At 43.2% G+C, this 123468-nt stretch overlaps 1 protein-coding gene across 1 annotated transcript; it reads right to left on the bottom strand.

Annotated features, from left to right (window-relative positions):
• Positions 1 to 45403: 45403 nt before the first annotated feature.
• On the bottom strand, positions 45404 to 102897 carry LOC120019739 (potassium channel subfamily K member 3-like). The gene is made up of 3 exons (XM_038963162.1): positions 102615 to 102897; positions 45751 to 46341; positions 45404 to 45714 (listed from the first exon to the last, which is right to left on the bottom strand). Exons 1-3 carry the CDS (start codon positions 102895 to 102897, stop codon positions 45404 to 45406), a joined length of 1185 nt encoding a protein of 394 aa, XP_038819090.1.
• Positions 102898 to 123468: the final 20571 nt, after the last annotated feature.

The raw sequence follows: 123468 nt of genomic DNA, 5'->3' as shown, positions 1-123468 counted from the left end.
GGGTATATTACCTTTGTCTCAGCAGGTCAAAAGGGGATTTATTCTGCCCTTGTAAACCAGACCTGTTCCTAACTTTGAGCCTGTTTCTTATACTGAGGTCTATAAAGCACTAAAGGCAATAAACACTAAAAAGTCTGCAGGTCCAGACAACCTGGACCCCTACCTCTTAAAGATAGCAGCTGGTATTATTACTGAACCTGTGGCTCACATTTTCAACTTGAGTCTCTAGACCAATTCCATACCCAGCATTTGGAAATCAGCTTATGTCCTCCCACTGCTAAAGGGTGGAGATCACTCAGATGCTAATAACTATCGTCCTCTCTCTAAACTCCCTATCCTGGCCAAGGTCTACGAATCCGTAGTGAACTCAGAGTTAAAAAACTTCTTACTTGAAAATAACATACTGAGCGGGGTTCAGTCTGGCTTTAGATCGGGGCACAGCAACGTAACTGCAGCTATGGCAGTGGCAAACAACATCATTAATGCACTTGATAAAAAGCAACATTGTGCTGCTCTGTTTGTGGATTTATCAAATGCCTTTGATTCAGTTGACCATGAATTGTTGCTAGCTAGACTCAGAAACATTGGTCTCAGTGAAGGGGCAGTAAATTGGTTTAGGAACTATCTTTCTGACAGAACACAATGTGTATATACTGACAATCACAAGTCTAGCTATCTTGAGATTAATAGAGGTGTGCCCCAGGGTTCCATTTTAGCTCCTGTGTTGTTCTCAATTTTTATTAATGATTTGGGAAATGGGATGCAACCAGCAAAGTTACATCTATATGCAGATGATACAGTTATATATTCATGTGCTCCTTCTCTGGTTCAGGCTGTTGAAGAGCTCCAGACTGCTTTTCAGTCACTGCAGGCCTCCCTTTATGGTCTCAAACTGGTCTTGAATGTACAAAAAACTAAATTCATGACCTTTACCAGAGCTTGAACTCTGCCAGAGAACGTTAGCATTGTCACATCTGGTGGCTTATCCATTGAAAAAGTGTCATTCTACAAATACTTAGGTATTTGGTTGGATGACAAGTTGTCTTTTAAAGTTCATGTGGATAATCTTGTGACAAAGCTTAAATTGAAATTGAGTTTTTATTTTCATAATAAGGCTTGCTTCCCGCTTTTGGCTAGAAAGAAGCTTGCTCAGTCCACTTTCCTCTCTGTAATTGATTATGGTGACTTGTTGTATATGCATGCAGCCTCCTCCGTCTTACAAAGACTGGACTCTGTTTATCATGCATCCTACCGCTTTATTACAAATGCCAAGTCACTCACCCACCATTGCACATTGTACCAAATGGTAGGTTGGACCTCACTTTATATGCGCAGAAAGATACATTTGTATGTGTTCATCTACAAAGCCCTTTTGGGTAAACTCCCTCTTTACCTCTGTAGTCTGGTCTCCTTCACCACCAGCAGATACCATACCTGGTCTGCTAGGTGGTTGCTACTTAAAGTCCCAAGGACATTCACAGTATAAGGCAAGACTGCCTTCTCTTCTTGTACACCAGACGCATGGAATAATCTACAATCCATGCTTCATCTAGATATGTTAGTGCCACTGAATTAATTTAAAATATTGATGGGAAACTGTTACAGAGGAGTGTAAATGATTTTTTTTAGGCTGGATCATGTTGTTGTATTGTTGTATGTTTTAATTATGTAATGCATTGATTGTTGCTGCCTTCTTGGCCAGGTCTCCCTTGAAAAAGAGACTCTGGGTCTCAATGGGCTTTTCCTGGTTAAATAAAGGTTAAATAAAATAAAATAAATTCCACAAGTTTCCACTGGCTAAATCTATGACATTAAAATGCCTATTTACTCCGTTCCATCCGACTGTGCAATCCACTGTCTCATCACAGGCAGGGAAATTATAAACTTGATCTCCGCTATAAAAAGCATCTAGACATCTGACATTTATTTTAGACTAACTTTTAGTTTTCAACAGCGGAGATTTGTATAAACGTTGCTGTCTGTCTCTCCGACATTTGCAACATTGTTTCAATATTCAAATTTGATCTCCAACTTTCCCATAGTAATGAACGTGTCGGGGTCGGTAGTCGGGATGAGAGAGAGGCAGGCAGTGTTTCTCAGCCAGTCAAAATAATGAATCAGCTGGCATTATTTTATGGATATATACAAATAAATGTCACTTGAAAAAGGTAAAACGAAACAAAGAGCAGCTACTGTTGTTATTCTGTCTGCACTGTTTGTCGTGACTGTAAATTATCCATAGTTGGCTAGCTAAGAACATTGCCAACCAGTATGCCAATAGAACATTTAGAACAAACAACTGGGTCGCATCCAAAGATTCAGAACAAAAAGACTGAAAGACTGGGTCACGGCTCTGGCAACCCAATAGAACGAACGACCAGCCGGCTTGTGTAGCAACCCTAGATTTGTTTTGGGACTATATCTTGTGGAAGTCCTTAAGTCATTTTGCCACAACTTCGGAAGTATGGTTGGGGTCATTGTCCATTTGGAAGACCCATTTGCGACCAAGCTTTAACTTCCTGACTGATGGCTTGAGATGTTGCTTCAATATATCCACATAATTTGCCTTCCTCATGATGCCATCTATTTTGTGAAGTGCACCAGTCCCTCCTGCAGCAAAGCACCCCCACAAAATGATGCTGCTACCCCCGTGCTTAACGTTTGGGATGGTGTTCTTCGGCTTGCAAGACTTCCCCCTTTTCCTCCAAACATAACGATGGTCATTATGGCCAACAGTTCCAATTTTGTTTCATCAGACCAGAGGACATTTCTCCAAAAAGTACGATCTTTGTCCCCATGTGCAGTTGCAAACCGTAGTCTGTCTTTTTTTATGGCGGTTTTGGAGCAGTGGCTTCTTCCTTGCTGAGCGGCCTTTCAGGTTATGTCGATATAGGACTCATTTTACTGTGCCTGGTTCCCCAGTAGGTGGCCTGGAAATGTTTGCAAACTTTTGGCAACATTTTGTGAAATACTATTTAGTTTGCAGCAAAATGTCCTCTTGTTTTTTTTGTCAATGTGCAGTGGGCAGAACCTTCTCTTCATTCAGTTGGAAGGACTATCATTTGTTTACTTGCAGAAAAAAAACATTTAGACAGTTTTTTGCATAGAGTATCTTACTGACAAGATCAGAATTTCTTGTTACCAAGGAACATAGCTGGGGATATCAGCCTAGTAGTGATTCTCAACCTAAGGACCAATGGGGGCTCAGTGAGTTTTGGGGTCACTAAGTAGCTCACATTGTATAGAACATTGCAATAAATATACTGTACGTTAACAAATATATATATTTTGTTCTAAAAATGTTGTCACCACTATAACCTTTATCTGAATCATGAGACAAAATATGGGGCTGATTCTTTTGGAAAAAGTCTCAGACAGTAGACCTAGAAAAGAGCCACTGGCCTATATACCAAAATCCACAGATCTAGATTCTTAGAAAGTATCTCTATTCAATCAAATATATTTATAAAGTCCTAAAACTCCTAACAGCAAGCAATGCAGATGTAGAAGCACAGTGGCTAAGAAAAACTCACTAGAAAGGCAGGAACCTAGGAAGAAACCTAGAGAGGAACCAGGCTCTGAAGGGTGGCCGGTCCTCTTCTGGCTTTTCCAGGTGGAGATGATAAGAGTACATGGCCATTTTGTTCTTCAAGATGTTCAAACGTTCATAGATGACCAGCAGGGTCAAATATTGGTTACATTTACAACAAGCTTCATCAACTGTTTGCTTGTCGTTTTCTATTTGTTTTCTAAATGTTTACTAGACGTGCAATGTACATCACAGTTGGGATAACTTCCACAGATTGACAGAATTAGGCTAAATGTTCAGCTCATGATAGAGCTTACATCATTTGAAGTGAGGGATAAGTGAATAGGCTTGAATAGGTTTAATTAAACTAAAACATTAAGCATTCAATTATTTTATTCATGAGCTACATTACACAACATGCTTGCAATGAACCAATAACAATTAAGCTTTGTATTAAATTAAATTATTAATGGGCTATGCAATGTCTCAGAGAACAGAGACTACAGAATCCACACTAACATCCAGGCATAAAGTTCACTACACATTTATGCATTCATTGATCCATAGGTGATTTTACCATGCATTCATGACATGCAGGGTTAATGTTGTTTCTGTTATTATAATCAATAACCTTAGAAATATTATGTTACATAGGCTAACAAGGATAATTAAATGTCTGTGGTAAGGTATCAATATTGACTTGTAAATCTACCATGATTTTGGTTCATTGAGGTCACATGAATCATTGGCCTCAGCCTCCAGGTTGGTTACTGTATTCAAATACATGGGAATCATTGAAAGGTTAAAATATGGACAGCAGATGGCAGACAAGTCCAAAGTGGTTTGGCTGGCTCTGGCTTGTTCTGCAAGAACCTCTGAGTTGCTCAGAGCTAGTGTAGAGGATGTCAATCAAGCCAGGTCGATGAGCAGAGCAGTTTGTCAAGGACAGCTGTCATCCTTAAAGAAAGGCCCCCAGACCTCACATAATACGCACCAACCTGGCTTGATTGACATGACGATACGCACATCTCTTTTTTTTCAGACACATTGTTTCATCCGATTATGTCCACTGACTTAAAGCTGCAATATGTAGAAATGTGGGTTATAAGCAAGTCCAAGAATCGGTAGATCTGTTCTATGTGCACTATTTCTATGCTTCCCATTCTTAAATTTTGTTTTTGTGTCTTTTACTTCCGGCTTTCAACTTACACTTGAAAGTTGGAATAGTAGAATACACATGGTAAAATGTCGAAACTGGGTAGTGCATCATCAGTTTTCCTCTTGTCATGTCAATCATTGCATACCTTAGAGAGCTATTTATAACTTGTTAGAAATGTCCAGATCAACTAACTAGCCCATGTCAGCTAACATTTTTAACGCGATTTTTTAGCCCATAGATTTTGTTGTAATGTTCGAGTCACTCAAATATGACATGAATACACATTAGACATGAGAAAATGTATAGAATTGCAAGAACATTTTCTTTAAACCTGCCATATTGTCTCTGCACCCCATGAAAAAATTTGGAGAATTGTAGGAAATATACTGTAAACCTGCCACATTGTCTCTGCACCCCATGAAAAAATGTGGAGAATTGTAGGAAATATACTGTAAACCTGTAACATTTTCTCTCCGCCAACAAGAGGGATGTGAAAAGTTTGTGTCTTGAACATTGCTTGTGTCCGTAGAAATAGCGTGCGGAATGTTCCCCTAATGCTGGAAGGGGGACCTGAGTGAAAAGTTTGGGAACCCCTGCTCTACAATATACATTGCTTGTTTTGTCACATAACTGAAATTAGGCAAGCTATTAGAATTTTTGCAACAAGGAAATTGAGTGATTTCTACATATTGAGGGGTGAAAGAAAAGCATAATATATACAGGTATGTTACTAAAGATAAGAGTCTAGGGTTTATATGTAAGATTTATTTAAGTTCAAATTGGTTTAGAAGGACCTCATATCCAGGGCTCATCCCCTCTCATCAGATGTTTATTAAAACTTCTTATGGCTGCAATCCCGTTAATGGGATCGATATGACAACAGCCAGTGAAAGTGCAGGGCACCAAATTCAAACAACAGAAATCTCATATTTAAAATTCCTCAAACATACATGTATCTTATACCATTTTAAAGGTAATGTTGTTGTTAATCCCACCAAAGTGTCCGATTTCAAATAGACTTTTCAGCGAAAGCACCACAAACGATTATGTTAGGTCACCGCAAAATCACAGACAAACAGTCATTTTTCCAGCCAAAGACAGGAGTCACAAAAAGCAGAAATAGAGATAAAATTAATCCCTAACCTTTGATGATCTTCATCAGATGACACTCATAGGACTTCATGTTACACAATACATATATGTTTTGTTCGATAAAGTTAATATTTATATCCAAAAACCTCAGTTTACATTGGCGCCATGTTCAGAAATGGCTCCAAAATATTCTGAAAAATTGCAGAGAGCCACGTCAAATAACATAAATACTCATCATAAACTTTGATGAAAGATACATGTTTTACATAGAATTAAAGATACACTTGTTCTTAATGCAACCGCTGTGTCAGATTTCAAAAAGCTTTACGGCAAAACACAATATTCAATAATCTGAAAACAGCGTTCAGCCACAAAAACAAGCCATACAGTTACCCGCCAAATTGTGCAGTCAACAAAACTCATAAAAAGCATTATAAATCTTCATTTACCTTTGCTGATCTTTGTCGGAATGCACTCCCAGGACTCCCACTTCCACAAGAAATGTTTGTTTTGTTCGGTAATGTCCATCATTTATGTCCAAATAGCTATTTTTGTTAGCGTGTTTGGTAAACAAATCCAACGTCAGGAAGCGTGTTGACTAAAAGCTGACGAAATGTCCAAAAGTTCTGTAACAGTCAGTAGAAACATGTCAAACGATGTATTGAATCAATCTTTAGAATGTTTTTAACATAAATCTTGAATAACGTTCCAACCGGAGAATTACATTGACTCCAGATGAGCGATGGAACAGAGCTCCCTCTCATGTGAACGCGCATGGTCAGAGCATGGTCAGGTCATGGCAGACCTGACTAATTCCCCTCTCATTCGGCCCCCCTTCACAGTAGAGGCATCAGACAAGGTTCTACAGACTGTTGATATCTAGTGGAAGCCGTACGAAAGTGCAAACTCATCCATATCTCGCTGTGAATTTAATAGGACCTTGGTTGAAAATCGACCAGCCTCAGAATTCTCACTTCCTGTTTGGATTTTTTCTCAGGTTTTTGCCTGCCATATGAGTTCTGTTATACTCACAGACATCATTCAAACAGTTTTAGAAACGTCAGAGTGTTTTCTATCCAATACGAATAATAATATGCATATATTAGCAACTGAGACTGAGGAGCAGGCAGTTTACTATGGGCACCTCTGTGCACCTTTCATCCAAGCTACTCAATACTGCCCCTGCAGCCATAAGAAGTTAAATGAACTGAAATGGGCTGCCTGTTGCATTCCCTCCTGCCTGCATGTGCACTTAACTTTCCGCTGAAATAGCACTTGTGATGGAGAATGGTTTCAGGGCAGGCAAATGCCAGGGACAACTAGACGGCTACTGAGCAAGTTAGGAAGCCTCTGTTCTTTTCCCCTCCCCACTCTCTGTGAAGCCACTTGTCTCTCCTCACTGCAGACTGGACCACTCTCAGCTCTCACCCCCACAAGGTCTGTTCAAGTGCCTCTCCATGTGACACAACAGATCAACTCTCACTTCAACCCTTAGAGAATAACATTCCTCTGTAATATTTTGAAGTGTTTATGGCACAAGGTTTGCCCCGGATTCCATTCTCACTTGAAGATGTCTAAGGTAAACAATACAGTAGATCATGCTTAGCTAGAGCTTCTGGACTGAAACAGACTATAGTCCTCAGGTTGTTGAACATGTTTGGGAAGTATTTGCGGTCAATGTTGGAATACAACTTTAAAATGAAAGATCACACTAAGTGGTTGCTTTACTGAGCGAAATACATACATGTATTTCAGTGCTCACACATTTCCAAAGGCAGTTGAACTGACAGAGGATGGATGGAGCAAGGGCATATTGAGGTTACCAACAGAGCAGGATGGGACAATTGACATTGTTTTTGTAATGCAATGGAGATAGCAAACAAAATGTTCTGAAAAAACAGCATAAATTTAACATAAAGCTTCCAAGCCCAGATTCAAACTCAGTGTATTCATGGATGCCAAGGGAAGCCAGGCTTCCCCAAAAAATGGACCAAGAAAACAAAAGAAAAATATGAAAATTCTCTGTTTCATACATTTCCTTCAATTCGCAAAAGGCTGAATGTGCCATACCGGAGAAAGCATCCTAGCGAACTGAACAGCGCCCCTCTGTCTCAGTATGTGTAGTGTATCAAACGGATGCTGTCTGGTCAGAAAGAGAATGACATTGTTGCAGGCCGTAACATTGAATGCAAGGGAAGCCAGCGAGCATTTGGCCTCCTTTGAAAAATTTTTAAAAAAATAATAGCCAATAAGCGTTGAGCCAAACTGAGTGAGCTCAGCTGTGAATGGTCCTCGCGCTCCAAAAAGTGTCCTTGCACACCAAAAAGGGAAGCCAGTTTGGATTTGGTTTCAGACAAGTCACATCACAAGTCAAACGTCATTATTGACAGAAAAATACTTGAATTGTTGCATCTCGTTGTGCTGTTGTCCTCTGGTGGCTAGCTAGCTAAAATCATTCCATACCTAAATTAGCCATGGATGGAAATAGGGATTTGGACCTGTGGTTTTACTTAATTCTCCGTACTGGCGAAGGATAATAATGGTGATTCTGATCCAACCATAAATTCATACATTGTTCCCATGGACTGAGAGGATGGAGAGGACAAAAGTCTTGAGGTATTGATCGCCTGAGATAGAGTACCTTGTGATAAGCTGTAGACCACACTATCTACCAAGAGAGTTCTCATCTATATTATTCATAGCCGTCTATTTACCACCACAGACCGATACTGGCACTAAGACCACAATCAACCTACTCTATAAGGCCATAAGCAATCAAGAAAATGCTCATCCAGAAGCGGCGCTCCTAGTGGCGGGGGACTTTAATGCAGGCAAACTTAAATCAGTTTTACCAAAATTTTACCAGCATGTCACATGTGCAACCAGAGGAAAAAAAACTCTAGACCACATTTACTCCACACACAGAGATGCATACAAGCTCTCCCCCGCCCTCCATTTGGCAAATCTGACCATAATTCTGTCCTCCTGATTCATGCTTACAAAAACTAAAGCAGGAAGTACCAGTGACTCGCTCAATACGGAAGTGGTCAGATGAAGTGAATGCTACGCTACAGGACTATTTTCTAGCACAGACTGGAATATTTTCCGAGAACCATCAAACAAGCAAAGCGTCAATACAGGATTAAGATTGAATCCTACTACACCGGCTCTGACGCTCGTTGGATGTGGCAGGGCTTGAAACTATTATGGACTACAAAGGGAAACCCAGACACGAGCTGCCCAGTAACGTGAGCCTACCAGACGAGCTAAATGCCTTCTATGCTCGCTTTGAGGCAAGCAACACTGAAGCATGCACGAGAGCACCAGCTGTTCTGGATGACTGTGTGATGACACTCTCGATAGCCGATGTGAGCAAGACCTTTGAACAGGTCAACATTCACAAAGCCAGGGGGCCAGACAGATTACCAGGACGTGCACTCAAAGCATGTGCGGACCAACTAGCAAAAGGGTCTTCACTGACATTTTCAAGCTCTCCCTGACCGAGTCTGTAATACCTACATGTTTCAAGCAGACCACCATTGTCCGTGTGCCCAAGGAAGCGAAGGTAACCTGCCTAAATGATTACTGTCCCGTAGCATTCACGTCGGTAGCCATGAAGTGCTTTGAAAGGCTGGTCATGGCTCACATCAACAGCATCCTCCAGGATACCCTAGACACACTCCAATTCACATACCGCCCCAACAGATCCACAGATGATGCAATCTCAATCGCACTCCACACTAACCTTTCCCACCTGGACAAAAGGAATACCTATGTGAGAATGTTATTCATTGACTACAACTCAGCGTTCAACACCATAGTACCCACAAAGCTCATCACTAAGCTAAGGACCCTGGGACTAAACACCTCCCTCTGCAACTGGATCCTGGACTTCCTGACGGGCCGCCCCAGGTGGTAAGGGTAGGTAACAACACATCCGCCACGCTGATCCTCAACACGGGGGCCCCTCAGGGTTGTATACTTAATCCCCTCCTGTACTCCCTGTTCACCCACAACTGTGTGGCCAAACACGACTCCAACACCATCATTAAGTTTGCTGACGACACAACAGTGATAGGTCTGATCAACGACAACGATGAGACAGCATGCAGTGAGGAGGTCAGAGAACTGACAGTGTGGTGCCAGGACAACAACCTCTCCCTCAATGTGAGCAAGTCAAAGGAGCTGGTCATGGACTACAGGAAAAGGCGGGCCGAACAGGCCCCCATTAACATCGTTAATGTGGAGCGGGTCGAGAGTTTCAAGTTCCTTGGTGTCCACATCACCAATGATCACCAACTAGTATGGTCCGATCACACCAAGACAGTCATGAAGAGGGCACAACAAAACCTTTTCCCCCTCAGCAGACTGAAAGGATTTGGCAATGGTCCCCAGATCCTCAAAATGTTCTACAGCTGCACCATCGAGAGCATCCTGACCGGTTGCATCATTGCCTGGTATGACAACTGCTAAGAATCTGACCATAAGGAGCTACAGAGGGTAGTGTGTACGGCCCAGTACATCACTGGGGCCAAGCTTCCAGCCATCCAGAACCTTTATAATAGGTGGTGTCAGAGAAAGCCCAAAAAATTGTCAGACTCCAGTCACATAGACTGTTCTCACTGCTACCGCACGTCAAGCGGTAACGGAGCGCCAAGTCTAGGACCAAAAGGCTCCTTAACAGCTTCTACCCGCAAGCCATAAGACTGCTTAACAATTAGTCAAATGGCCACCGGACTATTTACATTGACACCCCCCCTCCATTTATTTTGTACGCTGCTGCTACTCGCTGTTTTTTATCTATGCATTGTCACTTCACCCCTACCTACATGTACAAATTACCTTAAACCAACCTGTACCCCCACACACTGACACGGTACCGGTTCCCCTGTATATAGCCTCGTTATTGTAATTTTTTGTATTACTTTTTATTATTTTTTACTTTAGTTTATTTGGTAATATTTTCTTAACTCTTCTTGAACTGCACTGTTGGAACCTCCGCCACCTTTTTTTCAATTTTTGCCCAAATCTAACTGCCTGTAGCTCAGGACTGTAAGGCCTAGGTGTCGGAGTGTGAAGGAAAAGCGCAGGAGCAGCAGGTGCAAATACAAATGTTCTTTAATGAACACGTAACAAACTAGGCCACCCTACTAACACACTGGGAGTCCACTATAAACTACCCCAGACACGGGGGAAAATGAACACAGTCCAGAATAACGTGAAGCACAAAACCAACACCACACTTACATACAAACAATCCCGCACAAAGAAACGTGCGGGCCGGCTGACTAAATAAGCCCAACTAATTACACCCTCATACAAAACAGGTGCACCCAATAAACACATAGGGAGGGGGAGAAAAGGATCAGTGGCAGCTAATAGGCCGGTGACGACGAACGCTGAACGCCACCCGAACGGGAAGGAGAGCCTGCCTCGGTCGAAGTCGTGACAAGGACCTGAAGAAAGGATTTGCATATTCTTGATACCATTTGAAAGGAAACACTTTGAAGTTTGTGGAAATGTGAAATTAATGACTGGAACGAATTGCAAAAATCGCTGATGCTGGAGACATATATTTCCCTCACTAACTTTAAACATCAGCTATCCGAGCAGCTAACCGATCGCTGCAGCTGTACATAGCCCATCTGTAAATAGCCCATCCAATCTACCTACCTCATCCCCATATTGTTTTTATTTACTTTTCTGCTCTTTTGCACACCAATATTTCTACTTGCACATCATCATCTGCACATCTATCACTCCAGTGTTAATTTTCTAAATTGTAATTACTTGCTACTATGGCCTATTTATTACCTTACCTCCTCACGCCATTTGCACACACTGTATATAGACTTTCTTTTTTTTCTATTGTGTTATTGACTGTACGCTTGTTTATTCCATGTGGTGCTCTGTGTTGTTGTTTGTGTCGCACTGCTTTGCTTTATCTTGGCCAGGTCGCAGTTGTAAATGAGAACTTGTTCTCAACTAGCCTACCTGGTTAAATAAAGGTGATATAAAAAAATGTTTAAAAAAACAAAAAAATTGAACAAATTAGATCTGGTCAAAGATAATACAATAAAAAATACATTAATACAATTTAAAAAATTGTCTTGTATTTTTTGTTGTGCCATCATCTTTGAAATGCTTGAGAAAGGCCATAATGAATTATTCCAGCCAAGGCGCAATTAACATTTGGGCCACTCGATGGCAGCAGTGTATGTGCAAAGTTTTAGACTGATCCAATGAACCATTGCATTTCTGTTAAAAATTACGTGTTAAGACTGCCCAAATGTGCCTAATTGGTTTATTAATAACTTTTAATGTTCATAACTGTGCACTCTCCTCAAACAATAGCATGGTATTATTTCACTCTAATCGATACTGTAAATTGGACAGTGCAGTTAGATTAAAAAGAGTTTAAGCTTTCTGCCAATATCAGATATGTCTATGTCCTGGTAAATGTTCTTGTTACTTACAACCTCATGCTAATCCAATTAGCGCACATTAGCTCAACCGTCCCGAGGGTGGGACACCGATCTTTAGAGATCCTTAAGAGGTTTTAATATCAATAAGTTGACAATGTCACTTTGCACTTGTCAATCAATCGTAGCATGCAGCAAAACAATTGTGTAATGTGTACCTTTAAAAAATACTGCATTCCTATATGCTGAAAAAATGTTTGCACGTCCTTAGATCTGAAACATCTGTGTTCAAAAGACATGAAAAAAAGATGATTGTAACGGCAGTCCTCCTCCTCTTCATCTGAAGAGGAGGAGTATTGAGGGAACCAAGGCGCAGCGTAGTGAAAAGACATATTTTATTAACGAAACACGAACTTGATTAAACTAACAAAAACCACAAACGGTGTAGACAGACCTAGACGACGTACTTACATAAAACAAGAAAACGCACGAATAGGAACATAGGCTACACAAACCGAACAAACCGTAAACAGTCCCGCGTGGTGTACAAACACAGACACGGAAGACAATCACCCACACAGAACACTGTGACAACGCCTACCTAAATATGACTCTTAATTAGAGGAACGCCAAACACCTGCCTCTAATTAAGAGCCATACCAGGCAACCCAAAACCAACACAGAAACAGAAAACATAGAATGCCCACCCAACCTCACGTCCTGACCAACTAACACACATACCAAACTAACATAAATAGGTCAGGAACGTGACATAACCCCCCCCATAAGGTGCGAACACCGGGCGCACCAGCACAAAGTCTAGGGGAGGGTCTGGGTGGGCATCTGACCACGGTGGTGGCTCAGGCTCCGGGCGAGGTCCCCACCCCACCATAATCAATCCTAGCCTCCATCTACCCCTAAAAATGTCCACCCATATCTTACCCCCACAAAATCCTCTTAGTAACATCCATGACAGGGACAGCACCGGGACAGAGGGATAAATCAAGACAGAGGGATAGCACAAGACAGAGGGATAGATCAGAATAAAGAGGTAGATCAAGATAGAGAGGGAGATCATGATAGAGGGGCAACTCCGGACTGAAAGGCAGCTCCGGACAGAGAGACAGCTCTGGACTGAGGGGCAGTTCTGGGTATATAGCCGTTTCTGGCTGAAGGGCAGCTCCTGGCTGACTGACGAATCTGGACGCTCATGGCTGGCTGACGGCTCTCGACGCTCATGGCTGGCTGACGGCTCTCGACGCTCATGGCTGGCTGACGGCTCTCGACGCTCATGGCTGGCTGACGGCTCTCGACGCTCATGGCTGGCTGACGGCTCTCGACGCTCATGGCTGGCTGACGGCTCTCGACGCTCATGGCTGGCTGACGGCTCTCGACGCTCATGGCTGGCTGACGGCTCTCGACGCTCATGGCTGGCTGACGGCTCTCGACGCTCATGGCTGGCTGACGGCTCTCGACGCTCATGGCAGGCTGACGGCTCTCGACGCTCATGGCAGGCTGACGGCTCTCGACGCTCATGGCTCTCTGACGGCTCTGGCCGCTCATGGCTCGCTGGCGGCTCTGGCAGATCCTGTCTGGTTGGCGGCTCTGGCAGATCCTGTCTGGTTGGCGGCTCTGGCAGATCCTGTCTGGTTGGCGGCTCTGGCAGATCCTGTCTGGTTGGCGGCTCTGGCAGATCCTGTCTGGTTGGCGGCTCTGGCAGATCCTGTCTGGTTGGCGGCTCTGGCAGATCCTGTCTGACGGGCGGCTCTAGCGGCTCCTGTCTGGCGGGCGGCTCTAGCGGCTCCTGTCTGGCGGACGGCTCTGTAGGCTCATGGCAGACGGGCGGCTTTGCAGGCTCATGGCAGACGGGCGGCTTTGCAGGCTCATTGCAGACGGATGGCTCAGACGGCGCTGGGGAGACGGATGGCTCAGATGGCGCTGGGGAGACGGATGGCTCAGATGGCGCTGGGGAGACGGATGGCTCAGATGGCGCTGGGGAGACGGATGGCTCTGGCCGGATAAGGCGCACTGTAGACCTGGTGCGTGGTGCCGGAACTGGAGGCACCGGGCTAAGGACACGCACCTTCATACTAGTGCGGGGAGCAGGGACAGGGCACACTGTACTCTCAAAGCCCACTCTATACCTGGTGCGTGGTACCGGCACTGGTGACACCGGGCTGAGGACAAGCACATCAGGATTAGTAGGGGGAGAAGAAACAGTGTGTACAGGGCTCTGGAGACGCACAGGAGGCTTAGTGCGTGGTGCCGGAACTGGAGGCACCGAACTGGATACACGCACTACAGGGAGAGTGCGTGGAGGAGGAACTGGGCTCAGGAGACGCACTGGTAGCCTAGTGCGTAGTGTAGGCACTGTAGGTACTAGGCTGGGGCGGGAAGGTGGCGCCGGAAATACCGGACCGTGGAGGCGTACTGGCTCTCTTGAGCATTGAGCCTGCCCAACCTTACCTGGTTGAATGCTCCCGGTCGCCCGACCAGTGCGGGGAGGTGGAATAACCCGCACCGGCCTATGTAGGCGAACCGGGGAAACCATGCATAAGGCAGGTGCCATGTATGCCGGCCCGAGGAGACGCACTGGAGACCAGACGCGTTGAGCCGGCCTCATGACACCTGGCTCAATACCCAATCTAGCCCTACCAGTGCGGGGAGGTGGAATAACCCGCACTGGGCTATGCACTCGTACAGGAGACACCGTGCGCTCTACTGCGTAACACGGCGCCTGCCCGTACTCCCGCTCTCCACGGTAAGCCTGGGAAGTGGGCGCAGGTCTCCTACCTGCCCTTGGCCCACTACCTCTTAGCCCCCCCCCAAGAAATTTTTGGGTGTTACTCACGGGCTTTTTGGGCTTCCGTGCAAGACGCGTTCCCTCATAACTCCGGTTCCTCTCTCTCTTTTCCTCCACTCTCCGAGCTGCCTCCAGCTGTTCCCATGGACGGTGATTCACTTTAGCCCATGGTCCTTCTCCGTTAAATATTTGCTCCCAACTCCACAAGTCCTGTATACTTCCCCGTTGCTCCAAATTACGCTGCTTGGTTCTGGATTCTTGGTGGGTGATTCTGTAACGGCAGTCCTCCTCCTCTTCATCTGAAGAGGAGGAGTATTGAGGGAACCAAGGCGCAGCGTAGTGAAAAGACATATTTTATTAACGAAACACGAACTTGATTAAACTAACAAAAACCACAAACGGTGTAGACAGACCTAGACGACGTACTTACATAAAACAAGAAAACGCACGAATAGGAACATAGGCTACACAAACCGAACAAACCGTAAACAGTCCCGCGTGGTGTACAAACACAGACACGGAAGACAATCACCCACCACGAACACTGTGACAACGCCTACCTAAATATGACTCTTAATTAGAGGAACGCCAAACACCTGCCTCTAATTAAGAGCCATACCAGGCAACCCAAAACCAACACAGAAACAGAAAACATAGAATGCCCACCCAACCTCACGTCCTGACCAACTAACACACATACCAAACTAACATAAATAGGTCAGGAACGTGACAATGATGGACCAGAAGCATGTTGATTTCACATCAACTGAATATTTGATTGACAGCTCCATCAAGTTTTGTCAGGTGGGACCTAAGAGAGAACCGGAGGTGAGGATGTTGGGGAAAACTGTACAGGCTGTTCTCTTGTCAAACAAGAGTAGAACACAGAAAGGTCAGATGGAGAGCTCTGTAATAATATAATTAGGTGGGTGCTTACATTTGCCAATGTACACCTGTGTATTATGAGGGTAATATTACATTTGCCCATGTACATGTGTGTATTTTACACATGTCTGAATTGGAAATTCTTTTTTTTTCATATCCCACTCCCCCTGAGACACCCTCAGAGATTGGGGTCACATCCAGGGATCAGCAACCCCGGAGCAATTAGGGTTAAGTGGCTTGCTCAATAGCACATCAACAAATCTTTCACCTAGTTAGCTAACCTTTTTGGTTACTGGCCCAACACTTTTAACCACTAGGCTACCTGCCACCCACTCTGTAGTGGCCGGCTAAGGTGGTCAAGGAGTTTGACGTAATGGCAAACCTGTTCACCTGTCAACATACCTACTAAATAATCTAAACCAATATCTGGAGATGTCATCTATTTCAATGTTTTATAGATATAGAGGCATGAAATGAGGAGGATATAGACAGAGGGAGATATAGTTTAGAAGTCCAGGGGGGTGCTGCAATTCAATCCCATGCAGGTAGGGCGACATATACAGTATGTGATTGAGGCCACGGCCTTAACCGCACACTTTGTTGTTTTAGCCCCAGACAAAAACACCTGATTCAGCTTTTCAAGGGCTTGATGATTTGTTGACAAGTGGAATCAGGTGTGCTTGTCCGGGGCCACAACAAAAATAGGTACTGTTGCGGGTACCGGAGGACCGGAGTTGGGAAACACTGCCCCTAAGACTCAGGTATACCTGCTGCTGCTCTTTTGTTGTGGTACAGTGTATCGGTGGATTTGGTGCTGTCTGTAGAGTGAGGGTAATATTACATTTGGTAAAGTGAACTAGATTATTTTAGCTCTTTATCATATTATGCTCTTACATTATAGAGTTGATGAGCGTATATACAGTCCATGCTTGTAACAGGGTTAACAATTACATCATGAACATGCATCTATTAGTCCTATGTCCTATACTGAGTGTGAATAACAAATCCATACTTTTGTGATACAACCCTAAGAAATGCATGTAAATTGGAATCCCTCTGCGTCTGTGTGTGTGATACTGCGTGGCCCATTTGGCAGTGGGTGCTTTTGATGAATAGTGATACATAACAATGGCTCAGGTCTGCTCTATAAGCACAGCAAAATCACACGTTCACCTAGAAGCCTATTAAAAGCAGCAGGGCACTTAAGAAAAAGTGTCTATGGCTTAATCAAGCCTGTTGCTTAGCTACATCTTTCCAGTCTCATTTGATGTCTTTCCCAGACTCCCTAATCAATTTAATGGCTCTCTTTCATGTATTTACTTGTTTGCTTTTCCCCTTCTTTTGTCATTGGAAACAAGGGGCCTCATTTTGCACATGGAGAGATGTATTTATCACTTGAAATGGCTCAACTCCAGCCATGATGACTTGGTAGCACTTACAGTAGTTGAATTTACTGTACTAAGAAATGCTATTAGCCGTACTTTAATAATATAATTCCACATGCTGCCGAGATGATCACCCTCCCAGGGAAATAACTGCAGTTCATGTACTCCTAACATGCAGTCCTAATTTACTGGAATGTTTATTAAAGCAAAGTTATGCATACTGACTACATTCAAACCCCGTTTTAAAATGTGATACAATCAGTCATTGACACAAAGCTTTCCATTGAAATCCCCTCATATATTCAGTATGTATCAGTGAAATAAGTAAGAAGACTGTCCCTCAAGCCTGTAGTCACCAGCTGTTGAGACACTTGGAGAAGAAGAAAAATAATTTCCAGCTGATTTTCAAGCGTTTGCCTATGGCCAGCAGGCAAAGCAAAAGCACACACATATACACACATGCGCACGCTTGCACACACACAAGCATGCACACATGAGCGCACACACATGGCGTTGGATGTGACGTCTCCATATCAGTTAGACAGACACACGTATGCCCACATACAGACACACACACGCATGCACACACACACACAGAAACACACACACGTACAGACACACACTTTGGGCCCCATCCATTGCCGTTGGCTGGAAATGTGCAGGATGTAATAGAATTGGCAGTCATCCATATCCCTTAGAGAATATGTCAACAATCAGTCTGCATCGTCGTAATAACTGTTATTTCCAACTCAGAGGCAGGCTGACGCAATCCTGGATGCCTTTTCATTGGAGACCCGCGATTCAAATTGGAGAGGCGTTCAAACTCAAGTAAACACGTACTGGGGACACTGTCATCATTGTCAAAGCTCGAAGTCTCAGGTGACTGTTGACGTAAAAGGGATGTGAAAAGAAGGGGATATGGGCTGGATGGAAAGAGGGAGTGATAAGGGTAAATTAGATATAAAATAGAACATGATGCCAAAGACTTCTATGTAACCCTCAGGCTTGTATAAAACAATTGGATCAGTAAATCGGATGGAAATGTGTATTGTAGAAGAATAACGTTGGCCATGTCTGTTATAGTTACTCTGTGACAGTCGCATAACTGAAGTTGTTCGTCTGTATTTTGCATCCTCAGTCACATGAGCAAGCTCACATTTCCATATTTGTTTGTGATGATACAGCCACAGATATCTCTACAAGTGGGAGAGTGAGCTCACCCAATTTAATTGGATCATAAATTGGCAACAGCAAAACAGAACCTCCACAGCCCCAAAGCTTAGTACTGCAAAAACATTAAAGGGATAGTTTGACATAATTACATATTCTAAAAACAAATGTCAGTTATTGTCCCCGTTGAACATGTTTTACGTTTCATGTTTTGCTGCTCAATTACTTGTTACGAAATTATTTTGAGATCACATGTAATTTCGCTGAACTGTCCCTTTAGTGGTGTTTCTTAACAAGTACGGTGTTCTGTGTTTGAGTCAGTCTTTTGAGACCATAAGGAGACTAGAATTTGAGCAGAGCCAGGGTCTAAGGCTATGATGTAGAGCTGGGTCATGTTCCACATTCATGAAACAGTTTATGCTTTAACCACACAATGGTTTGACGTAAACAACCTTACCCTTTACCGTGTTTGACCATTCTTTTAAACTATACACACACTTGCGTAAGAGTAATGAAAAGCTGTTGGTAAAGCATGATGCTGAAACCCATAGATGGTAGTCGATCCTTATGTATAATTTGCTTTGCATTGCCACCCTGCATTAACATCCTCCCTGATTCAGAGGGGCTGGGTTAAAATGGGAGACACAATTCGGTTGAATGCATTCAGTTGCGCAACTGACTAGATATCCCCTTTCCCCTTTCCCTTTATTCTTTGAATATATTGAATCGTTGTTCTCTTTCATCCTTGAAAAGATGTGTGATATAAGCCTAGTGTTTCTAGAAATGACCTCAAACATTAATGTATTCTAATACAATGACCTATGCCATACGTTTGCATTCAGTGTATTGTTATAGCTGTAGACCCTCAAAAGTAAATGAAAATACAGTACATTTCCTTATTATGATGCAAAATAAATGACAGGACTGCCTCTCTCTCTCTTTCACCATTGTCACATAGCCTTCATGTATTGTACAACAAGTGCGTCACACACTCAACGCTACACGGGTAACGAATGGTGGTCAGCACATAAGACAGCAAACCCCTGGTTACCTTAGGCCTAATCATCATGCACCAGCCGGCTGTCATTGGTTGCGCAACCATTCTCTAGTGGTGCTCTATGCACTTTTGGCTGGGATCGCTGCTCTTGCCGCTCAGACGCTCTCTGAAGTCCTTGTGTTCACCAGGGGAGGCTGTTGAATGCACTTGTCCATGAGAGAATCACTGTGCTGGCAGCAGTATATCGCCCAATGAGATGTCAGAAAAAAAATAGAACAACATAGGCTGAAGAAATAAATAATTTTTTCGAAATGGAGAACAGGAGAAGAGGAGAAAAAACAGAGGGGTCATTGGCATTATAAAAACAGTAAAAACACAATAGAGAAACAGACACGTGGGCTGTATTCATTCTGTGTGTTACATCCCTGATGAAGTATAATTTGTGTCCAATAGCGGGGTGCCATTTTTATTCCTGTATTTTCTCAGTTTTATAGTTTTCTCCCAGATCTCGTTGGTAGAATACAGAATGAATAAAAAAAATCTGAATATAACACATAAAATGTGCTGAACCTATGCGTATCATCTGAATCAATGCATTTTTGCATGAAATATTGCATGAGAAGCCATTTTGAATCAGATCTGGCTTGGTTATCTAAATGCCGAGACAGCTACTCGACGTGAGCACGGTGGTAATGAGGCGGTAAGGTGAGCTCGAGCCGCGACTTCTTCGGTAGGACACATGATCATAAATGACACAGGAGCAACACGGCAGATTTAACAATAATAGGCGGTGAAGTCACAAACATTTCTGAGGCACTCAGTGCTACTCCCTTTGAAAAAAAGGCAGTAGGTTCTCTTGCCATGGCTTCATTAAGAATTTTGTGCTTGTATAATTAATCTCCTTCTGTACAGTGTTTACATATCTGTAGAACAGGGAAAAAACGTTGTATATTCATAAATTAATTCTCAAAAATCATCTTGCAGCTTTTGCATCAGCAGGTGAGGTTTGATGAGGATGTTACAACTTACAGGTTAGGAGCTATCATTAGAGTAAATATACCTTGCATTTCCATTCTTTCAAGTTCTCAATTATATGCAGGCTTAAATCAATCTTCAGATTTGCAATGCATCATTAAAGGTCAAAGGTGAGATGTAATACAGGCAGTTAGATTTGGGTATGTCATTTTAGGTGAAAATGTGTTGTTAAGCAAATATTTACTCATTAACTTATTTAGGCTTGCCATAGCAAAGGGGATAAATACTTATTGACTCAAAACATTTCAGCTTAATTTTTTTATAAATGTGAAAAACATAATTCCACTTTGACATATTTTTTCTTTAATTAAAAAAATCAATCGAATATAAGTGATAGACAGAGCATTCAGGAAGTATTCACACCCCTTCACTTTTCCCCATTTTGTTGTGTTACAGTCAAAATTTTAAATTGATTAAATTGAGATTGTTTGTCCCTGGCCTACACACAATACCCCATAATGTCAAAGTGGAAAAATGTTTTTCACATTTATAAAAAAATTAAGCTGAAATGTTTTAAGTCAATAAGTATTTAACCCCTTTGCAATGGCAAGCCTAAATAAGTTAATGAGTAAATATTTGCTTAACAAGGATCCACCATTTTTTTTAAATTTTCACCTAAAATGACATACCCAAATCTAACTGCCTGTAGCTCAGGACCTGAAGTAATGATTTTTTTATGTTTAATTAATGTAGAAGAATATAACACATTATATCTGTACTTATATTTGTACCATCATCTTTTAAATGCAAGAGAAAGGCCATAATGTATTATTGCAGCCCAGGTGCAATTTAGATTTTGGCCACTAGATGGCAGCAGTGTATATGCAACGTTTTAGACTGATCTAATGGACCATTGCATTTCTGTAAAAAAATTAGCATCAAGACTGCCCAAATGTGCCTAATTGATGTATTAATAAATTTTCAAGTTCATAGCTCTGCACTCTCCTCAAATAATAGCATGGTATTATTTCACTGTAATAGCTACTGTAAATTGGACAGTGCAGTTAGATTACCAAGAATTTAGGCTTTCTGCCAATATCAGATATGTCTATGTCCTGGGAAATGTTCTTGTTACTTACAACCTCATGCTATTTGCATTAGCCTAAGTTAGCTCAACCATTCTGCGGGGGACACACCGATCCTGTAGAGGTAAGTCACAAAATAAGCTGCATGGACTCACTCTGTGTGCAATAATAGTGTTTAACATTATTTTTGAAAGACTACCTCATCTCTGTACCCCACACAACAATCGGTAAGGTCCCTCAGTCAAGCAGTGAATTTCAAACACAGATTCAACCACGAAGACCAGGGAGGTTTTCCAATGCCCCGCAAAGAAGGGCATCAATTGGTAGATGGGTCAAAATAAAGAATAAAATTTAAAAAAGCAGACATTGAATATCCCTTTGTGCATGGTGAAGTTATTCATTACAATTTGGATGGTGTATTAATACACCCAGTCACTACAAAGATACAGGTGTCTTTCTTCCTAACTCAGTTGCTGGAGAGAGGGAGGAAAACACTCAAGGGTTTCACCATGAGGCCAACGGTGACTTTAAAACAGTAACAGAGTATAATGGCTGTGATTGTAGAAAATTGCAGATGGATCAACAACATTGTAGTTCCTCCACAATACTAACCTAATTGATAGAGTGAAAAGAAAGAAGTCTGTACAGAATACAAATATTCAGTAATACTGCAAAAATAAAACAAAGCAATTTTTACTTTTTATCATGAATACAAAGTGTTATGTTTGGGGCAAATCTAAAACAACACATTACTGAGTAGCACTCTTCATATTTTCAAGCATAGTGGTGGTTGCATCATGCTATGGGTATGCTTGTAATCGTTACGGACTGGTGAGTTAAGGATAAAAAAGAAACAGAATGGAGCTAATCACAGGCAAAATCCTAGAGGAAAGCCTGGTTTAGTCTGCTTTCCACCAGACACTGGGAGATGAATTCACCTTTCTTTTTCCTCTTTTTTTTACCTTTCAGAAGGACAATAACCTAAAACACAAGGACAAATCTACACTGGAGTTGCTTACCAAGAAAATACTGAGTGTTCTTGAGTGGCCGAGTTACAGTTTTACTTGAAAAGCTATGCCAAGACCTGAAAATGGTTGTCTAGTAATGATCAACAACCAATATGACAGAGATGGAAGAATTTAGAAAAGAATAATAGGCAAATGTTGCACAATCCAGGTATGGAAAGCTCTTAGAGACTTACCCAGAAAAACTCACAGCTGTAATCAAGCAACCAAAGGTGCTTCCACAAAGTATTGACTCATGACTTATGTAAATTAGCTATTTTCGTCTTACATTTTCAAAAAATATGCAAACAAGCTCTGTCTAGTCTTTCGAAAGTGAGCGCAAGTTTGGCCACATGTGCAATATGAACCCACTGCATTCATCCTGTGTGACTCGATCGGTAGAGCATGGCGCTTGCAACTCCAGGAGTGTGGATTCAATTCCTGCTGGGGCCATCCATATAAAAATGTATGTGCACACTACTGTAAGTCGCTTCAGATAAAAGTGTCTGCAAAATGCCATTATATTACAGTACATACCACCTTTTTTTTTTTACCTAAGTAACATATAATTTACACTCTGAAGAGAAAATCGATTCATGTTTCGTACCAAGATTTTATTTTTCAACATCGGAATAAAATAACATTTAAGATAGATAGGCGTACTAGTATGCTAATTATGATCAGTATTGGTTAACCGTATAATATACAGTGTGACCTCCACCATGCGACAATGACATTAACAAAACAAAAACAACGACAACGATACAGTTAAGTAAACGGCAGAAAGACAATTGTATTGTCTTCATGTTATGAATGGGTGGTACTGTATTTGGATTGGGTTTGGTCTTTCATGTGGAGCTGCTTCCTGACGGGGGCTGTTTGGAGTGGGTCTCTCTCTCACACACACGTGCACACACACACACAATTAGATCAGCCTGCTAAAGCTCTCATTACTCCTCTACATCTGCTTTGGGTGCACACAGAAGCCACAGATAACCATAAAGCCATCATGCCAGGTGCTTTAAACACACTGATCTAACATGTCGCGCCGTGTGCCACCTGAATTGGTGATTCTATAGGACTAATGCAAATTGCAGTCCCACCCCCAAAAAACAAATAAAAAAACAATAAAGTCTCCAAAATTATAACATATATTTGTATCATGATTGATATGTTATAATTCAATCCAACGCAATAACACACGTTGTCAACTTAATTTTGTACAAAGTACTTTTTTTCTTTTTTTACACTATAATGTATTTTTAAGAAGGGTCACTACTTAACATCTAATATATGTAAATTCAGATTTTGGGAATAAAGTACACTGAGTGTACAAAACATTAAGAACACCTTCCTAATATTGAGTTGCACCCCCGCCTTTTGCCCTCAGAACAGCCTCAATTTGTCGAGGCATGGACTCTACAAGGTGTCAAAGCGTTCCACAGGGATGCCTGCCCATGTTGAAGCCAATGCTTCCCATAGTTGTGACAAGTGGGCAGGAAACTGTTGCGCGTGAAAAACCCAGCAGTATTGCAGTTCTTGACACAAGCGGTGCGTCTGGCACCCACTACCACACCTCGTTCAAAGGCACTTAAATATTTTGTCTTGCTCATTCACTCTTTGATTGGCACATACACAATCCATGTCTCAATTGTCTCAAGGCTTAACTATCCTTCTTTAACCTGTCTCCTCCCCTTCATCTACACTGATTGAAGTGGATTTAAAAGGTGACATCCATAGCTTTCACCTGGTCAGTCTATGTCATGGAAAGAGCAGGTGTTCATAATGGTTTTTACACTCAGTGTATGTCTACCAGACATATGATATATTAGGTGGCAGGTAGCCTAGCGGTGAAGAGTATTGGGCCAATAACCGAAAGGTTGCTGGTTTAAATCCGTGAGCAGCCTAGGTGACAAATCTATTGATGTGCCCTTAAGACCAAGAAACTCAACCCTAACTGCTCCCGTAAGTCGTTCTTGATAAGAGTGTCTTCGTCTACAGCGCTAAATTACTAAAACGTAAATGTTTGGGGAAAATAGGATATACATTTGCATTTTGTCCCCACCCCCAAGCTCGAGACAGGATTGTGTAGAGGCACAGATCTGGGGAAGGGTACCAAAAAAGTTCTGCAACATTGAAGGTCCCCAAGAACACAGTGGCCTCCATCATTCTTAAATGGAAGAAGTTTAGAACCAACAAGACTCTTCCTAGAGCTGGCCTCCCGACCAAAGTAAGAAATCGGGGGAGAAGCGCCTTGGTCAGGGAGGTGACCAACAACCCGATGGTCACTCTGATAGAGCGCCACAGGTCCTCTGTGGAGATGGGAGAACCTTCAAGGAGGACAACCATCTCTGCAACACTCCACCAATCAGGCCTTTATGGTAGAGTGGCCAGACAGAAGCCACTCCTCAGTAAAAGGCACATTACAGCCCGCTTGGAGTTTGCCAAAATGCACCTAAAGGACTCTCAGACCATGAGAAACAAGATTCTCTGGTCTGATGAAACCAAGATTGAACTCTTTGGCCTGAATGCCAAGCGTCACGTCTGGAGGAAACCTGGCACCAATCCCTACGGTGAAGTATGGTGGTGACAGCATCCTGCTGTGGGGATTTTTAGCAAATCAAAAAAAATGTATTGGTCACATACACATGTTTAGCAGATGTTATTGAGAGTATAGTGAAATGCGTGTGTTTCTAGCTCCAACAGTGCAGAATATCGAACAAGTAATATCAAACAATTTCACAAAATATACACAATACACACAAGTCTAAGTAAAGGAATGGAATTAAGAATGTATAAATTATGGACGAGGAATGTCAGAGCAGCATTGACTAAGATACAGTAGAATAGGATACAGTATATACATATGAGATGAGGAGTGCAAAATATGTAAACATTATTAAAGTGACTAGTGTTCCTGTTATTAACGTGGCCAGTGATTTCAAGTTTATGTGTATAGGCAGCAGCCTCTAATGTACCAGTGATGGCTATTTAACAGTCTGATGGCCTTGAGATATAAGCTGTTTTTCAGTCTGTCAGTCCCAGTTTTGATGCACCTGTACTGACCTCGCCTTCTGGATGATAGTGGGATGAACAGGCAGTGGCTCGGGTGGTTGTTGTCCTTGATGATCTTTTTGGCCTTCCTGTGACATCGAGTGGTGTAGGTGTCCTGGAGGGCAGGTAGTTTGCCCCCGGTGATGCGTTGGGCAGATGACACCACCCTCTGGAGAGCCCTGCAGTTGCGGTCAGGGCAGTTGCCGTACCAGGCGGTGATACAGCCCAATAGGATGCTCTCAATTGTGCATCTATAAACGTTTGTCAGGGTTTTTGGTGCCAAGCCAAATTTCTTCAGCCTCCTGAGGTTGAAGAGGTGCTGTTGCGTCTTCTTCACCACACTGTCTGTATGGATGAACCAAATCAGTTTTTCAGTGATGTGAACGCCGAGGAACTTGGAGCTTTCCACCTTCTCCACTGCGGTCCCATCAATGTGGATACGGGGGGGGGGGGGGTGCTCCCTCTGCTGTTTCCTGAAGTCCATGATCATCTCCTGTGTTTTGTTGACGTTGAGTGAGAGGTTATTTTCCAGACACCACACTCCCAGAGCTCTCACCTCCTCCCTGTAGGCTGTCTCGTCATTGTTGGTATTCAAGCCTACTACTGTTGTGTCATCTGCTAACTTGCTGATTAAGTTGGAGGCGTGTGTAGCCATGCAGTCATGGGTGAACAGGGAGTACAGGAGGGGGCTGAACACGCACCGTTGTGGGGCCCCAGTGTTGAGGATCAGCGAAGTGGAGGTTTTGTTTCCTATCTTCAACACCTTGGGGGTGGCCCGTCAGGAAGTCCAGGAACCAGTTGCACAGAGCGGGATTCAGACCCAGGGCCTCAAGCTTATTGATGATCTTGGAGGGTACTATGATGTTGAATGCTGAGCTGTAGTCAATGAACAACATTCTTACATAGGTATTCCTCTTGTCCACATGGGATAGGGCAGTGTGATGGCGATTGCATCGTCTGTGGATCTATTGAGGCGGTAAGCAAATTGAAGAGAGTCTAGGGTGACAGGTAAGGTAGAGGTGATATGATCCTTGACTAGTCTCTCAAAGCACTTCATGACGACAGAAGTGAGTGCTACGGGGTGATAGTCATTCAGTTCAGTTACCTTTGCTTTCTTGGGTACAGGAACAATGGTGGCCATCTTGAAGCATGTGGGGACAGCAGACTGGGATAGGGAGAGATTGAATATGTCTGTAAACACACCAGCCAGCTGATCTGGGTCTGGGAGGAGGGAAAGATGAACGGACCAAAGTACAGAGAGATTCTTGATGAAAACCTGCTCCAGAGCGCTCAGGACCTCAGACTGAGGCGAAGGTTCGCCTTCCAGCAGGACAACGACCCTAAGCACACAGCCAAGACAAAGCAGAAGTGGCTTCGGGACAAGTCTCTGAATGACCTTGAGTGGCGCAGCCAGAGCCTTGACTTGAATCCAATCGAATATCTCTGGAGAGACCTGAAAATAGCTGTGCAGAGACGCTCCCCATCCAACATAATAGAGCTTGAGAGGATCTGCAGAGAAGAATGGGAGACACTCCCCAAATACAGGTGTGCCAAGCTTGTAGCGTCATACCCAAGAAGACTCAAGGCTGTAATCGCTGCCAAAGGTGCTTCAACAAAGTATTGAGTAAAGGGTCTGAATACTTATGTAATTGTGATATTTTTTTTAAAACCAGTTTTTGCTTTGTCATTATGGGGTATTGTGTGTAGATTGATGAGGGGAAAAAACTATTTAATACATTTTAGAATAAGGCTGTAATGTAACAAAATGTGGATAAAGTCAAAGGGTCTGAATACTTTCCAAATGCACTGTATAATGAGCATTTGGCTGATCAGCACAATAAACCCTTTTTGATCAGTGAGCTACCAAGATGGGCCGGCCTGGTTTTCTGATAGGCTGAGGTCACGCAAACTCATATTCAAAGTAAAATGCTGCATCAGCAGAGACCTAGTCCGACTCTGTCATCAGTTAGACAGCCAAGACCATGAACCGTAAAAAAACTAAAAGGGTGCCTTTAAACATAGAAAGAACACATTCACTCAAAACGTCCTATTTTTGGGCCAGCTAAAATGATTCCTGTAATGAAAGTGTCTGTCCTGCACCTGTGCCTGTTTCAGTGTGATGAGTGAGCCAATGTGTTCTTCTCACATTCTGAACATTTCAAAATGCAATTGCGGGAAAAACACAGCCTTGGAAGCTTCATCCCGTTGTCGTTGTCGAAGAGAGCAGGGTCTCAGCTTTCTGTAGGATAAAATATTTATTTCTGAAATCTCAATATTCAGTTTAATAACAACTATTTTACAACAAAGATATGATATGGCATTGCGAGGGCATAGGCTAATAGGTCTCATGGGTTGCCATGAGTTGCCATGAGTTGCCTGTAACTGCAAAGTTTTTTTAGGATTTTATATTTACTGTTGGATGAATACATGGCTACTAGCAGTGAGTAGCCTATTATATTTAAGCAATAAGGCCAGAGGGGGTGTGTTATATGGCCAATATACCACAGCTCAGGGATGTGCTTACACACGGCCAGTGGCGACCCGTCATTCAGAGCCCCACCTGTTTTGAGCCCCGCATTTGAGCCCCACATTTTTTGGGCTTGCCTGTTTTGCATGTTATTTTGGCATTAGTACGTGTCACATATCAGTTGGCAAACAATATAAAAAAAATAATATGTCATTGAGTTAATAAAGCCGCATACAAATATGGTCTCTTATATTTTCTTGAGTAAGGCAGCTCCAAAATGCTGGTGTTTCAGCCTAGCTCAGTGCTTTCTGTGGTGGTGGGGCGAGCCAGCAGAAAATACGGAGCGTTGCGCCGTGATTGGCTCAGTGTTCTGTCACTCATGGGCAGTGGCGGATTTAGGTATAGGCGACATGGGCAGCCACCCAGGGCGGCATCTTCCCGGGGGCGGCACGGATCGCCAGCACAAAACATTTGGTGACATTTGCGCGATCACTTGTCTATCGCTCATTTGCACGTCACGTCAATGATATCATGTCACCGTGGGCTCCCTGATTGTAGTTTGTGAGCTATTCAGGGTACTGCCTGGGAAGGTCTCCCACTCAGAAGTACGAGATGGAGGGGGGGGGGGGGGGGGGGGTAGGTTGACCTCAGGTCTCCCCACTGGAAGCCCGAGGTAGGGGGCATGGGGGAATCTATCAAATAGCGCACGTCTGACTTTGTACAGTATTAATGCAATTAGTAAAATCAGTTACACTATGAAATGCTTCCAAATAAACCACAATTCATTCTTAATACCGTGAATATATAGTTTCACAGACATATTGTAGGTGAATTGGTTTAGTCTTGACTCTCTATTGATGCTCGAGTGCCAAATCAACACAAATTTGTTTCTATTTGTCTTTGTTACTTCTTTTTGTATATACTTTTATATTTATATACTTTTATATTTATATAGTTTTAAATGTCCTTATTATTTATTTGTGTGGTTCCAAATGTCTGAATAAAAATGACAGTTAGCGCAGAATGGGGTGTTGGGGGGGGGGGGGGGGGGGGGGGCTGAAGGGGGGGTTGCCCAGGGAGCCATACAAGCTAGAACTGCCACTGTTCATGGAGACACTACGTCACTGCCAAGTCTAAGGGGAGAACTAGAAAATTCTAGCCCCTTTGGGGCTGCCATTGAGTTACATTAGAAGTGCCCATCAAATCAAATCACATTTTATTTGTCACATGAATGACAAATACAATAGGTGTAGACCTTACAGTGAAATGCTTACTTACAAGCCCTTAACCAACAATGCAGTTTTAAGAAAAAAAGTAAAATCACGTTATATGTACAGTAGCTTTGATTGGACTGATCATGCCAACATCATACTTTCAAAATCTTAGCTAGCAGTCATCATCATGAATCAAGTCGACAATCTACTGGCAAATCCTTTTTAATCCTTGTCATATGAAGAGAAATAATGAAGAGAAATTATAGATAAAACGGCCAAGTTGGAAATCACAAATTCAACATTGAGTGGTTTGGAAGGAATCAGTGACAGTGGCTCACGTTAACTGCAAGCATTGCAAAGCAATCACTAGCCTGATATTAAGTGGAGTGGCTGTGTGGTCCCAAGTCTGGGATTAGTTAGGGAAAGGGTCTAGTTTCCTGAATTTCCGCCTGACTGACGTGCCCAAAGTAAACTGCCTGTTACTCAGGCCCAGAAGCCAGGATATGTACAGTGGGGCAAAAAAAGTATTTAGTCAGCCACCAATTGTGCAAGTTCTCCCACTTAAAAAGATGAGAGAGGCCTGTAATTTTCATCATAGGTACACTTCAACTATGACAGACAAAATGAGAAAAGAAAATCCAGAAAATCACATTGTAAGTTCAAACAGGTGCCATTAATACAGGTAACGAGTGGAGGACAGAGGAGCCTCTTAAAGAAGAAGTTACAGGTCTGTGAGAGCCAGAAATCTTGCTTGTTTGTAGGTGACCAAGTACTTATTTTCCACCATAATTTGCAAATAAATTCATTAAAAATCCTACAATGTGATTTTCTGGATTTTTTTTTCTCATTTTGTCTGTCATAGTTGAAGTGTACCTATGATGAAAATTACAGGCCTCTCTCATCTTTTTTTTATTTTATTTATTTTATTTTTTTAAATAAATTTTATCCCCTTTTCTCCCCAATTTTTGTGGTATCCAATCGCTAGTAATTACTATCTTGTCTCATCGCTACAACTCCCGTACGGGCTCGGGAGAGACGAAGGTCGAAAGCCATGCGTCCTCCGAAGCACAACCCAACCAAGCCGCACTGCTTCTTTAACACAGCGCGCCTCCAACCCGGAAGGCAGCCGCACCAATGTGTCGGAGGAAACACCGTGCACCCGCCCCCCTCGGTTAGCGCGCACTGCGCCCGGCCCGCCACAGGAGTCGCTGGAGCGCGATGAGACAAGGATATCCCTACCGGCCAAACCCTCCCTAACCCGGACGACGCTGTGCCAATTGTGCGTCGCCCCACGGACCTCCCGGTCGCGGCCGGCTGCGACAGAGCCTGGGCGCGAACCCAGAGACTCTGGTGGCGCAGTTAGCACTGCGATGCAGTGCCCTAGACCACTGCGCCACCCGGGAGGCCCCCTCTCTCATCTTTTTAAGTGGGAGAACTTGCACAATTGGTGGCTGACTAAATACGTTTTTGCCCCACTGTATATAATTGGTAGCATTGGATATAAAACACTTTTAAGTTTCTAAAAGTGTTATAATAATGTCTGAGACTATAAGAAAATCGATATGGCAGGCAAAAATCAGAAGAAAATCCGACCGGAAATCTTTTTTTTTTTGAGCTCCCAGGCTCTTATAATGGGAACCTATTGTTTCTATGTAAATCCGTCTCCCAGATTGCAATTCCTATGGCTTCCACTAGATGTCAACAACTATATTCAAAGTTTCAGGCTTGTTTTTTGTATTTGGAGTTTTTGTGAGAAGAGCACCTGGAACAATATCAGCGTGCTTACTAATTTTCCTTTCCTATTGAACATACTACTTTCCGTACGAAATATTATAGTTTACTTACATTTTAGAGTACCTGAGGATTAAATAGAAACGTCGTTTGACTTGTTTAGACGAAGTTTAGCGGTAGCTTTTTGGACTCCTTTGTCTGCATGTTGAACGAGTGGATTACTGAAATCGATAGCACCAACTAAACAGACTTTTTGGGATATAAAGAATTATTTTATCTAACAAAACGACCATTCATGTTGTAGCTGGGACCCTTGGGATTGCAAAAAGAGGAAGATCTTCAAAAGTAAGTGATTTATTTAATTGCTATTTATGATTTTATGAAGCCTGTGCTGGTTGAAAAATATGTTGATGTGGGGCGCCGTCCTCAGACAATCGCATGGTATGCTTTCTGCGTAAAGCCTTTTTGATATCGGACAATGGAGTTAGATTAACAAGAATTTAAGCTTTTAAATGATATAAGACACTTGTATGTTCATGAATGTTTAACATTACAATTATTTATTTGAATTGCGCACCCTTCAATTTCACCGGATGTTGTCGGCTTGTGTCCAGCTAGCGGGACGCCTATCCCTACAGTTCAAAATAATAAACATTCAACGTGGCCATTCTGTCAATGAAGCATGATTTGTGCTTCGCTCAAAACAACTGTTAACTCGGGAACTACGAAAACTTGACTTCAGTGAGTTCAAGACAACTGGGAAGCTGGGAATAAATGAGCTCTGACTGGGAAAATACGTTTTGAACAGTCATCCAACTCGGAATTGTAAATCCGGCCTCTTTCTAGAGCTACGACCTGAAGATCAAAGATGTCATCATGATTCGACTTGTTTTTTTTCCGAGTTCCTAGTTGTTTTGAAACCACCATAAATCCAGAGAATGCCAGATTTTGATGATAAAATTTGCTCACGAAGGACCGGTCGCCACTGAAGTGAGCACAGCAAAACAAGGTGAGTCCAAAAATGTATTGTATGCTGCTGAATTAATGATGTAATATGTCAGGGAGATATATATACTGTAGCTAAGAAAGTATGTTGTGAAGTAAGATGTTAGTAGCCCATGTGCCTCACCCTAATAATTTGGTCTATTTATCCCTCTTAATTTCGCCTACTGTTCTGACTTGGTGGTGCACATGTAGCCTATAACCGGTTTTAGAGAAATGTAATCATTGAATATTGTAAGAGCTTTCATTGTTTGCTTATATGCCCCCTTTATTTATCCTACAGTTCTGACTTGGTTTACAGGGAGAATACTGTAAGAACGGCCCATGTTCTGAATTCTGTTGCTGTATATTTTAAAAGTGCTAAACAAATAGTTATATTGACTACGTCCATCCTAGCTCGCTCATTAATGTCTTATTCAAAATTACGGATTGTCTCTTTTCCACTTGTTGTCCCCTTATGCCATAGTTTGTACATCTCAATTGTCATTAGAAACCACATTTGTTTAAGCAAGTCAGCCATATCAGCTATGTTTTTTTTAAGGCAGTAAATGAGTCTGAATGAACTGTTTCACTGCCAGACAAGGCTCCGCTGACAGCCAGGTGTAGCAGTGGTAAGATGTTGGGACTGCTGTTGGGGCAGCTTTATGTAGGCTGTTTGTGGGCACCGTTTGTCCCCGTTATAATGCAATTTAGTTTTGTGTAGTGGCTTTTGCCCCACCAAGAATTACATGTGAAAATCGCCAAACGCATGACGCAACACGGAGTGCCTGGATACAGCCTTTAGCCGTGGTATATTGGCCATATATCACAAACCCCAGAGGTGCCTTATTGCTATTATGAACTGGTAATTAGAACCGTAATTAGAACAGTAAAAAGTAAGGTTTTGTCATACCCATGGTATACGGTCTGATATACCACAGCTTTTAGCCAATCAGCATTCAGGGCTCGAACCGCCCGGGTTTATAATTAGTTAGCGATCTAGTTAACTTCTTATGGCTGGGGGGCAGTATTGAGTAGCTTGGATGAATAAGGTGCCCAGAGTAAACTGCCTGCTACTCAGGCCCAGAAGCTAAGATATGCATATTATTAGTTGATTTGGATAGAAAACACTCTGAAGTTTCTAAAACTGTTTGAATGATGTCTGTGAGTATAACAGATCTCATATGGCAGGCAAAACCTGAGAAAAAATCAAGTCTTTGCCTATCCAATATACAGTGTAAAATTTGGTCCGATTGCACTTCCTAAGGCTTCCACTAGATGTCAACATTCTTTAGAACCTTGTTTCAGGCTTCTACTGTGAAGGGGGAGAGAATAAGAGCTGTTTGAGTCAGGTGTCTGGCAGAATGCCATGAGCTCAGTCAGGCGCACGCCCGTGAGAGTTAGCTGCGTTCCTTTTCCTTTCTAAAGACAAAGGAATTGTCCGGTTGGAATATTATTGAAGATTTATGTTAAAAACATCCTAAAGATTGATTCTATACATGGTTTGACATGTTTCTACGAACTGTAATATAACTTTTTTGACTTTTCGTCTGGACTAAGTGCCTGCGCCTCTTGAATTTGGATTTGTGAACTAAACGCGCGAACAAAAAGGAGGTATTTGGACATAAATTATGGACTTTATCGAACAAAACAAACATTTATTGTGGAACTGGGATTCCTGGGAGTGCATTCCGATGAAGATCATCAAAGGTAAGTGAATATTTATAATGCTATTTCTGACTTCTGTTGACTCCACAATATGGCGGGTATCTGTATGGCTTGTTTTGGTCTCTGAGCGCTGTACTCAGATTATTGCATGGTGTGCTTTTTCCGTAAAGCTTTTTTGAAATCTGACACAGCGGTTGCATTAAGGAGAAGTATATCTTTAATTCCATGTATAACACTTGTATTTTCATCGACATTTATGATGAGTATTTCTGTAAATTGATGTGGCTCTCTGCAAAATCACCGGATGTTTTGGAAGCAAAACATTACTGAACATAACGTGCCAATGTAAACTGAGATTTTTGGATATAAATATGAACTTTATCGAACAAAACATACATGTATTGTGTAACATGAAGTCCTATGAGTGTCATCTGATGAAGATCATCAAAGGTTAGTGATTAATTTTATCTCTATTTCTGCTTTTTGTGACACCTCTCTTTGGCTGGAAAAATGGCTGTGTTTTTCTGTGACTTGGCGCTGACCTAACATAATTGCATGGTATGCTTTCGTTGTAAAATCTTTTTGAAATCGGACACTGTGGTGGGATTAACAACAATTTTATCTTTAAAATGGCGTATAATACTTGTATGTGTGAGGAATTCTAATTATGAGATTTCTGCTGTTTGAATTTGGCGCCCTGCACTTTCACTGGCTGTTGTCAAATTGATCCCGTTAACGGGATTTCATCCATAATAAGTTTTAATATGTTTTCATTTTCCACTTCCTCATGTGTTGAACCCCAAAGTTAGCAATCATATGACATTAGTTATTGAAAATAAAGTATGTAATTCAACTCTATTGAACAAAAAAAATGTGAAAATCTTGAGTCTATAGTACTATAGTCTAATTGTCATCACAAAATTCATGTCAGTCACTTTATTAGGTTGCACATCAAATAATCCTTAATCAAGCATTCCTGCTTGGACGTGTTAAATGAAATGAAACAACTTCTTTATTGAATACCTCAGTAGTCTATTTATTACATTTCTTAATAAAGCACTATGAATGACTTTCTAAGATGGACCTAAATCATGGGCTGGTGCAGACAGGCAGTGATGTTGGGTGGTATGGATTAAATGCTAGGGCTGAATTCTTGTCACAGTGCGCCCCTGGCCCAGTGTCAGGCAGCAACACACACACACACACACACACACACACACACACACACACACACACACACACACACACACACACACACACACACACACACACACACACACACACACACACACACACACACACACACACACACACACACACACACACACACACACTGTGCCTATTGTCAGACTGCAACAACAGCAAAGCTGGAGGTTACGGTTGCGTAACACAGCTAATGTCAAGCCCTTCGCATGAGATGAGACCCTCCCCGGAATCCATGTCACCGGCTGCCATTTTCTCTGAGTTGGAGGCCAGCTAAACAATCACCCATTACAGTTGATTTGAAACATCTTTCACAACCAAGCCATCTCCATCACCAAGACCAGCCTGCTCAGTTCAACGGGTGTGAAATTAAAGTAAGTAGCGTTGTCGTATGAGATTGAATGGGCGTCGAAACGTCCTTATTCATATGATCAGAGACGAGTAAACACACCACGTATGCCCCCCCCCCCCCCCCCCACACACACACACACACACACAAGCACTCATACATGCACTTCTCACACATGCAGAGTGTTTGAGTTATCCAGAGGCCTCTTCATGCAATTGCTCTCTGCTCTTGGGCCAGTTGATCCCCAGCATATAAATGCACCAGTGGGTTGATTAAAAGCCTTTATAGCTCCCACGCAGGGCCTTTGGGTTAGCTCCGCTGTGAGCAAAAATAGAGTGTGTGAAGAGGAGAGAGATGTTGTAAGTAAGATGGCTCCGACGGATATGGTAGATCTGCTTCTAGCTCCTAAGCAATTCTGCAGTATTTTGCTTTGTGTGTTATTTCGCTATCGCACTGCACACTGTCCTATCCCATCTGGACAAGAGGAATACCTATGTAAGAATGCTGTTCATTGACTATAGCTCAGCATTCAACACCATAGTACCCTCCAAGCTCATCATTAAGCTCGGGGCCCTGGGTCTGAACCCCGCTCTGTGCAACTGGGTCCTGGACTTGCTGATGGGCCGCCCCCAGGTGGTGTAGGTAGGAAACAACACCTCCACTTCGCTGATCCTCAACACAGGGGCCCACAACAGTGTGTGGTCATTCCCCTCCTGCACTCCCTGTTCACCCATGACAAACGTGGCCATGCACACATCCAACTCAATCATCAAGTTTGCAGACAACACAACAGTAGTAGGCCTGATTACCAACAATGACTCCTCCTACAGGGAGGAGGTAAGGGCCCAGGGAGAGTGGTGCCAGGAAAATACCCTCTTACTCAACGTCAACAAAACAAAGGAGCTGACCGTGGACTTTAGGAAACAGCAGAGGGAGCAACCCCTATCCAAAATGACGGGACCGCAGTGGAGTAGGTGGAAAGCTTCAAGTTCCTCAGCGTACACATGACTGACGATCTGAAATGGTCCACATACAGAGACAGGAGGCTGAAGATATTTGGCTTGTCCCCTAAAACCCTCAAACTTTTACAGATGCACAAATAAGATCATACTGTCGGGCTGTATCACCACCTGGAACGGCAACTGCACCACCCACAACTGCAGGGCTCTCCAGAGGATGGAGGGTCCAACGTATCACTGTGGACAAACTACCTGCCCTCCAGGACACCTACAGCACCCGATGTCACAGGAAGGCCAAAAAGATCATCACAGACATCAACCTGCTATCATCTAGAAGGGGAGGTCAGTACAGGCACATCAAAGCTGGAACAGAGACTGAAAAAAAGCATCTATCTTAAGGCCATCAGACTGTTAAATAGCCATCACTAGCCGGCTTCCACCCGGTTAAGCCACCTCGCACCTTAGAGGCTGCTGCCCTATGTACAGTTGAAATCGGAAGTTTACATACACCTTAGCCAAATACATTTAAACTCAGTTTATCACAATTCCTGACATTTAATCCTAGTAAAAATGAAATGTCTTAGGTCAGTTAGGATCACCACTTTATTTTAAGAATGTGAAATGTAAGAATACTAGTAGAGAGAATGATTTATTTCAGCTTTTATTTCTTTCATCACATTCCCAGTGGGTCAGAAGTTTACATACACTCAATTAGAATTTGGTAGCATTGCCTTTAAATTGTTTAACATAGGTCAAAAGTTTTGGGTAGCTTTCTACCAGCTTCCCACAATAAATTGGGTGAATTTTGGCCTATTCCTCCTGACAGAGCTGATGTAACAGAATCAGGTTTGTAGGCCTCCTTGCTCGCACACGCTTTTTCAGTTCTGCCCACAAATTTTCTTTAGGATTGAGGTCAGGGCTTTGTGATGGCCACTCCAATACCTTGATTTTGTATTCCTTAAGCCATTTTGCCACAACTTTGTAAGTATGCTTGGGATCATTGTCCATTTGGAAGACCCATTTTGCGATCAAGCTTTATCTTCCTGACTGATTTCTTGAGATGTTGCTTCAATATATCCACATACTTTTCCTACCTCATGATGCCATCTATTTTGTGAAGTGCACCAGTCCCTCCTGCAGCAAAGCACCCCCACAACATGATGCTGCCACCCCCGTGCTTCAAGGTTGGGATGGTGTTCTTCGGCTTGCAAGCTTCCCCCTTTTTCCTCCAAACATAACGATGGTCATTATGGCCAAACAGTTCCATTTTTGTTTCATCAGACCAGAGGACATTTCTCCTCTTTTTTCGCGGTTTTGGAATAGTGGCTTTCCTTGCTGAGCGGCCTTTCAGGTTATGTCGATATAGGACTAATTTTACTGTGGATATAGATACTTTTGTATCTGTTTCCTCCAGCATCTTCACAAGGTCCTTTGCTGTTGTTCTGGGATCCAAAATCTAAGCCTCGTATCATCACAAAGAGGAACTTTAAAAACTTCCGTGAACAGACTTTTTGACATTATCTTTATTTTAGTGTCCTTGATTGTATTTCAGCTATACCTGAACCTGATTAAGCTTTGAGCCTCTTTGCAGATGTCTTCAATAGTATCTTACATAATCATGTTCCCTTCAAAAAATGAAGGGTTGAAAGTAGATTGAATGCCTGGTACACTCCAGAATTATCAGAAGTAATTCTTATTCATAAAAGAGACAAGGCTTTGGTCAAGGCCAGGAACACCGGCTTAGGCCCAGACTGGCAAGCTTTTAACACTAGAACCTCCTGGCCTTTCAGCCTATAAAAGTTGACAAAGTTGCCTGGCGTCCAATTTAGCATACACATCAGATGCATGTCAACCCGCAAAGTACGCAAACATAAGCACCAAGACTTGATAAATAGTGCATAAACAATTGTAAAGCATGAACTGCATGAAGAAATATTCGGTGGAAATACAGTAACAGTCAAAAGTTTGGACACTACTACTCATTCAAGGGTTTTTCTTTGTTTGACTATTTTCTATATTGTAGAATAATAGTGAAGACATCAAACTATGAAATAACACACATGGAATCATGTAGTAACCAAAAAATTGTTTAAACAAATCAAAATAGATTCTTCAAAGTAGCCCCCCTTTGCCTTGATGACAGCTTTGCACACTCTAGGCATTCTCTCAACCAGCTTCACCTGTTGTAATGGAAACTATCGGAAATACAATCCAGCAGCAAAACTCATCTGCCAGCCTTACGACGAAGCAAGCTGCATGAATGGGCAGCTAGGTGGGGTTCAGGCACTTGTGAAAACCTACTGTCAATATGCCCTGCTCATTCATTGTTATTCCCACAAACTAAACTTAGTTTTAGCACAGGGGACAAGCAATTCTCAAGACGCAAAGTATTTTTTTTTGTATCATTGACAGTTTTCATAACTTTTTTTACCTGGTCATGCAAAAAGACAGCCATGCTTACTGAGATTGACAATACCATTGCGGTAATGGGAGGCTTTGCTATTCATTGGAACTTCAAAAGTAGAGCAGTGCATGGTGTGCACCAAGGCCAGAGATAATTGGATATTGTTAATTGAATTGAATTCCAGGTGACTACCTCATGAAGCTGGTTGAGAGAATGCCAAGAGTGTGCAAAGCTGTCAAGGCAATGGGTGGCTACATTGAAGAATCTCAAATATAAAATATATTTTGATTTGTTTAACACTTTTTTGGTTACTACATGATTCCATATGTGTTGAACGAGACACATTCTGTCTCCTAGAGATGAACGTACTTTGGTGCGAAAAGTGCAAATCAGACCTATATCTATCCTACCCTGTCTTTCTAAGGTCTTCGAAAGCCAAGTTAACAACAGATTACCGACCATTTCGAATCCCACCGTACCTTCTCTGCTATGCAATCTGGTTTCAGAGCTGGTCATGGGTGCACCTCAGCCACGCTCAAGGTCCTAAACGACATCATAACCGCCATCGATAAGAGACATTACTGTGCAGCCATATTCATCGACCTGGCCAAGGCTTTCTTTTTGGCAGACTCGACAGCCTTGGTTTCTCAAATGATTGCCTCGCCTGGTTTACCAACTACTTCTCTGATAGAGTTCAGTGTGTCAAATTGGAGGGCCTGTTGTCCGGACCTCTGGCAGTCTCTATGGGGATGCCACAAGGTTCATTTCTCGGGTAGACTCTCTTCTCTGTATACATCAATGATGTCGCTCTTGCTGCTGGTGATTCTCTGATCCACATCTACGCAGACGACACCATTCTATATACTTCTGGCCCCTCTTTGGACACTGTGTTAACTAACCTTCAGACTAACCTTCAATGCCATCCATCTGTCATTCCGTGGCCTCCAACTGCTCTTAAATGCAAGCAAAACTAAATGCATGCTATTCAATCGATCACTGCCCGCTCGTCCAGCATCACTACTCTGGACGGCTCTGACTTAGAATACGTGGACAACTACAAATACCTAGGTGTCTGGTTAGACTGTAAACTCTCCTTCCACTCACATTAAGCATCTCCAATCCAAAATTAAATCTAGAATCGGCTTCCTATATCGCAACAAAGCATCCTTCACTCATGCTGCCAAACATACCCTCGTAAAACTGACCATCCTACCGATCCTCGACTTCGGCGATATCATCTATAAAATAGCCTCCAACACCCTACTCAACAAATTGGATGCAGTCTATCACAGTGCCATCCGTTTTGTCACCAAAGCCCCATACACTACCCACCACTGCGACCTGTACGCTCTCGTTGGTTGGCACTCGCTTCATACTCGTCGCCAAACCCACTGGTTACAGGTTATCTACATGTCTCTGCTAGGTAAAGCCCCACCTTATCTCAGCTCACTGGTCACCATAGCAGCACCCACTCGTAGCACGCGCCCCAGCAGGTATATCTCACTGGTCACCCCCAAAGCCAATTCCTCTTTTGGTCGCCTTTCCTTCCAGTTCACTGCTGCCAATGACTGGAACGAACTGCAAAAATCACTGAAGCTGGAGACTCATATCTCCCTCACTAGCTTTAAGCACCAGCTGTCAGAGCAGCTCACAGATCACTGCACCTGTACATAGCCCATCTGTAAACAGCCCATCTATCTACCTCATCCCCATACTATATTTATTTATTTATTTATCTTGCTCCTTTGCACCCCAGTATCTCTACTTGCACATTCATCTTCTGTACATCGACCATTCCAGTGTTTAATTGCTATATTGTAATTACATCGCCACCATGGCCTATTTATTGCCTTTATCTCCCTTATCTTACCTCATTTGCACTAACTGTAGATATACTTTTTTTTGCTTTCTTTTTTCTACTGTATGTTTTGTTTATTCCATGTGTTACTCTGTGTTTTTGTATGTGTCGAATTGCTATGCTTTATCTTGGCCAGGTCGCAGTTGCAAATGAGAACTTGTTCTCAACTAGCCTACCTGGCTAAATAAAGGTGAAATAAAATGTCATAGTTTTAATGTCTTCCCTATTATTCTACAATGAAGAAAATAGAAAAAATGAAGGAAAACCCTTGAATGAGTAGGTGTGTCCAAACATTTGACTGGTACTGTACATAGAGTAGCAGTCTTTAATCCCCCGGTGATGGGTTGGGCTGACCGCACCATCCTTTGTAGAGCACTGTGGTTAAGGAGGGTGCAGTTGTCGTACCAGGCGTTGATACATCCCGACAGAATGCCCTCGATGGTGCATCTGTAGTAGTTCTTCAACCTTTGAGGTTGAATAGAGCCTGTTGCGACTTCTTCACTACGGTGTTGGTGTGGAGGGACCATTTCAGGCCATCAAGGATGTAAACTTCGAGGAACTTTAATCTTTTGACCCTCTCCACTGCGGCCCCATCGATCTGGAGGTGGGCGTGCTCTCTCTGCTGTCTCCTGTAGTCCATGATCAGCTCCTTCATTTTGTTGACATTAAGGGAGAGGTAATTTTCCTGGCACCACTCCACCAGGGCTCTCACTTCCTCCCTGTAGGCTGTCTCAAAATTTTGGGTGATCAGGCCTACCACTTTGGTATTGTCAGCAAACTTGATGATTGCTTTGGAGTGCGTAGCCACGCAGTCATGGATGAACAGGGAGTACAGGAAGGGGCTGAGCACGCACCCCTGTGGGGCCCCCGTGTTGAGGATCGACGTGGCGGGGGTGTTGTTATCTACTTTTTTGACCTGGGGTTGCCTGGCAGGATAGGGAAGGAGCAGTGCAATTGCGATTGTAATAGAAGGATTGGGCTTTTGGGGCTTTGCCCCGAATGATTTTGGGTCAGGCCCGAATCTTCTGCCCGGCTGAGATGGTTAAAAAAATGTATAATCAACTGAATGTACCGCTTAGTTCGTAGAGCTGTGGTTACGTAACACTCCCAAAGTCCTCCAACCATTGTAATAAATGTAAAGCAATTGCCGTGTGTGGTCAGATGCTCATTTCAGCACCGTTTTGATTGTGACAGCGCCATTGCGCTGCTTTGAGACAAGCATGGGAACTCATCTTGATAAATCAATCAATGTAAGATTTTTGTTTTCACTGAATCTCCATTTGGAAATGTTACAATTAGGTTGGCAATGTTAACTAAGTTATGGTGAGTGCACATGGTCATTAGTCTAGGAATTTAAAGCAGTGCAGATCTACTCTAAAACACACACACTAGGCCTATATAGTCTACCAGATGAGCTTCCCTGATGTTTTCCTGAACGTTCTAATACTTTTCTGCTCTTTCAGTCATTTTTCCTGCAAATACACATTTTGACACTTTTCCCATAGGATATTCAAGTCATTTGACATGTTTTCTTATTAGCCTTATAGACATAGAAACTGTGCTACAATGGTTAAACAGGTCACAAGGCCTACGTTGTTTCTATAACAAGGCAGTGCCTATAGAAAGTCTACACCCCCTTGAAAGTTTTCACGTTTTCTTGAGTTAAGATTCAGTTCTAGTTTTATGTCATTGATCTACAGGACAGGCAGGACACTGGTCAGGGATTTCACCTTGAGGCCATTGGTGATTTTTAAACACTTACAGAGTTCAATGGCTCTGACGGAAGAAAACTAAAGATGGATCAACAACATTGTAGTGACTCTAAAATAATGATCTAAATTACAGTGAAAAGATGAATAAAGATATACAGATGCATATGTATCCAATAAATCACTCAACTAATATTGCAAACAATACTGCAAAGGAATACACTTTTGGGCCTAAATGCAAAGCCTTATGTTTGGGGCAAATCCAACACAACACTTCAATGAGTAACTGCCTCCTTATTTTCAAGCATGGTGGTGGCTGCATCCTTGTATGGGTATTCTTGACATTGGCAAAGACTGGGGAGTTTTAGCTAAGCACAGGCTAAATCCTAGAGTAAAACCTCCTTCAGTCTGCTTTACACCAGACACCGGGAGAGGAATTCACCTTTCAGTAGGACCATAACCTACAACACAAATCCAAATCTACACTGGAGTTGCTTACCAAGAAGACAGTGACGAATTTACAGTTTTTAATTAAACTGCTTGAAAATCTATGGCAAGACTTGAAAATTGCTGGCTAGCCATGATCTCCAATACCTTGACAGAGCTTAAAGAATTTTGAAAATAATAATGGGTGAATATTGCACAGTACAGGTGTACAAAGCTCTAATGAGATTTACAGCTCAGCTGTAAGGTGTTTCTAACATATATTGACTCAGGGGGGGAATAATTATATATAATCAAGGTATATTAGTGTTTTATTTTTCATTAATTCCCCCCCAAAAAATCTTCCACTTTGACATTAGAGTATTTTGTCTTGTACGTTGACAAAAAAGATATAATTAAATTTTAATCGCACTTTGTAACACAATACAATTTGAAGAAATCCAAGGGGGGTGTAGACTTTCTATAGGCACTAAAACCACTTGGCTAAACAGGCAAAATAAGTGATTAGGTAGAAACACTTGTTCATTGACTTACTGAAATGATTCTCTTGTAATTGTAGGCTATTTGCTGATAGATTATTTTCAATATTATTGCAACAGTAGGCCTACCTACTCAATAACATCATATGGGGTTACTCACCACAATCCATTGAATAATAAGAAGTGTTCATCATTAGCCGCAGGAAGGGGTTGTTGGAAGTGCTCCTGATAAATTTAAATCAATTTATCAAATGACATAATTACTCCTGTCTGTTCATAAATAAATGAAATCCTTGAAAATACTACACCACATAACATAATTTAGCCACATGTGCATCGTTTTGTCACATCATTAAGCGCATTTTGATTTTATTATTCTTTTATTTTATTGAACTATTTAAAATACATACTGATGCCCCACCAGGCAACAATTACATACTGTAATTCAAAATTCAAAAGGTAATCGCAAATCTGAGCTATCTTTGTTGCAGGTTCATGGAAACAGTTGAATAAGATGAGAAAAAAGAAGAAACCCACACACTGCTTCTGCTAGTATCACCGCTTCCCACCAAGCCCTATGTATTGGCCTTGAGGCCGATACGTAGGGCTTGGTGGGGAGCGGTGATACTAGCAAGAGCAGTGTGTGGGTTTCTTCTTTTTTCCTCATCAATCACGCTGTTTTGTTTCACCAAGCTGTTGAAAAATACTGTGATGAACTGAGATTTTAACTTTCACTTTGGTTACCATTACCACCAAATCAGAATATATAAAAATGAAAAAAATAAATGTTGGTATTCAATTTCCAATTTCTATACTTTATTAAGAAAATGTGATTAATAATTCCAACTCAAAGAAATGGTCATCTTCAAATCAATCTGAAGTGATTGAATCAAAAAGAGTTTCAATGAACTCCATGAAATGTTTTTAAAATCTGTTAAACATTTAAAGTACCATCTCATGATGTTTCAAATAAATCTCATTTCTCTATAACATAAAGATTATTCAGTAAATCATTAACTTGTGATCCATATGAGCCTCACCAAAGACGCTCTATCTGCTTGAGGATGTGCATTCCCAGTCGACAAAATGTGCCATGTGACATCATAATGATGTAGGTTTCTGGTTATAAATTGGTTTTCTGGTTGAGGAGATGGAAAATAAGCAGATTAAAACCAAGTACAGACTTGTTTTTTTTTCATATTTTGGTTGTTATGACAGCCAGATGTAGACATATTTTTCTGGATGCTAAAAAGGCATTTAGAAATCTATTTCAACCAACTGAACCAAAGACAAAAGACATCCGAACCAATACCCTGTGTAGTTCAACTGAAACAGCTGTAACTTTTTGGATTTGTGCTTTTTCTTGGATGATACACACAAACCGGCATATGGTAAGTCAATTTATATGAAAATACATATACATTTTAAAATGAATTTGACGATGCAAATTTGAAGCAAATTCTAAGCCTACAAAACAAGGATCCCAGAAGTAAAAATGTGTGTCACTTTCATAGGGCATTATAAATCTCCCTTAGACAACATTTAAGAGCATTACACCTATAAGAATAAATTATTTAGGTACCAAAAAAATCAGGTGAGTAAACATAAATTCCAGTGCCTTAAAGCACACAATAATGTTATAAAGTGCAGCAGTAAATTAGACTGTCTACTACAGTATACACAGTGAGCCCAAATGCTCTCAGTAAAACCCTATCATGAAAACATAAAACAAATTAATAACAAACATACAGTAAATCAATTATATGGATGTAAAAAAAATTAGAAAGAAAATTACAATACTTTTTACAAAGTATGATAGGTCTTGAGGATTGAGAGAAAGATACAGTAAGTAACTAAAGCAGATCAAAAGTGTTTAGCTTGAAACTGAACTTCAGTTACAGACTCAAGACAGAGTCGACTGAGTTTTTAGAATACTTTAACTGAAAATATACCTTCTTCCCTAGTAAGTACATTGGTTAAAAACGGTATCCACATGAGAAATATATTTACATTTATTTTATTGATGACTACTGGGAGTTTTTAATTGATGATTACTGAGAGTAACACTTATATATATCTCTTGTGATATATTGAAGTGATAATATTATTTGTGAAAAATAATATTATCACTTCACCAAACATAAAATCAAGTGTAGTTTATGATGCACAGTTTCTTAAAATTAATAATCCTCGCTTTCACGTAAAAGTATGTCTCGCATAGTGCAATGTCCTCTTATCATTCAAACAATCTCCCAATATTGAAGATCAAGAACTTCAACCTTAAATACGGCAAAATGTGAAAGGATGCTGAAAATATAGCAGATATAGTTCAAGGGTCAAAACTCCGGCCTATTCTTGCTAACCCTAACCCAGGCCTCTATATGGAGCTTCGCCGCTTGCTGTGTCCTAGTCTGTATGGGGTGAGACTGTGCAGGCCCGTGGACACAGAGCTGATGGCGGAGTGGGGATGGTGCATGCTGTAGACGCAGCCGTTGGAGTGAAGCGGGTGGAGGGGGTCGGAGGAAAAGGCCTCCCCCTGCTCCATGTATGTGTCCGAGGTGGACAGGTCTCGGGGGATGATCATGGGGATAGAGTACTGCAGCTTCTCCCTGCTCTTGTACCACAGGCAGGAGCACATGGACTGGAAGTGGAGCACCTCCGCGTACACGTTCCGCAGCCCCCGCCCTGCTCCCCCCACACCACTGTTCCCTGATCCTCCACCACACCCTGAGGCAGCTGAGGAGGAGGAGGGCAAGTCGGGGGCGCAGCGCATGTGGTTGTGCCCTCCCACCTGGCCGTTTCGGGAGAGGAGGGCGCGCTGCTCGGCGTCCCGCTTCTCGTCCTCCGCGTTCATGGTCATGAAGCGCAGCACGACCAGGTTGAGGAAGGCTCCGATCACGGTCAGGCCAGTGAGAATGTAGATGAAGCAGAAGGCCACGTACTTGGGGTTGGTCTGTAGAGCGTGATCCTTCTGCAGTGCCACATAGTCCCCGAAGCCGATAGTGGTGAGCGTGATGAAGCAGTAGTAGTAGGCGTGGAAGAAGCTCCATCCCTCGAAGTAGGAGAAGGAGAGTGCTCCAATGCACAGCGTGCTCATGCAGGAGATGAAGCCAATGGCCACCATGTTGACCATGGAGACCTCAGTGCGCCGCATGCCAAGGCACTTCTTCAGGCGGTGCAGCAGGTAGCGCACCAGGGTGTTGATGCGCTCGCCCAGGCTCTGGAACATGACCAGGGTGAGAGGGATGCCCAGCAGGGCGTAGAGCATGCAGAACACCTTGCCTCCATCCGTGCTGGGGGCCGCATGGCCGTACCCTAAGACAGAGAGAGACAGCAGTTTAGAGTCAGTGGGGTGGAACAGACAAAATTAAGTCAGTTGAGTTGTTCAATTGAGTTTGTTGAGTTACTTTGTTTAGTGAGTGAGCGAGTTAGTTGAGTTAGTTAGTCAGTCGCGTCAGTTGAGTTTCTTCTATAGTCGTTAGTCTTTTGAGTTAGTCAGTTGGTCGAGTTACTTAGTTGAGTTACTTCGTCAATTGAATTGGGGATGAAGGTCGAGAGTGCCACAGTTCTGAAATTCAACACAATTTAATATTCTTCATTTTGAGGGGCTCCACAATGGACATTGGCAGAATGCAAGGGAGTTATGAATGGGCAGCAGTAGTGGTGGCGAGAATGGTTCAGTGTTGATGTTGTGTGGGGGAGAAAGGCCTTCAATTATTCATAATGAGTCGGTCTCTCTCGGGTTTGGCAAGTATAGACCACTAAGGACAGTTGCTCCTAATTAGCCCCTTACATTGTTTTGGATGATATGCACTTGCTGTCAATATGAATGCTCTCTCTTATTGAAGGAAGATCAGTTAAGGGTATTATTTTTGAATTTTTTTCTGCTAGGTGTATTGTACAAGGTTTGTATCATTAATTACAGTACACAGATACTGCATAATGGAAACAAAATGTATTCGGTATGCTAGGGTGTTACCTGGCCAACTGAACAGGCTTTGACATGATTGATCAAGGGAAAGAAAGAACAAAGACTGTCTAAAAAAATAGAGACACCCAATTTAAGCAGAAAGCCCAACTTCACAAGTCCAAGCAATAATGAAATATGATTTTACGATTAGCGCAATTCTTTTAAAACTTACATTTTTTTTTAAACGGGTTGATATGAGATGAGAAACAGGTTTCGGTGATCTTGCACTTACTGATAGAGCCACTTAAAACCACTTGGAATGATAGAATAAAGGGTTTTTCAACACTTCACAGCAGTTCTGAAGAAATGACTCATTCCATGGGTACACCAGCTGAGCTGACCAAGCGGATTAACCCACTGAACGAGTGATCTGCCATGCACCCAGGCACATTTGCGGTGAAATATCATTCAGGCTGAAAAATCTAGCTTTTAACCGATGTATCAAAAGTGCAGCCAACCTCAATCCCACACACATCCTGTCAGGACCCGGTGCGAGAAACAGTCACTAATAATCGTCAGAACCCAGAAGATGAGGCAGACACAGCAGTACTAGAGATGGTGGTTTAATTAAAGAACAAAATCTTCAGGCAAAGAAACTAAATCCACAATGTCCAAAAATAAAGCCAAGAGGCACAAAATGGAAATCCTCCAAAATACAAAAGAAACTCCACAAAGTGGTAAAAACAGCAGGGAAAAACAAACCTCAAAAGACTACTCAAATAATACACAAGAACTAAACCAGAGAACCTCTGGAAAATCCAACAAGAGAAATATCTATATAAAACAAGGCTTGGGCTGGGGCTGGGTGCTAACTTACAAACACTGAGCAAGGAACTGAGGAACACACAGGGTTTAAATACTAACAAGGGAATGACCTACAGGTGCAAACAATAATTAGAGCAAGAAAAACAAAAAAGGTACAAAAAAGGTGCAATGGGGACATCTAGTGACCAAAACCCGAACAGTCTTGGCCAAAACCTGACAGAATCCCCCTCCTAGGAACGGCTCCTGACGTTCCTACCAGCCTTCTCAGGGTGGAGGGTCCTGAACTGACGAATGAGGTCAGGGTCCAGTATGTCCTTGGCAGGAACCCAGGAGCGCTCCTCGGGACCGTAGCCTTCCCAGTCCACCAGATACTGCCAGGACCGCTGCACCCGGCGGGAATCCAGTATCCGGTGGACGGTATAAGCCGACTGGCCACCGATGACACGGGGCGGAGGGGGAGGTCTGCCTGCCGGGATAAGGGGAGAAAAAACAACAGGTTTTAATAAAGAAATGTGAAATGTTGGATTGATCTTAAGGGATCTGGGTAAGTGCAGGCGAAAAGTAACGGGATTGACTCTCCTGGCAATCTTAAAGGGACCGATGAATCTCTGGGACAGCTTGCGAGACTCCACCCGTAGCGGTAAGTTCTTTGTTGAGAGCCATACTCTCTGGCCGGGGTACAGGGTAGGACCGGGACGGCGACGTCTGTTGGCTTGTCGTTGGTACTGCTGTGAGGAACGCAGAAGATTAAGACGTGCCTTCTTCCACGTAAGCCGACAGCGTCTGATGAACCTCGAGGCTGAAGGCACTCTGACTTCTGCCTCCTGGTCCGGGAACAATAGAGGCGCATAGCCAAACTGACACTCATGCGGGGATATACCAGTGGAGGAGGAGCACAAGGTGTTGTGCGCGTACTCGGCCCAAACAATGAAGGATGACCATGTGGACGGGTTGTTGGAAACCATGCATCTGAGGGTGGTTTCCAGCTCCTGATTCATCCTCTCAGTTTGGCCATTGGACTCCGGATGGTACCCTGAAGATAAACTGGCCGTGGCCCCTATGAGTTGGCAGAAGGCCTTCCAAAACCTTGAGGCGAACTGGGGACCTCTGTCGGAAACCATATCTTGCGGAATCCCAAAGACTCGGAACACATGGTTAATCACCAACTCAGCTGTTTCCTTGGCAGAAGGTAATTTGGTCAAGGGAACAAACCTGGCCGCCTTAGAAAACCTGTCGATGATGACTAGGATCGTAGTATTACCATGGGACGGAGGAAGGCCAGTAATAAAGTCCAACGAGATATGGGACCAGGGTCGGTGGGGAATAGATAGAGGGTGAAGGAGTCCTTGAGGGCGGAGGTGAGAAGATTTGCCCTGGCAGCACACGGAACAGGCCTTGACGAAAGTGGCAACGTCTTCTTTTATGGTGGGCCACCAGAACTTACGCTGGATGAACTCCAAGGTGCGACCTACGCCCGGGTGACAGGTGAGGCGAGAGGAGTGCCCCCACAGAAGGACTTGGGACCTTGCTGCCTTGGGAACAAACAACCGATTGGCAGGACCTCCTCCAGGGCCCGGTTCGATGGCTTGAGCTTGTTTCACGGTATCCTCCACTTGCCACGAGATCGGAGCCACGATCTTAGCGGCAGGAAGGACAGTCATGTCAGTATCTTCTCGAATGGCAGGAGAGTAGATTCGTGACAAGGCGTCCGGTTTGAGATTCTTCGACCCGGGTCTATAGGTGAGGATAAACTGAAATCGGCTGAAGAAAAGAGACCATCGAGCTTGTCTGGAGTTCAACCGCTTCGCCTGCTGGATATACTCCAGATTTTTGTGGTCCGTAAGCACTTGAAACGGTTGAGAAGCCCCCTCGAGCCAGTGTCTCCATTCCTTCAATGCCATCTTAACCGCTAGGAGTTCACGATCCCCCACATCGTAATTCCTCTCGGCCGGGGTAAGCCGGTGAGAGAAGAAGGCGCAAGGATGAAGCTTCTTGTCTTCACCCCTCTGAGACAGGACAGCTCCAACCCCAACCTCTGATGCGTCTACCTCCACCACAAAAGGTTCATCCGCCGTTGGTAGTGTCAGGATGGGAGCAGAGAGGATGCGCTGCTTGAGTCCTTGGAAGGCCGTCTCAGCTTCTCTTCCCCACAGAAACCTTGTGTTGCCACCCTTGGTTACAGCTGAGAGAGGGGCTGCCACCGAGCTGAAGTTCTTGATGAACTTGCGGTAAAAGTTGGTGAAGCCCAGGAAACGCTGAACTTCCTTAACGGACTTGGGGGTGGGCCAATCCGCTACCGCCTCTACCTTCTTGGGGTCCATCTGGACTCGTCCGGGTTCCACTATAAATCCCAGGAATTGTACTCGAGAGGAATGGAATTCACACTTTTCCGGCTTAACGTACAAATGGCTGTCTAGGAGGCGTTTGAGCACTTGTCTGACATGCTTAGTGTGTTCTTGAAGGGAGCTCGAAAAGATGAGGATGTCATCCAAGTAAACAAACACAAAGATGTTAAGCATATCCCTAAGCACATCATTTATGAGCGCTTGGAACACAGCCGGAGCGTTGGTCAGGCCGAAGGGCATCACCGAGTATTCGTAGTGACCAGTAGGCGTGTTGAAAGCGGTCTTCCACTCGTCCCCGGGTTTGATCCGCACAAGATGGTATGCGTTCCGCAGGTCAAGCTTAGTGAAGACAACTGCTTCCTGGAGCAGCTCAAAGGCTGTGGCCATAAGGGGTAGCGGGTAGCGGTTACGGACGGTTATGGCATTGAGTCCCCGGTAGTCGATGCAAGGTCGTAATCCACCGTCTTTCTTGGCCACAAAGAAAAACCCTGCTCCCGCCGGCGAGGTAGATGGACGCATGAGGCCTGCTGCCAGAGCGTCCTTGATGTAGGTATCCATAGCAGCTCGTTCGGGAGGAGAAAGGGAAAAGATCCGACCCCTGGGAGGGCAGGTCCCCGGCAACAGGTCGATGGTGCAATCGTAAGGTCTATGGGGTGGTAGTTTGGTGGCCCTCTGTTTGCTAAATACCAGTTTGAGGTCATGGTAACACTCGGGAACTCGGGACAGGTCGATGGATTCTAGAGACTCGGAAGGAGAACTCTGGGAACTCGGGAAGATACAAGTGGCTTGGCACGTAGGACCCCACTGCTTGATAGTGCCCACAGACCAGTCGATGTGAGGGTTATGGCTGTGAAGCCAGGGATAACCAAGGACGAGAGGGAACTCGGAACAGGAGATCAGATGAAAGTTCATCACTTCCTGGTGTTGGGAAACTGAAAGTCGCAAGGGGGTAGTGGCACGAGTGACAAGTCCAGATCCCAAAGGGCTTCTATCCAACGTAGTAACCCTTATGGGGTCACTTAGAGGTTCAGAAGGAACGCCATTCTCCTTCGCCCAGACCCCATCCATGAAGTTACCTGCGGCTCCAGAGTCTACCAAGGCTTGAAGAGAAAACTCGTGGTCGTCCCAGGAAAGGGTAACTGGAATGAGCAGGCGGGAGTTGGATGGATGGGAGGAGGTTATGTTTCCCGTTACAGTCCTCCCAGGCCTGCACGGGAGAGTGCGTTTCCCTGGAGCCCGGGACACGTGGAGCGGAAATGGCCCGGTTTGCCGCAATATAGACAGCATCGCTCCCTCATCCGGCGGTCTCTCTCAGCCTGGGAGATGCGTCCAACCTGCATGGGTTCTGGTGGAGCCAGCGAGGATAAAGGTGGAGACTCGGAGCTGGAACCGATAGGAGCTAGGGTGAGCGGTCTATGGTTTTGTTCTCTCTCTCTCAGACGCTGGTCTATGCGTGAAGCCAACTTGATAAGGGACTCGAGGTTGTCCGGTGGTTCCCGAGTGGCCAGTTCATCTTGGATGGTGTCAGAAAGACCCTTCAAAAAACACACTGTGAGAGCCTCGTCGTTCCAGCCACTTGCTGCTGCCACAGTGCGGAACTGGATGGCATAGTCCGTCACGCTGCGCCGACCTTGGCGGAGAGTCAGGAGCTGTTTGGCTGAGTCAGGGCCGTTGGTAGGACCTTGAAACACTCGCTTGAATTCTTCAGCAAAGGTAGAGTAGCTGGCACAGCAGGGACTTTGGGCATCCCACACAGCAGTAGCCCAGGCTAGGGCTTTTTCCGACAGCAGGGTGATGATATATGCTATCTTGGACCGGTCGGTGGGAAACGACGATGGTTGCAGCTCAAAGGAGAGAGAACATTGGGTGAAAAACCCCTTACAAACACTCGGATCCCCTGAGAACCGTTGGGGAGGCGGCAGACGAGGTTCAGCCAGGGGATTAACTGCCAGGGGCACTTGAATCGGATGAACTGGAGCAGAAGCGGTTGCCGGGGAAAGTCGATCCGAAATCTGCTTTATGGAAGTCAGCATCTCTGACAGAAGTTGAGAATGTCTAGCCATTAAGGCCTCTTGCTGAACCAGAGCAGCTTCGTGGCGTTGGACAGTCCCCTCGTGGTGGGACAGCATGGAAAAAAGATCCTGGGTACTGGCTGCCTCTGGGTTCATTATAATGGCTCAGTGTTTCTGTCAGGACCCGGTGCGAGAAACAGTCACTAATAATCGTCAGAACCCAGAAGATGAGGCAGACACAGCAGTACTAGAGATGGTGGTTTAATTAAAGAACAAAATCTTCAGGCAAAGAAACTAAATCCACAATGTCCAAAAATAAAGCCAAGAGGCACAAAGTGGAAATCCTCCAAAATACAAAAGAAACTCCACAAAGTGGTAAAAAACAGCAGGGAAAAACAAACCTCAAAAGACTACTCAAATAATACACAAGAACTAAACCAGAGAACCTCTGGAAAATCCAACAAGAGAAATATCTATATAAAACAAGGCTTGGGCTGGGGCTGGGTGCTAACTTACAAACACTGAGCAAGGAACTGAGGAACACACAGGGTTTAAATACTAACAAGGGAATGACCTACAGGTGCAAACAATAATTAGAGCAAGAAAAACAAAAGGTACAAAAAAGGTGCAATGGGGACATCTAGTGACCAAAACCCGAACAGTCTTGGCCAAAACCTGACACATCCCGTCCCCCACACGTGTACTTTAACATGGTTGTCAAGGGAAATATATTTCCACGTGCGGCGGACCAGTTGCATGCAAGATCCTTGCAACCCGGTGTCAGATGACAATGGTGCCAGAAAAGACCGTCCAATTGTTTGCATGTAATTACTTTGCTGTTTGATTTCATTTCAAGGGCTCTGGTTTTATTGCTTCACCAACCTGTGTGGTTAACTCATCTGTCTCGCTGAAGGCAAATTAGTTTAAAATCTCACCCGCTGCACTGCCTTGAAAGGGAAAGCTGCCCCGGGCTTTGGCTCTTCCTCTCCGAAGTGAGAAGAAATAACATCCCGACGACACTTAGCTACTTCTAGCTTAATCTACTGTACGTTAAAGCCTTCCTATCCTGAGACGTGTCATGTTGTTTTCAGATGAGTTTCCCATCTCTATCTTTCTTCACCTTGTCCTATAAGGCAGATTACGATGCGTTACGGTGTCCCACACGAACATATTTTTAAGATCATTTACAGCATATACCTCTTCGTCCACGGTGCTTACGAGGACGCAAGTGTGGCAGGAGATTTACTGCCTCGATTCTCATTTTCAACATCCTTCAATATTTCTGTCTCTCTCATATCTCTCTCTCATCTCTCTCTCATCTCTCTCTCATCTCTCTCTCATCTCCCCCTCTCTCTTGCTCTCTCTCTCTCTCTCTGTCCCATCTCCCCCTCTCTCTCTGTCTTGCTCTCTCTCTCTCTCAATCTTAAAATGATCAACTTTAGTTTAGATACAAGCACCATGAAACACTATCAATTAATTTGGGGAAAATCTGTTTTTTGCACCTAACTTGCTTACTACGTTTTCCATCTGGTTTCTTACTTGACAGACTCCGTGAAATGATGACCTCTTCCTAAATATATCCCCCAAAAATGTGTGTATGGTTTCCTCGAAACAAGGGTGTGTCTCAATTTACCCCTTTGGCTCAAATATCGCACTCTCCACTATAAATTGTGAAGATTAGCTGATAATGGATAAATACAGACCAAATTGAAGTGTCTTGGGTTTCTTTGCGTGTTCTATAGTCTTGTAAAGATAGGGGGGTGTCTGGGACAGGTAATGTATTAATCCATGACGTTTTTTAAGGAAAAGGTTTTGTAAAAGTTGCACCTTACATCGGATCATCTTGAAACGTTCTATTTCAAGCTAACTTTCATGTTTTATATGGTTTTTAATTGGTTTCTCTGTTCATTTTCATTATCCTTTTTCAGCGTTATGATATCCATAACATCCATAATGGTTGTCGATGTGATGGATATTGATGTATCATATCTTAGCTTCAGAAGATTGTGTATCCACCACATTTTTTGTGCTTGTTCTGGCATGTATTCTTTAGACCAGTGGTTCTCAACTGGCTTTGCCTGGGGACCCAAATTTGACAATGACAATTTATTTTTATTTTTTTTCACCTTTATTTAACCAGGTAGGCAAGTTGAGAACAAGTTCTCATTTACAACAAACCCCTGGCCAAGATAAAGCAAAGCAGTTCGACACATACAACAACACAGAGTTACACATGGAGTAAAACAAACATACAGTCAATAATACAGTACAACAATAAGTCTATATACAATGTGAGGTGAGATAAGGGAGGTAAAAGGCAAATAAATACCATGGTGGTGTAGTAAATACAATATAGCAAGTAAAACACTGGAATGGTAGATTTGCAGTGGAAGAATGTGCAAAGTAGAAATAGAAATAATGGGGTGCAAAGGAGCAAAAATAAATAAAAAATACAGTAGGGGAAGAGGTAGTTGTTGGGGCTAAATTATAGATGGGCTATTTACAGGTGCAGTAATCTGTGAGCTGCTCTGACAGCTGGTGCTTAAAGCTAGTGAGGGAGATAAGTGTTTCCAGTTTCAGAGATTTTTGTAGTTTGTTCCAGTCATTGGCAGCTGGAACTGGAAGGAGAGGCGGCCAAAGGAAGAATTGGTTTTGGGGGTGACCAGAGAGATATACCTGCTGGAGCGCGTGCTACAGGTGGGTGCTGCTATGGTGACCAGCGAGCTGACATAAGGGGGGACTTTACCTAGCAGGGTCTTGTAGATGACCTGGAGCCAGTGGGTTTGGTGACGAGTATGAAGCGAGGGCCAGCCAACGAGAGCGTACAGGTCGCAGTGGTGGGTAGTGTATGGGGCTTTGGTGACAAAACGGATGGCACTGTGATAGACTGCATCCAATTTATTGAGTAGGGTATTGGAGGCTATTTTGTAAATGACATCGCCGAAGTCGAGGATCGGTAGGATGGTCAGTTTTACGAGGGTATGTTTGGCAGCATGAGTGAAGGATGCTTTGTTGCGAAATAGGAAGCCAATTCTAGATTTAATGTTGGATTGGAGATGTTTGATGTGAGTCTGGAAGGAGAGTTTACAGTCTAACCAGACACCTAGGTATCAAAATATCCCCAAATATATCCCCAAATACCCAAATTTTCAAAAAGACATCAAAACTATGATATAACACATGAATCATGTATCACATAGAATCATGTAGAAACCAAAAAAGTGTTAAACAAATCCAAATAGATTTTATATTTGCGATTATTCAAAGTAGCCACCCTTTGCCTTCATGACAGCTTTGCACACTCTTGGCATTCTCTCAACCAGCTTCATGAAGTAGTCACCTGAATGCATTTCAATTAACAGGTGTGCCTTGTCAAAAGTTAAATTGTGGAATTTCTTAATGCATTTGAGCCAATCGGTTGTGTTGTGACAAGGTAGGGGTGGTTTGGTAAAAGACCAAATCCCATATTATGGCAAGAACAGCTCAAATAAGCAAAGAGAAACGACAGTCCATCATTACTTTAAGACAAGAAGGTCAGTCAATCCGGAAACGTCACAAAAACCATCCAGCACTATGCTAAAACTGGCTCTCGTGAGGACCGCCACAGGAAAGGAAGACCCAGAGATACCTCTGCTGCAGAGGATAAGTTCATTAAAGTTATCAGCCTCAGAAATTGCAGCCAGAAATAAATGCTTCACAGAGTTCAAGTAACAGACACCTTCATGATCAAATTGCTGCGTAGGAACCACTAGTAAAGGACACCAGTAAGAAGAAGAAGAGAACTTGCTTGGGCCAAGAAACATGAGCAATGGACATTAGACCGGTAGAAATATGTCCTTTGGTCTGATGAGTCCAAATTTGAGATTCTTGGTTCCAACCGCTGTGTCTTTGTGAGATGCAGAGTTGGTGAACGGATGATCTCCGCTTGTGTGGTTCCCACCGTGAAGCATGGAGGAGGAGATGTGATGGTGTGGGGGTGCTTTGCTGGTGACACTGTCTGTTATTTATTTCGAATTCAAGGCACACTTAACCAGAATGGCTACCGTAGCATTCTGCAGCGATACGCCATACCATACCATCTGGTTTGCGGTTAGTGGGACTATCATTTCTTTTTCAACAGGACAACAGGACAATGACCCAAAACACACCTCCACTAAGGAGAGTGATGGAGTGCTGCATCAGATGACCTGGCCTCCACAATCACCTGACCTCAACCCAATTGAGATGGTTTGGGATGAGTTGGACTGCAGAGTGAAGGAAAGAAGCCAACAAGTGCTCAGCTTATTTGGGAACTCCTTCAAGACTGTTGAAAAGCAAGCGGTCCTTCACCCTACATATACAGTAAACTGTAAGCTACGGATGACTGTAGAACTGCTCTGTAAATGACTGTGAAGACCTGGGTTATGTTAGTAAGCACACACTTTACTGCACACTGCACGCAGTCCTTCAGCCTGGGTATATTATGATAGGACACTCTACTACTCTAACTGTGCTCTCTACTCCAGGAGCCCCGGCAGTTAGTGTGGAGAGGCCCCTGTGACAACACAACACCGCCCTTTACCCCGTGTCCCCTCGCCACGACCTGATGACTTTGCCTTCCTGAGTCAGGATGTGTCAGTTGCTCTGGCCGGCACGCAGTTGTTCCTCCAGGGGCCACTCACACTGTTCAAAATGATTAGAGTCACTGAGAGAGGAAAAGTGGAGAAGTGTACCATCACCCTCTATGGCAGGTAGAGTCCACTCAGGGCCATGCACAGACCTTTCAGGGGGCAGGTGCTCAAAATGAAGAAAAACATATTTTTAAACATATTCTTAACATATTTAACATGTTTTTTAACATAGGCCTATTTATTCCTGCAAAAACACACTCAATCATCACAAATTATTCATCATCTTCTAACTCATGATGTACACTGTGTCCAAAATATTAAGAACACCTTCCTAATATTGAGTTACACCCCCCGCCGTTCCTCTTTTTTCCCCCAGAACAACTTCAATTCATTGGGGCATGGACTCTACAAGTTGCACAGTGGTCTAAGAATCCGGAGTGGCGCAGTGGTCTAAGGCACTGCATCTCAGTGCAAGAGGTGTTACTGCAGTCCTTGGTTTGAATCCAGGCTGCATAACATCTGGCTGTGATTGGGAGTCCCATAGGGCGGCGCAGAATTGGCCCAGCGTCGTCCGGGTTTGGCCGTCATTGTAAATAAGAATGTATTCTTAATTGACTTGCCTAGTTAAATAAAGGTTAAATAAAAATACAAGGTGTTGAAAGTGTTCCACAGGAATGATGGCCCATGTTGACTCCAATTCCTCCCACAGTTGTGTCAGGTTGGCTGGATGTCCTTTGGGTGGTGGACCATTCTTGATACACACAGGAAACTGTTGAGTGTGAAAGACCCAGCAGATTTGCAGTTCGACACAAACTGGTGTTCCTGGCACCTACTACCATACCCTGTTCAAAGGCACTAAAATATTTTCTTGCCCATTCACCCTCTGAATGGCACACGTACACAATCCATGTCTCAATTGTCTCAAGGCATAAAAATCTTTAAACCTCTTAAGGATCGGCTTTTTTTTCAATTTTTGAACTGACATACCCAAATCTACCTGCTTTCAGGACCTGAAGAAAGGATTTGCATATTTTTGATACCATTTGAAAGGAAACACTTTGAAGTTTGTGAAAATGTGAAATGAATGTAGGAGAATATAATTATCTGGTAAAAGATAATACAAACAAAAAAACATGTGTTTTCTATGTTTTTTTCTCCATCTTTGAAATGCAAGAGAAAGGCCATACATTCAGATAGGAGTTTAGGTGTAATCTAGATTTTGGCCACCAGATGGCAGCAGTGTGCAACGTTTCAGACTGATCCAGTGAAGAATTACATTACTGCACAATATTTTGTATCAAGTCTTGCAGGTGTTTGCCCAAATGTGTCGAATTGGTCAATTGATACATTTTCAAATACATAACTATAGAGAACATGCAAAAATGCTATGGTAATAAAAAATGTAGGTTTACACACTCCCAGGAATGTCATACATGATGAATCATTAGCTTATACACTAACTTTCACACATGTAGATGGCTGGGCGGGGTGGGTGTGGAGTCAAATACAGCAGTGGGTTCAAACTGTAGACACCAGATCCTACATTTTAACATAAAAATAGATTTTATCAAACAAAACGATGCTACATTTTATCTCTGGGACCCTCAGGATGACAAATCAGAGCAAGATTACTGAATGTAAGTACATTATTTATCTTCAGAGGTGAATGTATCAAACCAGTTGCTGTGATAAAAGTGTTTTGTTGTTGTGTACTCTCCTCAAACAATATCATGGTATTTTTTCATTGTAATAGCTACTATTGATTGGTACCACAGTTAGATTAACAATAATTGAAGCTTTCTGCCCATATAAGACATGTCTATGTCCCAAAAAGTTGGCTTTTGTATACCACGTCATTCCAGTCACATTAGCGCACATTAGCAACAACCATCCCAGTTTAGGGACACCGATCCCGTATTAAACTGTCTCCCCCCTTCATTTACATGGATTGAAGTGGATTTAACAGGTGACACCAATAAGGGATCATAGCTTTCACCTGGATTCACCTGGTCAGTCTATGTCATGGAAAGAGCAGGTGTTCATAATGTTTTTGTGCACTCAGTTTATAACCATCTGGGAATGTTTATTACCAGTGACAGAAAGGCCACTTTGTCCTAAATTAAAAATATATTTTGTTTTTGAATTAGAAACAAAACAAGACACATCAATGAGAAATGCCACCAGAGCCACCAGAGCAAATTTTTTTTGATAATACAATTACCGTAGTGGAAAGAAAATAGGAAACTTGCAAAGTGGCCCAGATTAAGGAGAAGAGAGGACTTGATAAAACTCACAAGCACACAGGTGCACCCTACACACAACCCTCTCTTTATTCCTCTCTTAGTCCCCCCACCTTTAATTTGGGGAAATGATATAATTCTGGGGAAATAATGTTATGCAAAGACCCTGCCTGCAGCAACGAAGCAGTCCCTGACTGGTGTACCCAAAACAATAATCTTGTTCTATTATGGTGATTCAGCCTCATAGAGAAGTTAACAAACGTTAGAGTTTAGTGTGTAGGCTAGGTGAACAATTTTGTGAGGACAACACTATATTTGTCATACATGGGGCAGCAGAGAAAAACTCCAAAAAGTAACCCATCAGATAGGCAAAGAATTATAAAGCATTTTAACAAGACCCACTAGCAGTGTTGTATTGAGTGTTTGATTCAGACTTCGGCAGCAATAGCAGTTTAAGTCTGCCTGCCATTTTATCCGTTAACCCCCCAAGGCCTGAACATAGTCTAGACTCTAGACCATAGAGGGACTTTGGTCGTTATGCAATCTCTCAATAAAAAAACGTGTTCACAATTTTGAATCCCCCATATTCATTTTACCAGGCCTGTGCTCGGCTTTACGCAGCTTTGAGCCATATTAACCTTTACACAGATTTTCAAAATGAAATTCCTGATATCTCCCAAATGTTTTTCTTACAAAACCTGTAGCAGGGTTTCAAACAATATGATCTGTGTCTGGTCACCTTCATGGCTGTGGCAGCCGGTTTTGCGGTAAGTGGTTCAGTCTTGTGTACAGATGAGAGTGTATAGACTAGTTTCCCTCGTCGTGACGTGTGCTTCCCGAGGCACCCACCTGATGCAGTTAACCGTCTTGATTATCCTGATTAATTGGGTGGAGATAAAGAGGCTTTGAAAACACATCAAGGATGGCATAATGTGCCTGTTAGGGCCCGCTGTCTCTGTCATTATTACATTTCCATTGATTACAGAGCACATTTTGTTCTCGCCAAAGAGGAGAGGAACACCACCCATTTATCAACCTGCAGAGCACGTACAGTACATCACCTCGCAAATGGGCCAGGATTCACAAAGGGGGGGAATCTATCAAAGAAGGAATTTGTGGAAAGGCTGAGGTGCAGTGTAGACAGACCCATGTCTGGCAAAGAGCTGGAAATCAAAGAACCATGGTCATGAGTTCAAGACATAACATGAAATTGCAAGCATTAGGCAATGTCTAACAGGCCTTTCGTATTAGCTATTTTCACATGGCAATGTAAACAGATGGGACTCGAAAAGGACTAACGGTATAAAGATTACGTAACAAGACATGATACCCACATCTGTCACGCCCTGGCCTTAGTTATCTTTGTTTTCTTTATTATTTTAGTTAGGTCAGGGTGTGACATGGGGGATGTATGTGTTTTGTATTGTCTAGGGGTTTTGTATGGTTATGGGGCAGTGTGTAGTCTAGGGTAATGTATGTCTATGGTTGCCTAGATTGGTTCTCAATTAGAGACAGCTGTCTATCGTTGTCTCTGATTGGGAACCATATTTAGGCAGCCATATTCATTAGGTAGTTCGTGGGTGATTGTCTATGTGTAAGTTGCCTGTGTCTGCACTTATTGTTTGTATAGCTTCACGGTCGTCGGTTTGTTGTTTTGTTTAGTGTGTAAAGTGTTCGTTTCGTCTTCAAATAAAGAAGATGTATTGCTATCACGCTGCGCCTTGGTCCTCCTCTCTTCCACGTTATGACGATCGTGACAACATCAGGGTTGGCGGTAATTACAATTTAATTTGAAATTTTAATGAAATTCCTGAATTAACTCATGAAATGGAGAATGTATGTTGAATTCAATTCGTATGGAATTTAAGTTAAGGTCAAATAATTCATCTTTAGAAATTAATTGCAATTCAGTATTTTCAAAGTTAATGGAATTAATTTACATAATTTCACACAATACGACAAGAGAGACGACACAACACTACATAAAGAGAGACCTAAGACGACAACATAGCATTGGCAGCAACACATGAAAACACAATTGACTACAGGATTAGTTTTAAAACATTTCAAGTTGTATTGAAATTGTAGCAGATTTGTGGAATTGTTGGGGATAATAATTAATTGGGATATGAATAATTGGAATTTACCTAACATTGGTATTGAGAGTAATTTTATTATCTCTGAAGACAAACGACAAGAGTAGGGTGACCATGACAGCAGAAGTGCCCTAGGTGTGGTCATGGACTCTGGGCTTCATCCCTTACTAGATGTCCTCTGACATCTGGAGCTCCCTGGAGACATGTGCCAGGCTGGATGCTGAATGTTAAACTGCCACAGCAGGAAGCAAAAAATCATCTGTGGGGGGCGGCTTCAACTCTAGACATCAGATGGACTGTAAAATATGAGACACCTGCTGGTTCAATAAGCTAAGAACATCTGCATCAATGACAATGGAGTTTGTTAGGAGGTCCCATAGCTTTGCGATGCTGCTAAACCTTATTTGGCTAGCCCAGTTTTCCAGCACTGATGGCCACGTTAAACTAGTCTAGTCATATTCCAAGCAAACTGGGAAAATTCCCAGAACATTATCTAAGATTACACTTATTCTTTTTACTTATTTTGTACATAATGTTGCCGCTACCGTCTCTTATGACCGAAATTAACTTCTGGACATCAGAACAGCGAATACTCACCATGAACTGGAATAAGCTTTTTCCTTTAATGAGTCCGACAAGAAGGATATACTGCTTTCCCGGGAACAGGCCCAAATCCACGTCATTTGCGTGAAGAAAAGACAGAGGAAAAAGGGGGCGCAGGTCGGGCTGCCTTCTGAGAATCCATAGGCGAGCGAGTAAACTCCCACTGCCATCTGTTCTACTTACTAACATGCAATCACTGGAAAATAAAATTGATGACCTACGGTTACGATTATCCAACCAACGGGATATTAAAAACTGTAATATCTTATGTTTCACCGAGTCATGGCTGAACGACGACATGGATAATATAGAGCTGGCGGGATTTTCCATGCACCGGCAGAACAGAGAAGAAGCTACGTCTGGTAAGACGAGGGGTGGGGGTGTATGTCTATTTGTCAATAATAGCTGGTGCGTGATGTCTAATATTAAAGAAGTCTCGAGGTATTGCACGCCTGAGGTAGAGTACCTTATGATAAGCTGTAGACCACACTACCTACCAAGTTTTCATCTATATTATTCGTAGCTGTCTATTTACCACCACAGACCCGATGCTGGCACTAAGACCGCTATCAACCAACTCTATACGTACATACCCCAACCAGAAGCCATAGATTACCGGCAACATTCGCACTAAGCTAAAGGGTAGAGCTACCGCTTTCTAGGAGCAGGACTCTAACCCGGAAGCTTAGAAGAAATCCCGCTATGCCCTCCGACGAACCGTCAATACAGGACTAAGATCGAATCATACTACACCGGCTCCGACGCTCGTCGGATGTGGAAGGGCTTGCAAACTATTACAGACTACAAAGGGAAGCACAGCCGAGAGCTGCCCAGTGACACGAACCTACCAGATGAGCTAAATAACTTCTATGCTCGCTTCGAGGCAAGTAACACTGAAACATGCATGAGAGCATCAGCTGTTCTGGACGACTGTGTGATCACGCTCTCTGCAGCCGATGTGAGTAAGACCTTCAAACAGGTCAAAATTCACAAGGACACAGGACCAGATGGATTACCAGGACGTGTATTCAGAGCATGCACTGACCAACTGATCTCCCTGTCTGAGTCTGTAATACCTACATGTTTCAAGCAGACCACCATAGTCCCTGTGCCCAAGAACACTAAGGTAACCTGCCTAAATGACTACCGACCCGTAGCACTCACATCTGTAGCCTTGAAATGCTTTGAAAGGCTGGTCATGGCTCACATCAACACCATTATCCCAGAAACCCTAGACCCACTCCAATTTGCATACCACACCAACAGATCCACAGATGATGCAATCTCTATAGCACTCCACACTGCCCTTTCACATCTGGACAAAGGGAACACCTATGTGAGAAGGCTGCTCATTGACTACAGCTCAGTGTTCATCACCATAGTGCCCTCAAAGCTCATCACTAAGCTAAGGACCCTGGGACTAAACACCTCCCTCTGCAACTGGATCCTGGACTTCCTGACAGGCCGCCCCCAGGTGGTAAGGGTAGGTAACAACACATCCGCCACGCTGATCCTCAACACGGGGACCCCTCAGGGGTGCGTGCTCTGCCCCCTCCTGTACTCCCTTTTCACTCATGACTGCAAGGCCAGGCACGACTCCAACACCATCATTACGTTTGCTGATGACACAACAGTGGTAGACCTGATCACCGACAACGATGAGACAGCCTATAGGGAGGAGGTCAGAGACCTGACCTTGTGGTGCCAGGACAACAACCTCTCCCTCAAAGAAACTGATCGTGGACTACAGGAAAAGGCGGGCCGAACAGGCCCCCATTAACATCGGGGCTGTAGTGGAGAGGGTTGAGCGTTTCAAGTTCCTTGGTGTCCACATCACCAACAAACTATCATGGTGCAAGCACACCAAGACAGGATGATAACATCCCTAAAAACATTAAAATAATGTAGAGAAATAGAAATGGTTGTAAGAAAATATTACGAGAACATTCTGCTAATGTTGATGGAGATGTTATTTAAATCACCCATAAAAACAAGCAGGGAATATACCCACAATGCTCGCATAAAGTGTGATGTTATGACATGAGTATTCCAATAACGATCCGTAAACATTCTTCAGCAATCATGTCTGGATTCAATTCAACTGGTTTGGAGAAAACATTACTGGAATGTTCCGCTAACATTAATAATGGAGATGTCATCTGAGACACCTATAACATCAAGCAGGGAACATTCCCTCAATACTCTCATTAAGGTATTGTGGAATATACCCACAATGCTCGCATAAAGTGTGACATGATTTTTTCAATAACTTTCTCTACACATTCTTCATAAATCATGTCTGGATTAAATTAAATTGGTTCTGAGAAAACATTACTGGAACATTCCGCTAATATTAAAGGTAGAATCCTTAATTGAAACCATAAAAAAGCGGTTGCCCTGCCACAGTTTTGGTAAAAATCTGGAGAAATGTAATCTCACTCAAATTCATAGACAGAGCTATGGATGGACGGACTGACTATTTAGGATATCAAAAACATAGTTTTAACCATGTTTTAAAGCTATAGAGTTTGTTTACATTTACATTGTTTACAAACATTGGAGTAAAACAAGCTTACATTTTGGGTTCTGATGGGAAACGACCGTTGAACGAAGCTCATTAGGCATTTATAAGTAATATCCTTTAATAATCAGTGGGTATACAGTATATAATTAATTTAAAAGTCCAAAGATGTATGTAGCAACTAAGGATTTTAGCTTTAATGGAGATGTCATCTGAGACACCTATAACAAGAAGCAGGGAACATTCCCTCAATACTCTTATAAAGTTAAAGTGTGATGTTATGAAATTATTGTTCCAATAAAGTTCCCTAAACATTGTTCAGCAATTGTGTCTGGAGTCAATTAGATTGGTTTCGAGAAAACATTACTGGAATGTTCCGCTAAAATTAATGGAGATTTGAGACACCAACCCAGGTATCTTAATTTTCTCACAGCAGGAAAATAGTCCTGCCGCAATTGGAAATTTACATTTTTGTCCATTAAAGGCATTAAGGTCCATTAAGGGCAAATCAAGTCTGAAATTTTTAAGTGGAAATCACAAACAATTTTAAACCTTGAATACACTACAAATGTTCATTTCCTGTGGCGCAAGAACATTTCTCCTGCAACAGGGTGGTCAAATCAAGATCCTGTAAAGGCCTAACGACCAAATGTGTTTTGAACCTTTATTTAACTAGGAAAATCAGTTAAGAACAAATTCTTATTTACAATGATGGCCTAGTGGGTCAACTGCCTTGTTCAGGAGCAGAACAACAGATTTTTACCTTGTCAGCTCAGGGATTTGATCTAGCAACCTTTTGGTTACTGGCCCAATGCTCTAACGACTAGGCTACCTGCCTCCCCAATGATGTGTATTGATAACAACAAACAGCCCAGCAAACCAGGAACATTCCCAGAACATTAGCTAACATTCCCATTAAGTTCTAGTTAGGATTTGAGCTAACATTAGGATGATAAAACGTCCCACAATTATTTTTTAGCACCAAATATTTTTTTACAAGAAAATGTTTGAAATTAAATATCCTTGGAATGTTCACTAAAATGTTCACAATTGCCTTTAAAATTGTTTAACTTGGGTTAAACGTTTCGGGTAGCCTTCCACAAGCTTCCCACAATAAGTTGGGTGAATTTTTGCCCATTCCTCCTGACAGAGCTAGTGTAACTGAGTCAGGTTTGTAGGACTCCTTGCTCGCACACACTTTTTCAGTTCTGCCCACATATTTTCTATAGGATTGAGGTCAGGGCTTTGTGATGGCCACACCAATACCTTGACTTTGTTGTCCTTAAGCCATTTTGCCACAACTTTGTAAGTTTGCTTGGGTTCATTGTCCATTTGGAAGACCCATTTCCCACCAAGCTTTAACTTTCTGACTGATGTCTTGAGATGTTGCTTTAATATATTTACACAATTTTCCTACCTCATGATGCCATCTATTTTGTGAAGTGCACCAGCCCCTCATGCAGCAAAGGCCCCCCACAACATGATGCTGCCACCCCCGTGCTTCACGGGTTGGGATGGTGTTCTTCGGCTTGCAAGCCTCCACCTTTTTCCTCCAAACATAACGATGGTTATTATGGCCAAACAGTTCTATTTTTGTTTCATCAGACCAGAGGACATTTCTCCAAAAAGTACGATCTTTGTTCCCATGTGCAGTTGCAAACCATAGTCTGGCTTTTTTATGGCGGTTTTGGAGCAGTGGCTTCTTCCTTGCTGAGCGGCCTTCAGGTTATGTCGATATAAGACTCGTTTTTTTGTGGCTATAGATACTTTTGCTGTTGTTCTGGGATTGATTTGCACTTCTCGCACCAAAGTACGTTCATCTCAAGGAGACAGAACGTGTCTCCTTCCCGAGCGGTATGACAGCTGCGTGGTCCCATGGTGTTTATACTTGCGTACTATTGTTTGTACAGATAAGCGTGGTACCTTCAAGCGTTTGCTCCCAAGGATGAACCAGACTTGTGGAGGTCTACAATTTTTTCTGAGGTCTTGGCTGATTTATTTTGATTTGCACATGATGTCAAGCAAAGAGGCACTGAGGTTGAAGGTAGGCCTTGAAAAACATCCACAGGTACACCTCCAATCGACTCAATTGATGTCAATTTGCCTGTCAGAAGCTTCTAAAGCCATGACATCATTTTCTGGAATTTTCCAAGTTGTTGAACGGCACAGTCAACTCAGTGTATATAAACTTCTGACCCACTGGAATTGTGATACAGTGAATTATAATTGAAATAATCTGTCTGTAAACAAATGTTGGGAAAATTACTTGTGTCATGCAAAAGGTAGATGTCCTAACCGACATACCAAAACTATAGTTTGTTATCAAGAAATTTGTGGGGTGGTTGAAAAACGAGATTTAATGACTCCAACCTAAGTGTATGTAAACTTCCGACTTCAACTGTACATGATCAGGTGCATCCTTTTTCCAATCTTTCCAATGCTGCTGAAATGTTTTGGTACAATTCCCCAGATCGGTGCCTCGATACAATCCTGTCTCGGAGCTCTAAGGACAATTCTTTCGATCTCATGGCTTGGTTTTTGCTCTGACATGCACTGTCAACTGTAGTACCGTATATATACAGGTGTGTGCCTTTCCAAATCATGTATAATCAATTGAATTAATTTTTTTATAAATTAGCAAAAATGTCTAAAAACCTGTTTTTGCTTTGTACTTATGGGTTATTGTATGTAGATTAATGAGAAAAAAACATTAATTTAATCCATTTTAGAATAAGGCTGTAACGTATCAAAATGTGGAAAAAGTCAAAGGGTCTGAGTACTTTCTGAATTCACTGTATATAGTTTTTTTGTGGTGTGGGTTATGGCAAGCGTTGTGGGTTATGGCCCAGAGGAGAGGTGCTGGGTCCCCGCTAGGAATATCCTGGATCCAGCCCTCATCGCTGAGTTCTGCCGCCGGCACCCTGTTCAACCAGGTATATGCCCGGGGCTCCAGGTGGCACCGCTAGAGGGGGGGGGGGGGGATTGTCACACCCTGATCTGTTTCACCTGTCTTGTGCTTGTCTCCTCCCCCCAGCAGGTGTCTCCCATTTTATACCTTAGTTTTCTGTTTGTCTGTTGCCGGTTCGTCTTGTCCGTCAAGTCCTAACAGCGTGTTCCTTTGTTTCAAGTGCTCTAGTTTTTGTTTTACTTAGTCTTACCAGTTCTGACCTTTCTGCCTGTCCTGACCGTCATCATGCCTGCTGTCCTGTATCTGCCTGACTCTGATTTGGATTATGACTCTTTGCCTGCCTTGACTTACCTTTTGCCTGCCACTTGTACTATAGTAAACTCTGAGACTCGTACTATCCGCCTCCTGTGTCTGCATCTGGGTCATATCCTGAGTTCTGATACTAACACCAAACGACTCCCTGATTGTTTATTCATGCACTCCAACACGGCGCTGGTCCATCAATCTCGCCATCTCTCTTCCCCTCCCCTTCTCTCCATTAGCCCAGCGAGCTTTTGACCTATAAGGGACCCCTGCAACACAGCTGCTCTCACAGGGTTCTCCAGTGGTGTCCACATCTGCACTGTGAGACCAAGAATGCTGAGAATGATGTTTTATTGGAATAATAATTACATTTGACAATGAAAGAGTTTAATAATGTATCCTGAGTGAAAAAAAATGTTTTACTAACTTTTACTGGCTTCATTAATGTTCAATCAGCTAAAAGAGGAAAAAAAGCATTTTTGAAGTAGAGTATCTAAAACATGAATTATGTGATATAATTTCAATTTAGAGCTTTTCTACAGTGGGGCCACAATGATCAGGACAAAACGTTGACATGAATATTTATTTAACTTGAGTCCAACGTCATTCATTCAGTTGATTTTTGATTAACTGAAATTGCAGGCTATTATTGGCCTTCATATTGATATCGGTTGATAATGGTGTAACGACCCTCGCCTGTTATGAAAGCATCCCGGATTCCATCCCTGTTTAGGACAATACTCTCCCTCTGTTCGCTACAATGGCAAAAAAATATGATAGTGTATTCAATTGCCGATATTCTGCCACTCATGCATGTGAAAATGTGTGGATCATGACATGGACCATGACAATATTTTTATAAATATCAAAGTTATATAAGAAATTCCATGCCATATCAGTTTTGGGATCAGACATAACGGCTAACTGGCCAGCAAGACCGGACACCTACCTTTTGCGGAGTGTGAGGCACCCATATTAATTTCTATCAACATAAAAATCATCTTTTTGTTTCTATTTCCATTTCAAGATTTCGACATGCAACTCACGACCAAGAACAATAGGACAAAGTAGCTTGCTCTCTGCCCATGCCAGCAAAAAGTTACTCTTCCAGTGTAGCAAATAGAAAGCCTTTACTGTTTTCTCGATGTCCTTATGTAGCTCTTATGGAAGAAAACAGGGGTTATCAGAACCCCCAGAATTTCCATATCGGCACATCTCTAAACAAAATAATTAAGCCATCAATTGTGGATCCCACTGAGTTGTTTCGTCATCAACTCCCTGGGATTCAGCTCATTCAACCTCAAACAACCAGACATGACAAACATCAGCCCAGCGGGAAAAACTGGTTGAAAAGACGTAATTAAAACCAGAAACTGTTACAACCAGTTTTGTACACTTGGTCCTTCAATGACAAAACAAACCTCTTACATGTATCAGTTGACGCTCGAAGCAAGTGCTTCGAAGCCCCATCATTTTCCACGGGTACAAATTGAAGTGACCTTAGCTGATGGGAGTCAAGGGCCCGGGGCCAGGGGCCGAATGGCTCTCATGTTTATGCCAGCCAGTGATCTCTGGCCACAGGGGCCCACGCAGGTCCACCAGCTCTCACAGACTCTCACAGTCTTGCACAAAGACCAGGCCATTTATTATCTGTAAGCTGATGTGACGGCAGAGGAGAGACAGCACATTGGCAGCGGCGCTGTTTGGGTTAGGTTTAACTCAGTTACCCCTCCTGCGGGCTCTGGGCTCCTATGCTGGGCCCTTCAGCGTCTATGTTGCTCTCATCCACCCCACAGCTGAGTAATGTCATCATGTTCATCACAGCCCCAAAGAGACAGGAAGGTGAGGGGCGGTTAGATCAGAGAGTCGTGATTTGGTTGGCGCACCCCCGTCCACACCCGCCTCTACCACCCCCACACACATCTGTGCAAACATCTACACACACACACACAGAGAGACAAACAGCTAAAAAAATAACAAATTCAACCCATGCATGTACAGGCTGTGTCAGTTGGTCCTCTAGTAGTCTAGACCAATAGAGTAATCAGGCCAATTATTTCCTGCAGTCACTTTGGAAAAAAAGAAATAATGACAGGCGGCTATTTCCATACACTGTTTCCCAAGGATCCTTTTTAGGGGTTATGAGAAGAAACCTTGGCAGCAAGCGAGGCATTCCAAACCGAGTGTGAGATCCCAGGAAGATGAATCAGTCACATGGTTTGTAGACCTGATACACAGTCAACAAGGACACGTTGTCAGCATAGGGTTCAGCTGACATTTAACGGGCTTAGGTACATGGACGAGTTGAGTAAAGACAGTAGAAAGAAAGGGTAAGAGAGGGGGAGGTAAGAGGAGGTGATAGGAGAAGAAATATTGAAAGAAAAGAGAACGGAGAAAATGTCCAAGAAGTGGACACAGTTTGATTACATATAGTACCAATTCTAAAATAGAGTCCAAATAATAATGTTCTATAGTCCTCTTTTCTATTTGCATAGAATGGAATAGTAGTACTTTAAAGGGAGAGTTCAACATTTTAACAAATAAGGCCTTTTCTTCTGATGAACTCATGGATACCATTTTTATGTCTCTGTTGAAAGTAGTTCCTGGAGGCATTGCTAACTAGTGTTAGTGCAATGACTGGACGTATACAGAAGCAGCTAGCATGCAGAGACATACAAATGGTATCCATGAGTTCATCTGACTCTGGGTAAGTAGAATCAAGTGCTCAAATTTGTTGTCATTGCTTATTCACTGACTCTGTGTAGAGGTTTCTATACAGGCTTTTAGAGGGGTAACTAGAATGACGGCCACTTCCGTATCAAGTGTCCCATCTGAGCAATCCTCGTGTGTGTGTGTGTGTGTGTGGGAACGTGTGGGAGCGTGCGTGAGAAAGCAAGAGAGCGAGAGATGCAACCTACTCTGTTTAGGTTGAGAGACTGACACTGACACAGTGACAGTGTGTGTTACTGGGTATGTACTTGAAAGCACATGTACACGCTTGACATTAAAGGACATTTAATGGACACGGTCAAATTAAACTGTCATATAAAAGATTTGCAGAATAACATTTCAGTATGAAGTCACTTTATTTTGCTTGGGGTTTAAAAGCCATCCCTCGTGGTAAAGAGCTGGCAAAGCCCCAAGTCTTCTGGCCATTGTAAATCCTGTGGCACACTACTAGCATTCCCAATATTGGACAGAATATTCCAAAACAAGTCAGCAGACACATATCTAAGTCATGGGGTCTGACCAGGAAAAACACTTGGTAACACTTTAATTAACGTTGACAGGTATAATATTTCATCACTTGTTATAAGCATTTATGAGCCCTTATATTGTCTTATTATAAGGCTTGAAACATGTTATGCAATTCCTCAATGATCTAAACATAGCTGTTATTTAGTCAGGATCACTATGAGATGAAAGTAAGACATGGTAACACATTAGTTAAAGCTGAAATATAAAATGCTTGATTACTATTTATAAGCACGTACAGTTGAAGTCCGAAGTTTACATACACCTTAGCCAAATACATTTCAACTCAGTTTTTCACAATTCCTGACATTTAATCCTAGTAAAAATTCCCTGTCTTAGGTCAGTTAGGATCACCACTTTATTGTAAGAATGTGAAATGTCAGAATAATAGTAGAGAGAATCATTTATTTCAGCTTTTATTTCTTTCATCACATTCCCAGTTGGTCAGAAGTTTACATACACTAAATTAGTATTTGGTAGCATTGCCTTTAAATTGTTTAACTTGGGTCAAACGTTTCGGGTAGCCTTCAACAAGCTTCATACAATAAGTTGGGTGCCACCCCCGTGCTTCACGGTTAGGATGAGGTTCTTCGGCTTGCAAGCCTCCCCCTTTTTTCCTCCAAACATAACGATGGTCATTATGGCCAAACAGTTTTATTTTTGTTTCATCAGACCAGAGGACATTTCTCCAAAAAGTACGATCTTTGTCCCCATGTGCAGTTGCAAAATGTAGTCTGGCTTTTTTTATGGCGGTTTTGGAGCAGTGGCTTGTTCCTTGCTGAGCGGCCTTCAGGTTATGTCGATATAGGGCTCGTTTCACTGTGGATATAGATACTTTTGTACCTGTTTCCTCCAGCATCTTCACAAGGTCCTTTGCTGTTGTTCTGGGATTGATTTGCACTTTTCTCTAGGAGACAGAACGCGTCTCCTTCCTGAGCGATATGATGACTGCGTGGTCCCATGGTGTTTATACTTGCGTACTATTGTTTGTACAGATGAATGTGGTACCTTCAGGCGATTGGAAATTGCTCCCAAGGATGAACCAGACTTGTGGAGGTCTACAATTTTGTCTTGGCTATTTCTTTTGATTTTCCAATGATGTAAAGCAAAGAGGCACTGAGATCGAAGGTAGGTCTTGAAATACATCCACATGTACACCTCCAATTGACTCAAAATATGTCAATTAGCCTGTCAGAAGCTTCTAAAGCCATGACATCATTTTCTGGAAAAAGTTTTTCCAAAAATGTTTAAAGGCACAGTCAACTTAGTGTATGTACACTTCTGACCCACTGGAATTATGATACAGTGAATTATAAGTGAAATAATCTGTCTGTGAACAATTGTTGGAAAAATTACTTGTGTCATGCACAAAGTAGATGTCCTAACCGACTTTAACTGCCTGACATTATAGAGAGGTCATAGGTGCTTATGATAAGTATTATAATGCTTTATAATGTGGTCATAAGCACTTGTCCCTGCCTTCCTGCAGTGTCAGCATACCCCTGTCACTGATGACATGTGGGCTAAACAGTGATGTGCACACTTGAACGCATACAGCAGGCTATTTATGGCAGGCGCCTACCTGAGAACACCCGCCTGTGGCACACAGGATTGCTAACATGTCACGCATATGGAAATATACGGAGCCAAGCAATGAAGCAATCTTGACAGGCCAGCTGTAATTTTACATGGTTATTTTATGCCTGCCTAGTGATCGAGTAATTTTCACTGGGCAGCCGGTTAATGTTTTATTCAGTCGAAAGCTCTTTTCAAAAATAGCTTTTGCTCGTCTCTCTCTCTCGTGCTCTCTCTCTCTCTCTCTCTCTCTCCAATGATCTCTCACTCACTCCCCCTTTCTCTCTCTCTCTCTCCACTGTTCTCTTACTCTCCCCCTTCAGCTCCTCTATCTCTCTCACCAACTCTCTCTCTCCCATCTTATTCGGTGAGAGCTGTGCCCTTGCTCTATTGCAGCGTGTCTAGCGCAGTTATCCGGCTGCACCAGCTGATTCCACTGATACACTCTTACACGAACGGGAGCGCGATAAGGGATGGATGCTCCCTGGCACAGGGCCGGTCACGAGTCACTTCGCTTTCAGGAACAGATGCCTGTAGCAAACCAACATCTGCTAAAGGCGAGGGGAGGCACTGAAGGAGAGACTGGCAGGCACACACCGATCCCTCGGATCACTTTACTCTCACCACAAAAATAAAATAAAAAACTATGTAGAGCTCTCCTGGATGAAAAATAGGTAGATATGGTTTCCAAAGTTGATATGTAGCCAATAGTTCTCACACCTTCACTGGATGTGGTGGGGACAGGGTAAGGGCGGTCTGGGGATTGGGATGGAAAATGGACCCAGAGTGAATGGTTGAGTTGTTGGAATCAGTGCCAGCAGGTCTCTTCAGGAGTGGATGAGTTCGCTGAGACTTTGGTTTGCATCAGCACAGACAGACAGCCATGCCAGTTGGTTGGGCTACAGGCTTTGGGTAGGACCCGCCCCGGGGCATCTACTGTACCAAAACAAACACACACACGGGTGACGCATCACTTATATACACACACGCAGACAGCAGGCAGGCAAGCTGCCACTGGCAAGCACGCACGCAGCCACATATACACACACACTCAACCATGACAGTTGGCCAATGCTGTATTATGGCAAAGGTTCTATATCAGAGTCATGGAAACCCAAACCCTCTCTGCACTTGTTCTCACACTGGGCTTTGAGTGAAATGTAAACGCTATCACAATAGCATTGCACAACCTATTATAGATGCATCCTGCATAATGACTAGTGACTTCAGATCCAATTAAATCACATAATGGATCTTATTTAGCCGTTATATGAAGAGCAATTGTTCCTCCTATGTTAATAGTCTAATACATGCCGGGTCCTCTTTTGTTTCCTTTCTGACATCAGTTTTAATATCATTATGCAAATATAAAAATAAGATATAATACAGTGATGTCAAACCAAATTCATTGTTCCTTCGCTACCGATTGTCTTGTGGTTTTCGTGTCCTCTCTACTATCTTGTACATCTTATCCAAAAAAAAGAAAAATCTTATGCAAAATATTCTCGATCTATTTCACAAGGCATTAATGAAACTGATCAATCAGGAACATAACGTGCGGTGAACAACGATCTGTTTCGAAGAAATTGATATTTTGTTGTGTGTGTGGTCCAGCTCTGGTCCAGGGTGTTAGTACGGCTTGCTGTTCAGGAAGGCTCAGCGTCAGCAAGCCGCACTAACGCCCTGAACCAGCGCTATGTGTGGCCCCGAGTAAACTACATTGTGAAGTCTCCATCTTACCTCTATGAGGTAGCCAATGTAGCTAGTGCCTCAGGCTACCCATATGCCAAGTGGGGATGGGCAGAGAGGAAGAGAGATGGCATTGGCAGGCCCAAACTGCCACCTGATCTGCATCCTAGGATCCTTGTCTTACATTGCCAGGTACAAAACCTAACACCCTTTTTTTCACCATCACACATCCAAATGTGTAAAAGGGCAGGGAATAGAAGAATGGACATGATATCACAGTGATATCTAATGGAGGTCTCCAGCACCACATCTGGGTTCAAATAGTATTTATTTTCCTTCAAATACTTTCAGAATTTTATTGAGCCTGCCTGGAATGCCACGTGGCTGGAGTTTGCACTTTTTGGACTATTCCATTGTGTTCCGTTGTGCCAAGCATGCTAAATCAAGTGCAGCTAAAGTATTTGAAAAAATACACAATCATAAACAAATACTCTCCGTGCCATGAAGGACACCTGGTGGGTCCAAAGGCAGATGATATCCAGAGCCTCGCAGACTCAAACAACACCCATAGTTCAGATTCAGATTGTTTAATAGTCAAATGTACAGGGTTGCAGGTGTGATTGCAGGGTACAGTCAACATCTTAGGCTTCGCGCTCCAACATGCAGGACTAGTGAAATAAAATAATGAAAATGGTAATAAAATAATAGAAGTAACCAGTGGTGGAAAAAATACTAAATTGTCATACCTGAGTTAAAGTAAAGATACCTTAATAGAAAATGACTCAAGTAAAAGTGAAAGACACCCAGTAAAGTCTAAAGTCTAAAAGTATTTCGTTTCAAATATACTTAAGTATCAAAAGTAAATGTAATTGCTAAAATATACTGAAGTATCAAAAGTACAAGTACAAATCATTTCAAATTCCTTATATTAAGCAAACCATATGGCGCCATTTTCATGTTTTTTTTTTCATTTACGGATAGCCAGGGGCACACTCCAACACTCAGACATAATTTACAAACAAAGCATGTGTGTTTAGTGATCAGTAGGCATGACCAGGGATGTTTTCTTGATAAGAGTGTGTATTGGCAATGATGAATAAATAAATGTCCATTGCGGGGGAGGCAGAGTAAAGGCTGTTGAGGGGATGGAGTGGAATGACCATATGGGGGAGTATTTGTATTTATTAGGGGTTCCCATTAGTTGTTGCCAAGGCAGCAGCTACTCTTCCTGGGTTCTAAACACATTAAGGAATGTACATTACACATAAAACAGTACATGATATAACATTATTACAGCACTACATATCTACAATACAAAATGTATAATACCACCGTGCTAGCGCTTGTGTACATATGCAGGTGTCTGTACTTTTGTGTGAGTCTTCACAGTCCCCGCTGTTCCATAAGGTGTATTTTTACCTGTTTTTTTTATCTGATTCTACTGCTTGCATCAGATACCTGATGTGGAATAGAGTTCCATGTAGTCATGGCCCTGAACCATGGCCCTGTGCGCCTCCCATAGTCTGTTCTGGACTTGGGGATTGTGAAAAGACCACTGATGGCATGTCTTGTGGGGTATGCATGGGTGTCCGAGCTGTGTGCTTGTAGTTTAAACAAACAGCTCGGTACTTTCAGCTTGTCAACACTTCTTACAAAAACAATAAATGATGAAGTCAATCTCGCTTCCATTTTGAGCCATGAGAGATTGACTTGCATATCATTAAAGTTAGCTCTCCATGTACTTTTAAGGGACAGCCGTGCTGCCCTGTTCTGAGACAATTGTAATTTTCCTAAGTCCCTCTTTGTGACACCTGACCAAACAACTGAACAGTTGTCCAGGTGCGACAAAACTAGGGCCTGTTGGACCTGCCTTGTTGATAGTGTTGTTATTAAGAAGGCAGAGCAGCGCTTTATTATAGACAGACTTCCCTCCATCTTCGCTACTGTTGAATCAATATGTTTTGACCATGACAGTTGACAATCCAGGATTATTCCAAGCAATTTAGTTACCTGAATTTGCTACATTTCCACATTATCCATTACAAGATTTATTTGAGGTTTAGGGTTTAGTGAATGATTTGTCCCAAATACAATGCGTTTCATTTTTGAAATATTTAGGACTAACCTATTCTTTGCCACCCATTCTGAAGTATATATTGTTGAGTCTTCCGCATACATAGACACACTGGCTTTACTCAAAGCCAGTGGCATGTTGGTAATAAAGATTGAAAAGCGTAAGGGTGTCACGCCCTGACCTTAGAGATCCTTTTTATGTCTCTATTTTGGTTTGGTCAGAGTTGGGGTGGGTATTCTATGTTCTATGTTGTGTATTTCTTTGTGTTTGGGCGGGTGTGGTTCTCAATCAGAGGCAGCTGTCTATCGTTGTCTCTGATTGAGAACCATACTTAGGGAGCCCTTTTTTCCACCTGTCTTTGTGGGAAGTTGACTTTTGTTTAGGGCACATAGCCTTTAGCTTCACGGTTTGTTTTTGTAGTGTTTGTTGTTTTTGTAGTGTTTGTTGTTTTTGTTCGGCGTCTTTTTCCCAAATAAAGAGAAAATGTACGCTGACCACGCTGCACCTTGGTCCTCTCCTTTCAACAGCCGTGACAAAGGGGCCTAGACAGCTGCCCTGGGGAATTCCTGATTCTACCTGTATTATGTTGGAGAGGCTTCCATTAACAAACACCCTCTGTGGTCTGTTAGACAGGTAACTCTTTATCCACAATATAGCAGGAGGTGTAAAGCCATAACATATACGTTCCTCCTGAAGTCCACAATCAGCTCCTTTGTTTTGCCTACGAGAGGTTGTTTACGTGGCACCACGCCATCAGAGTGTCTACCTCCTCCCTGTTGGAACTGTGTGAGGCCACGCAGTCGTGGGTATACATAGAATGCTACCACATGCTTCAAGACGTCCACCATTGTTCCTTACCGAAGAAAGCAAAGGTAAATTAACTAATTGACTATCGCCCCGTAGCACTCACTTCTGTCATCATGAAGTGCTTTGAGAGACTTGTCAAGGATCATATCACCTCTATCTTACCTGACACCCTAGACCCACTTCAATTTGCTTTCCGCCCCAATAGATCCACAGACGAGGCAATCACCATCCATACTGCACACTACCCTATCCCATCTGGATAACAGGAAAACCTATGTAAGAATGCTGTTCATTGACTATAGCTCAGCATTCAACACCATAGTACCCTCCAAGCTCATCATTAAGCTTGGGGCCCTGGGTCTGAACCCCGCCCTGTACAACTTGGTCCTGGACTTCCTGACGGGCCGCCCCCAGGTGGTGAAATTAGGAAAAAACACCTCCACTTCGCTGATCCTCAACACTGGGGCCCCACAAGGATGCACACTCAGCTCCCTCTTGTACTCCTTGTTCACCCATGACTGCGCGTTCACGCACGCCTCCAACTCAATCATCAAGTTTGCAGACAACACAACAGTAGTAGGCCTGATTACCAACAATGACTCCTCCTACAGGGAGGAGATAAGGGCCCTGAGAGTGTGGTGCCAGGAAAATAACCTCTCACTCAACGTCAACAAAACAAAGGAGCTGATTGTGGACTGATTGTGGACAGAGGGAGCACCCCACTATCCACATCAACGGGATACGCAGTGGAAAACGTGGAAAACTTCAAGTTCCTCGGCGTATACATCACTGACAAACTGAAATGGTCCACCCACACAGACAGTATGGTGAAGAAGGCGGAAAAACCTCACAAACCTTTGCAGATGCACAATTGAGAGCATCCTGTCAGGATATATCACCGCCTGGTATGGCAACTGCACCGCCCGCAACCGCAGGGCTCTCCAGAGGGTCTGCCCAACGCATCACTGGGGGAAAACTACCTGCCCTCCAGAACACCTACAGCACCCGATGTGACAGGAAGACTAAAAAGATCATCAAGGACAACAACCACCCGAGTACAATGTTCACCCCCGCTATCATCCAGAAGGTGAGGTCAGCACAGGTGCATCAAAGCTGGGACCGAGGGACTGAAAAACAGCTTCTATCTCAAGGCCATCAGACTGTTAAAAAACGTTAAATAACCATCACTAGCACATTAGATGCTGTTGCCCTATATACATAGACTTGGAATCACTGTCCACTTTAATAATGGAACATAAATCACTTTAATAATATTTACATATTTTGCAATACTCATCTCATACAGTTGAAGTTGGAAGTTTACATGCACCTTAGCCAAATACATTTAAACTCAGTCTTTCACAATTCCTGACATTTAATCCTAGTAAAATTCCCTGTCTTAGGTCAGTTCGGATCACCACATTATTTTAAGAATGTGAAATGTCAGAATAATAGTAGAAAGAATAATTTATTTCAGCTTTTATTTCTTTCATCACATTCCCAGTTGGTCAGAAGTTTACATACACAAAATTAGTATTTGGTAGCATTGCCTTTAAATTGTTTAACTTGGGTCAAACGTTTCGGGTAGCCTTCAACAAGCTTCATACAATAAGTTGGGTGAATTTTGGCCCATTGCTCCTGACAGAGCTGGTGTAACTGAGTCAGGTTTGTAGGCCTCCTTGCACGCACACGCTTTTCAGTTCTGCCCACAAATGTTATATAGGATTGAGGTCAGGGCTTTGTGATGGTACTCCAATACCTTGACTTTGTTGTCCTTAAGCCATTTTGCCACAACTTCGTAATTACGCTTGGGGTCATTGTCCATTTGGAAGACCCGTTTGCGACCAAGCTTTAACTTCCTGACTGATGTCTTGATGTTGCTTCAATTTATCCACATAATTGTCTTTCCTCATGATGCCATCTATTTTGTGAAGTGCACCAGTCTCTCCTGCAGCAAAGCACCCCAACAACATGATGCTGCCACCCCCGTGCTTCACGGTTGGGATGGAGTTCTTTGGCTTGCAAGCCTCCCCTTTTTGTCCTCCAAATATAACGATGGTCATTATGGCCAAACAGATCTATTTTTGTTTCATCAGACCAGAGGACATTTCTCCAAAAAGTACAATCTTGTCCCCATGTGCAGTTGCAAACCGTAGTCTGGCTTTTTTATGGTGGTGTTGGAGCAGTATTTTCTTCCTTGCTGAGCAGCCTTTCAGGTTATGTTGATATAGGACTCATTTTACTTTGGAAATAGATATTTTTGTACCTGTTTCGTCCAGCATCTTCACAATGTCCTTTGCTGTTGTTCTGGGATTGATTTGCACTTTTTGCACCAAAATACGTTCATCTCTAGGAGACAGAACGTGTCTCCTTCCTGAGCGGTATGACAGCTGTGTGGTCCTATGGTGATGGTGTTTATACTTGCGTGCGTACTATTGTTTGTACAGATGAACGTGGTACCTTCAGGCGTTTGGAAATTGCTCCCAAGGATGAACCAGACTTGTGGAGGTCTACAATTTTTTCTGAGGTCTTGCCTGATTTCTTTTGATTTGCACATGATGTCAAGCAAAGAGGCACTGAGGTTGAAGGTAGGCCTTGAAATACATCCACAGGTACACCTCCAATTGACTCAAATTATGTCAGTTAGCCTAACAGAAGCTTCTAAAGGCATGACATAATTTTCTAGAATTTTCCAAGCTGTTTAAAGGCACATTCATCTTTGTGTATGTACACTTCTAACCCACTGGAATTGTGATACAGTGAATTATAAATGAAATAATCTGTCTGTAAACATTTGTTGGAAAAATTACTTGTGTCATGCACAAAGTAGATGTCCTAACCGACTTGCCAAAACTGTAGTTTGTTAAGAAGAATTTTGTGGAGTGTTTGAAAAATGAGTTTTAATGACTCCAACCTAAGTGTATGTAAACTTCCAACTTCAACTGTATATACTTACTTACTTACTTACTTACTTACTTTATTGTCCATTGTTGCAGTGTCATGTACACATTTAAAGTGGCGTTAAATACAAAACAAGATTGACAATACAACTTTCAATAACAGTCACGCACCAATTAAAATAAAAAAAATAGTAAGAAATAAGAAATTTTGAATACTGTATTCTATCCTATTGTACTGTATCTTAGTCTATGCCGCTCTGACATTGCTCGCCCAAATATTTATATTATATATTCTTAATTCTATTCCTTTACTTTAGATTTGTGTGTATTGCTGTGAAATTGTTAGATTTTACTGTTAGATATTACTGCACTGTTAGAGCTAGAAACACAAGCATTTCACTACAACCGCAATAACATCTGCTAAACAGATAGGGAGGAGTTCAGACCCAGACCCAGGGTCGTGAGCTTTTGTAATGATATCATAGTGCAGGGGCGTTAGGAGCCCCTGCCACATACGCCTTGTGTCCGACCCACTGAATTGCTCCTCCACTTTGACTCTATGCTTGTGTTTCGGCATCTTGATCCATCTGCGTCAGTCATATTTGTACTGCTTAACCAAACTTTTGTCCCAGGTCACCTTGCTCTGTTCATGAGCAGCATCTTTCTCTTTCAGGTTTGCTACAAGGCTGCTATCAATCCACGTTTTTGAGTCTAGTATCTTTCAAAATGTACCATCGGTATCACTTCATCTATGCATTTCTTGATGAATCTGGTGACTGAGTCGACGTATTCATTGACATTTTCTCCAGAGGCAACCCAGAACATATTCCAGTCCATGTGATCAAAACAGAGCATGAATTCTAATTGGTCGGACAAACGCTGTACAGACCTGATCACCGGAACTACCACACATGAGAGATGGTTGCTGATAATGGGCCTCTGTACGCTATGTAGATATTCCATAAAAATTCTGCCGTTTCCAGCTACAATAGTCATTTACAACATTAACAATGTCTACACTGTATTTCTGATCAATTTGATGTTCTTTTAAATGGACAAAAAAATTGCTTTTCTTTCAAAAACAATGACATTTCGAAGTGACCCCAAACTTTTGAACGGTAGTGTATATTGGGAGTAGTGTATTTCCTCAGCCACAGTGTATTATATGTGCAAAAGTACTATCTCACAACTCTATGAAACCTTCACTCTTGCGCAGACATTTAGAAACAAAACATGCCAATTTGAAAAATAAGCCACAGAGTTTATTGAGAGAGAATTAAGATGACTTTCGAGTAGTAAGTCATGTATAAAAACAATAGATACCATTAATATGAAGGGGCTAGAAATGCCTTATTTGGTGAGCTACCGAGTGGCAAGGACAGGCACGCCCCATATGGCTGGGACAATACTGGGGGAAAAGACCAAAAAAACTATATAGACAATGTCTTCATCAAACAATACTGTTTCACGACGCATCAGTTACATGGCAGGAGATGAAACAGTTACTGCTTCGCATATAAGCCAGTGAATTCTATGCATTACAGCTGGATGCGTCAACAGACGTAGCGGGCCTGGCACATCTCATGGTATATGTCTGTTAGGTTTATGGGGGGTCAATTAAGGAAGACATCCTCTTCTGCAAACCACTGGAAACCAGGACAACAGGAGAGGATATTTTTAAAGTACTGGACAGCTTTGTGACATCAAATGGACTTTGGTGGTCAAGATGTGTTGGTCTCTGTACTGATTGCCATCGCAAGCAGTTCCTCTCAACACCACTTGGGTACACTGCAGCATCCACCGAGAGGCCTTGCTGCCAAGGGAATGCCTGACAGCTTGAAAGACGTTTTTGACACTACAGTGAAAATGGTTAACTTTGTTAAAGCAAGGCCCCTGAACCGTCATGTATTTTCTGCACTATGCAATGATATGGGCAGCGACCATGTAACGCTTTTACAACATACAGAAATGCGCTGGTTATCAAGGGGCAAAGTATTGACATGTTTTTTTTTATTGAGAGAAGAGCTTAAAGTTTACTTTACTGACCATAATTGTCACTTGTCTGACCGCTTGCATGATGACGAGTTTCTCAGACGACTGGCCTATCTAGGTGATGTTTTTCTCGCTTGGATGATCTGAAACTAGGATTACAGGGACTCCAACTATTTTCAATGTGCAGGACAAAATTGAGGCTATGATTAAGAAGTTGGAGCTCTTCTCTGTCTGCATTAACTAGGACAACACACAGGTCTTTCCATCATTGTATGATTTTTTGTGTGCAAATAAACTCAAGCTTATAGACAATGTCAAATGTGATATAGCGAAGCACCTGAGTGAGTTGGGTGTGCAATTATGCAGGTACTTTCCCGAAACGGATGACACAAACAACTGAATTCGTTATCCCTTTTATGCCCTGCCTCCAGTTCACTTACCGATATCTGAACAAGAGAGCCTCATCGAAATTGCAACAAGTGGTTCTGTGAAAATTGAATTTAATCAGAAACCACTGCCAGATTTCTGGATTGGGCTGCGCTCAGAGTATCCTGCCTTGGCAAATCACGGTGTTAAGACACTGATGCCCTTTGCAAGCACATACCTATGTGAGAGTGGATTCTGGTTCCCCAGTAGCATGAAAACTAAATACAGGCACAGACTGTGTGTGGAAAAGGTTTAAACAGAACATTTTTCGTCATTTCCGGTCACAACTTGCAGACTTGTTTATGTGTTGCTGTGCGTTTTGTTGCCAACCTTACTTTGCTACCTGACAACTTTACGGTTTTTACTTTTTAATTACTGTTTATATTTTTAGTTTTTACCTCACAACTTTTTTTTCATTCAACTTTTTCACTCCGGACGCTTTATCTGGACATGGTTTGTCAGGACCTCCAACAGCCGAAGCTAAGTAGTAACATTAACATGATGCCTTCTAATTGCAGTCGCTGTACTCATAATATACATGAGAACGATCACCTTACGGCGAGGATAGCTGTGCTGCAAGCCCAGCTTCAGACGCAATCGTTAGGCAAGGGTAATTTCAGTGTAGGAAAGGATGAAACAGCGTCTGTGCCACCAGTAAGTACAGATAGTAGTAAAAATCCCCTCGCACAGTCCCCGCAGCCGGACACCTTTCTCATGGCTTCTGGAGGGAAATGCTGTAGGAATGCTAAACCGGTGTCGCTCATTCAGCCGACAGAAACTTTCAACCGGTTTTCCACATTAAGCAGCGAGTCGGAGTCTGAGGACGAGCCTTCTCTTGTCTCTACTGCTCCCGTTACGGGGTCTGAGACGCCGAAGCTTCCCACCATTGGCTCTGACAAATTGAAAACCCTAGTCATTGGCGACTCCATTACCCGCAGTATTAGACTTAAAACGAATCATCCAGCGATCATACACTGTTTACCAGGGGGCAGGGCTACCGACGTTAAGGCTAATCTGAAGATGGTGCTGGCTAAAGCTAAAACTGGCGAGTGTAGAGAGTATAGAGATATTGTTATCCACGTCGGCACCAGCGATGTTAGGATGAAACAGTCAGAGGTCACCAAGCACAACATAGCTTCAGTGTGTAAATCAGCTAGAAAGATGTGTCGGCATCGAGTAATTGTCTCTGGCCCCCTCCCAGTTAGGGGGAGTGATGAGCTCTACAGCAGAGTCTCACAACTCAACCGCTGGTTGAAAACTGTTTTCTGCCCCTCCCAAAAGATAGAATTTGAAGATAATTGGCCCTCTTTCTGGGACTCACCCACAAACAGGACCAAGCCTGGCCTGCTGAGGAGTGACGGACTCCATTCTACCTGGAGGGGTGCTCTCATCTTATCTACCAACATAGACAGGGCTCTAACTCCTCTAGCTCCACAATGAAATAGGGTGCAGGCCAGGCAGCAGGCTGTTAGCCAGCCTGACAGCTTAGTGGAGTCTGCCACTAGCACAGTCAGTGTAGTCAGCTCAGCTATCCCCATTGAGACTGTGTCTGTGCCTCGACCTAGGTTGGGCAAAACTAAACATGGCAGTGTTTGCCTTAGCAATCTCACTAGGATAAAGACCTCCTCCATTCCTGCCATTATTGAAAGAGATCGTGATACCTCACATCTCAAAATAGGGCTACTTAATGTTAGATCCCTCACTTCAAAGGCAGTTATAGTCAATGAACTAATCACTGATCATAATCTTGATGTGATTGGCCTAACTGAAACATGGCTTAAGCCTGATGAATTTACTGTGTTAAATGAGGCTTCAGCTCCTGGTTACACTAGTGACCATATCCCCCGTGCATCCCGCAAAGGCGGAGGTGTTGCTAACATTTACGATAGCAAATTTCAATTTACAAAAAAAAATATGACGTTTTCGTCTTTTGAGCTTCTAGTCATTAAATCTATGCAGCCTACTCAATCACTTTTTATAGCTACTGTTTACAGGCCTCCTGGGCCATATACAGTGTTCCTCACTGAGTTCCCTGAATTCCTATCGGACCTTGTAGTCATAGCAGATAATATTCACATTTTTGGTGATTTTAATATTCACATGGAAAAGTCCACAGACCCACTCCAAAAGGCTTTCGGAGCCATCGTCGACTCAGTGGGTTTTGTCCAACATGTCTCTGGACCTACTCACTGCCACAGTCATACTCTGGACCTAGTTTTGTCCCATGGAATAAATGTTGTAGATCTTAATGTTTTTCCTCATAATCCTGGACTATCGGACCACCATTTTATTACATTTGCAATCGCAACAAATAATCTGCTCAGACCCCAAACAAAGAGCATCAAAAGTCGTGCTATAAATTCTCAGACAACACAAAGATTCCTTGATGCCCTTCCAGACTCCCTCTGCCTACCCAAGGACGTCAGAGGACAAAAATCAGTTAACCACCTAACTGAGGAACTCAATTTAACCTTGCGCAATACCCTAGATGCAGTTGCACCCCTAAAAACTAAAAACATTTGTCATAAGAAACTAGCTCCCTGGTATACAGAAAATACCCGAGCTCTGAAGCAAGCTTCCAGAAAATTGGAACGGAAATGGCGCCACACCAAACTGGAAGTCTTCCGACTAGCTTGGAAAGACAGTACCGTGCAGTATCGAAGAGCCCTCACTGCTGCTCGATCATCCTATTTTTCCAACTTAATTGAGGAAAATAAGAACAATCCAAAATTTATTTTTGATACTGTTGCAAAGCTAACTAAAAAGCAGCATTCCCCAAGAGAGGATGGCTTTCACTTCAGCAGTAATAAATTCATGAACTTCTTTGAGGAAAAGATCATGATCATTAGAAAGCAAATTACGGACTCCTCTTTAAATCTGCGTATTCCTCCAAAGCTCAGCTGTCCTGAGTCTGCACAACTCTGCCAGGACCTAGGATCAAGAGAGACAATTAAGTGTTTTAGTACTATATCTCTTGACACAATGATGAAAATAGCCATGGCCTCTAAACCTTCAAGCTGCATACTGGACCCTATTCCAACTAAACTACTGAAAGAGCTGCTTCCTGTGCTCGGCCCTCCTATGTTGAACATAATAAACGGCTCTCTATCCACCGGATGTGTACCAAACTCACTAAAAGTGGCAGTAATAAAGCCTCTCTTGAAAAAGCCAAACCTTGACCCAGAAAATATAAAAAACTATCGGCCTATATCGAATCTTCCATTCCTCTCAAACAAAATTGAAAAAGCTGTTGCACAGCAACTCACTGCCTTCCTGAAGACAAACAATGTATACGAAATGCTTCAGTCTGGTTTTAGACCCCATCATAGCACTGAGACTGCACTTGTGAAGGTGGTAAATGACCTTTTAATGGCGTCAGACCGAGGCTCTGCATCTGTCCTCGTGCTCCTAGACCTTAGTGCTGCCTTTGATACCATCGATCACCGCATTCCTTTGGAGAGATTGGAAACCCAAATTGGTCTACAAGGACAAGTTCTGGCCTAGTTTAGATCTTATCTGTCGGAAAGATATCAGTTTGTCTCTGTGAATGGTTTGTCCTCTGACAAATCAACTGTACATTTCGGTGTTCCTCAAGGTTCCGTTTTAGGACCACTACTGTTTTCACTATATATTTTACCTCTTGGGGATGTCATTCGAAAACATAATGTTAACGTTCACTGCTATGCGGATGACACACAGCTGTACATTTCAATGAAACATGGTGAAGCCCCAAAACTGCCCTCACTAGAAGCCTATGTTTCAGACATAAGGAAGTGGATGGCTGCAAACTTTCTACTTTTAAACTCGGACAAAACAGAGATGCTTGTTCTAGATTCCAAGAAACAAAGAGATCTTCTGTTGAATCTGACAATTCATCTTGATGGTTGTAAAGTCGTCTCAAATTAAACTGTGAAGGACCTCGGCGTTACTCTGGACCCTGATCTCTCTTTTGACGAACATATCAAGACTGTTTCAAGGACAGCTTTTTTCCATCTACGTAACATTGCAAAAATCAGAAACTTTCTGTCCAAAAATGATGCAGAAAAATGTATCCATGCTTTTGTTACTTTTAGGTTAGACTACTGCAATGAACTACTTCTCGGCTACCCGGATAAAGCACAAAATAAACTTCAGTTAGTGCTAAATACGGCTGCTAAAATCCTGACTAGAACCAAAAAATTTGATCATATTACTCCAGTGCTAGCCTCCCTACACTGTCTTCCTGTTAAGGCAAGGGCTGATTTCAAGGTTTTACTGCTAACCTACAAAGCATTACATGGGCTTGCTCCTACCTATCTTTCCGATTTGGTCCTGCCGTACATACCTACACTTACGCTATGGTCACAAGACGCAGGCCTCCTAATTGTCCCTAGAATTTCTAAGCAAACAGCTGGAGGCAGGGCTTTCTCCTATAGAGCTCCATTTTTATGGAATGGTCTGCCTACCCATGTGAGAGACGCAGACTCTGTCTCAACTTTTAAGTCTTTACTGAAGACTCATCTCTTCAGTGGGTCATATGATTGAGTGTAGTCTGGCCCAGGAGTGTGAAGGTGAACGGAAAGGCTCTGGAGCAACGAACCGCCCTTGCTGTCTCTGCCTGGCCGGTTCCCCTCTCTCCACTGGGATTCTCTGCCTCTAACCCCATTACAGGGGCTGAGTCACTGGCTTACTGGTGCTCTTTCATGCCGTCCCTAGGAGGGGTGCGTCACTTGAGTGGGTTGAGTTACTGATGTGATCTTCCTGTCTGGGTTGGCGCCCCCCCTTGGGTTGTGCTGTGGCGGAGATCTTTGTGGGCTATACTCGGCCTTGTCTCAGGATGGTAAGTTGGTGGTTGAAGATATCCCTCCAGTTGTGTGGGGGCTGTGCTTTGGCAAAGTGGGTTGGGTTATATCCTTCCTGTTTGGCCCTGTCCGGGGGTATCATCGGATGAGGCCACAATGTCTCCTGACCCCTCCTGTCTCAGCCTCCAGTATTTATGCTGCAGTAGTTTGTGTCGGGGGGCTAGGGTCAGTTTGTTATATCTGGAGTACTTCTCCTGTCTTATCCGGTGTCCTGTGTGAATTTAAGTATGCTCTCTCTAATTCTCTCATTCTCTCTTTCTTTCTCTCTCTCGGAGGACCTGAGCCCTAGGACCATGCCTCAGGACTACCTGGCATGATGACTTCTTGCTGTCCCCAGTCCACCTGGACGTGCTGCTGCTCCAGTTTCAACTGTTCTGCCTGCGGCTATGGAACCCTGACCTGTTCACCGGACGTGCTACCTGTCCCAGACCTGCTGTTTTCAACTCTCTAGAGACAGCAGGAGCGGTAGAGATACTCTTAATGATCGGCTATGAAAAGCCAACTGACATTTACTCCTGAGGTGCTGACTTGCTGCACCCTCGACAACTACTGTGATTATTATTATTTGACCATGCTGGTCATTTATGAACATTTGAACATCTTGGCCATGTTCTGTTATAATCTCCACCCGGCACAGCCAGAAGAGGACTGGCCACCCCTCATAGCCTGGTTCCTCTCTAGGTTTCTTCCTAGGTTCTGGCCTTTCTAGGGAGTTTTTCCTAGCCACCGTGCTTCTACACCTGCATTGCTTGCTGTTTGGGGTTTTAGGCTGGGTTTCTGTACAGCACTTTGAGATATCAGCTGATGTAAGAAGGGCTATATAAATACATTTTGACTTGATTTGATTTAAGATCAATTTTATTTGATCCAATACAACACAACATTGCAGAGTTATGTGCATCCTATCCAGCACACCCTTCTCACCTTTGGTGAGTTATTTACAATTTTCGATGAACAAATAAAGTTTTATATTTAAGATGGCTAAATAAATTGCCAAATGATTGATTATTATTATATTATTATTTGTGCCCTGGTCCTATAAGAGCTCTTTGTCACTTCCCACAAGCCTGCTTGTGACAAAAACACAAATGCTCATGTTTAATAAATGTATAGTTTTGTGTTTGGCAGGCATACAACGATGGCAAAAAACAACATTTGAGAGTGCGCTGACCGTGTTGCTAGAGGGGGTACGCAGCTGGAGGTTGAATGTTTGAAGGGGTACGGGACTATAAAACATTTGGGAACCACTGCTTTAGATAATTCAAAATTTCAGATCATCTGCAATTAAACATGTCTGGAAAAATTACCAGCAAGAGGCTGGAGATTAAATATGTATATGTAGGGTATATTACCGCTCTCAGGTGTTGCCATAACTTGTGGACAGAGACTCAGGTGATAGTGACACTAGCATTGCCTGTGGTTTCTGAAACCATCTACAGAAAGAAGCAGTTTGTAATATTCTCCCTTTTCGTTAATATAATCTAGCCCTCTACACATGGACTCTCTCTATCTCCATAGTATCTATCCTACTCCAGTGTTTCACAAACCTCTTTCCAAGTACCCCCAGCCAAATACACTTATTTGATGTGTTCCATTACAAGCACACCTGATTCAACTGGTTAACTAATCCTCAAGCCCTTGATTAGCTTAATCAGATGTGCTGCTGATACTTCATATGTTTGAAAAAAAGTGGAACTTGCTGGGGGTACTCGAGAAGGCGTTTGGAAAATACTGTCCTACTCAATTGCTACTTACAATTCGTTATTGGCTGTAGGCTACTGTACAAGTTTCCAATATCTTTCCCTTTCAGGTCATGGGAGGAGAAACTTTACCCAGGAACCAAACTTTATCCCAAAGACAGCCATTTGATTATTGCAAGTGTTACATCCAATCAATCCCTCAACAGACAGACAAGAAAAGGTTCACAATGCCTAGCCCTGACATATTTTCTGTTCAGTGGCTTTCAATCAATGGCTACTGATATCCTTACACTAAAACCTTCTCCTGATGTCTACGACACAAATCGAAAGGAGAGTTTGAGATACGGGTTCAACATTTTAAATGCTCTGTACATCAAGGTAGAGTGTAGTTATGTTCCATGAAGGAAAGTTTATGGAGAACATTACCAGCCAAAAACAATTGTAAAGTATCTAGAAACTCTTCCTCCGTAAAATCTATCAAATGTTAAGCATATTTTTGGACAACAAGCTTTACTCGTTGCCAGAAAGCAATTCAACGCGTGGTGTACTTTACTGAGTTTCTGTGGCCGGTGTTTTCTAGACATATCTTGTTTCTGCGATTGCGCTCTCTTCATCACAAATTTCCACTCAAAGGATTAGCACATAAATCATATTGCTATACCTGTCCATGAGTCACTGAGAGGAACGTGTGCGTGTGTGTGTGTGTGTGTGTGTGTGTGTGTGTGTGTGTGTGTGTGTGTGTGTGTGTGTGTGTGTGTGTGTGTGTGTGTGTGTGTGTGTGTGTGTGTGTGTGTATGTATGTGTGTGTGTGTGTGTGTGTGTGTGTGTGTGTGTGTGTGTGTGTGTGTGTGTGTGTGTGTGTGTGTGTGTGGTGAGTGTGTGTCTGTACAAGCTCTGGGTAGACGAGCGGCCCATAATTCAATATTCTGGGTACATCAGAAAATGCCACATGGCAAACCAAACAGACTGAACTGGTGGGGTCGAAAACGACAATATGAAGTTGATTTGCCGGACTCTGCAGATGGTGCATTGTATTTACTTATCCCTTGGATTGAACCTGCATTTGTGAATGTCTCAGAGGGATTTTGATCCTATTTTGTATAGTTTAAAGCTGACCAGATCCCGCTAGCTTATCATCTTATGAATGAACACAATAATGTTTTGTTTAGCAAGGTTAACAAGCAGTCCTTTTCCATTTAAACAACAGAACATAAGAACACAACAGAAAAACATTCTGCAAACATGTCAGGAGCACAGCCACATCTCCAATATCCTCAGTTTCACAGCACTTCATGGAACGAGCTTTCGCAGCCCAAAATACTCTGCATCCTTTCATTATTTTCTCTCTCTGCTTTCCTGACGAAAATCCTGAAAATCCATTAAATATTTTGACAAATCCGATGACAAATTGACAAGGATTAATTTCCTTTAATCTCTGTGGGTTACATGAGAGATGTTTCATTTTGACACTCCATGGTAGGAATGTGTGTTTTCCCTCTATTTGACAAAGGCCATTTTCTGCCATGCCAGGGCTATGCCCGGCTTGTTGCTGGTACAGTAGTAGGAGTGGCTACTGCCTGGCTCTGACTGGTTGTTCTATAGTGCCACTGACACTCAGGGCTCCAGTGCTCCTTGTCACTTTGAATCTATGTTTCCTTTATGTAAGGGCTTGAGAAAGCAAGGGCTAGGAGGCCACTATTCTCTCTTAATAATACCGCTGATAATATAACGCTCACTCATCATGCCTCCGCAAGTACTCATGGCTATCATTTTATTTTCTGAAATTAGGATAAGTGCCTTGTCATCTTTTGGAGGTATTGTTTTGATTCAGAGTGAAAGAGGAGGGTACTGCTAATGGGGGAGAGGTGGTGGCATCCCATTTGAATAGTTTGAATATGAATGTTTTAAAAGGGATAGATAGTTTGGCAAAATTACATATTTCGGTATTTGTTTCTTTACCTTGAAAGCAGTCTATGGACAAGGAGTGATTGCAATCCACACTTTGTTTCGCTAAACACGCCACTACTTATTCGCATTTTCAGGCCCAAAAAATGGAGCTATTGCCCTTTGAGTGTGTTTTAAATGTCGTGCCCATGACTGCTTTCAAGGTAAGGAAACAAAAATCTAAATATGTAATTTTGCTAAACTATCCCTTTAACCCTTTATACTCATGGGAATTGGCATATATGGGTATGGCTGAATTGAAATGTTTCTTACAGAAGAAATATGAAAAGCATGTGCATAACCGTATTAGCAACTGAAAGGGAACAGTTTGGAGATTATTGAAAAACGATTAGACCCAAGGTCAGGACACAACAGTTCACCTAATACTCTGGATACATTTCAGCAACATGATACAAATATTTCTCGAAAATCTGGGGTAAGTACAACATAAAACAAAATAATTACAAGGGTTTGAGTAAGAGAACTAATGGGGTCCTCGAAGTGGCCACACGCCTCTCCAAAGTGTGCACAGTTCCTAAGTCATTTCAATGCACTTTTATGACTCAAAGAAGAGTCTTCAACTAAAAGGTGCTTTTATGAGCTCTCCTAGCAAGCACACTTATCGTTGTTTTGTTTGGAACACAACCCTTGATCCCCACCATAACACAATTACTGTTGTTTACACAATCCCCCAAAAACGGCCCATTATAAATCGCAATCAGGCTCAGATAGGCATCATTTGACCGCTTTACTATTGCCAGTGTGATTAGCTAAGTATGACAAATAAATATGGCATTACAGTGTAAGGCTTTCACGATGCAATTCAGGGAAACAGATCATTATTTTGGTGCGCATGGAAAGGAGACATGAGTGCAGTCAGGTGCGTGTTTCTACTGCAAATTTCCTTCACAATAGACAAACCTGGGATCATTCTATTCAGAATAACCCAGGGTAACTTTACATCAAACATAGTGATCATAAATGTTGACACTGTATATGACATGAGTGGAAATGTGAAGTGCACATTTGGACTCCTGGGTGTTCTCCTCAACGTCTCATCTTTCAAAATACATAGTCCTCTTAATAACGGCATTTTCCTCAATCAGACAACAAAAAATGTGCTAAAGTTGACTCTTGGAATTCTCATCCAAATGACTTAGTATCTTGTTCCAACGACTTAGAATCTCAATTGAACGATTTAGTGTCTTGTTTGAACGACTTAGTCTTTTTCCCTATGTCGTTCAAATGACTTAATTGTTCTTTTGTCTACTTAGTCCTCATTTGTTATGCAGCGCCAGCTGTGTTTGTCAGACCGTTGCTGCAGCCATTCATTAACTGATTACATCCATTGATATGATAAATTCTCCTTCCAGACTCACATTAACCATCTCCAATCCAAAATGAAATCTAGAATTGGCTTCCTTTTTCTCAACAAAGCATCCTTCACTCATCCTGCCAAACATACCCTCGTAAAACTCACCATCCTACCAATCCTCGACTTCAGCGATGTCATTTACAAAATAGTCTCCAACACTCTACTCAACAAATTGGATGCAGTCTATCACAGTGCCATCCGTTTTGTCACCAAAGCCCCATACACTACACTACATACACTTTATGGCCAGGTCGCAGTTGTAAATGAGAACTTGTTCTCAACTAGCCTACCTGGTTAAATAAAGGTGAAATAAATCAAAATGATTACTCATCAGTTCTTTGATAGGGCTGCTTTGAATGCCCGAACATGTAAGTGGGCCATCAAGATCTCATGGTTTTACCAATTTGACTTCAGATTCCTTGGTCAGCGAGGTGACCAAGAACCCGATGGTCACTCTGACAGAGCTCTAGTTCCTCTGTGGAGATGGGAGAACCTTCCATCTCTGCAGCAATCCATCAATCAAGCATTTATGGTAGAGTGTCCAGACAAAGGCCACTCCAAAGTAAAAGGCACATGACAGCCTGCTTGGAGTTTTCCAAAAGGCACCTAAAGGAGAAACAAGATTCTCTGGTCTGATGAAACCAAGATTGAACTCTTTGGCCTGAATGCAAAGCGTCATCTCAGGAGGAAACCTGGCACCATCGCTACGGTGAAGCATGGTGGTGGCTGCATCATGCTGTGGGAATTTTCGCAGCGGCAGGGGATGAAAGACTAGTCAGGATCGAGGGAAAGATGAACGGCGCAAAGTACAGAGAGCTCCTTGATGAAAACCTGCTCCAGAGTGCTCAGGACCTCAGACTGGTCTGAAGGTTCACCTTCCAACAGGACAACTACCCTAAGCACACAGCCAAGACAATGCAGGAGTGGCTTCGGGACAAGTCTCTGAATGTCCTTGAGTGGCCCAGTCAGAGCCCGGATTTGAATCCAATCGAACATCTCTGGAGAGACCTGAACATAGCTGTGCAGCGACGCTCCCCATCCAACCTGACAGATCTTGTTAGGATCTGCAGAGAAGAATGGGAGAAACTCCCCAAATACAGGCGTGCCAAAGTTGTAGAGTAATACCCAAGAAGAGTCGAGGCTGTAATCGCTGCCAAATGTGCTTCACAACAAAGTAGTGAGTAAAGTGTCAGAATACTTATGTAAATGTGATGTTTCGCTTTTTATTTTAAAACAGTTTTTGCTTTGTCATAGAAGGGTATTTTGTATAGATTTTTTTTACAATTTTTCCCCCCACCAAGGTAGGTAACAACACCTCCGCCACACTGATCCTCAACCCCACAGAGAGCATGCTCAGCCCCCTCCTGTTCTCCCTGTTCACCAATGACTGCATGGTCATGAACGTCTCCATCTCAATGATAGAGTTTGCTGACAACACAATAGGGGTAGGCTTGATTACCAGCCATGATGTGACAGCCTACAGGGAGGAGGTGAGCCCCCTGGGGGAGTGGTAACAGAAAAATAAGATCTCCCTCAATGTCAAGAAAATAAAGTTGCTGATTGTGGACTACAGGAGACAACAGAGAGAGAACGCCACCATCTACATCGACAGGACAATGGAGAGGGTTAAAAGCTTCAAGTTCCTCGGCGTGCACATCAATGACAACATGAATTGGTCCCTTAACACAGACAGCATGGTGAAGAAGGCATAACAGCACTTCCTCACCCTCAGGAGGCTGAAGAAGGTTGGCTTGGCCCCTAAGACACTCACAAACTTCTACAGATGCAACACTGAATTATCCTGTCAGGCTGTATCCAGACCGCCTGGTATGGAAATTGCACCATCTGCAACTGCATGGCTCTCCAGAGGGTGGTGCGGTCAGCCCAACGCATCACAGGGGGCACACTGTCTACTCTCCTAGACATCTACAGCACCCGGTGTCACAGGAAGGCCAAAAAGATCCTCACGCACCTCAGCCACCAGAGCCACGGCCTGTTCACACCGTTACCATCTGTAAGGCGGAGACAGTACAGTTGCATCAAAGCTGGGAATGAGAAACTGAGAAACAAAATCAAATCAAACCTAATTTTATTTGTAACATGCGCCGAATAACCGTGAAATGCTTACTTATAAGCCGTTAACCAACAATGCAGTTCAAGAAAGAGTTAAGAAAATATTTACTAAATAAACTAAAGTAAAAAAAATGTAATATAAAGTAACTCAATAAAATATCAATAACGAGGCTATATACAGGGGGTACCGGTACCGAGTCAATGTGCGGGGGTACAGGTTAGTCGAGGTAATTTGTACATGTAGGTAGGGGTAAAGTGACTATGCATAGATAATAAACAGCGAGTAGCAGCTGTGTAAAAAACAAAAGGGGGGGTAAATGTAAATAGTCCGGGTGGCCATTTTATTAATTGTTCAGCAGTCTTATGGCTTGGGGGTAGAAGCCGTTAAGGAGCCTTTTGGACCTAGACTTGAGCCATGACCAGCCTTTCAAAGCACTTCATGGCTACCGACGTGAGTAATACAGGGCGATAGTCATTTAGGCAGATTACATTCGCTTTCTTGGGCACAGGGACTATGCTGGTCTGCTTGAAACATGTAGGTATTATAGACTCGGTTAGGGAGAGCTTGAAAATGCCAGTTGGTCTGCGCATGCTCTGAGTACATGTCCTGGTAATCCGTCTGGCCCCGCGGCCTTGTGAATGTTGACCTGTTGAAAGGTCTTGCTCACATCGGCTACCGAGAGCGTGATCACACAGTCGTCCAGAACAGCTGGTGCTCTCATTCATGCTTCACTGTTGCTTGCCTCGAAGCAAGCATAAAAGGCATTTAGCTCGTCTGGTAGGCTCGCGTCACTGGGCAGCTCGCGGCTGGGTTTCCCTTTGAAGTCCATAATAGTTTGCGAACCCTGCCACATCCAGCGAGCGTCAGAGCCTGCATAGTAGGATTCAATCTTAGTCCTCTATTGATGCTTTGCCAGTTTAATGGTTCGTCTGAGGGCATAGTGGGATTTCTTAGAAGATTCAGATTAACTTCTTGAGGGCAGGGGGCAGCTTTTTCACTTTCGGGAAAAATAGCATGCCAAAATTCAACTGCTTGCTACTCATCCCCAGAATATAAGATATGCATATTATTAGTAGATTTGGATAGAAAACACTCTGAAGTTTCTAAAACTGTTTGAATCATGTCTGTGAGAATAACAGAACTTATGTAGCAGGCAAAACCCTGAGGACAAACCATTCAGAATTTGTATTTTTTTGATGTCACTGTCTTTTCAATTAGGTTTTTAAGAGACACCAGATTTTTAAAGGACTTGCTTGCAGTTCCTACCACTTCCAATGGATGTCACCAGTCCTTGGAAATCGGTTGAGGTTATTCCTTTGTGTACTGAAGAAGTAGGGCTATCGTAAATGAGGGTCACATGAAGTAAATGTTTGGAGAGAGTCATGTTATGAAAAAAGTTGCGTCAGTTTGGTTTCGTTTTGTATTTAACACAGATCATCCCGTCTTCAAATTGATCGATTATTAACGTTTAAAAATACCTAACGTTGTATGACAAAAGTAGTTTGAAATCTTTTGGTAAATTTACATGTAACTTTTGATATATTTTGTAGTGAATTGGCGAAAGTCGGAAGCTGTGTTTTTCTGGATGAAACGGTCCAAATAAATTGACATTTTGGATATATATCGACGGAATTAATCGAACAAAAGGACCATTTGTGATGTTTATGGGACATATTGGAGTGCCAACAAAAGAATTTCGTCAAAGGTAAGGCATGATTTATATTTTATTTCTGCGTTTTGTGTCGTGTTTGCAGTGTTGAAATATGCTACTCTGTTTGTTTACTGATGTGCTGTCATCAGATAATAGAATCTTATTCTTTCGCCGAAAAGCTTTTTTGAAATCTGACATGTTGGCTGGATTCACAACGAGTGTAGCTTTAATTTGGTATCTTACATGTGTGATTTAATGAAAGTTTGATTTTTATATCATGTTATTTGAATATGGCTCGCTCTATTTTCCCTGGCTATTGGCCGGTGGGACGTTTGCGTCCCACCTGCCCCAGAGAAGTTAATGTCCCGCTCTTTGAAAGCGGCAGCTCTAGCCTTTAGCTCAGTGCGGATGTTGCCTGTAATCCATGGCTTCTGGTTGGTATATGTACTTGATGAAGCAGATGACTGAGTAGGTATACTCCTCAATGCCATTGGATGAATCCCGGAACATATTCCAGTCTGTGCTAGCAAAACAGCATCCACGTCATCCTACCACTTCCGTATTGAGCGAGTCACTGGTACTTCCTGCATTCGTTTTTGCTTGTAAGCAGGTATCAGGAGGATAGAATTATGGTCAGATTTGCCAAATGGAGGGTGAGCTTTGTATGTGTCTCTGTGTGTGGAGTAAAGGTGTTCTAGAGTTTTTTCCCTCTGGTTGCACATATGATATGTTGGTAGAAATTAGGTAAAACGGATTTAAGTTTAGCTGCATTAAATTCCCCGGCCACTAGGAGTGCCACCTCTGGATGAGCATTTTCTTTTTTGCTTATGGCCTTATACAGCTCGTTGAGTGCGGTCTTAGTGCCAGCATCGGTTTGTGGTGGTAAATAGACGGCTACGAAAAATATAAATAAACTCTCTTAGTAGATAGTTTGGTCTACAACTTATCATGAGGTGCTCTACCTCAGGCGAGCAATACCTAGACACCCCGACCCCTCGTCTTACCAGACGTAGCTGTTCTGTCGATGCACGGAAAATCCAGCCAACTGTATATTATCTGTGTCGCCGTTCAGCCACGACTCGGTGAAACATAAGATATTACAGTTTTTAATGTCCCGTTAGTAGGATAGTCTCGAACAGAGATCATCCAGTTTTTTTCAAGTGATTGCACGTTGGCCAATAGAAAGGATGGTAGTTTTTAAAAGTGTCATATTCTTCCTGTGGGTGTATATGAACAGATTTTAACAAGATTTCATGTTGCTAAAATGCAGTCAGTTCCACTTTAAATGCAATAATGTTTCATACACAAGTTATTTTCAAAGAGATGTCTAACAGCAAGTGCGCTACAATACATAACACTATTCCACTCACCAAATGATGATCATTTGAAACTTAACTTCTTGTTGAAAGTTATGCTTAAAAGGGAGAAGGTAACAAATTAGCAACAACATCCTCTTTGATAACATCAGCTGCAGCCGCTGCAAACTAGCCAACAGCAAAAGTTAGCTAACTAGACCATAGAAAAACTACTTTTCGCTATTGCATATTGACATGTCGGCCTTCAAGAAGGCAGAAGTTAACATACTTTTTTGTAAAAACAGGCCCACCCATTAAGTCAAACTGTGATTAGTTGATTCCACTGTCACTCCAAATTTTTGCCCTAATACGGTTGAATGGTGGATGCATTTATCTAGCTTCTGATGGCCTAGCCAATAGCTGACTTGGCTACATTTATCTCCCCAGAGACAAAAGAAAAATCCTGATTGGATCTTTTTTTCTCTTCAGAGTTAACCCTATCTTTTCTAACAAAAATTGAAGAGATAAAATCAGAACATGATTGAAAATAATAATATCATTATCGTTATTATTATATTATTATTATAATTATTTTAGAAATCCTTTGCCCTTTTCTAAAGGAGTAGAATGCCCATTGTTCCCCACTGTGTTTGGGTAAGTAATCATTTGTAGAGTGGCTCTGTTTTCCCTCAGCATGCATTTTTTCACTATTTTGAATGTCTAAAGAATCCATATGTTCTGAAATATGAACACAGAAATATTGGACATTTTGAACTCTTATTATGTTGGTGATTTCAACACCATTATCTCAGAAACTCTAGACCCTCTCCAAATTGCATACCGCCCCAACAAATCCACAGATGATGCAATCTCTATTGCACTCAACACTGCCCTTTCCCACCTGGACAAAAACACCTACACTACCGGTCAAAAGTTTGAGAACACCTACTCATTCAAGGGTTTTTTCTTTATTTTTACTATTTTCTAGATTGTAGAATAATAGTGAAGACATCAAAACATTTGGAATCATGTAGTAACCAAAAAAATGTTAAACACATCTAAAGAAATTTGATATTTGAGATTCTTCAAATCGCCACCCTTTTCCTTGATGACAGCTTTGCACACACTTGGCAAAAATAAAAAATAAACCTTGAATGAGTAGGTGTTCTATAACTTTTGACCGGTAGTGTATGTGAGAATGCAATTAATTGACTACAGCTCAGCGTTCAACACCATACTGACCACAAAGCTCATCACTAAGCTAAGGACCCTGGGACTGAACACCTCCCTCTGCAACTGGATCCTGGACTTCTTGACGGGCCGCCCCCAGGTGATAAGGGTAGGCAACAACACATCCGCCACGCAGATCCTCAACACGGGGGCCCCTCAGGGGTGCATGCTCAGTCCCCTCCTGTACTCCCTGTTCACACATGACTGCAAGGCCAGGCACAGTGTCCACATCACCAACAAACTATCATGGTCCAAACACACCAAGACAGTCGTGAAGAGGGCATGACAATACCTTTTCCCCCTCAGGAGACTGAAAAGATTTGGCATGGGTCCTCAGATCCTCAAAAAGTTCTACATTTGCACCATCGAGAGCATTCTGACTGGTTGCATCACTGCATGGTATGGCAACTGCTTGGCCTCTGACCGCAAGGCACTACAGAGGGTAGTGCGTACGGCCCAATACATCCCTGGGGCTAAGCTGCCTGCCATCCAGAACCTCTATACCAGGCGCTGTCAGAGGAAGGCCCTAAAAATTGTCAACGACTCCAGCCACCCTAGTCATAGACTGTTCTCTCTGCTACCGCACGGCAAGCGGTACCGGAGCGCCAAGTCTAGGTCCAGCAGGCTTCTTAACAGCTTCTACTCCCGAGCCATAAGACTCCTGAACAGCTAATCAAAGGGCTACCCAGACCCCTCTTTTACACTGCTGCTACTCTCTATTTATTATCTATGCATAGTCACTTTAACTCTACATACATGTACATATTACCTCGACTAACCGGTGCCCCCACACATTGACTCTGTACCGGTTCCCCCTGTATATAGCCTCGCTATTGTTATTTTACTGCTGCTGTTTTATTATTTGTTACTTTTATTTTCTATTTTTTACTTAAACTTCTTAAAGCATTGTTGGTTAAGGGCTTGTAAGTAAGCATTTCACTGAAAGGTGGATCTGTTGTATTCGGCGCATGTGACAAATACGATTTGATTTGACAAAATTACAATCACGGTCTTGAATTGAACTCATTTACAGATCTCGGTCTTGACTCTGTCTCGGACCCCTTGTCCCCTCCCGGTCTCGGTCTTGACTCGGTCTCGTTTTGAGAAATGGTCAGTGTTTTCGGGTTATGCAGTGTGTTTCTCAAGAGATGTAGCTGTGTGTCTGCCAGAGATGTGACTTCACTTATGCATTATCATGGGGTTATGACTTGGTGTAATTGCGTTTCTACAGTATCTAGTGTGTGTGTGTGTGTGTGTGTGTGTGTGTGTGTGTGTGTGTGTGTGTGTGTGTGTGTGTGTGTGTGTGTGTGTGTGTGTGTGTGTGTGTGTGTGTGTGTGTGTAGAGTATACAATATACTGTAAGAGTCGGTGTGTGGATGAGATGCCAGTTGAACAGTGCAAACTCTGGTGTTGCCATCAATAGTTAATGGTGAATTGAACAGCCAAACACTGTGTCACTGCCAGCCAGTGGGCTCACAATTACAGCATGCGGTTTCAGCTTCTTGGATCGGGTTCGCATGCAATTAGTCCTCTACATGTGATAGGGTTATCACCACCTTGGGTCACCAAGCACAACTGCTCCAAGTCACCCAATACAGAGCCGAGTCAGAGGTAGGGACCAGAGATGAGGCTGGGGATGAGGGTGATGGTATGGAGGAAGGTGCATTGTATTTACTTCATATAAAAGGTGATAGTGGGAAATGTGTGATTGAGGGATTTAGGTCAGTGTATTTCCTCCATCATGTAGGCTACATTTCTCTTTTGGCAGTAGAAACTTTCAAACCTTTCAAACCTTTCACTTTCAAACCTAAATATTATGTGGAGATGAATTTGTTTAACATATAGAATATTATCTGTTGAGACTTTTATAAGACCACGCTTTGGTTAGGCTCAACGTTTGCACCTGATACTTCTGAATAGCCATTATTCCAACGCCTCTTGCAAAGATTATGATTGCAACCTGTTAAAGATAATATATATTCTACGGTTGTGATGGATTGCTTTGTAAGACATACTCCGTAGCAGAAGTCCAGTCAAAAAAGAAGCCTAGGGTCCTAACATTAAACACCATGTTTGCAATGTTATCTCACTATAAAACAGGTAAAAGTTGATCTTAATCATTTCAAAACCTACTGCAAACTCTCATAGCAGGGCCGGCCCTAGGCATAAGAGATCGCATAAGAGATCGTGGCTGCTGGAGTGCTCCCAACAAAAACATATATATATAATGTTTTTAATTGTGCGACGCACACTTGGGCTAGCGTCGTCCGGGTTAGGGAGGGTTTGGCCGGTAGGGATATCCTTGTCTCATCGCGCTCCAGCGACTCCTGTGGCGGGCCGGGCGCAGTGCGCGCTAACCAAGGGGGCCAGGTGCACGGTGTTTCCTCCGACACATTGGTGCGGCTGGCTTCCGGGTTGGAGGCGCGCTGTGTTAAGAAGCAGTGCGGCTTGGTTGGGTTGTGCTTCGGAGGACGCGTGGCTTTCGACCTTCGTCTCTCCCGAGCCCGTACGGGAGTTGTAGCGATGAGACAAGATAGTAATTACTAGCGATTGGATACCACAAAAATTGGGGAGAAAAGGGGATACAATTTAAAAATAAATAAATAAATAAAAAAGATTGGGAGAATGTCATATGGTCAGATGAAACCAAAATATAACTTTTTGGTAAAAACTCAACTCGTCTTGTTTGGAGGACAAAGAATGCTGAGTTGCATCCAAAGGTCACCATACCTACTGTGAAGCATGGGGGTGGAAACATCATGCTTTGGGACTGTTTTTCTGCAAAGGGACCAGGACGACTGATCCGTGTAAAGGACAGAATGAATGGGGCCATGTATCGTGAAATTCTGAGTGAAAACCTCCTTCCATCAGCAAGGGCATTGAAAATGAAACGTGGCTGGGTCTTTCAGCATGACAATGATCCCAAACACACCGCCCGGGCAACGAAGGAGTGGCTTCGTAAGAAGCATTTCAAGGTCCTGGAGTGGCCTAGCCAGTCTCCAGATCTCAACCCCATAGAAAATCTTTGGAGGGAGTTGAAAGTCCGTGTTGCCCAGCAACAGCCCCAAAACATCACTGCTCTAGAGGAGATCTGCATGGAGGAATGGGCCAAAATACCAGCAACAGTGTGTGAAAACCTTGTGAAGACTTACAGAAAACGTTTGACCTCTGTCATTGCCAACAAAGGGTATATAACAAAGTATTGAGATAAACTTTTGTTATTGACCAAATACTTATTTTCCACCATAATTTGCAAATAAATTCATTAAAAATCCTACAATGTGATTTTCTGGATTTTTTTTTCTCATTTTGTCTGTCATAGTTGAAGTGTACCTATTATGAAAATTACAGGCCTCTCTCATCTTTTTAAGTGGGAGAACTTGCACAATTGGTGGCTGACTAAATACTTTTTTGCCCCACTGTATATATATACATTTAAAAATAAAAAATAAATTGTGTCACAACTTACTGTTTAGAGTTGAGTAGTTGAATACACAAGATGCAATTTCTAAATTTGGTTGTGCACCAGCAGTTTTTCTCTTATTATGTCAGTCACTGACAGTCACTCAATTACCTCATCTCCGCCAGCTATAATGGTCGAGTTAGCGACCAGGCATGCAGGGAACATGCCCAGGTGCCCTGACCTCCAGGGGCCTCACATTGATTTTGTTAGTCACTCTAACTCAGATATCATATTAGTATTGCATAAGTCATGGCAAAATGTGTAGAATTGCAGGAAATTAGTTTGTAAACTGCAAAAATGTTTCTCCACCCTATGGCAAAATGTGGAGAATTGCAGAATGAGTAGAATTGCATGAAATTAGTTATAAAATTGCTAAATCTTCGCTTCACCTCACTGCAAAATCTGTACAATTGTAACAAACTTGCTTTAAAAATGCAACATTTTCTCTACACCCCATGGCAAAATGTGTAGAATTGCAGGAAATTAAGTCTAAAACAAAAACGAAAAAATCTCTCCGCTGCAAAAGAGGAGGGCCACTAAAATGTTTTGCCCACCGGGACAAAATTTCGCTTAGGGTCCACAAAAGGCTATGGCCAGCCCTGTTCCATACCAATGCAACTATTTAGAAATATTGTGTAAACTAATTTTAAATGTGTCTGTTTGCTTTAGTAAAGCCTATGCTAATAATAATAATAACCCAATAGACTGATGCAAATTGGATTGTTTGTCAACTAAAAATAGCATGAAACGTGATGGACTAAATGTAATCTTCAGCAAGGTCATAAAGGCTAATTTGAATGAATCCCTTCTCCAACTTGCAAGGCCATGGCACATAGTCTACGCATTGCCTAGGCTATTTTGGTGTTTGCTTTGACTAATGCAACGCATTCAAATGCAAGACGTCACTGGTATAACGAATCTTACCTATGGTCGTGATCACCGTGATTGCAAAGTAAAAAGATCCAGCGAATTTCCACTGTACCCCGGCTTTGTGAGGCTTCAGCTGCAACACCACCCTCTCCAGCTCATCGAAGTTGAATTGAGAGAGATTGTAGGTGTTCATCAGCTCTTGTTTTCGGTCGTACACTTTCTTCTTCTGGGTCTTCTCCTTCTTAGATTCCAAGGCATCGAAGACAGCCGCACCGACTAACAGGTAGGTGAACGTGCAAATGATGAGCGACAGGGTCCTCACGTTTTGTCTCTTCATGGTCAGGGTGAGTAGACGGGCTCCAAAAGTTTGAACGCAGATCTTGAGGATGGGGGGCTCGGCTGGTTCATGGCTAGGCTGTCTCTATAGACAGGGACAGTGGCGCTATGAAAGCTCTCTGATTACCTTATTTGCCGAAGCGCCCATTTACTCGCGGAGCTGTTCGTTTCATCACCACCCACTCCTATTGCGAACCCCCCTCACACTGCGTGCCTTCTGCGTGTGCGTGCTCAGGGTCTGTGCGTATGTCTGCAGAGAGCGGGAGGTAGGCAACTGTAGACGGCAAGTTTTTGGTTATATCACCATTTGACAAAATAGTGCTGTTTTTTGACATTGCATGATAGGAAAAAACATCCCACTGCCCACCACAACTTAATTTCAACGCGGAAAGGTGATATTTGGTTGAGACGTTGATTAATGAGCAGGGTGTCAAGTAGCCTAGTTGTTAGAGCATTGCACTAGTAACCGAAATGTTGTAAGATCGTATCCCCGAGCTGACAAGGTAAAGATATGTCGTTCTGCCCCTGAACAAGGCAGTTCGTAGGCGTCATTGAAAATAAGATTTTGTTCTTAAACTGACTCGCCTAGTTAAATAAAGGTAAAACACGAGATGTCAACCTTTATTAACCCACTAAAGAAAACATCCAGAAGTTTGTTGAATTCCCAATGTGTTATCACTATGGTTTCAACCATCTCACAACACAAACAAATTCTAACGGTAAAACTATTTCAGATTTTTGGTGTTGTTGTCATCTATTGTAAATGTGTTATCACTGCAATTTCAACAATTTAAAAGCAAAAGATATACAAAAGATATTTTGTATTTATACTTATCACTGTGGTTCATCTATAATAGCACAACCAAATATCCTGGATTGCAGTTGAGATTACATTAAAAGTACATTGTGCACGTGATCAATGCTGATAAAAATGCTGCACAGTTTTTTAACAGCAATTGTGAAGATTGCCACAGACCTGTGACCTTTGCATGCTATCTTGAACATGATTACATAAGAAGACACTTACAGTTACAGTAGGCTAACCTCAAAATGTGTCCATGGATGTGTTAACCATTGGGTTGAATAACAACTGTTACACTCGTTTGTAAGAAAACCTTAACTTTAGGCTAGTTACTGTATTACAAAAAGATTCATGAATTGTGTTTGGTTGACAACGCAGCGAAATATAAAATCTATATATATTTATTTTTATACATTTAGGGGGTAGATCAGCTTTAATATTGCAGATAGATTGTAGCTTCAATCAATGTAATTTTCTGCATCACTTCCAATCCCCCATATATTATTTTGCTAATATATATACATACACATACACACCTATACATACACATAGAAATAAATACATATACACTACCGTTCAAAAGTTTGGGATCACATAGAAATGTCCTTGTTTTTGAAAGAAAAGCACATTTTCCGTCCATTAAAATAACATCAAATTGATCAGAAATACAGTGTAGACATTGTTAATGTTGTAAATGACTATTGTAGCTGGAAACGGCTGACTTTTAATGGAATATCACTCCTGTGTTCCAATGGCACGTTGTGTTAGCTAATCCAAGTTTATCATTTAAAAAATATAACTGATCATTAGGAAACCCTTTTGCAATTATGTTAGCACAGCTGAAAACTGTTGTGCTGATTAAATAAGTAATAAAACTGGCCTTCTTTAGACTAGTTGAGTAGCTGCCGCATCAGCTTTTGTGGGTTCGATTACAGGCTCAAAATGGCCAGAAACAAAGACCTTTCTTCTGAAACTCGTCAGTCTATTCTTGTTCTGAGAAATGAAGGCTATTCCATGGGAGAAATTGGCAAGAAACTGAAGATCTCGTACAACGCTGTGTACTACTCCCTTCACAGAACAGCGCATGTGGGAGGCCCCGGTGCACAACTGAGCAAGAGGACAAGTACATTAGAGTGTCTAGTTTGAGAAACAGGTGCCTCACAAGTCCTCAACTGGCAGCTTCATTAAATAGTACCCGCAAAACACCAGTCTCAACGTCAACAGTGAAGAGTCGACTCCGGGATGCTGGCCTTCTAGGCATAGTTGCAAAGAAAAAGCCATATCTCAGACTGGCCAATAAAAAGAAAAGATTAAGATGAGCAAAAGAACACAGACACTGGACAGAGGAACTCTACCTAGAAGGCCAACATCCCGGAGTCACCTCTGAATTTAAAGCGCATTTAAAGTTTGATTTGATTTAGTCCTATTCTTAAACTGTGACCCCTCAGATATTTAGTTGAGATTGAGACATGAATCCAACATAACAATGAATAATTTGTATAGTCAAACTGGAATTAAAGCCAGACTAAGTCAGTGGCACAGATTGAACTATCCAAACATAATATACATCTCCTTTAAATGTTGATATTTGGTTGCGTTGACAACCAACCACAATTCAATATCCAGTTTGCTACAAAATAATCTTTGACATGTTGGATTCACGTCTCTATCATAACCAAACATCAAAGTTAAAGAATAGGACGGAATCTAATCTAATCAAACTTTAAATATATTTAAATAAAGTTTGATTTGATTTAGTCCTATTATTTTTGAGATGGAGACATGAATCCAACATATTAATGATACACTTGAAGATTACTTTTGAAATAAACCAAAGCTTGAAACCCTTGGACTATTTGTATTGTTTATTTCAGTTGAAAACTAGGTTTAATTGAAACAATAGCTGTTGATCAGTTTGCAAATAGGCCTAAATAGTATCATTGAATAGTATCATTCAGACCCTTTGACTTTAATCACATTTTGTTACAGTACGTTACAGTTTTATTCTAAAATGAATTAAATAGTTTTTTTTCTCCTCATAAATCTACACACAATACCCCATAATGATAAAATATAAAAAACTAACATATCACATTTACATAAGTATTCAGAACCTTTACTCAGTACTTTGTTAAAGGACCTTTGAATCTTTTTGGGTATGACACTACAAGGAGGGCACACCTGTATTTGGCAGTTTCTCCCATTCTTCTCTGTAGATCCTCTCAAGCACTGTCAGATTGGATGGGGAGCGTCACTACACAGCTATTTTCAGGTCTCTCCAGAGACGTTCGATCGGGTTCAAGTCCGGGCTCTGACTGGGCCACTCAAGAACAGGTCCTGAGCGCTCTGGAGCAGGTTTTCATCAAAGATCTCTCTATACTTTGCTCCGTTCATCTTTCCCTCGATCCTAACTAGTCTCCCAGTCCCTGCTAATGAAAAACATCCCCACAGCATGATGGTGCCACCACCATGCTTCACCGTAGGCATGGTGCCAGGTTCCCTCCAGACGTGACGCTTGGCATTCAGGCCAAAGAGTTCAATCTTGGTTTCATCAGACCAGAGAATCTTGTTTCTCATTGTCTGAGAGTCCTTTGGATGCCTTTTTGCAAACTCCAAGCTGGCTGTCATGTTCCTTTTACTGAGGAGTGGTTTCCGTCTAACCACTCTACCATAAAGGCCTGATTGGTGGAGTGCTGCATAGATGGTTGTCCTTCTGGAAGGTTCTCCCATCTCCACAGAGGAACTCTGGAGCCCTGTCAGAGTGACCATTGGGTTCTTGGTCACCTCCCTGACCAAGACCCTTCCCCCCCGATTGCTCAGTTTGGTCGGGCGGCCAGCTCTAAGAAGAGTATTGGTGGTTCCAAACTTCTTCCATTTAAGAATGATGGAGGCCATTGTGTTCTTGGGGACCTTCAGTGATGCAGACATTTTTTGGCACCCTTCCCCAGATCTCGGAGCTCAGAGCTCTATGGACAATTCCTTCAACATCGTGGCTTGGTTTTTGCTCTGACATGCATTGTCAACTGTGGGACCTTTTATAGACAACGGTGTGCCTTTCCAAATCATGTCCAATCAATTGAATAGAATCAAGTTGTAGAAACATCTCAAGGATGATCAATGGAAACAAGATGCACCTGAGCTCAATTTCGCGGCAAAGCAAAGGGTCTGAATACTTATATAAATATATACAGTGGGGAGAACAAGTATTTGATACACTGCCAATTTTGCAGGTTTTCCTACTTACAAAGTATGTAGAGGTCTGTATTTTTTATCATAGGTACACTTCAACTGTGAGAGACGGAATCTAAAACCAAAATCCCGAAAAGCACATTGTATGATTTTTAAGTAATTCATTTGAATTTTATTGCATGACATAAGTATTTGATCACCTACCAACCAGTAAGAATTCCGGCTCTCACAGACCTGTTAGTTTTTCTTTAAGAAGCCCTCCTGTTCTCCACTCATTACCTGTATTAACTGCACCTGTTTGAACTCGTTACCTGTATAAAAGACACCTGTCCACACACTCAATCAAACAGACTCCAACCTCTCCACAATGGCCAAAACCAGAGAGCTGTGTAAGGACATCAGGGATAGAATTGTAGACCTGCACAAGGCTGGGATGGGCTACAGTACAATAGGCAAGCAGCTTGGTGAGAAGGCAACAACTGTTGGCGCAATTATTAGAAAATGGAAGAAGTTCAAGATGACGGTCAATCACCCTCGGTCTGGGGCTCCATGCAAGATCTCACCTCGTGGGGCATCAATGATCATGAGGAAGGTGAGGGATCAGCCCAGAACTACACGGCAGGACCTGGTCAATGACCTGAAGAGAGCTGGGACCACAGTTTCAAAGAAAAACATTAGTAACACACTACGCCGTCATGGATTAAAATCCTGCAGTGCACGCAAGGTCCCCCTGCTCAAGCCAGCGCATGTCCAGGCCCGTCTGAAGTTTGCCAATGACCATCTGGATGATCCAGAGGAGGAATGGGAGAAGGTCATGTGGTCTGATGAGACAAAAATAGAGCTTTTTGGTCTAAACTCCACTTGCCGTGTTACTCCTGGTTGCCTCTGCTAGGAGGCTGAAACTTGGCCGCAAGTGGATCTTCCAGCAAGACAATAACCCCAAGCACACATCAAAATTATCCAATAAGAAATGGTCAATTGGCCTCCCGGGTGGCGCAGTGGTCTAGGGCACTGCATCGCAGTGCTAACTGCGCCACCAGAGTCTCTGGGTTCGCGCCCAGGCTCTGTCGCAGCCGGCCGCGACCGGGAGGTCCGTGGGGCGACGCACAATTGGCATAGCGTCGTCCGGGTTAGGGAGGGTTTGGCCGGTAGGGATATCCTTGTCTCATCGCGCTCCAGCGACTCCTGTGGCGGGCCGGGCGCAGTGCGCGCCAACCAAGGGGGCCAGGTACACGGTGTTTCCTCCGACACATTGGTGCGGCTGGCTTCCGGGTTGGAGGCGCGCTGTGTTAAGAAGCAGTACGGCTGGTTGGGTTGTGCTTCGGAGGACGCATGGCTTTCGACCTTCGTCTCTCCCGAGCCCGTACGGGAGTTGTAGCGATGAGACAAGGTAGTAATTACTAGCGATTGGATACCATGAAAATTGGGGAGAAAATGGGATAAAATTTAAAAAAATAAAATTAAAAAAATGGTCAATTGAACAACAAATCAACATTTTGCAATTGCCATCTCAGTCTCCGCACGTGAACCCCATTGAAAACCTTGTGGTTTGAATTGAAGAGGGCAGTCCATAATGGCAGATGAAGGATATCAAGGATCAGGAAATATTCTGTATGGAGGAATGGACTAAGAACCATCCCGATGTCTTCTCCAATCTCATAAAATATTTTTTTTAAAGCCTCAGTGCCGTTATCCTTGCAAGGTGAGGTATTGAAATGTATTTAAAAATGGGTGCCAATAATTTTGACCCCAATCTTTTTTTAGAGAAAATCAAATTATTTTGTAAAATGTTATTAGTATAAAATAATATAATTCCCCATCTTTTGGGAGAATACAATATACTGTAGCTCTGTAATTGTATTATATATTTTATACAGTCTTTTCCCCCCCACCCTTTTTAGGGTGCCAATAATCTGACTGTACATGTAGAGTTTAAGACACAACATTCTAGGCTAATAGCACTGGCATTTCAGTCCAAGGGCCTTCTTGTGTCCCTGTTCACAAGCAAGGTGTAATTTCTGCTCTCGTACACTTGCTGCTCAGTTTAGCTCTAGCTCAAGGCTATTTTCACACCTGCCAAAATGTCACTGAACTTTTATTTAATCCACAAGACACTTTGTACCATACTGTACTCTGCACTTTACTCTACTATAGTTGAATTGTTCTGTTGTTTTTTGTCTTCAGAAAAACTTTAAACTGGCAGAGTTCAACGTTAACTGCCCCTAAAAGGCAACTAATCCCTTTGAAAATGGCCAATGTGGCATCGATATGAGTCAAAAATGTATTCTAGTAACACAATTTACTACAATGTGTAAATAGGTTAATTTTGATCATAAAGCCAGTCTCGTCTACAACTGAGTTTAGAACCTCAGTGTGTCACAATGATGAGTAAATGAAGGTTGGGTTTGGATTACAATATGTCAACAAATCATGCTCCCTTTTGCCAAACTCCCTTCATTGAATGGGGCTCTGTTGTTTCATCGCCCCCAACGCGTTCTAAGGATCACGGGTCCTATACGGAATTACAAAATTATTTGGTGTGCTAGCTAGTATGTGGAATAGGTGCTTGGAGTTTGTCGGTCTCCAAATCTGCACCAGTTATGCTAGCTAGTGTGCAACGATGGTGGTGAGTATAACCAGAGATAATGGAATATAGCTAATGACCTCTCTGGTATAATTTAGCTAACAAAGTTAGCTTGATAACGTGACTGCTGGTAGCTATCTTTTAATAAAGTGAGGCAGGCTAGCTTACATTGGCTAGCGAGGCAGGCTAGCTAACGTAGTGTAGCTAGCTCATACACGGTTATTGTGTATTGTAGATACTGCTGGTTAGCTATGTAAGGTTATCATTTGATAATGCTAGTGAGGACGGCTAGCTAGCTAACGTTAGCCTACAAGTAGGATTTGTAAATTAGTTCGTAGCTCATACAAGTCTATTCTGTATTGTATAGGGCAAACTAAATAATGGGTGCAGCTATAGTGGTAGCTAACGCACGTCTGAGTCTGACTAATACAGTGCATTTGGAGCAACAAACTGTAACGGTGTGAATCTAATACAACCTGGAGCTACAGTCAGTCTACATCTGTAAAGCATAGAATTAGGGTTACCACAGCCACAAAGTCCAAATTGGCTATAAAAATACATGATAAACATTTGCTTTTTGGTCTTAATTTAAGGTTAGGTTTAAAATACATTTTAAGAGGAGAAATTGTAGAAATAGGTGGGTTTTATGACTTTGTGGCTGTGGTAACCACCTAGAATTAGCTTGACCCGGGGTACTGCCCTGATGACACAGATGACTTAATCAACAACGGTAATGTGAAAAGTTGTATAAAAAAATACCTGATTTGATAATCTAGTAGGTTAATTAATTACTCAGCCAAGCAGATGCAAGTAGTAGAGTCATTTTGGTTGTGAAGTTCATTATCAATAAGCTTTGTCCTTTCTTCATAACAAAATGCAATTTACCACTTGGCTGTCTATTATATCTCCCTGTTGTAGCAATATTGATGTTACTCATATTGATGTTACACATGAAACGGAAACCAGTTGTTATTTACTTTATTAATGTGCTGGTCGACAACATGCCAGGTAAAGTTCGCTTAACTATATATCTTTGTCTGTCGTGACTACAACACAAAGCATACTGAAACATGGTGGCAGCAGTACTCAAAAGAACCTGGATCTCATCGATGTAAATGAAGAATACATCCCAGGCAGCAGTTTGAAAAAGTGCCTCGTTTACAGGCTAGTCATCGTGCCGAATGTCTACGTTAGCTGGCTATCGTGAGAGACTCTATGCTAAAAGCTAGCTGGCTATTGGTTACAAGCGGATTTGTGAGTAGCTAACGTTCCATTCTACAACTAAATCGCCATGGAAAATGCACTGAAACCTCCGGGGAAAATAGACTTTGATGATTGCAATTTAGCACTGACCTGGAAAAGATGGAAAGAGGAATTCAATTTGTACATGGCTCTTACAGCGAGAGAAAAACCTGATGACTAGAAAGTGAAGCTACTGTATTATCTCATTGGGGAAAAAGGCAGAGAGATTTGTGAGACCCTATGTGTGGGCAGTACAAAAGACAATATCTCTGTTGAGGAAGTAATTGCAGCATTGGATGCATTTTGTGATCCCAAGAAAAATGAAACAATAGAGAGATATACTTTTTTTCATGTGAAGTCAGGGCCAAGATGAGAGTTTAGACAAATATCTCCCTGAATTGAGGACTCTAGTGACCACCTGTAACTTTGGAGTAATCACAGACTCTCTTATCAGGGACAGGATTGTGTGTGGCACGTGTGACCCACACTTAAGAGAGTGCTTACTCAGAGAGACTGATCTCAGTTTAGAGAAATGCATACAGATTGGAAGAGCTGTAGAACTGTCCAGACAGAGCTAAAGTCATAAATGTGCAGGGCCCTGTAGAAGTGCATGCAGTAGAGGAGACCCTACAGAGGGACAGAGCATTATATAATGCAGATACTGTGGACGGACACGAGAGAAAAAAGGAAAAATGCCCTAACATGGACAAAAATGTAAATCCTTTGGAAAAAAACAATCACTTCTCTACGGTTTGCAAAAGTGCAGGGACCAGCAAGAGAAACAGAGTCCTAGCAATGGAAAATGCATCAGCTGACTCAGAGTGGTGAGGATGTTCTGTGCATCACACTAGGGCCAAAGTCAGAGAGCATCAACGTGGTGCAGGAGAAAACCACAGACCCCAGTGCAGCTCTCTTTGCAACCATGCTGGTCAACAAAATTTCAGCTAGATTGTGGTGCTAGTTGTAATGTTATCCATGCAAGCCAGTCACCTAGAGCCCTGCAGTCAGGTATTGGTGATGTATAACAAGAGTACTCAGACACCACTGGGGACTTGCACACTTAAAGTGATCAATCCAACCAAATAAGAAAACCTACCGAGTTGAGTTCATCGTAGTCAACAAGAATGTGCACATGCCAAATCTAGGCAGTAAGGCTATCCAGGCAATGGAGTTGATTACTGTGCAACATCACAACATCCTGGCCATCGAGAAAACAACAGGATCCTGGACTAAAGAGCAAATTAAACAGGAGTACTCTGATGTATTCCAGGGAGATGGATGCTTACCCGGTGAACTGAAGCTGGAAGTGGATGAGCGAGTGGAGCCCGTCCAGCTGCCAAAGAGAAGAGTGCCAGTAGCACTATATAAACCACTCAAAGAGGAGCTCAGTGGTCTAGAGAAAAGATGGATGATAAAAGCAGTTGAAAAAAGCACAGATTGGATTAGCAGCCTGATCGTAGTGAAGAAACCGTCTGGAAAACTAAGAGTGTGCATTGATCCGAAACCTCTCAACAAGGCGCTCAAGAGGAGCCATTACCCACTTCCCACTATTGAAGATGTGCTGCCAGATCTGAACAGAGCACAGTTTGTGATGTAAAAAATGGATTTTGGCATGTGGAACTGGAGGAGGAATCCAGCTATCTCACCACATTCTCTACTCCCATGGGACACTACAGGTGGCTGCGCATGCCAATGGGAATCAGTCCAGCCCCAGAGATCTTTCAGAGGAAGTTGAACCAGGCAATGGAAGGTCTTCCAGGAGTCCAAATCATTACAGATGACATCCTGATTGTGGGAGAAGGAGACAATGATGAAGCGGCTACTCTGGACCATGACAAAAACCTGAAAATGCTCCTGGACAGATGCAGGAAGCTCGATATCAAGCTGAATCCGGAGAAGCTGCAGCTCAGGCTGAAGGAAGTGCCCCACATTGGCCACCTGCTAACATCAGAGGGGTTAAAAGTGGACCCAGGAAAAGTGACAGCCATCAAACAGATGCCTAGGCCTACAGATGTGCAAGGGGTGCAGCGCTTCCTGGGCATGGTAAACTACCTAGCCAAGTTCTGAAGCCACGCCACGGAGATCTGCGAGCTACTGCGACAGCTAACACACAAGGACTCACTGTGGGAGTGGTCAGAGAGACATGGGCAGGCTTTCAATAAAATCAGGGATACCATTGCACAGACCCCTGTGCTGAAATACTACAACCCAACAGAGCAGCTTGTACTACAGTGTGATGCTTCAGAGAGTGGGTTAGGAGCGGCCTTGATGCAGGGAGGACAACCAATAGCATACGCCAGCAGAGCCCTGACAGAGACTGAAAAAGGGTATGCACAGATAGAGAAGGAGCTGCTTGCAGAGCCCTGACAGAAACTGAAAAAGGGTATGCACAGATAGAGAAGGAGCTGCTTGCAGTGGTGTCTGGCATGGAGAGGTTCCACCAATTCACATATGGACGAACTGTGGAAGTGCAGTCAGATCACAAGCCTCTAGAGGGCATCATGACAAAGCCTCTCCTCAGCGCACCAAAAAGAATACAACGCATGCTCATGAGACTCCAAAGCTACGAGGTCAGTCTCCAATACATTCCAGGAAAACATGTGGTGCTGGCCGACACCCTGAGCAGAGAGAACCTCACAGAACAAGACTACAGAGGCCCTGTGGAGGTCGAAGTGGAATCAATCAATATGATACACTACCTGTGTCAAGCGAGAGACTAAAGGGCATCCAGAGAGCCACTGAGCTGGACCGGGAGCTCCAGACACTGAAAAATGTAATCCTGCAGGGGTGGCCTGAAGTGAATGGACATGTACCCTTGGAAGTAGCCATGTATTTTCACAACAGAGATGAGCTGAGTGTGCAAAATGGAGTTCTCTTCAGAGGTGAGCGAGCTGTTGTGCCTACTGCCCTCGGGTCAGAGATAATGCAGAGAATCCATTCGTCACACATAGGAACAGAGGGATGTCTGAGAAGAGCTTGCGAGTGTGTCTACTGGCCAGGCATGAATGCACAGCTGAGAACATACATGGCACAATGTAGCACCTGCACTGCATGGGGTATGAAGCAGCAGAAAGAAACGTTGAGGCCACATGAAGCACCAAAGCATCCCTGGGAAAAAATAGGGACCGACCTGTTCCAGTTCAATGACAGAGACTACATGGTCACAGTTGATTATCTCTCCAACTTCTGGGAAGTGGACCATTTGGAAAACACACAGTCGAAAATGGTCATTCGAAAACTATGGGATACCTGAAATCCTTTACTCAGACAATGGTCCCCAGTACTCTTCAGACGAGTTCCGAAGTTTCAGTAAGGCTTGGGACTTTACACACAAAACATCGTCTCCAGGATACCCACAAAGTAATGGGAAAGTGGAATCGGCAGTGAAAACAGCCAAAAGACTGATGGCAAAAGCAAAGAGAGCAGGTGCTGCTGACCCATATCTGGCCATGCTGGATCACAGAAAAACCCTGTCACAAGGAACAGACAACAGCCCTGCAATGGTGCTCATGGGGAGACGTACAAAGACACTACTTATAATGAGTGAAAATCTTCTGAGACCGGGGATGGCAAACTGTCAACTGGAGAAGTTCAAAGAAAGACAACAGAAACAGGCAAAGTACTACGACACCTCTGCTAAGGATCTCACAGAGCTGCAACGAGATGACAGGGGGAGAGTTCAGCAACTCACAGGACAGAAACAGTGGTGGTGTAACAGTATAACTTTACCATGTCCCCTCGCCCCGACACGGGCGCGAACCAGGGACCCTCTGCACACATCAACAACGGTCGCACCACGAAGCATCGTTACCCATCGCTCCACAAAGGCCGCGGCCCTTGCAGAGCAAGGGGCAACACTACTTAAGTCTCAGAGCAAGTGACGTAACTGATTGAAATGCTACTAGCGCGTACCCGCTAACTAGCTAGCCATTTCACATCCGTTACACTCACCCCCCTTTCAACCTCCTCCTTTTCCGCAGCAACCAGTGATCCGGGTCACTGCACCAATGTAACAGTATAACTTTAAACCGTCCCCTCGCCCCGACACAGGCGCGAACCAGGGACCTTCTGCACACATCAACGGTCGCCCACGAAGCATCGTTACCCATCACTCCACAAAGGCCGCGGCCCTTGCAGAGCAAGGGGAAACCCTACTTAAGTCTCAGAGCAAGCGACGTAACTGATTGAAATGCTAGTAGCGCGTACCCGCTAACTAGCTAGCCATTTCACATCCGTTACAGTGGCAGAGGGCCACAGTAGTCAGACCTGTGGAGCAAAGGTCCTACGAGGTGAAGACAGAACAGGGACAAGTCTTCAGGAGGAAAAGGCGACACCTGAGGAAGAGCAGAGAAATAGAGGAGGATTTCCCCACTGTTGAGGAGCCTGGCACAGAGCCAGTAAACAGAGCACCAGCTGACGCCCAGCAGGGTGCTGAACACAACCTAGAGGTGAACGCTGCACCTCAACAAGAAAATCCAAACATCTCAGGTCAAGCACCTCCTGATGTAATCAACACTAACTCAGACGACACTGGGCCAATTGTGCGCCACCCTATGGGACTCCCGATCACAGCCGGTTGTGATACAGCCTGGGATCAAACCAGGGTCTGTAGTGATGCATCTAGCACTGAGATGCAGTGCCTTAGACCGCTGCGCCACTCTGGAGCATAAATGGAACAGGCAGGACACTTGAATCAGTTTGGTGACATTTGACCTGGTCGAAGTTCGTTGGCACCACCAGGCTAGGTTATTAAAGGTGAATGCGGTGATCAGGTTGGTTCCATCATGCTAATCATAACCACCACTGATAATGTAATCAGTGCTCTGTGTGTGACCGACCAGTATCTTTGATGAGGGGCCAGGAGCTTATCTACTCTGCCATGCCCATCAAAGCGGTGATGGCAAAGACCTTACCTCCAGCCTCACCTCTTGCTTGCCCACCAACGGTCGTCGATGGGGAGAGCAGAGTTAGGTATGTTTAATCTGACCTGTTCAAACTTCAACATAGTATATGTTTGTTTGTCAGATGTCACCTATACTATCTGCCATTGGTAATAGAACAGTGACCGTGTATGTTCACAGATGCATCTATGGAGACAGCACTTGGAGACTTGCAGGATGATGTGTTGGAGTCCAGACTAATAGACAGGCGTGATACTGAGACGTGGCACTTGGCATAAACATTTTACTAGACACAACTTTTCCTTGTATTATCTTTTATTAAATTATTATTTATTACACGTTATCAGACAATATGGGGAGGGAGAAACCCTGTGTATTCTGCACCAGGATCAGGGAACTCTTGTTGTATATGGGACACTACACAGGAAGGTATGACCACTCTACCATGTTTGCCAAGGCAGCCCCATTACCACCAGACAAAATGCTGATTGGCAAAGTATCTGTATTACAATGACAAAGAAACATGAAAGGTGCACGTTGTTATATTAACAGAACACTGCTTCTATGGCATTATGTAAAGGGTTGTTTATTCTACATGGACTTGCTACTACATTTGAAAGTTATCGAAACACTTATTTAAGTAGAATATCTACATAAATTCAGCAATTGCATTCTTCTCAAATTACTCCGTATGCTAGAGACCTATTTAAAGCTTCCTCTGGCAGCTCACCATACATCTGCCTGTAGTTATTGAACTGAAAGTGCAGGAGGTTTGTTTGTTGTGATTTAGTGGGGGGAAACAGCTGATGGCAAGGCTCTTACAGATGGGTGTGTCTTGGGGATGGCAAGAACACACCCAAGAAAAGGCCACATCAAACCACACCCCCAAGCCAACTCACGTTTGGCTTCTGTCATGGTCGCCAGCATTTCTTAAGGAGCAAGCCAAACAAAACGAGGCCAACCAACAGGTGCAGTTTAAAGCTTTTGATGTATGGTTGAAATGCTGCCATAGAAACATTGACAGAAAGAGATTGTATTTTCAATTTCTGTAAAATATGTATTTTCAACATCCGGAAAAAACATATTTTCAACATCTTTTCAACTTTCATTCAGAACCGAAAATGTTAAAGATTTAAAAAATGTACTTCTCAATGTCATTTTGCTCAGTGGGATATAAATGTTTGCCCCACCCTGTTTCATTTATAATTTATGGAAGTTGAAGATGTGTACTTGGCGGGTTGTCTATAAACCAAATAAAGGTACATCTACAAGCATCAGCCAACAATGAGACGCCGCTCCTAAGATATTAGGATCATCAATCACATTTATGAGGGTTCAGTTTGAGGTAAACATGGCAAGCTCTAGATTGACTACTAACAAACACTGTGACATAAAGTATTTTTTTCCATTGAGCAAAGTTCTGTATACTCTTTGACCTCCCATTCAGAAGACACTTTCCATTTTCCCTTTCCAAATACCAATTATCTTTATAAGAGGTCATTACTCAAACTTGGGAAAAAAATGATTGATAAGCCCAATCAGGCCTCAAATCTTTTGAAAATACATTATGTTCAATATGTAGTTTGCCTGTTTAATTTCAACATGACTGGACCCTGAACAATTCAATTTTCAGACAGTGGGGATGACACAGTATATAAAAAAGTGTATGTTTGCTTAGATACAGTCAGGTCCAAAATTATTGGCACCCTTGATAAAGATGAGCAAAAAATACCGTCTAAAATAAATAATACAAATCCTGAACTATATTGTAGCAAAAAAGTTGCAAAAAAAGGGACATTATGTTATACTAATACAATTGATCTTTTGTTTTACAAGTTATAAAAAAGATTCTCAAAAAGATATGTCAAAATACTTGCCACCCCTGTTTTCAATACCTTTCCAATCAAATCAAATTGTATTTGTCACATGCGCCGAATACAACAGGTGTAGGTAGACCTTACAGTGAAATGCTTACTTACAAGCCCTTAACCAACAATGCTTTAAGAAGTTAAGAAAAAATCAAATAAATTTTAAGTAAAAAACAGAAAATAAAAGTAACAAATAAATAAACAGCATCAGTAAAAGAACAAGCGAAGCTCTATACAGGGGATAATGGTACAGAGTCAATGTGAGGGGGCACTGGTTAGTCGAGGCAATTGAGGTAATATGTACATGTAGGTAGAGTTAAAGTGATTATGCATAGATTAAAAACTGAGAGTAGCAGCAGCGTAAGAGAGGTCTGGGTAGCCCTTTGATTAGCAGTTCAGGAGTCTAATGGCTTGGGGGTAGAAGCTGTTAAGAAGCCTTTTGGACCTCGACTTGGCGCTCCAGTACCTCTGCCATGCAGTAGCAGAGAGAACAGTCTATGACTAGGGTGGCTGGAGTCGTTGGCAATTTTTAGGGCCTTACACTGACACCGCTTGGTATAGAGGTCCTGGATGGTAGGAAGCTTGGCCGCGGTGATGTACTGGGCCGTACGCACTACCCTCTGTAGTGCCTTGTGATCGGAGGCCGAGCAGTTGCCATACCAGGCAGTGATGCAACCAGTCAGGATGCTCTCGATGGTGCAGCTGTAGAACTGGGGACCCCATGCCAAATCTTTTCAGTATCCTGAGAGGGAAAAGGTATTGTCGTGCCCTCTTCACGACTGTCTTGGTGTGTTTGGACCATGATAGTTTGTTAGTGATATGGACACCAAGGAACTTGAAGCGCTCAACCTGTTCCACTACAGCCCCGTTGATGGGAATGGGGGACGTGCTCGATCCTCCTTTTCCTGTTGTCCACGATTATCTCCTGTCTTGATCACATTGAGGGAGAGGTTGTTGTCCTGGCACCATATGACCAGGTCTCTAACCTCCCTATAGGCTGTCTCATCGTTGTCGGTGATCAGGCCTACCACTGTTGTGTCATCAGCAAACTTGATGGTGTTGGAGTCGTGCCTGGCCAATCAGTCATGAGTGAACAGGGAGTACAGGAGGGACCTGAGCACGCACCCCTGAGGGGCCCCCGTGTTGCTCCCTACCCTTACCACCTGGTGGCGGCCCGTCAGGAAGTCCAGGATACAGTTGTAGAGGGAGGTGTTTAGTCCCAGGGTCCTTAGCTTAGTGATGAGCTTTGAGGGCACTATGGTGTTGAACGCTGAGCTGTAGTCAATGAATAGCATTCTCACATAGGTGTTACTTTTATCCAGGTGGGAAAGGGAAGTGTTGAGTGCAATTGAGATTGCATCATCTGTGGATCTGTTGGGGCGGTATGCGAATTGGAGTGGGTTTAGGGTTTCTGGGATAATAGTGTTGATGTGAGCCATGACCAGCCTATCAAAGCACTTCATTGCTACAGACGTGAGTGCTACGGGTGGGTAGTCATTTAGGCAGGTTATCTTAGTGTTCTTGGGCACAGGGACTATGGTGGTCTGCTTGAAACATGTTGTTGATACAGGCTCAGTCAGGGACAGGTTGAAAATGTCAGTGAAGACGCTTGTCAGTTGGTCAGCGCATGCTCGGAGTACACATCCTGGTAATCCGTCTGGCCCTGCGGCCTTGTGAATGTTGACCTGTTTCAAGGTCTTACTCACATTGGCTACGGAGAGCGTGATCACATAGTCGTCCGGAACAGCTGGTGTTCTAAAGCATGTTTCAGTGTTACTTGCCTCGAAGCGAGCATAGAAGCAATTTATCTCGTCTGGTAGGTTCGTGTCACTGGGGAGCTCGTGGCTGTGCTTCCCTTTGTAGTCTGTAATAGTTTGTAGTACGATTCAATCTTAGTCCTGTATTGACGCTTTGCCTGCTTGATGGTTCGTCGGAGGGGGCATAGCGGGATTTCTTATAAGCTTCCGGGTTAGAGTCCCGCTCCTTGAAAGCGGCAGCTCTACCCTTTAGCTCAGTGCGGGTGTTGCCTGTAATCCATGGCTCCCGGTTGGGTATATATGTACAGTCACTGTGGCTGACGACGTCATCGAGGCACTTATTGATGAAGCCAGTGACTGATGTGGTGTACTCCTCAATGCCTTTGGAAGAATCCCGGAACATATTCCAGTCTGTGCTAGCAAAACAGTCCTGTAGCTTAGCATCTGCTTCATCTGACCACTTTCTTATTGCCCGAGTCACTGGTGCTTCCTGATTTAGTTTTTGCTTTTAAGCAGGAATCAGGAGGATAGAATTCTGGTCAGATTTGCCAAATGGAGGGCGAGGGAGAGCTTTGTACGCATCGCTGTGTGTGGAGTAAAGGTGGTCTAGAGTTTTTTCCCTCTGGTTGCACATTTAACATGCTGATAGAAAGTAGGTAAAACTGATTTGAGTTTCCCTGCATTAAGTCCATGGCCTCTAGGAGCGCCGCCTCTGGATGAACGTTTTCCTGTTTGCTTATGTCCGTATGTATGCTCATTGAGTGCGGTCTGCGGTGGTATATAGACAGCTACGAAAAATATAGATGTAAACTCTCTTGGTAAATAGTGAACGTCACCCCGTGTGAGAAAAGCCAAAGCCTCATAGAGTTGGAGGGAGAGAATGGAGGGATAGAGCTGAGGAGAAGTGAGGGGGCTATTCTCAATGTGACATTTTGTCTTTTCATCACTTACATTTTTTAATCTATTCCCCAAAACAACCTTAACTGTCTCTTTTGTGTTAGAACCTATGTTTTAATAGTTGCTGGTCTACAGCTTATCATGAGTTACTCTACCTCAGGCGAGAAAAACCTTGAGACTTCCTTAGATTTCATGCACCAGCTGTTGTTCACAAATATACATAGGCTGCCACTCCTTGTCTTACCAGAGGCCGCTGTTCTATCCTGCCGAAAAAACTTACAACCTGCCAGCTGTATGTTAATAATGTCGTCGTTCAGCCACGACTCAGTGAAACAAGATATTACAGTTTTTAATGTCTCGTTGGATATATGTGCTCGTAGTTCGTCTATTTTATTAGCGATTGATTGTACGTTGGCTAATAGGACCGATGGTAAAGGTAGATTACCCTCTCGGCAACGGATCCTTACAAGGCACCCGGACCGTCGTCCACGATATTTCTGTATTTTCCTCCTGCGAATGACGGGAATGAGGGCCCACACGTTTTTAATGCAGTTCAAGTCCAGAGACTTGGTCAATTAACCATTTCTTTATGGATTTTGATGTGATCTTGGGATTATTGTCAAGGTGGAAGATCCACTTGCGGTCAAGTTTCAGCCTCCTGGCTGAGGCAACAAGGTTTTTGTCAAAATGTCCTGGTAGTGGGTAAAGTTCATGATGCCATTGCCCTTCACAAGGGCCCCATGACCAGTGGAAGCAAAGTAGACCCATAAATCAAGATCCACCATTATAGTTTTTTTTATTAACTGTTAAACAAAATCCCTTCATTTTTTTCAATTGTATAAATTTGTACACATTTTTTTATGTTCTTATATTTACAATATAGCTCAGTATTTTTTAAATATATGACGAAAAAAATAAGGGGTGGATCAGCTTTAATATTGAAAATAGATTGTGTCTTCTAACAATATAATTGTCTGCATCATGTCACGTTCCTGACCTGTTTTCTGTTGTTTTGGTTGTGTTTAGTTGGTCAGGGCGTGAGTTGGGGTGGGTATTCTATGTTGTGTGTCTAGTTCGTCTGTTTCTGTGTTCAGCCTAATATGGTTCTCAATCAGAGACAGCTGTCAATCGTTGTCCCTGATTGAGAATCATATAAAGGTGGCTTGTTTTGTGTTGGGGATTGTGGGTGTTTGTTTCCTGTCTCTGTGTTTGTGTTCTGCACCAGATAGGACTGTCTCGGCTTTCACGTTTATTATTTTGTTATTTGTTAATGTTCATCGTTTATTGTTTAATTAAACATGTTGAACACTAACTGCGCTGCATTTTGGTCCTCTCCTTCATCCCAGGAAGAAAGCCGTTACAGAACCACCCACCAAACAAGGATCAAGCAGCGTGGCAACGGGCAGCAGCGACAGCAGCAGCGGTACCAGGAGGAATGGTCATGGGAGCAAATATTTAACGGAGAAGGACCCTGGGCTAAGGTTGGAGAATATCGCCGCTCTCGGGAAGAGATGGAGGCAGCTAAAGCCCAGGAGCGGTGGTCTGAGGAGGCAGCACGGAAGCGGGGCTGGAAGCCCGTGAAGAAACCCCAAAAAATTATTGGGGGGGGGGCTAAAGGGTAGTGTGGCGAGGGCAGGTAGGAAACCTGCGCCCACTTCCCATGCTTACCGTGGAGAGCAGGAGTACGGGCAGACACCGTGTTATGCGGAAGAGCGCACGGTGTCTCCTGTACGGGTGCATAGCCCGGTGCGGGTTATTCCACCTCCCCGCACTGGGCGGGCTAGAGTGAGCATTGAGCCAAGTGCCATGAAGCCGGCTCTACATATCTGGCCTCCAGTACATCTCCTCGGGCCGGTGTACATGGCACCAGCCTTACGCATGGTGTCCCCGGTTCGCCAACACAGCCCAATGCGGGTTATTCCACCTCCCCGCACTGGACGGGCTACGGGGAGCATGCAACCAGGTAAGGTTGGGCAGGCTCAGTGCTCAAGGGAGCCAGTACGCTTGCACGGTCCGGTATATCCGGCGCTACCTTCCCGCCCCAGCCCAGTACCACCAGTGCCTACACCACGCACCAGGCTTCCAGTGCGTCTCCAGAGCCCTGGTCCTCCTCCACGCACTCTCCCTGTGGTGCGTGTCTCCAGCTCGGTACCACCAGTTCCGGCACCACGCACCAAGCCTCCTGTGCGTCTCCAGAGCCCTGTACGCACTGTTCCTGCTCCCCGCACTCGCCCTGAGGTGCGTGCCCTCAGCCCGGTACCTCCAGTTCCGGTACCACGCACCAGGCCTATAGTGCGCATCGAGAGTCCAGTGTGCCCTGTTCCTGCTCCCTGCACTAGCCTTGAGGTGCGTGTCTCCAGTCCGGTACCACCAGTTCCGGCACCACGCACCAGGCCTACTGTGCGCCTCAGCAGGTCAGAGTCGGCCGTTTGCCCAACGCCGCCTGTACTGCTCGTCTGCCCAGCGCCGTCTGAGCTGCCTGCACTGCTCGTCTGCCCAGCGCCGTCTGAGCTGCCTGCACTGCTCGTCTGCCCAGCACCGTCTGAGCTGCCTGCACTGCTCGTCTGCCCAGCGCCGTCTGAGCCATCCGTCTGCCCAGCGCCGTCTGAGCCTACCGTCTGCCCAGCGCCGTCTGAGCCTACCGTCTGCCCAGCGCCGTCTGAGCCTACCGTCTGCCCAGCGCCGTCTGAGCCATCCGTCTGCCCAGCGCCGTCTGAGCCATCCGTCTGCCCAGCGCCGTCTGAGCCATCCGTCTGCCCAGCGCCGTCTGAGCCTACCGTCTGCCCAGCGCCATCTGAGCCATCTGTCTGCCCAGCGCCATCTGAGCCATCCGTCTGCCACGAGCCATTAGAGCCATCCGTCTGCCACGAGCCATTAGAGCCGCCCGTCTGTCCCGAGCCATTAGAGCCGTCCGTCAGTCAGGAGCCGCTAGAGCCGTCCGTCAGTCAGGAGCTGCCAGAGCCGCCAGCCAGTCAGGAGCTGCCAGAGCCGCCAGCCAGTCAGGAGCTGCCAGAGCCGCCAGCCAGTCAGGAGCTGCCAGAGCCGCCAGCCAGTCAGGAGCTGCCAGAGCCGCCAGCCAGTCAGGAGCTGCCAGAGCCGCCAGCCAGTCAGGAGCTGCCAGAGCCGTCAGCCAGTCAGGAGCTGCCAGAGCTGCCCTCCAGTCATGAGCTGCCCTCCAGTCATGAGCTGCCCTCCAGTCATGAGCTGCCCTCCAGTCATGAGCTGCCCTCCAGTCATGAGCTGCCCTTCAGTCATGAGCTGCCCTCCAGTCATGAGCTGCCCTCCAGTCATGAGCTGCCCTCCAGTCATGAGCTGCCCTCCAGTCATGAGCT

Source organism: Salvelinus namaycush, chromosome 24, assembly GCF_016432855.1.
Source record: "Salvelinus namaycush isolate Seneca chromosome 24, SaNama_1.0, whole genome shotgun sequence".
In the NCBI taxonomy this organism is placed as follows: domain Eukaryota; kingdom Metazoa; phylum Chordata; class Actinopteri; order Salmoniformes; family Salmonidae; genus Salvelinus; species Salvelinus namaycush.
Note: the sequence above shows the minus strand (reverse complement) of the source record. Positions and strands in the feature narration are given on the sequence as shown.

Bases quoted from the DNA above. Each gene is read 5' to 3' on its own strand.
- LOC120019739 (XM_038963162.1), bottom strand. From the start codon at position 102,897: ATGAAGAGACAAAACGTGAGGACCCTGTCGCTCATCATTTGCACGTTC. The intron at 46,342-102,614 runs GTAAGATTCGTT...TCTCTGTCTTAG, and splicing joins CACGGTGATCACGACCATAG to GGTACGGCCATGCGGCCCCC. The intron at 45,715-45,750 runs GTGGTGGAGGAT...GTGTGGGGGGAG, and splicing joins CTCCTCAGCTGCCTCAGGGT to CAGGGCGGGGGCTGCGGAAC.